A 125,572-nucleotide genomic window follows, 5' to 3' on the forward strand; every position below is an offset into this window, starting at 1 on the left:
CAAGATGCGTTGAGGGTCTCATCACCGAGGCGCGCTGAGAGTCTCATCACCGAGACGCACTAAGGGTCTCGTCACTGAGGCGTGCTGAGGGTCTCGTGACCAAGGCACGCTGAGGGTCTCGTGACCAAGGCGCACCGAGGGTCTCGTCACCAAGGCGTGCTGTGGGTCTCCTTACCGAGGTGAGCTGAGGGTCTTGTGACTAAGGTGAGCTGAGGGTCTCGTATCCAAGGTGAGCTGAGGGTCTCCTTACCGAGGCGTGCTGAGGGTCTCATCACCAAGGCGTGCTGAGGGTCTCCTTACCAAGGTGAGCTGAGGGTCTCGTGACTAAGGTGAGCTGAGGGTCTCGTCACCAAGGCGTATTGAGGGTCTCGTCACTCAGGGGCGCTAAGGGTCCTGTGACCAAAGCACGCTGAGGGTCTTGTCACCAAGGTGAGCAAGGGTCTGATGATCTGGTGGCCTTGGATAACCGAGTGGCCTCATAACCGAGCGACCCTCATAACTTAGTGGCCTTCACAATCGAGTGACCCTCATAACCGAGTGGCATGCAAAATGAGAGCAACGTTAGGGTGCAGGTGGGGGTCCCCATGCAAACCCTTCGATGCCTAAGTTAGTTCTCGAGAGCCAAAAGTATGGAATTGTGTTGAGGGGCCCAAAAGTGCGTACCTTGCCTCGAGGACATGGCCTAATATTTATAGTGCGTAACAATTGAGGCGAGAATCTCGCGGCCTGTTTCGATAATTTCGCGACCTATCCGAGAGGGAAAAGATGAGAGATTTGCCCAAGCCCACTTGGCCATGACCGAGTAGGGGGTCACTTGGCCATGACCGAGTAGGGGGCCACTCGGTCATGACTTCTTTTGCCCTTTTCCTTGGTTTGGTCTTGAGTGGTTCCCATATCTCAACTTCATGCCTGATTTACACATTGATTCAGTTTGAATATCTTAAAATGTAAAGCATTAAAGTTGTAGATAATTCTCTTAGCTTTCCATAGGACATTGAATCAGCTCAATCGGAGCTCGTATGAGAAAGTTATGACTGAAAAACCAAAGTAGTGTCGTACTCAGTCGGCATAACCGAATGGGTCCTCCTCACTTGGTCTCAGCTCGATCTCTTGCTCCTTCGGCCTGTTTCCTTGATCTCCTACAACCCGTTAGGCCTTTGCGCTTCCTGTCCATGTCTCGCGACTCTTTTAGATCTTGTGATTCTCTAAGTTTGCAGGGCATATCACGCATATTAATTATATAGTAATCCAACCACTATTTTCAAGAATTACATTTTATATTTTTTAATATACATTAAAAATAAATTAATTAATTAAATTAAAAAATATTTTTTAAAAGAATAATGGAATAAATTAATTGAATTAAATTAAATAAATTAATTGATTAAAAAATAAAAAGAAGAGTTACACATAATTTTTAAAATTTCTTTTTATAAATTATCAAAATTTTATATATTTTAATATGAATGTTAGTTTATTTTCTAAAATTTTGTGGCAGTTCTTCAAAATCGCTGCAAATGTTAATTTAATTAAATTTTTTATTTATTAAACTATTTTCAAAATTTTGTAACGATTTTACAAAAATAGTTGCAAAATTTAAATTTTTAATGAATTTCGCATTGATTCTTCAAAATCGTCATAAATGTTAATTTAATTTTTATGTTTTAACTATTATATTATTTTATAAATTTTGCCACAGTTTTCCTAAAACTGGCATTTTTTTAAAACTACCACAAATATTAATTTAATTTAATTTTTTAATTATTAAATTATTTTTTAAATTTTAAAAAATTGTCACAAAATTTAATTTTTAATTTTTAATTATTAAATTATTTTCTAAATTTAACAGTAGTTTGTCAAAAATCGTCCCAAAATACTATGCTTTGTGATGGTTCTTAAAACCGTCGATAAAACAGTTGTAAAATATCAATTTTTTTTGTAGTATATATATCTCTTGCTCCAAAAGTAAATCTAATACAAAACTAGTTTCTTAGCTGCTATCTCTATCAATTTTTATTTTAATTATTTCCACTTTGTTTTTTCTTTTCTCACTAGCAACCTCTAACTTAGACGTTATATTAGAAAAGTCTAGATAGTGATAATAATAATCCTATAACTCATCTAGCGAAGCACTTAGAACAAAATCTTAACTTGGGTTCTAGGTTGAAGAAGGCATTATAATCTTATGTATATAATTATACTTGGATTTTTGCTCCTCGTGGAGAATACCCAGAACTGTATCACATCAAGGCTGCAGGAAATATCAACATATAAATAAGAGAAGGGGTGGGCGGGCAAGCGGAAAGCAAGATCATTAATTAAGAGGAAGATTCTACTCATTCCAAGACACGAGGAATAAAGCCATGGTAACTTCCGGAAGCAAAGCAAAAGCGAAAAAAGGAAAGAGCAGAACGAAGGACACGTGAGCCTGGTGTTAATACAGTTTCAATCTTCAAAATCACATAAAGAACCCATTAGAAACAAATAAATGGCACAATATTGATTGCATATAAAACTTTATATTTGACCAAACTCTATTAATTGCTTTAGTTCTTCTCGCCTACTTAACTTTTTTTATTAATGGTGGACATGGGGACATGAAGTAGAGTATATCTGGAAGTGTAACGAGGAATTGATCTGTTTGGCACATTTGTTTTGGCACATCTGTTTGATCTGTTCGCCTATTGCTCATTTGGCAAGCATTAATACAGATGACCATGATAACACTCCTCCTCAAGTTTACCAAATAAGCTCCAAGATCGCTGTGCAGGTAATCATATGATAATATTTAGAATTAACACTTGTGATTTTCAATAAATTTTCTTTCCACAAATGTTCAAGCGTTTGTTTACAGTACTTTTGGCTTCCAACAACTCGGTGGTATATATATATATATATATATATATATTATATTCATCAGATTAAATCCTTGTGAAGTTCAATTAAATCAATAATCTACAAACAGATGCTCAATTAAGTGGACGCAATTGTCCATGTAAATTTCCCAGTACAGAAAGATATGTCTCTCCCTTATTAATTGTGTCCCTGTGATTTTGATATTTCATAGGCTGGAAAGGAAAATAAATACAATTAGGATGGCATTGGGAAGTAGAAACGATGCAACGGATCGGTCTTCAAGTGAAGGATCGGAAGGAGAAAGGACTGATACTTCTGATGATTATTCGGATTGGGACAGCTATGAACCAGGAAACAACAATGCACAGCCAACAAGTACTCAGCCCCCCAGTGAGGAATCGGAAATAACTGTGTCTCTCAATGAAGAAGCAGAACAGGAAGGTAAAAAGAATCACCGCAAAACCCTTAAATGTTTTTGCTCCTATCAGATTATTTTGAATTTGTTCTTGTTAAAATGTACTGGATTGTCCTTTTTGAATTAGTTGTCTTATATTTACCAACTTTAGATAGGATGTACGTAGCTGTTCATTTGGCCAAAACATTTACAAGTACCAATACCATGTGGTTGCTCCATCCATGACAAAGTATCATGTTGAGTGAACCAATTGTTTGTCTTTCATATTTTTCTTTCCAAAATCTACATTCTCAAATCCCATATAATTAGATGGAGATGAGTTTCCAAATAATTCAAATTCAGACAAAAAAAACAAAGAATAAAAATTAAAAAAGAAACCAAATCTATGTAGAAATAGAAAACCCAAAGAGTTAGGTTATAAATAGGGTAGTCGTCATAAAGTTTTGTATAACTCAATAGGATGGCTAAGGTTCATTAGATGTAAACATTTATTCAGGTGGAGTAATGAGAGGAGGGAGAGTTTGCCCCATTTTTCTAATTTAAAAACTTGTAATTTAGTCTATTATTTCTCTTTTAGAATCAACAACTTAAATTCCTTAAGAGACGCGACAAAGCCTAATTCTTTTTGCTATTGTATTTCCAATTTATGTGTCACTTGTTCAATGTGATCTTAACATACAAATTCCATTTGTTTGGTTATCATAATTTTTCTCTCCTCTTGGACTATTACATTGCCCACTACTTAATTTGTTGAAATAAGATTGGGCTTTTCTATTGTCTAAGAAACCTTCTTAATTCTTTTACACAAATAATTGCAATCTAGCCATTCTTTTTTCATGACTTTCAAGTCAACCTCTTAGCTCATTAGTAAAGAGTGATCAGTTTACAAAACTTAAGTGTCACAACGTAAATTTTGTCTATTTTGTGTATTGCTTTTCATTTTACTCTTGCTTAGTCATTGTACTCCTAGTCGTGGGTGACTCCTATATTACTTTTAGTTTTAGTTTGGACAGATTAGTCTTGGGGGCTTTTTAGTTAAAGGAAATAGTCTCAGTTTTTCAAAATATACTCTATAGAAAATAAAATTTTAATTATAAAACTTATTTAAATACAAGAACTTTCTAAATAAGAATTTGAGATTTAGAAAACACTCTATCTTTAAAATTAAAATGAACTTTCACACATCTCCATTCCCTTATATAAAACAAGTTACATTGAAAAAATATCTTTTTGCATTCTAAGTTTTTAGATTGAAAATTAATTTTGTATACTTCTAACATTTTGAATGCAATTTTTAGTTTTTTTATAGATAACAAAAATTAAAGATTTTATAAAAAATAAGACTAAAAATAAATTGAAGTTATCAAATAACCTATTATGTGTTCTGTCATTTCAAATGAAGATAAAACCTAAACCTGAAAATTTGTAATTCAGAACAAAAAACTGGAAAAAAAAAAAAAAAAAAAAAACATAAGAGTTCCCATATTTTAGGGCAGGCACTTTTACATGCCATTAACAGTAAGTTAACGCTTGCAATTGTATTTTCTTTTTACTCTCCACTTGCTTCTTTTCACTTGTATCAATGTTAATGGTTATTCACAGTTGTTCTACTCATCTCCTAGAGAGTTTCATTGCCACCGTCATGATGGTGTCCAACTTCAAGGTTGACGCCAATTCTTGGAGCACTGCCATTCCTCTCACCCCTAATGTTTCTCTCATCGCACAAGTGAAGTGGCCGCATCCCACAATGCTACCACATCTTTTCCCATCTTACCCTTCTGATCTCTTCTCAATCATGCACTCACTTCTAGCATCTCAAACCTTCATCAAAGCCTGCTGATCAAAAACTTCTGACGTAGCGGAAGCCTTCTAATAACCCGTTGATTCGCTAACAAATATTAGATTATAGGACTCAATCAATAAATCATTGATTCTAAAGAATACCGAATAAATTGAAGAGAATTAAAAGAAAATTTCAACAAAAATTTTATTGAAAATTTATCAATCGATCAAAATCTCCTATAAACATAGAATTTATAGGCTATAATTTGGAAAACATCAAAAAACCCTAAATCTCAAACCTTACCAAAAAAAGCAAGATTGAGATTTTATTACAGAATTAAAAATCAGCATAAATAAGGAAAATCTCTCAAAACGGCATGCTAAAATTCACTCCCTAATGAAAGTTATTAGGAAATTAATTATTTTCTAAAATAGAAAAATTGCTAATTTCGAGGCCTAAACGAAGAAATTTGCCCGAAAAAGCATAGATCACATCAGCGAAGCTTATGACTCGAAATCATTAGCCCGATTTCCTTAAAGTTAGCCTTTAAAATAGCCCAAATCACACTTGTCATAAAATGCTAAGGCCATCTCATCCACATCAACTTCCAACCACTCGAAATCGTTAGCCCGATTTCCTTAAAGTTAGCCTTTAAAATCGCCCAAATCACACTTGTCATAAAATGTTAAGGCCATCTCATCCACATCAACTTCCAACCATGACTTCTGCAACTCTTGCACTCTGTTCTATTTCACTTCAAGAATAGAATCACCTTATCTATTGTCTAATGGGTAAAATCTTTTGTATAGAACCAATGCATCTTGATCAGGTTAAGATCGATCATCTCAAGGTCTTGGAATCTTAAAGGAAGTTCAATTCTTTCCAACCTCTCCAAAAATCGTTCTACTCTTCATTTGACAAGTGCCAAGGACACTAATACAATCCTCAACATAATGCCCTATAATATCACTAGAAAATTAACAATATTTGATGATGGCATTCAAATGTTAGCCCATACAATTTGGATTTCTCCCATAAATCATTCTAGATTTAGACTTGAGGGTTGCCCCTGAGGAAAATGCACCAACCGCAAACTCTTGGAAAGTTGCAGCCACATTTAGTATCCTACTAGTAGTGGATGAAGTACTCAATTTCAAGGTTGGTTGGTTTGATTGCCTCCATGCAAGATTTAGAGTGGACATAAACAAAGCCTTATATGCCTCGATAAAGGTTGATGACCTAAGTATAGCTCCACTATTCCTTTGAATCTATTATGAGTCTATGGGTGATATTTTTTATAGATAAAGTTTAACATACCATTTGGTGATGGAATGCTTTTAAAATATACCAAAAATCATGTATGCTCTAGATGCCACATACATCCATAATCCATGTTCACATTGGTTTAAATCCACTACCAGCCCTAACACCTATTGGCCTTTCATCCGCTAGTTCTTTTTCTAAAAAATCCATAGTCAAACATGCTAACATTCAAGGACCAAACTTACCTGCTCAAAAAAATAACCACAACCTTGATAAGTCCCCCTCTTTTAGTTCTGATGACACTATCCCATCATTGGATTAATAGCCTACATGAAATATAAATTAACCAAGTTAAAGGGTCCTAATATGTGTACCTTCAAATTCACAAAAGTACGATGACTATGAAATCCTTATATCATACTAGAGCCTTGATAAAACATCTAGAGATTAAACCCCTATTCCATTCTTACATTGAAGGTCACTATAAAATCAATTATGGAAACTCTAATAGTCATTAATCCTTAGTAGACCCATCTTATCATTCATATCCACAATTGTGTAACTCTTAGATAACCTTATTTGAACCCTTATTACAGTACCACCTACCTAATCTCACCCCAAACCATACCCTACCTAATCTCACAAGATGGTAAATATGAACGTTGATTTCAAAAATACAACAATTAAGTTTATAATGTGGGAAGATCAAGGATAGGTAGAGCTAGGTATGAAAATCGATGTGACTTGAAAGCCAAGAGAAAGTGGAAGGTTACTACTTGGGGAAGAGCTCACACCATTGTCTAGGGAAGAGTTCATAACCCTGCCTAGGGGAAAGATCAAGAAGCTTGAGTCTCTCTCGAAGTAGTTGTGGACTTGAATAAGCAACATGATGGTAAAGTGGGAGAGAGATGGATGACTACCTAGGGGAAAGCTCCACGATCTGGGAGAAAGCAGATACAAGGCCACCGTTAGAAGGAAAGCAAGATTCCTCCTACGCGAGCCCTTTGATGCTTAAGTCAAAAGCAGTCATGGTAATGATGTTGAATGAGTAGGTGATGGAAGTGTCCGAGATAAGAGGTAGTTACTCCTCTAAATAAATAAGTAGGTTAATACTGTGTTCTAGTGTAATTAGAAGAGAGCAGCTGAAAAGTCATAGAAAAGATCCCTCTAAATACAAGGTCGGGGGTATTTATTGTTAGAGTTATGCCCCACAAGCCAATTATATTTTATGTAATTGATTATATTTTTCCATTGGGATTCTTTATCTTCAATCAATTGTTATTGCAAGGCATTATGTTTTATTTGTCATTAATTGTGTCATCATTATTTATTGAGATCTATACTTGACAAAGTCTATAGATTAAAAAGGCTCATGGAATATGGTCGTGCATAGAGATGACGACCATGAAATATATTCCTTATAAGCTTGATCTTAAATGTTCCTAGTCATAGAGTTATTAGGAATGGACACTAATAACTCGGATAGGCTAACACATATGATGCATGCTCAATCAGGAGAATGTCTTGTTTCATGGACATTGGTGTGAGGACACTAGTACATATATATGGGTGCTTATTATAAGAATAAGTACACTAAACTGACCCGCTACAGAATTCCTAATGGTTATTATTTATGTCGAATTGGAATTCTTATGTTGCAATTGTGAAGATTGATCCTTAGACTTGAGACATCATAGTAGTCTTATATTTGACCGGTTACGCCTTGGTGCTTTTTTGGATTCTAATGGGGTCATTGACAAACTGTCACTGGGCGTGGCATCGGCCTTGTCACAATGAAGGCTTGTGAATGTTGAAATAGGATTCATCACTTATCCTCAAGATGAGAGGATGTCCTATGTATTTTGATAATTTCATGACTATGGAAATCCTTGGCCAAGGTGAGGTAACTATCAAAAAGTATTTTGATTTTACTTATCAAATCATAAATTTGGAATGGATACATAATTATTGAATGATTAGGGTTTCATCATAAAATCATGCCCTAAATTCAATCGAGTCATAGATCGATTAAAGGATTTTACTGCACGGTAATTGCAATTGAAAAGGTTCGCGTTTATTTCATCATTGGATAGATATTCATGGCATATTGCTAGACATTAACCATGATATGTAGGGTTTTAGAATTAATTTTATTAATTCTAAAACTATTAATTAAAGAGTTTAATTAATAAGCCCATGAGATGTGTTTAACTAGTCCAATAAGTTGGGCCCTTATATATCCCAATAGGATTGGCCCCTACATCTAGTCTAATGGTGGACCTAAGGGGTCAAACGCTTAGATCGAGCTCATTCCACAATTAAAAAGGGAGAGAGCCGGCCTAATGTGATTAGGGGTCGGGCTTAAAATGTTTAGGATTTTTTATGGCATGATTAAGGTTCTTGAACTCTATTTATATTCCGCTTAAGAAGCTGAAAACAGTGTAGAAAAATTTCAGTTTTCTCTCAACACATCTAAGGTTGGTAGCACGATAAAGGACGTTGTGGAAGGTTCAATTGTGTGGACTAACTTGGAGGAGATCGCGCTTGTGTCTCTGTAGATCGAAATCGGACGATGTCGAAGGCTACACGATCGCGGTTTCAAACAATGGTATCAGGGCTTTCGGGTTATCTTGAACCTTGAATGGTTTCATTATCTACATTTTTTATTCAATAATTGTTTTCTAGTAGTAACGAATCTATCTCATTTTTGAATTTGCCATTATTTGATGGATCACTTATGAAGTAACGAATCTATCTCATTTTTTAATCCGCCATTATTTGATGGACTGTTTATGTTTTGGATCAATATGCTATGATGGTAGATAATAAGTTCAGTAATCGATTTTTAATGAGATATGAAACTGATGCATAGAAATTGTTTTGATTATGCCATTATTTTATTGTGACATTTATACTTAGAATTAGTTTGTTTTTGAGGGTTAAGATAAGATATGTAATTGGTATGCAATAAGATTGAAACCGATACATATGATGGGGGTCGATTTATAAGAACAATATGTTTGAATAACAATGTTTTGATATGATCAATTCGAGTTTATTATCTGTTTGAACAGCAACGATTGATATGATCAACTTGAAAACTAGTGACTGTTCGAACAACAACATCCTTATATGATCTAAATAGAACAGCTTTCTATGTGCTAGGTTTTTGATACGATCTAAGTCGAACACCAATCGTTTTGATATGATCAAAGACGAACAACATTCTGTCGAATAACATTATGTCTGCAAGGTTTATGATATGATCTAAACCGAGCAACAATCATTCTGTCGGGGGCGCTACCCCTGAACCCCCATATCGTACGGTACATAATATGTTTGCGCAATATAATTGCAAAGGATGTAATCTGTTTGTATACATGTCTTTTTATGTTGTATTCAAATATTATGAACATTGCATGAGATGGTCTTATGATTTCTAAGATACATGCTAATAACATGTTAGTATCATTATGTATGAGATGTATGCTTATGATAAATTAATTTATGAAATGTGTTATATGCATGTCTTGTGATTTAAATTAAAAATTAAAAACCCCTCACTTGAAATTGTTTCAAGTATAAAATATTAAGTTGTAAGCGGGGAAATCAAAAGAGTTTATTTCACCGTGGCCTTCCATCATTGGCATATAATATGAGGAGTTAACATGTTTAAAATGCATTGCCAATAATATTTGGGGCATACTAAATATGAAAATCTATATTATATGTTATGCATTTTAATGTTCATTAGGTGATATGTAGAAATACTATTGTCAGTATTATTTAGGGGTATCTTTATTTGTCACACTTGTGGTTAATAATGGTTTGACTTAACATGTTTTGCATAAGAGTGTTAATAATATTTGAGTTTATGTAAATATGAGACAAAATAATTTGAGGGTTGAGTTTATGTAAATATGAGGCAAAATAATTTGAGGGTTACATGAGATGTAATTTGTAAGAGTTACCTACCTTTTAAAATTACTATAAGAGCTACGATATTATTCGGGTTTATGGTAAATTTAATTGGGTCTCAAACCCACTAGAAAACCTATGTAATTAAGCTTTCCGAATCTTATCTTGAGGGTGCTAAGATTTGACTAAAATAGTGGGACTATCACTTATGACAAAAGTCCTTAATCATATGTGAATAAAATTGATTGAATGTTTATATGTATGATCATGTTTATTTTGCAGATTTTGTGAAATAAAAAATGGCCAAGAATCCAATTGTAGGTTTGATAGACACTAACAAATTAATTTGTCCTAATTATCTGGATTGGCTGAGAAATCTCAAAATTATTTTGGATTCTGAGAAAATAACATATGTGCTAGATAAGTCACCACCTGAAAAAGTTTTAGAGGCATCCACCCCAGAAGAACTGACCACTTGGCAGAAGTGGAAAGATGATGATCTATAGGCTCGTTGCTATATGATGGCATCGATGTCTAATAAGCTGCAAAAGTAGCACGAGAACATGGAGCATGCAGCAGAGATCCATTTGCACCTACAAGAGTTGTATGGTGCACAAACTAGACAAGTGAGATATTAGATCTCAAACGAGCTTTTCAGGGCCCGTATGACGGATGGTGAATCAGTCAATAATCATGTATTGAAAATGATAAACCTGATAGAAAAGCTTGAGTCTTTGGATGTTGTTATGGATAATGAGCTATACATAGATCTTATCCTACAATCTCTTCCTGATTTATTTGATAATTTTGTCATGAATTTCAACATGTATAAGCTTAAGACTACTCTTCCTAAGCTTCTTAACATGTTGAAACTGTTGAGATGATAATGAAGAAGGAGAGACCTGTCATGCTTATTGGTTCCTCCCATTCCTCAAAACCAAAGAAAAGTTGGTCTAAGCAAGGATAAGAGAAAAGTTCTCAGAAAGGCAAGGTGAAGCCTAAAGGTGGAGTCAAGAAGTCAAAGCCAAGTCCAACAAAGAAAGGAAATTGCTTCCATTATGAAAATCTTGGGCATTGGAAAAGGAATTGCAAGACTTATCTTGTAGAACTAAAGCATAAACGTTCTGATTCAGGTATATACTTTGTTGAAATTAACCTTTTAGTTAATGATGCTTCTTGGGTATTAGATACCGGATGTGGTAGTCATATTTGCAATGATTTGCAGTTGATGACAAGTAGGAGACTAAATAAAGATGAAGCATCTCTACGACTTAGGAATGGAGCAAGGGTTACTACAATAGGGACAGTTTATTTAGTTTTAGAATCTGGAATAAAGTTAGTTTTGAATGATTATTTTTATGTGCCAGACATTATCTAAGAACATTATTTTTATTCCTGTTTTGGACAAGGAAGGTTTTAACTTTACAATTTTTAATGGAATTTATTCTATTTTCAAAAATGATCTTTTATATGGTATTGGTGCATTATCAAATAATTTGTACACTTTTCAAACTAATGATTCCATGATATGTCTACAATAAAGTAACAAAAGAAAGGTTGATGATCAAAATTATGCTTATATGTGGCATCTAAAGTTAGGTCATATATCCAAAGACAAGATAAATGAGTTGGTTAAAAATGAGTTATTGAATTTATTTGACTTACAATCACTTCCAACTTGTGAATCATGTCTTAAAGGAAAGATGACAAAATCTCCATTTGTTGGACAAGTGGAACTTGCATCTAATCTATTGCATTTGATCCATTCAGATGTCAGTGGACCGCTAAATGTTAGTGCAAGAGGTGGTTTTTCATACTTCATTATCTTCACCGATGATTTCTCACGGTATGGCTATGTGTACCTTATGAAGCACAAGTTAGAAGCCTATTAAAAGTTCAAAGAATTAAGGAATGAAGTAGAAAAACAAACAGGAAAAAGTATTAAGGTCATTCGATTTGATCGAGGATGAGAATACTTGAGTACAACATTCATTAATCATCTTAAAGAGAATGTGATTCTCTCCTAATGGACTCCACCATGAACGCCACAACTCAATGGTGTTTTTGAACGAAGAAATTGAACCTTATTAGATATGGTTAGATCCATGATGAGTTTTGCTGATCTTCCTTTATCCTTTTGGGGCTATGCTCTTGAGATAGCTGCCCATTTGCTGAATAGAGTACCCTCTAAATCAGTGCCCAAGACACCATATGAGATGTGGTTTGGTAAGACGCACAACTACAAATATTTAAGAATATGAGGGTGTCCTTCCTATGTCAAGAAAATAGTGGGAGATAAGTTGGATAGTAGATTCATCAAATGTAAGTTTATGGGATATCCAAAAGAATCAATTGGATATTATTTCTATCATCCCCTTAAACAAAAGGTGTTTGTTTCAAGGAATGCCACTTTTCTAGAAAAGGAATTCCTATTGGATGGGAATAATGGCAATATGATAGATTTTGAAGAAATTCAAGAATCACAAACTACTATCCCACAGCAAGTGGAAGCAAAAAATATCTTTGAACCTCAAAGTACACTATCTCCATGTAGATCCCAAAGGATCTCAAGACCTCCTGATAGGTATGGTTTTTTAGTTTAGGGTAATGAGGATAACCTTCTATTGGATGAAGATCCAAGAACCTACAAGGAGGCGATATCTGATATCGACTCGAGGAAATGGAAAGAAGCTATGAAATCCGAAATGGATTCCATGTACTCTAACAAAGTGTGGACTTTAGTGGATCCTCCTAAAGATATTGTACCTATTGGCTATAAATGGATCTTCAAGCGAAAGCTTGGAGTTGATGGAAAGATAGATACTTATAAAGCTTATTTGGTGGTGAAGGGTTGCACTCAAACTTAAGGTATTGATTTTGAGGAAACCTTCTCACCAGTAGCGACGCTTAAGTCCATTCGGATCTTACTTGCCATAGCTACATATTATGACTATGAGATATGACAAATGGATGTCAAAATGTTCTTCCTTAATGGTGACATTAAGGAGGATATTTATATGGAATAGCCAGAGGGATTCATATCCAATGGAAATGAGAAGAAAGTCTACAAGCTTTAAAGGTTTATTTATGGACTAAAACAAGCTTCCTGGAGTTGGAACTTACGTTTCGATGAGACAATCAAATTGTTTGATTTCATCAGGAACTTGGATGAATCATGTGTGTACAAGAAGGTCAGTGGGAGTGTAGTCACTTTTCTGGTGCTATATGTTGATGACATACTACTCATTGGGAATGATGTAGGTATGTTGCAAGCAACAAAAGCCTGGTTATGTACTAATTTCTCCATGAAAGATTTGGGCGAGACATCTTATATTTTGGGGATTAAGATCTATAGAGATAGATCAAAAAGGATGCTTGGTTTGTCCCAATCAATGTATATAGATAAAATGTTAAAGAGGTTTAACATAGAAGGATCTAAAAGAGGATTTCTTCCAATGCACCATGAGATTTCTCTCTCCAAATCAATGTATCCAAAGACTCTAGAGGAGAGGAAAAGAATGGCATTTATTCCCTATGCTTCTGCCATAGGTAGCATAATGTATGCTATGCTATGTACAAGACTTGATGTTGCACATGCTGTGACACCCGTAATTTATTTACATGCTTAATTATAATAATATTTATATGAACTTCGAGGTTTAGCGTAGAAAAATTTGAGAAACAAGACTTTTATAAACTTAAGTAAAGCTTCAAAACATAATAAAATTCAAGCAGGTTTAGTGTATGTATAAAGTTTGACATGAAAAACATGGTTTCAACAGAAGATAGAAGGACTTCGCGAATATACTTGGTAGCAATAACATCCATATAGAGAAATTCGGAGCTTAAAACTAAATCCAAACCTTCTTTAAATCAAATAAAATTCCAAGACATGCTTTATGGCATACATATAGAAAATATCAGAGTTCAATCCAGAAAGCTTTAATTCAAAAGGAAACTAAAACTTAAATTCTTGAAAATTCTTTTTAAACGAGCCACCACGCTCCACGTCCACATCTCGATCTCCTCAATCATGATCACCTGGGGGGGAAAACATAAGGGGGTGAGATTATGCAAATCTCAATAAGTACAAGAGAACTATCAAACGTATTTAAACATGACATGAACTTGCAACATGAACATATAACATAAGGGGACACAATAGGTTTTACCAACTTGCAGGGGTAAGAACCTCCGTGCATAGCGCTACTAAACCTCGGTCCCGTAACTTGATTGAGAACATGAAACTTGCTTGAAACTTAACATGAGGGACCACATAAACATGATTCATGAGCGTGCTTAAACATCGTAGATAGTTTATAGTGTACTCACCTTAACTTAGTTGGAAAGGATCCAAATTTTTTGGCGAGGCTGTTTTGCTATTTCTACACCAAATTTGCTCATTCTTTCTTCAAAATTTTTCCCTCACTCTCTATCACAAAATCCTCTCTTCTGATTCTCTCAACCTTGCCCAAATTCTTATAAAACTTGTGAACTACGTTAAGGCTTATTTATAGACATTTTCGACCAATCATGTTTTGCCACATGTTCTATCATCATGAGGCCTTATTATTTACCTTTCATGTGTGGCCAATAAATGCTTGCCACATGTCCTTAAGATAAGGTTTGGAGACTTTTGTAAACTTGGAGGCTAAGTAAGCTTTTTCCCAGTCAATATGAGCCATCATGTGATCTTATCTTATCTTGCTAATGACCAATGGAAGCTTGCCATGTGTCCTTGATATTTTGAGCCTCACATGCTTAATTACATTTTTAACACTTCCATAATTACTTCTCACATGGTTTAATTCATTTTTCTACATTTCCCATCATTACTCCCACATGGTTAATTGATTTTCTACATTCCCATTATTACACCTTTTACTAGTTAGCTATATTTGGTTACTTTAACTACTTAGTTTGAGATATTTTGATGAGATATTTTAAGGTTTCAAGAACTACACTTTAACCCAAACTTTTCGGATAATTTGCACTTAGGCCCTTGCAAGTTGGTCCCAGGCTATTTTTAATTGCACTTTTTGGTCCCTGAAAAATGGATAAATTACACTCAGCACCCCAAAATTTTAGGTAAATTACACTTTTACCCGAACTACCATATTTACGATTTTACCCCTGGCTCAAAAACTAAATTTTTATCTCAAGACTTTCATAATCCTTTAAAATATCCTATTTCTTCAAGTATTTGAATATAAAAATCTCAGGTATTACATCATAAAAAAATATCGGGTATTACACATGCTCTGAGTGTCACGAGCAAATATTAGTCTAACCCAGATGAGGATTATTGGAAAGTTGTGAAAGGGGTTCTTAAGTACTTAAGAAGGACAAAGGACACTTTCATGGTTTATGGAGGAGGTGAACTAATACTAGAATGCTTTACGGATTCTAGTTTTCAATCTGATGTAGAGACACAAAATCTGTGTTTGGTTATATATTCACCCTTAATGGTAGAGTAGTTTATTGGAAGAGTTCCAAACAAGAAACAACTACAGATTTTACCACTGAGGCTGAATATATTGCAGCATCAGGTGCTACAAAGGAAGCAGTTTGGATGGGAAATTGTATCTCAGCATTGGGAGTGGTTCCAACTATTGTTGATCCAGTTCTAGTATATTGTGATAACAATGGTGCAATTGCTCAAGAAAAGGAATTGAGGTCCCATCAAAGATCCGAACACATATTGCGGAGATACTATTTAATCTGTGAGATAATTAATCGAGGTGATATCGAAATGGAGAAGGTTGCATCAATAGAGAATGTAGCAGATCCTCTCACAAAGCCATTGTCACAACAAGTGTTTGAACATCATCTTGAAAAGATGGGCTTAAAATACATGAAAAATTGGCTTTAGGGAAAGTGGGAGATTGTTAGAGTTATACCCCACAAGCCAATTATATTTTATGTAATTGATCATATTTTTCCATTGGGATTCTTTATCTTCAATCAATTGTTATTGCAAGGCATTATGTTTTATTTGTCATTGATGTCTGTCATCATTATTTATTGCGATCTATATTTAACAAAGTCCATATGTCAAATAGGCTCATGGAATATGGTCGTGCATAGAGATGATGATCATGAAACATATTCCTTATAAGCCTTGATCTTAAATGTTCCTAGTCATAGAGTTATTAGGAATGTACACTAATAACTCAGATAAGCTAGCACATATGATGCATGCTCAATCAGGAGAATGTCTTATTTCATGGACATTAGTGTGAGGACACTAGTGCATATATGTGGGTTCTTATTATAAGAATAAGTATACTAAACTGACCCGTTACAGAATTCCTAATGGTTATTGTTTATGTCGAATTGGAATTCTTATGTTGCAATTGTGTAGATTGATCCTTAGACTTGAGACATCATAGTAGTCTTATATTTGACCGATTACGCCTTGGTGCTTTTTTGGATTCTAATGGAGTCATTGACAAACTGTCACTGGGCGTGGCCTTGTCACATATGAAGGCTTGTGAATATCGAAATAAGATTCATCACTTATCATCAAGATGAGAGGATGTCCTACGTATTCCGATGATTTCATGGCTATGGAAATCCTTGGCCAAGATGAGGTAGAAATCAAAAGGTGTTTTGATTTTACCTATCAAGTCATAAATCAAGAATGGATACATAGTTATTGAATGATTAGGGTTTCATCATAAAATCATGTCCTAAATTCAATTAGGATATAAATCGATGAAATGATTTTATTGCATGGTAATTGTAATTGAAAATGTAACACCTTGCCTTACATCGGCACGTCACTATAAGGCAATTCCCGGGAATATTTTTTTTTTTCAAGTCCATCACACACGGTGTATCAAGAACAATCTTCACATACAAAGAACATGCACGACATATACAATGGTAGCATCCACGATGATTTCAAGAACAATCTTTACATGTAGATAAAATCCCGAGAACCCCAGTCTTGCCCGTTTAACTAACAAGATCAATAATCTTAAACTAAACGAGACATAATATAATGCAACGGATTAAATAACATCAAAATATCATGGCCTACCACGAGTTTCATACAAAGTATTCCAACACCAAAATACGTATTACAAGACCTACTGAATGATAACAACATTAACATACAACCATTCGTACATACACCAAAGTAAATACTAACGCTTCAAAATGATACAACGACAATCATACTAAACACCATTGGCCTTCAACTGGCCATGTCCTCTCCCTCACAGCAGTCCTTGGCTGGAACGTTGAATGTTCTAGGGGCATAACCTAGGTTAGATGATAAAACATCTAAGTGATTACATGAATCAGTTTACTGAATGCATGAAAACATACGAGCATGACATATACAGACAATGACAACATGTAACATGTCTAACTTGAGAAATCTCTCTAGCATACTCAACCTCCCGTGAAAAATTCATTCCACACACCTTTGGGGTTGACCTTACCGCGACATACTTAATCCCCGAATGCCCTACAGTGTCACCCGATCATTGGGATTAACCTTACCCTATTCTCAAGAAAACCCCATCCCGTTCCTTATGGACATAACAACGACACGAAAATCAATATCCCGATGATATAAAAAAATCACACGCCATGCATCGACTCTTTTATTAGTTAAAAATAGTTGATGCAATATACCATATGTTTAATATGCATATGATGCCACAAGTACATAAGTAAACGCCTACGCATAGCATCCCAAATTCTAGAGGGTATAACTGCTCACTTGAACTAGTTCAATCACATGTAACCTAAGCTCGGGAGGGTAAAATCGCTCACCTAAACCCACTAAATGCACACCAACACACTTCCAAGCAAGGGTAAGACTGGAATCAAACCACTCACCTTAATTTAGAAAAGCCGATTTTCTCCTTGAAAAGCATGCCACACCTTGGAAATCGTGCAATCCTTATCTCAAACAATCAAGTTGTCTCCTGCTTAACATTTATGGCTATAGAAATCAATATTCCTATTTTTCCTCAATTTTCTCTATTTTTCTCTATTTTTAAACACTTCTTACCTTTGAAAATTCATAAAAAATACCTAACATAAAATTTCACCAAATATTTTTCCATGAAAATTCCTAAAATAATTTTAGCAAAATTACAAAATTAATTTCAGAAGAAAACCTCACCTCATGTGCCCTCACACGCCACCCCAAGCCTTGGCGAGTAAAGCCCACGCACAGTCAGTTCTGGTGGTCTTCTTTGGCTATGGTGGGTTTCCAATGACCTTTGTTTGGCCAAAACAACCACATGGCCTTGAAAAGCTTGATGAGGCGACCTCAACGGAACCCTCAAACGGTCGAAAATGTCGTCGAAAAACACCTTAAATGGCGGTTCTAGGTGAGAGCACTGAAACTCGATGATTTCTATGCCAAACGACCCCAAACTCTCCAGAATTTCTCCCCACAACCCAGAGAAAAAAAGCCCTCTAACCTCTTTGCTCGATTCTTGCCAAAATGTGAGTAATTTTGGTCATTTTTGTCTTTGACACCCTCGGCCATCAACCCCCTTTTATACTTGTTGTTGCCAAAATACAACAATCTATTTTTAATTACGGACAGACGCAAGAGTCTTGGGAGTCATGCCTTCACTGATGAGAATCTTGAAGAGCAATTGGATCTGGTAGAGGTCTAGATCTGGTAATCTAATAGAGATGATGGTTTGACAAGGCTGATGATCTGGTGGCCTAAAATGATCTGGTGACCCAAAATGACCCAGTAACCTAAGGGTGACGAGTGGCCCAAGATGACCGAGTGACCTGAGGGGGACGAGTGGCCTTGGTGACCGAGTGACCAGAGGGCGACGAGTGGCCTTAGTAACCGAGTGACCTGAGGGCGACGAGTGACCTAGGTGACCGAGTGACCTGAGGGTGGTGAGTGGCTTAGGTGACTGAGTGACCTGAGGGTGACGAGTGGCCTAGGTGACCGAGTGACCTGAGGGCGACGAGTGGCCTTGGTGACCGAGTGACCTGAGGGCGATGAGTGGCCTTGGTGACCGAGTGACCTGAGGGCGACGAGTGGCCTAGGTGACCGAGTGACCTGAGGGCGACGAGTGGCCTAGGTGACTGAGTGACCTGAGGGCGACGAGTGGCCTAGGTGACCGAGTGACCTGAGGGTGACGAGTGGCCAAGGTTACCGAGTGACCTGACGGTGACGAGTGGCCTTGCTGACCGATTGACCTGAGGGTGACGAGTGGCCTACAAAATGAGAGCATCGCTAGGACGTGGGTGGGGGTCCCCACGCAAACCCTCCGATGCTTAAGTTAGATCTCAAGAGAAAATGAGAAAATTATACTTCAATTACTGAAAATTGCATACCTTGTTATGATTTCGTGGCCTATTTCGATGATTTCGCAGCCCATCCGAGAGGGAAAAGATGAGAGATTGGCCCAAGCCCACTCAACCATGACCGAGTAGGGGGTCACTCGGTCATGACCAAGTGGGGGGGGGGGAATCGGTCATGATCGACTGAGGGGCCACCCGATCATGCCTTCTTTTGCCCTTTTCCTTGGCTCGGTTTTGAGTGGTTCCCATATCTCAACTTCAATCCCAATTTACACCTTGATTCATCTTGAATATCTCAAAACTCAAAACATGAAAGTTGTAGATAATTCTCTTAGATTTCCACAGGACTTTTAATCAGATCAATTGAAGATCGTATGAGAAAGTTATGGACACAAAACTAAGGTAGTGTCGTACCCACTTGGCATAACCGAGTGGGTCATGAAAAGTAAGGGAAATTTGGTCTTCCCATGACCGAGTGAGGGGCCGCTCGGTCATAACTGAGTGGGGGACCACTCGGTCATGACCGAGTGGGTGTTAGTGTAGGTGCTCTAGACCCAATCAGATTGGGCATGTTGTACACTGACAATTGTAATCATGTTATTATTTGAATAAGGAGTTATTCAAATTCACAAGAAGTCATTCTATTAGTTTCTTGTTATTATTGTAATAACCGAATGAAACTAGATAGAAGTCCATATGATGTATACTGTGAATAATCTATAAAGATGTGAGATGATGCATCACAGTTTATAGACATCATTAAACGTCCCAAGTTGTAGCAATGTCAAGAATGGACATTGACAATTGCGGTAAGACTTGTATGTGCTATGTTTTTGCTATGTGATAGCAATGGGGGTCTCACACCCATAGGCATGGGGATGCCTAGACAAGTACATAGGTGACCAATGTTGGAGAACGTGTCACTGGACATGACTCGCCATGAGAATCCATTTTGGTTAAATGTTAATGGAATTCTCATACGAGATGGGTGTAACTAATCCTTGGACCTGAGGTTGTCACGGTCATCTTATAAGAAGACCGGTATGCTTTGACATCGTTTCGATGGGCCTAGACAAAGGCTGCACGTGGGCGATCGTTGGGTATATCATGAGGCTTATGGAGATGGGTGCATAGCCAAGATGGGACTCGTCTATCTCTTGATAGAGGATGATGTATCTAAGGCGCATTCGGTGGATATTCACTTTAAATCCATGGCCATGGTGAAAGAGATCAATAAGGAGTTATTGATTCACTTTCTATTAAGTGAAGATATCCGAAAGACCGAAGAAAACTCATGTGATCATTATCAAGCAACACATCGCCATACTTGAGATCACATAAGATGCATTGACGAGAGGATCGTATTACACGGTAACCATGCTCGTGAAAGGTTATTTGCGGATTATGAATCCTTCTGAATAATTGGGTAGGCATGACGCCTTGCTAGAGGCCAATCTTGTCTTATGTGTTCGTACCGACACATTGCCAACATATTCGGAAGCTTAATGAGTCATACGCAATAGGCACGGTCCCTGGCTTAAACCAGGAGAGTGGACGTATGGTTAAGTGGGACACTTCGGCAAGAAGTTGTGCCGTCGTAGGTTCTCACGGAAAAAGAACAGATAGACGTAATGACGTCGATATGACGAGGAGTCGTCGTAATGGAAAGAGTTTCCTAAAAATGGCATTTGATTAAATTAGGAAGGAGTTTCTAATTTAATGATTTTCTATTTGTTGGAGTGACAAATAGGAAATAAAATATTTTTGGGCTTAAGTTAATATTTGGACTAAATTAGATTTGGGCCAAATATTAAATTAAATATTATATTTGGACTAAATTGGATTTGGGCCAAATATTAAAATAAATATTATATTTGGACTAAATTAGATTTGGGCCAAATATTAAATATTATATTTGGACCAAATTAGATTTGGGCCAAATATTAAATAAAATATATTTGGGCTTGAATTAGATTTGGGCCATAATATTTTATTTAACCTATAAAAGGATTGAGCCATTTAATTATATTTCTAGTTGGACTAGAATAAGCCCACTTATGATTCTAATTAAATTAGAATTAATGGGTTAGCCCAATCCATTAGGGTTTTAGAAACCCTAGAATATTTCATTATAAATATCCTTTTATAGGTTGCCCATTATTGAGGTGATTTTTGGTGTCGTTTTTCAAGAGTTGAAAAACGCATTGCCGTTCACTCTTTCCCGTTTCTTTTGGCATCAATTTGAAACGTGGGTGTTCTTTTACCGTCCATACACAAGCCGCGCAAAGGAGAAGGAGCTAGCACTCCTATTCCGCTCTCCTTGCCAACGGACGCGTGCCGCGTATCACGAGTTAGAGGCCGGACGCTTGGACGGCTCGAATCCGCGAACGACTCGATAATCTAAAGGTTAGATTTATTTATTTGTTTGTGAATGATTTGATTTCGACGTTGATCCAATCGCCGGGATCGGGGTAAGGTTCAAATTTTTTGAACTACGCTGCTTGCCCCGTAGCGATCTTGCTTTACTTTCAGTGGGGGCCTACTCGTTCATGCCTTCTTTTTGGTTTTTGTCTTGGTTCGGGGCCACCTTCCTTCAATACTTGACTCTGAGCCTTAACAATGTAGGTGCATCAATTTCATGACCAATTTACACCCTGATTTAGCTCGAATCTCTCAAAACTCAAAACATGAAAGTTGTAGATAATTATCTTATCTTTCCATAGGACTTTGAATCACCTAATCGGAGCACATATGAGAAAGTTAGGTCCAAAAAACCCAAATAGTGTCATACCCACTCGGCATAATCGAGTGGGCCCTCCCCACTTGGTCTCGGCTCGACCTCTTGCTCCTTTGGCTTATTTCCTTGACCTCCTACAACCCGTTTAGCCTTTGGGCTTCATGTCCATGTCTCATAACTTTTTTAGGTCTTGTAATACTCCAAGTTTGCAGGGCATATCAATTGCTCCCTACTCTTTTAGCTGGAAGGCTCGGGTGAAAGAGTATCTTGTCCTATAAACTTTTGAACATTACTTCTCTTTTAGCTATTTAATCTTCTACACATCCTCTCGATCTTGTTTGCACACCGTGCTTTTAAATTTCTGGGCTCTAGTGATTTTCAATTCCTTTGCAGAAGTATGAGGTAGATATACTAGTAAGTTCACTTTCCATAGACGTCTAACTGTGCACCGAACAATGAGTTTGATTCTGCTCCCAGTTGTGGTGTTGTGCATTGGATAGTAAATTTGCACTTTCTTTTCCCTTGTTGTCGGGCGGTGAGCAAGACAATGGGTTTGAGTTTACTTTTCCCTCGTTGTCGGGCTGTGAGCAGGGCAATAGGCTTGAATGTACTTTTACCTCCTTGCCGGGCCGTGAGTGGGGCAATGGGTTTGAATGTACTTTTACCTCGTTGCCGGGCTATAAGTGGGACAACGGGCTTTAATGTACTTTTACCTCATTGGCGGGCTGTGAGCGGGGCAATGGGTTTGAATGTACTTTTACCTCGTTGCCGGGCTATAAGCGGGACAACGGGCTTGAGTTTATTTTTCCCTCGTTGCTGGGCCGTCAGCTGGGCAACGGGCTTGAGTTTGTTTTTCCCTCATTGCTGGGCCGTGAGCGGGGTAATGGGTTTGAATGTATGTTTACCTCGTTGCCGGGCAATAAGCGGGATAACGGGCTTGAATGTACTTTTACCTCGTTGCCGGGTTATAAACGGGACAACGGGCTTGAATGTACTTTTACCTCATTACTGGGCTGTGAGCGGGATAATGGGCTTAAATGTACTTTTATCTCATTGCCGGGCCATGAGTGGGGTAATGGGTTTGAATGTACTTTTACCTCGTTGCCGGGCTATAAGCGGGACAACAGGCTTGAATGTATTTTTACCTCATTTTCGGGCTATGAATGGGGCAATGGGTTTGAATGTACTCTTACCTCGTTGTTGGGCTATAAGCGAGACAATGAGCTTGAGTTTATTTTTCCCTTGTTGTTGGGCCGTGAGCGGGGTAACAGGCTTGAGTTTGTTTTTCCCTCGTTGTCGGGCCGTAAGCGGGGTAACGGGCTTGAGTTTGTTTTTCCCTTGTTATCGGGCCGTGAGCGGGGCAACGGGCTTGAGTTTATTTTTCCCTCGTTGCCGGGCCAGTGAGCGGGGCAACGAGCTTGAGTTTATTTTTCCTGTAAGCAGAACATAGCAAACAAACTTTCACAAAGCAATGTGTAATGAAAACGCTTACATTTTTTGAAATAAGTGAGTACATCCACTGTTTCATTTTGGGTCTTATTGTTGCCTCTGAGCACGAAATGTTTAGTTTCTCGTTCTTTAACATAGGCTCTCTTCAATGTGTCTGAATTTTGCTCCCAGTTTTCTCTTTGATGGCATTAATGGTGGATGACTGCCTTTTTCTAAGGACATGTCCTTTCGTGGCTTGTCTTGATGGAATAGGAGGAGTCCCCTGCCATAGTTTCATCGCCTGAGATGACATGTATGGGCTTATGAACTGGTTCATTGTCTAGAGGTGGATTCTCTCCGTAATCCCTTCCTCTCTCTTGACATCTTTGATTTGATCTCCCCCGCTCTTCCTGTCTATCTTCTCCTCTTCGAGGCTCACTATCTTTGACATGTATGTACCTTTGAAGATGTCCTTCATGAACTAGCATCTCAATCTGATCTCTTAACTCCCAGCACTGGTCAGTACAATGACCACAGGTTCTGTGATATCTACAATATTCTTCTCTATTCTTCCCCATGGGATGGTCAACCTTTTTCGGGAGTCTAATGAGACTTGACCCTTTGATGGCTGCAAGTATGGTTGACCAAGGTTGGAGAAGTTTGGTGTAATGGTGGAACTGGGGCTGAGGTATATCTGATCCCCTAACCCGCCTGGAGTCCTCTTCAACATCGCTTTCCTTCCTTTTTCGCTCTCTACCCTCATTCCCACCTACAGCTCTCATAACTTCCGTATGGAGCACGTATTTATTTGCTCTAGTAAATAAATCTGCTAGGGAAGTTGGTGGGTCCAAAGATAATGATTCTTGTAGGGGAGTTAGTCTTGTTCCGTGTAACATAGCAGACACTGCCATTGCAATTGGTAAATCATGAACTTCGAGGTGGCATTCTGAAATCTATCCACATACTGACATAGAGTTTCTTTGTTCCCCTGTCGAATACTGAGCAAGTATGTGGCGTCCTTTTTTCTTCAACTATTAATCATAAATGCCTTAACAAATTCCGTTATGAGCTTACCGAATGAAGAGATAAAGGCCTCAGGTAAACTGTTGAACCATGTCCGGGCATGCCCTGATAGAGTTAAGGAAAAGCTCGGCACATTATGTCATCGTCCCATCCGTGCAATACCATCAACGACTCATAGCTTTGAATGTGATTGTAGGGATTATCCTTACCGGAATAGGGGGTGATTTGAGGCATCTTGAATTTTCTAGGCAATGGCTTATCCAATAAATCTGTAGTAAATGAACATTTTCTACGTTGTTGCTCCTCCGTGGCTGGGATCAATTTCTTTCATTCAAGTACTTCTTCAACTACCCTTTTCATGTCATCTCGTATACTTACTGCTGTTGGTTATCATGTCTTGTTGGCGTGTCGGCTCCAGTTTCATGGTATCTCCGTCTTTGGGCGCTTCTAGCCTTGTTTTCCTTTCGTGGGCTCTCATTTCTTCGGGGCATGGTGTGAGGATTCTTCCTTGGTGGTGGTGATCTATCCTCCCGATGAGGAGTGGATCGGGAATGAGAATCGAGAGTGGCATCCTGATAAGAATCAGCTCCCACCTCGGGCTGAGGCTCAGGTGGTGGCATAAACTTTTTCAAGGTATCAGGCAACGTCCATCTAGGCATCATACCTTGGAGTATACCAGCCATGTCTCAAAGTTCCTTCATGCCCTCAACGTGTTGCTGTCTTAGTGCTTCATACTCTTCCCACGGGACCATACACGGTGGCTATCGTGAAGTCCCAGCTGGATCAGTAGGAAGTGGCCCTAAGCCGATGTTAAGTGGAGGTGGGACTGATTGGTTCCCCATCTGCTGGCTGGGTGAAACGGAGCAATCACGTCCTTGTGGTTGAGCATTATGAGGGGGAGGAGGTGCTCCTTGTGGGTGAGAATTGGGAATAGTGGGAGGTGCTCCCTGTTGCTGAGAGTTTCGTGGTGGTAAGCGTGTTTTTACGCCTTGAGAGGGAGTTCGTCGGTGTCTGCGGGTGTTTTCCATTCTTAACTTGACTTTTTGTCTTGCGTTTCCCACAGACGATGCCAATTGTTGTTGCCAAAATACAACAATCTATTTTTAATTGCGGACATAAGCAAGAGTCTTGGGAGTCGTGCCTTCACTGATGAGAATCTTGACGAGTAATTGGATCAGGTAGAGGTCCAGATCTGGTAATCTAATAGAGATGATGGTCTGACAAGGTTGATGATCTGGTGGCCCAAAATAATCGAGTGACCTAAGGGTGACGAGTGGCCCAAGATGACCGAGTGACCTGAGGGGGACGAGTGGCCTTGGTGACCGAGTGACCTGAGGGCGACGAGTGGCCTAGGTGACCGAGTGACCTAAGGGCGATGAGTGGCCTTGGTGTTGGAGTGACCTGAGGGCGACGAGTGGCCTTGGTGACCGAGTAACCTAAGGGCGATGAGTGACCTAGGTGACTGAGTGACCTGAGGGCGACGAGTGGCCTTGGTGACCGAGTGACCTGAGGGCAACGAGTGGCCTAGGTGACCGAGTGACCTGAGGGCGACGAGTGGCTTAGGTGACCGAGTGACCTGAGGGCGACGAGTGGCCTAGGTGACCGAGTGACCTGAGGGTGACGAGTGGCCAAGGTGACCAAGTGACCTGAGGGCGACGAGTGGCCTTGCTGACCGAGTGACCTGAGGGTGACGAGTGGCCTACAAAATGAGAGCACCGTTAGGATGCGGGTGGGGGTCCCCGCCCAAACCCTCCGATGCTTAAGTTAGATCTCGAGAGAAAATGAGAAAATTATAATTCAATTACTGAAAATTGCATACCTTGTGATTAAGGCATGGTCTCATATATATAGCGGAGGAGAGAGAGAAGACGTGCGAGAATCAGGGCGAGCATCTAGCGGCCCATCTGAGAGGGAAAAGAGGAGAGATTGGCCCAAGTCCACTCATGACCGAGTGGGGGGTCACTCGGTCATGACCGAGCGGGGGGCGGCAACTCGGTCATGACCGACTGGGGGGCCACCCGATCATGCCTTATTTTGCCCTTTTCCTTGGCTCGGTTTTGAGTGGTTCCCATATCTCAACTTGAATCCCAATTTACACCTTGATTCATCTCGAATCTCTCAAAACTCAAAACATGAAAGTTGTAGATAATTATCTTATATTTCCACAGGACTTTTAATTAGCTCAATCGGAGCTTTTATGAGAAAGTTATGGCCGAAAAACTAAGGCAGTATCGTACCCACTCGGCATAACCGAGTGGGTCATGAAAAGTAAGGGAAATTTGGTCTCCCCATGACCGAGTGAGGGGCCGCTCGATCGTAACCGAGTGGGGGGCCACTCATTCATGCCTTCTTTTTGGCTTTCGTCTTGTTTCGGGTCCATCTTCTTTCAATACTTGACTCTGAGCCTTAATAGTGCAGGTGCATCAACTTCATGACCAATTTACACCTTGATTCAGCTCGAATCTCTCAAAACTCAAAACATGAAAGTTGTAGATAATTATCTTATCTTTCCATAGGACTTTGAATAACCTCAATCAGAGCATAGCTGAGAAAGTTATGTCTGAAAAACCCAAATAGTGTCGTACCCACTCGGCATAATCGAGTGGGCCCTCCCCACTTAGTCTCGGCTCGACCTCTTTCTCCTTCGGCTTATTTCCTTGATCTCCTACAACCCGTTGGGCCTTTGGGTTTCATGTCCATGTCTCACAACTTTTTTAGGTCTTGTAATACTCCAAGTTTGCAGGGCATATCAATACTCATTCTCGAGATGAACTCCCACCAAATCGCACTTGTTCTTATGCCTTAAGCCCAAAATCTACCTTCCAAACCAATCTTCTAGCCCTAAATCATGACATATGGCCTTCGAATATCTCAGCCAAATTGGCAGTCACCTCCGCCATTAAAACTGGTCAAATCTCAGCTTCTTCTGGCCAATAGCAAGGCCTACTTGCTTCATTATCACCTGGAGGCTATCCCCGAGCCTTCAGGTGAGCTTCCTGATGCCTCCAGGCAGCTGGTCGATGACCATGTACGACCGGTCGGTTTCACATGTATGAATTTTTCTTTTTTTGCACTTTAACCCCCAAATGTTTTCTAATTGCATTTCCACCCCTTCCTTGATAGCCCTGAACTTTTTGTTAATTCCTCAACTGCCCTCAAGTTCTAAGTTATTCATTTCCCTTAAAAATTTCTTGAAAATTCATCGATTTGACCTCCATTGGGCCTTTTACATAATCTACACTTTTGCCCGGATACTCCTAATTGCGTGTTTTTGACCTCAAACCTTCGCAAATCTCTTGGTTTTGTCGAATATCACTTATTTGGGCAATTTTACCTTCATTAACTTGCTTTGACATAGACCCTCACATTTTGTTTATATTTTGAATATTACACGTAGTCTTGAAACTTTGCTAAATTCCCTTTTGACCCCATAACTTTCAAAAATACTGTTGATATTAAATACTGGGTATTACAAAAAAGGACCGTATTTATTTCATCATTGGCTAGGTATTCATAGCATGTTACTAAACATTAACCATGATATGCAGAGTTTTAGAATTATTTTGATTAATTCTAAAATTATTAATTAAAGAGTTTAATTAATAAGCCTATGAGATGTGTTTAATTAGTCCAATAAGTTGGGCCCTAATATAGCCCAATAGGATTGACCCCAACATCTAGTCTAATGGTGGACCTAAGGGGTCAGACACTTAGATCGAGCTCATTCCACAATTTAAAAAGGAGAGAGCTGGCCCAATGTGATTAGGGGGTCGGGCCTAAAATGTTTAGGCTTTTCTATGGCATGATTAGAGTAGTTGAACTCTATTTATATGTCACTTAAGAAGCTGAAAAAGGTGTAGAAAAATTTTGGTTTTCTCTCAACATGTCTAGGGTTGCTAGCACGACCAAGGACGTTATTGAAGGTTCGATCATGTGGATTGACTTTGAGGAGATCGCGCTTGCGTCTTTGAGAATCAAAATCGGACGGCATCAAAGACTATATGATCGCGGTTTCAAACATTTATACCTTATAAATATCGATAATGGGACACATGTACAAGGGATGCATCCAGTTATCCCGAGTTAAGCACAGATTAAGCTTAAAAGAAACACCATAGAGGAGTATAAGCCTAATGAGTCATCTGGGGGAAGGAACGTCCTTGAGGTTAACTGCCAATGTGTGGGGCAATGATAAGTTATTACTACGTGAGAGTTATTTGGGATAAGATCTCCCTTGTTTTCTCATGGGACAATGACTCATTGTTGTATCCTATCCTCAGAGGGATGTGTTATTCTCCTGGAGGAAGTGTTGTTTTCTTAGGAAAAGAAGTTATCTCAGAAAAGCTGGGAGAAGGACATCCTCCTAGTAAAGGATGTTCTCCTAGACAATTGGACACCACTATTTTTGTTTACAAACTACAAAAATTACATTTATTTCTTTAGGATCAGCTACAATAAAGTCCTTTATCGAACCTGAGGGTCTGAGATGTTAGTGGTGAGGTATGATGACCCGCTCCCACCTACAGGCGCCACTAGTGAATAATCAACTAAATTACTCACTCGCCAAGCTAATAACTAAAGAGACAGACTATGTTTCAATAAGAAATGCCTTAGGTGGGAACTAGGCTTCGCCTTTCTCTTCGCTCCACTCGAGAAATCGGTCCTGAAATAATTAAAGAAAATACAGCGGAATGGGACCTGAAATCCGAGTGAGCTTCACGTTTCTTTAGTTGATCTAACAACAAGCCAAAGATGACCCTGGCACACAAAATAACATATCACAAAATCTACTGAATACTGGGGATTTATGGGAAATACCATATCCGATGCATACACAATCTAAACTAGGCTCCACTAAACCATCCCACATACAATAAGAAATCTACTCAAGCACCAATACACTATGTTAATTACAACCAACTAGATACATCTAGTGCCCAACAACACATACAATCAATACACATGAATATATATACAGGGGTAAATACAACATACACGCTCGGGCAACAACTCTAGTCGTGATATCATCCTCTCGACATTATCCTTGCTTGCATCTGGACTCGCAACATGTACAACACGAGGTAAAACCTCATAAGTCACAATAACTCAGTAAGGGTGCAAATGAATGTAAGCAAGATAATATGTGAGATGCAATGACAAGTAAATATGCATGAATGGCGAGGCATCACTGCCCTCCAAACCTATCTGTTCGAGGCATTAACCTCGCATATTACCATTAGTATGCATCTAGTCTCTCCCATGGCCATAGGACTCCACTAGACCACCTATAGAACATGCACAATACGCAACTGCACACAACATATATTAATCGATTTTACCAAACATTTGCAAGGCTGCCACCCTTGGGGTCGTCCTTTACCTAGCTCGAAGCCTCTTCTACCAAGAGTGAGAATGCCCGCCTGAACTCCAAGCTCTTCTAGAATCACTGCCTCCCCAGTCGAACCTAGATGCCACAAAATCCAACAACATCAGAAATTAAACCAGGGCCTTCGTTTTTGCCATACATCGCAAAAACCACCCATCGACAATTTCCAAACAACCCAACCGAGGGTATAATCCAACCAACACTATTCCACATTATCTCACATAATGCAATTAACTAGAAAAGAAATAAACTACCTCAACCAATATGGAGGAGAAATCAGACTAAACTCCCGCACTGATGTTACCTCCCTAGCTGCCATTTTGCACCCAAAATCCTATTTTTGAGCCTCTAGCACGTTCCTCGAGCCCCAAATAATATCCAAATTTTTCCCAAATTTTATAGAATTTTTAGACATTTTTCCTCAATTTTCCCTATTTTTCTAGATTTTTCATTTTCTTTTTATTTCTTTTTTTCTTTTCTTTTTCCTTTTCTTTCTTTTTTTTCTCTTTTTCTTTCTTCTCCTTCATCTTGTTCCTCTTTCTCTGGTGCACAGCATCTTCTCTCGCACTAGCCATGCTACTACCGGCCATCTACTTCCTGGCCTCCCTGGTTGATGCTATAGCTCTGCCACTGTTGGTCGACACTGGCCATTGCGCCAGTGCTGCTATCAGAATCGACCTTCCCGGGTGCCTCCAGTCGCTACCAGCCCTGTGCGACCTTTGTTACCGCTGCAAGCAGCCACCATCCATCGTCGGCCTTCGATGTCATGACCATCACTAGCTGTCTCGTGCCACTACACGCTGCTGTTGCTCCATCGCTGGCCTCCCTTGCGGTTGCTCTAGCTTCGCTCGGTGCCGCAACAACCATGGCTGCCTCTGCTTGCCTCCAGCCAGCATCTCCCTCTCTCGATCTCTCCCTACTCCCTCCCGAGCCCTCATCTCTCTCTCTCTCTCTGTACTCTTTTCAATCTCACAGCCACAATCCCAAGGCCCAAATTAGATTTTTTTACTTCACTGTAGAATGCTTGGCCTCCAAGCTCATGCAAAGCCATATATATATATATATATATATTACACATTAATCCCTCAATTACTCATTAATTACACTTGAAAAGATTATTATTTACACTTGGACCTTTTAAGGCTTTAAATAATCACCACCAAGCCTCTAAATCCTGATTTTTTTTTCCAAAAATGAATAACCGACATTTACTCGAAAAGGACGATTTCGTCCCTACGCCCATACAGAACCTTTACTTTACCCGGAAATGCTTCAGGGTTACCTCACTCACAAAATTGAACCACCCCTAGGGTCCTCTCGGCTTCTCTAAGGTCTCTTATGACCATTCAGTACCAGGCTTATATAAAAACTATTCTAGAAACTAATCCCGATTTGACTGCTTTTAGCGTTATTAGCCTCGCCTCAAGACACTCACCAATCTCATGCCCTCTTCCCTGGACATCCAGGTCCCGAGGCATTCCCTACCATCGATTCAACAATTTTAATAATTAATTTCTTGAAACTCAATTTTTGGGCTTTCCGGACCACCCAAGGTCCTTTAAAAATCACTAATTTTTTTTTTTATTTTCCAACACCATGTAATAGAGGTTAATTAGGTCCAAACCGGGTTGGAGCTGTAGTCCTAGAAGGTTAAAATGATTGGAGCTTGGAAGGGGTCTACGACAAAAAGATGCCCCAAAGAGTCTTTAGGGAGAGTTATCCCAAAGGCCTCTTTTAGGCTCCAGTGGTTTTGGCCTTTTAGGACTACAACTCTGACCCGGTTAGAACTCAGTACACCCCACGAACAACATCTCAAACCCTTAACTCGAGTGAAGGACTCTGCTCTGGCTGATCCCAAACAAATAAATGTAATTGTTGTAGTTTAACAACAAAAATTTGGCATTGTTTGTTGGAAATTAAGTAAAAAGCCATTGATCCATGGCTAGAGGAATAAGATTTTTCTGAACTAGAGGTTCTCAGCGTGAAGCAACCATAGGGGAGCATCTACCAGATCCCCCTCTAATGCAAATGATACCTGAAAGATGAAAAAGGGAGTCGAGTGACCAATGGCCAACCCCTCATAATATGAGATTGGTTCGCGAAACAAACATCTCTATCACCCTCATCACGCACATCCATCATGTAGTCGGCCGCAAAGCCTACCTGTCCAAGAAACATTGAGCGTGGCCAAGTGTAGGCTGACATACCTAGTCTTTCTAGAACCAAAAAAATCCTTTACTGTCTCTCTTAAAGAATTTTGCAAGCTAGAACAGACATACGAAAATTTGAAGAAGGGTGACAAGGAGAAGACTAAAACTCTTCAACAACTGTCTGGTTTATTATGCATGCTCTTACTACCCCTAGAGGCTCAAGTCCTTTCAGGTGATGTAACACCTCCATCTCTAGAATTAATATTTATATATCCTTTTCAGGGGACGCGATGCCAGCACGACTACCAAAAACTCATGGCGACCTCTTCCATGGAAACCCTGGTCGAGGAATACAAGGGGACACGTCAGAATAGTTGGCACCTACTAGAGTCTTTGTGAAAATACAACAACTAACATATTTTCTTCTGATAACAAAACTCTTCTACTCCCTCATTAATCCACTTAATAGATTCATAGCATATATCGAGATCAATTACATTAGGAAATATTGAACCTAACACGATATCCCATTACAACATCCATAGTGAAAATACACCACCAGGACCTTTTGGTTGGAACTGCTCTGTACACGTCTAACTCCTGCCTGTAGTACCGCCTACCCCATCCTTGCTTGGCCCCCTACTTTTACCTAGAATGACGCAAGCAACGTGAGCCGCAAGGCCCGCAAGCATAATAGTATGAAGACAACAGGTTAAGAGTAGAACTTTTCCCACACCCCATGTGTTTCATGTCAATGCAGTATCATATCATGTCATGTACAATATGTGTGTTAGTCTAATTGAATAAACATAAAGTAATCCCCACATATCCGATCCTTGGGGCCCACATAAAATGCACACATTGGCTCCCAAGTCTCACATACAAACCTGCCGCTGCCACGGATTAGCCATCATGTCATATCAGAACCATGAACCCAACCATATCAAGATCATAAGTTGTTGTGGGACTCGAACCCCCAGTCTCTCATATCGTAAGTGCTGTGGGACTTAAACCCCCAATCTTTCATACGTTGTAGTGGGACTCAAACCCCCAGTCTTTCATAAGTTGCTGTGGGACTCGAACCCCCAGTCTTTCATAACCCCTTCACTCATCATAGTTACTCTTGCTCACCATGCAATGCCACATAATAGAAATGCACTAGCATCTGCAGCATAAACGTGATGTCAAGGCCCCCATAAACCAAGCATCAGGCCATGCTACGCCCACATAAGAATACACACATGCAAAATGTTCTAAATGCATATGCTCGCCTAAAGTACCCAAACTGGCTCTTAGGTCAACCGGGTTATGCCAATGCTCACACACAAAGCATGTCCCTCTCAATGAATAGAACCCAAACCCCATGCATCGCAGAATATCATGATATGCACAAAGACAAGGTGGGAATCCGAAAATACTAACTCTTCTCGCCGTCTCTCGCTTATCGTAATAGCTGATAACTGGCGCCCATACATCCAGCCATCGGTTGCCACGACCCACGGTCAACAGTCATTGGCTCTAAACCCCATACCCTTTAATACCCATAGCTAACATTTACTTATATTCTTTAAACTTAGCATTTCATGAGCTTTTCCCATACTCCCCATGCACCTCACCCATCCAGACTCTTAAGATAACTATCCCTATTTTTTTTTTTTTTGAAAGAAGACACAATTCCTCGTGTATTCTAAACCTAACAACAATGCATCATTCCTTAAGAATTTGAGGGTGGTTCAAAACCCTTGTTTAGAGTATGGACATGACTCAACCGGAACTTATGTTGCAGGCCAAATAAATAAACCAAACTAAACCATTCATATCGAAGTGAATAATACGAAGAAAACTAGCAACGGGAACTTACATATAGTCAAAAGAGAGAATTAATTTAGGTAAGGTTAAGACTTTTCATAAAAGAAATGGAGAAGTGGAAGCTTGCATAGAGGAAGCAAAGGAGTAGAAGCTTGCCTGATTAACGGCAAATCTAGCGATTTTTCTACAGAAAATACCAGTTCCTGCAACCCAAAAATCAAATAATTTTACATATTATTAATCTAAATGATTTGTTGTGGTTGTGTGTGAAATTTCAGGGAAAACGGAGCTAGGACGTGCCCCATGAAGACTGGCCACGCACCATCCTTATTTTTTGACTAACTTTGCGCAGTTTTCGGGTTTCAACCACATCTTCTTTGTTTTAACTCCGATTTGACCCCCATTTTTTTCTACACGCTACTCTTTCATCCCTCTATAGTAATATAAAAAAAAGGGGGGGGGGGACTTACCTTGCTGTGTTCCAGAGATTCAACCCAGCTTCCGAAAATGCGCAGTTTCTCCGGCGAGGCTCGTATCTCCTTTGTTCCTTCATCGATTCCCCTTGTTTTTCTTGCAGAATCTCCCCCTCCCTCTCAAGAACACACTCTTCACCTTCACACCTCTCAATATGACGTAAATTTGGCTTTGAATGATTTGAAATGCCCTAAAACTCAACCCAAAGGTCCTATTTATAAACATTTTCGGTCAATCGTGTTTCGCCACATGTCTTGCCACCCAAGCACACTCATCATAACTCATAATTACATTCCAATTTGTGGCTAATCACTTTATGCCACTTATCCCCTCATCATAACTCATAATTACCTTCCGACTAATCATTTTGTGCCACGTGTCCATATAATTATTAATATCCATGTGTTTCCAATCAAATAGTGACATGTGTCCTATATCATGATTACCTCCATGTCTTTCATCCAAATGGTGACATGTGTCCTAAAGTTGGAATTATGATTTTGCCCCTAACCTCTTATGATTCAATTTTAATATGAAAAATCTCGGATGTTACAAGTGATGTACGCGTTTGCTCTTCGACACCTTCTCAGGAATTGTCATTGGACCATTTAAAGTCAGAACAGCTAAGTCCTGACATGGAAACCTAGTGATAGGTTTAAAATCCTATGGCACACACCCAAGAGGGGTGGTGAATTCGGTAATTTAAAATCTTAATTGAACTTGAAAAACTTTTGATACAAATTGAGTTGTTAGTGATTTAAAACGTAAAGCAAATAAAATGACAATTGTAAATTTACAAAGATAACTATGTGAATCGAGTGAGGAATAATGAAATGCTTAGAAAGATAAATAGATCAAACAACACAAGCACAAGAAAATACAAGAATTTATAGTGGTTCGGCTTAACTCAAGCCTAATTCACTACCTTAGCTCCTCACTAAGAATTTTTCAAACAATCCACCAAAACCTCATACTTAACCAAGTAGGCCCTCTAGTTCAAGACTAGGAAATTACAAACCTCTTGCTTATATAAGCAAGCCCTCTACCACCTAGCTAGGAATTACAACCCCTTGCTTTAACAAGTAAGTCCTCTAACACAACAAGCTTGGAAAATAAAAGTGATACAAATGAAAGCGAGAAGCTAAGAGTTAACACTCTTAGTTACAAGTTCTCTTACAATGAAAACAAGGCTTGAATGAATTAATACAAGTTAAAATCAAATCCTTAAAGAGAGAAAAATGAAGCACAGTCACTGTAAATACAAACGAATAAATATAAGCTCAAATCAATTCATTCCCATCCATTAGTCTCTACTTGATCTCCTTGATATGTATTAATAAGCTTCCCAAAAGCTTTGCCCAAAACTAGCCATTATTGAGCCGTTAGAGAATGAGAAACTAGTCATTGGAGATTGTCAGAGACACAAGCTGTCGACAGACTAAATAGGTTAGTTGACTATATTTTTGAATAAAAATAAGACATAGTTGACAAAGCCAGACCCATAGTCGTCAGAACAAAAAATGTGAAGAAAATTTCCACTATCATACACAAGGATAGTCGACAGAACAATTATAGCAGTCGACAGGATAAACAAGATAGTCGACAGATGCCTATGCATAGTCGACAGTTGCAAGGTACATAGTCGACAGATGAAGCACATAGTTGACAAAAGCAATAGAGATAGTCGACAGAATGAAATATGTAGTCAACAGATGAAGCTTGATGATACAAAACATCACAACCTATTTACATTTCTTTAGTTTAAGTAAATGTCCTCATTTTGTTTAATTTATATTTTACCTTCCATTTACTTTAATACATAAATGTAAATAAGAAAGTATCTTCTATTTGGATTCAATAAAAATATTCAAAAAATCAAAATCCATAACCATAAGAAAATAGAATTTTGGTTTTAGTATAAACTCGGGATTTAACAAATTTACCACTCTCAAAATACATACCTTCTATTTATTGAAAAATTTAATAAAAATCATTTTAACAACAATGAATACTAGTTATCAAAATACCGGGAGATAGTTTTGTAAAAAGAAAACATTTTCATATATGTCTCCTTATAAGGTGCTAACTTTCCAGACTTAGGAAAATATGACTTTGAAATCTCAACACTTGAAATTCATTTAGTTTTCATTCTCACAAAGTAATACCTGATATTGAAATTGATTTATGTTGAAAACCACAACCTTGATTCATGACTTAGGGATTAAATAAAATATTATTTTTCATCACCAAAACTAATTATACAAAAATAAAACAACACCTAATACGCAAACCAACGTAAGAACACATAGAAAGATCTTATGTGAGAAGAAACTGTAGCATGTACAGCCTCTACCAAGGAGACACACAAGCTCGAGATGAATGCTTGACTAGGATCCCTTTCAACTTCTTAGGGAGCAAAAATCAAGAAACTGATTGAAGAGGTTTTCAAAAAGAAAGTCATTAGAGAAATTTTTAACAAAGTGTGACCATGATGTCTTCCTTTTTCCAAAGACGTACTTAGCCATGCGCTTCCTCCCTCGTTTAAACTCCCACACTTACCCGAGTACAGTGGAAGAGAGGGTCCCATCCTCCATATACAACAATTTGAGTCTCTAGCGTATCTTTACAAGTGGGGTGATCCTACTATGTGTTTGGTCTTCCCACAATCATTGACAAAATACACTCATGTTTGGTTTTGTGAGTTTCCCTTCAGATACATTACTTATAACAAGCAGTTATGAGCAGAATTCATTACAGGCTTCACTGCCCACACTTCAAGAAAAAAAGGGACCCACTTACCTCCTCAACGTCCAATAAGGTCCTAGGGAAACCTTGAGACAGTACATTGACTACTTCTGAAATGCGATGCTAGAGGTACCGAACTTACTAGTCGGAGTATTCGTCTTGATCTTTTTGTAAGGAACTACCCTTCTAACCCTAAAAGAATCTCTTGCCCTCAAGCAACCAACTACTCTGGCAGACCTATTTACCCTTGACAATAGGTATGTAGTGTAGTTAGATATCCTTTAAACCTGTTAAAGTAAATTCAGGTTATGTAATCGGATAGATCTGCCCATAACATGTTGGATCTAGTACCAGATCCAGAACGAGTTTTGGATCTACAATCGCTGTGTGCGATTCCAGATGAAACTGCCAACGACAGTTGAACTCTCTTCCTTTGTGGAGGAAGTGGGCAGTTTAATTTACTACTGTAAGTCTCTTATATACCTCTTTAGAAGTGTGAAAAACTCTCAAGAAATTAAATAACCAAACTCTTTGTGTGTGTGACACATTTAGGTTATGGAAACAAATGATTTCCATCGTGATTTTGTTTCATACGAGTGATTCAACCACTTGATCCTACTTCCGCTGTGTTAACTAGGTAAGTTCAATTTTTCCAACATTTGTATCAGAACATCTTATGGTTGTTTTTTGGTTATGGATTCGCTGTTTATATTTGTGTTAAATAAAGCATGTTCATAATATATACACGCAGAATGTTGTTTTTGTGTATATCCACTGTATAGAAGCATCAATATACACAAAGGATATTTTTCTTTTCTCATACAAATTATTTGCTATATGTATATGTATACAAAATACCAGAGAAAAGATATATTAGATATTCCAGAAATTTCACAAAGAGACTCTATCGCCCATCTTTTTCGTGAGGATGGTCGCCGCTTATGTATCTTCATCTTCTCCTTGCAGCTTCATGGCTGCAAATGGGGGAGACATTGATGAAGAAGAACGATGTCGCTAGTGGATAGTGGGTCTTTGTAGAAGTTCTCTTAAAATGATAATATGAGAACCTAATGAAACTGAAATTTAAGATGAGAAGGGTTTCTCGATTATGGAAAAATCTTCTTTTCTCAATTTAAGGGCATGTTTGGAATTTTTAATTTTAATTGAAATTGACATAGCAGTGGGCTTCTCAATTTTCCAGAATTAACTTTTCCAATTTAAGGTCATGTTTGGCCTTGCCTTGAAATTTTTGGTTATTTAGGGCCTTATTTATTTGTTTTAACAATGTTGTTTTTGGGCACTAAAATTTGTCCGAGTCATCTTTTCAATCTAATATACAAATAATAATAATAATAATAATAATAATAATAATAATAATAATAATAATAACAATAAATTATTATAAATAATTAACAATAATTTTTTTATTTTGTTTGTTTATGATATATTTTGAGGTTATTAGTTAACCACAAGTGGATGTGTCCATGACTCACATTTTATTTTGTACAAAATTGTTTAAAGAATTTATTTGTCAAATTCTTATTTTGTCATTTTTCCTTTAATTCATTTTTAGGAAGATGACACGAGTGCCCCCAACAATCATCCTAACTGCTGCCCAAAGAGCACAAGTTATGGAAATGAAAAGGCAGCTAGATGACTATCGGATGATGGAAAGGAAAAATATACGTGAGCACATTATCACTGTGTGATATGATGCAAGAACTTATATTTGTCGGCTGTAGGGGGTTATGGACCGAAAAAGTATAGTATCAATCTTTGCTTACCACGTTGTTTCCACATGACAAGGAATAATAGATAGTATGAAGAAAAAGAACTCCACTGCTCGCATTATGTTGCTTAACAGTATGAAGAATGACATTATGCGAGAATTTAGGAAGCATGAGCTGGCGCATGAAATGTGAAATTCTCTTAAAGAGCAGTTTGGGGCGACTTCAGTTGTAAAGGTATGACAACTGACCATTAAGTTTGATACTTATAAAAAAACGCCCAAACTATAACATAAGGTAGCATCTTCGAGAAATGACCAATATGGTTAATGAACTTAAGGATGCTGGTATGAACCTCACTGATAAACAACAAGTGCAAAGCTATTATCAGATCCTTACCCTATAACTTGGAGCATATGAAAATTTACCTTACTCATAATGTGAACATAAAGACAATGGTTGATGCTTCACGCCATTTGGAGTTAGAGGAGGACCATATTGAGGCCTTTAGACCTAATACTAATGTCTATATGATGGAATCTAGCTCCAAATGCTCTTCCAAGTTTAAGCGTAAGTTTCCTTACAAAGGAAAGAAAGGGAATTATGTCCCAAAGAAAGGAAAAGGTGCTCGTTTTGAAAAATCTGAGAGTCACCATGGCAAGGGTAAGGGATCATCTTGCAATCCCTCAAAAAAGAAGAACATGGTGAATGTAAAGTGCTATAATTGTGGTAATAAGGGGCACTTTACACATAACTGCAATAAACCAAAAAAGGTACAAGTCCTAAAGGTATTTTCAAATATTATGTATGTTTTGAGTTTAGTACTCTTAACTGAATCTAATCCTCCGTGGACTATTGATTTAGGAGCCACAAACCATGTAGCAAGAGATAGAAGTTCCTTCGTGGAATATCGTCGAATACCATGTGGAACTAAGTGGATCTATGTGGGAAACAATACAAGAGTTGAAGTTATAGGCATTGGCACCTACAAGTTGTGTATGCGTGGTGGTCAAACCTTGTATTTATATGATGTATTATTTGCTCCAGAAATTCAATGAAATCTTGTTTCTGTACTTGTTCTTCTTAGTTATGACTTTGTTATGTATTTCCATGACACGATGTTTGAACTATTTTTAAATTCAATATGTTATAGTTGTGGTAATTTGCAAAATGGTTTAATTGTACTTGATGTAGATTATGCTTCATGTAGCAAATTACAAAGTACCAGTTTTTCTCTCATTACTTATTCTAGAAATTCACATGAAAAAGAGAATATATGACATGCAAGATTAGGCCATATAGGACAACATAGATTTAATAGATTAGCCAAAGAAGGATTATTGGGCCAAGTTGCAAAAGTGAATCTACCAACTTGTGAAAGTTGTCTGGCAGGGAAAATGAAAAGAAAACCATTTGGTAAAGCGATTAGAGCTTAATATCATTGCATTTAATTCACTCTGACATATGTGGTCTAATGAATGTTAGGGTCAGGCATGGAGGTGTTTATTTCATTACTTTCATTGATGACTATACTCGTTTTTGTTTTGTTTATTTGATTTCTCACAAGTTAGAAGCTTTAGAATGCTTCAAAAGATATTGAACTTAGTAGAAAATCAATTAGATATAAAAGTTAAAGAATTAAGAAACGATATGGGTCTCGAGTATTTGTTTGAACAATTTAAATTGTTGTGTGATGAAAAAGGAATTGAGAGACAATTGACCATTCCATATACTCCACAACAGAATGGTGTTGAGGAAAGAAGAAATAGAACTCTTCTAGAAATGCTTAGGTCAATGATGGCAGGGGGAAAGTCGGTAATCACCTATTGGGGTGATGCATTGTTGACAGCTGCCTATCCACTCAATTTAGTACCCTCCAAATTTGTACCTTCTACCCCATATGAGTTATGGACTAGAAGGAAACCTGATCTATGTCATTTGAGACTCTGGGGATGTGTAGCCTATGTTCATGATCCTTCTCACAAGCATGGAAAGTTGGGTCCAAGAGGTAAAAAGAGTGTATTTGTAAGATACTCAGCACACTCAAAGGGATATGTTTTTATTCGTGATCAGGCAATTGGGAGTGTTATCAATTTTAAATTGCATGATGATTTTTTCTTAGAAAATGAGTTTCATAGCAAGGGAGAGATAAATTAGAATTTCTCTTTATGAAATTGAGGATCAGGATGATTCCATAGTTTAAAATCGTCTAGTACATTTACCTAAAAATGTACCTAGGGAATCTAATCCAAGTGGGAACGAGATGAGAGTTCGTGAATCTATTTCAAGTGAACCTCAAATTAGAAAAAGTAATCATGAACACATACCTCGACGTTATTTCGATGTTGAAGGTGAAGTTTTTCTAATTGCCCCATAAGATGAGGAAGAACCTAATTCTACCGAAGAGGCTATTTCTGGACCTGCTAAAGAAAAATGGCAAAAGGCAGTGGAAGAAGAAATTGACTCAATGAAATCAAACTAAGTTTGGACATTGGTTGATCTTGCAAAGGATCACAAGGCTATTGGAAATAAATGTGTGCTAAAAATCAAGCGCAAAGCTGATGGATCCATTGAGAGATATAAGGCACATCTACTAGCCAGGGGATATACTCAACAAGAAGGAGTTGACTATCAAGAAACTTTTTCTCCTATTGTAAAATTTATCTCTATACGTTTTATCCTAGCAATAGTGGCCAATTTAGATTTGGAATTACATCAAATGGATGTAAAAACACTACAAAAAAAAATTGATTTTTTGCAGCGGTTTTGAAATCGTTGCAAAATTCAGTAAAACATGTTTTTTTTGTAGTGGTTTGAAAAAAATCGTCGCTAAATTTAAAAATAATTAAATAATAAAAAAATTAAATTATGTTTCGTGGCGGTTTTTAAGAAACTGCCGCAAAATTCAAAAACAAATTAAATATAGCGGCGGTTTTTTCAAAAATCGTCCCTAAATTTAAAAAATTAAATAATTTAAAATTAAAATTAAATTAACATTTGGGGCAATTTTGAAAACCGTCGCAAAATTCAAAAAAAGAATTAAATTTAGCTGCGGTTTTTCAAAACCGTCTTTAAATTTAAAAACAATTAAATAATTTAAAATTAAAATTAAATTAACATTTGCTGTGGCCACAAAATTCAAAACAAAATTAAATTTAGCGGCGCTTTTTGACCAACCGCCGCTAACTTAAAAAAATTAAATAATTCAAAATTAAAAATAAAATAATATTTGTGACGATTTTCAAAAACCGCCACTAAATTCATTAAAAAATTAAATTTAGTTACGGTTTTTGAAAATCGCCACTAAATTCAAAAAAATAATTTAAAATTAAAATTCATTATTTTCATTAAAAAATTAAATTTTGCTTAGGAAAATAATTAAAAATTAAATTAATAAAAATAAATATAAAATCTTAAAAATAAATTTAAAATTGCATTTAAATTAATAGCAAAATTCATTAAAAATATAATTTAAAAAAATAAAAATAAATTTAACAAAATTTTAATATATAAAATTTTAATAATTTTTAAAAAATATATAAAATCTTCTTTTTTATTTTTAATCAATTAATTTAGTTAATTTAACTCAATTAATTTATTTTTAATTTATTATATTATTCTTTTAAAAAGTAATCAATTAATAAATGTTTTTAATATATATTAAAAAATATAAAATATAATTCTAAAAATTAGTTGTTAGATTAGTATATAATATATATATATGTGCATATATGTTAAGGGGTTCTTCGCAAATCAGGAGGTTCGCGTGCGCGCGCGCGCACAAGGGGTCCTTGGTTCGAAACTTGGGGAGGGGAACGTGCGCTGGGATTTAATTTCCAACATCGCCATGTGGCGCGCAAGGGTTGGGCGGGTTGGGCGCGGGCCGAGCTAGCCTGCGATGGCAATAAAAAAATTTAATTTTTTTTATTAATTTTAGCAGCCGTTTTGAAAGCACCGCTAAAATTAAAAATTTAATTTTTTTATTAATTTTCGAAGCAGTTTTGAAACCGCCGCTAAAATTAAAAATTTAATTTTTTTTAAATTTTTAGCGGCGGTTTCAAAACGACCGCTAAATATTATAGAAACCGCCGCAAAATTTAAAATTAGCAGCGGTTATTCCAGCGGTTGCTGAAAACTGTCGCTAAACGCTCCGCGATGGCTGACTTAGCGGCGGTTTTCAAAATCCCCGCTAAATTACTTAGCGGCAGTTATTCCAGCGGTTGTTGAAAACTGCTGCTAAACGCTCCGCGATGGCTGACTTAGTGAAAACCACCGCTAAGTGCAAAACAAATCGCCGCTAAATGCCGATTTTTTTGTAGTGAAACAACATTTTTATATGGCAAACTGGAAGAGAAAATTTATATGGAATAATCCAAAGGTTTCATAAAAGAGGGTCAAGAGCACAAAGTGTGTGGACTCATGAGATCCATTTATAGATTGAAACAATCTTTCAGACAATGGTACTTAAGGTTTCCTCAAATCGATTATCTTATGTGATTTTCAAATGATTGATGAAGACCACTGTGTATGTAAAAAGATCTAATGATAAGTTTGTAATCATATCTCTTTATGTTGATGACATACTTTTGGTTGGGAATGATAAGGAGTATCTTTTGAGTATTAAAGAATGGTTGTCCTCCAATTTCGAGCTAAGGAGTTAGGCGAAGTAGCATATATTCTTAGTGTTAAGATCAAGAGAAATCATTCAAAGAAATTGGTAGCTCTTTCTCAAGAGCTATGTATTTGAAAGATTCTTGAACGATTTCATATGCAAGATTGCAAGCCTGTAGATACTCCAATTACTAAAGGCGAAGGCTTAACTAGAAAGATGTGTCCTAAAACTCGATAAGAAAAGGAACTGATGGCTAGAGTTCGTTATTCTAATGCCATGGATAGTCTTATATATGCTATGATGTGCACAAGACCATGTATTTTCTATGTAATTGGCATGGTGAGTAGATATCAGTCAAACCCTGGCCAACCCAATTAGAAAGCCATAAAAAGGATAATGAGGTACCTGAATGGTACAATGGATTATTCCCTCTGTTACCAAGGAAAAGATCTACACCTTGAGGGATATACTTGTAATACCCTGGAATTTGATATTAAGTTTGGAAGTTGTAATAATGAATCTTACACCAAAAGTCTTAAAGAGGCTTAGTTTGGAAGTTGTAATAATGAATGTTACCCAAAAGTCTTAAGGTGGCTTAGCTTGGAAGATTAAGGTTAGCTTGGAAAGGAAGAGATAAGGGCCATGATGGGTGCTTACCCTAAAAGCCATGTGAAGATAAGAGGTTTGGGATTGGAATAAAGGAAAAGCTTGAATAGGAAAATAAACATTATAATGATTGATTTTTACCCTAAAAGTCTAAAATTGGAAGACTAGGATTGGCTAGAATTTGCTTGAAAAGGAAGAAGATGATAAAGCTTATATTGGAAGTGCAGTTGGAAGCCTAGGATTGGAAGAAGTGGAAGCTTGCTTGAGAAGATTGGAAAAATTTCAAAGTTGTGATGATTACTAGGGTGGAAAATGAGTAACTTGGAGGCAAGTGAAATCTTGAGGATTTGGGAATTTAAAGGCTATATAAAGGGAAGGAGGAAAGGCCACGCGAAGCTAAGAAGAAAGAAAGCAAGCAAGTGCAAGAAAAATCAAAGAAAAAGCAAAGAAGAAATGATATAGAGACCTGATCGAAAAACTGTAATAACAAAAAGGAAACTGAAAAGGTAAGCCAATTTTCCTTCCATAGGGTCGTAGAGCATGAAAATAGGAGTCCGTAGGTTCAAACAGAGAGCAAATCGAAGCAAAAATAAGAAAGTTATAGCACTTTTAATCTTAGGTTGCAAAATCCGTAACAAGGAAGGAGGAGCGCGTGGCCAACCTTTCGGGGGCCTGTGAGGGTGCGTCCGGCCTTCGTTTAGCCTGAAATTTTCACCTTTGTTCGCCTAATTTAATTATCTACAATCCCCATGAGAAATATTTAAGGTTTGGTTCACCAAAATGCGTGACTTTTTCAGAACAACCCCTAGTGCTCAAAACCAGGCTATAGACAGTGCTATCGAAGGGAAACGATCAAGGTGAGCAATTCCTGCATATTTTGTGACATTTTGAGCCTTTTTTGCTTCACTTGTGTGTGGATGTTGGCTTGCATATCATGCCTTTGTGGCTTACATGTCATATTTTCCCTTGATTATGCATATTCCTTCTACTTTGTCATATATCATGTTCATGTTGGTGACTGTGGCTAGTTGTTGGGTCATCATAGAAGAACTCGTACTCTTGCGGTGAGCCATGGGGTGACTATGATGACCACGGGGGTGATTGCAACACCCTGGCATTGCTACCACAGGGGTGGATTTCATAACAGCATTATTGTATTTACACGCATGTACTTTCCTTTTCTGAGTCACTCACTTAGATGTAATTGTCTAAATTGGGTGTTTCATACCCCTGGGACATTCAATGTCCCAGATTTAATAAAAGTGCCAGGTGTTTCAGGTTCTAGTTCGAGCAAAGGCGAAAAGGTGGTACTTGGCTAGCTTTGGGTTTCGCAGCCAACTTTGGCCTTTATTTCATTATGTACCCATGTAATCCGAGTGAGGTATTGTAATAGCAGCTGGGATGCTCGAGCTTATAATAAGTGTGTGAGTGTCCTGTGGTTGTACTAAGGGTTGTAGCTTTGATGTACGAGCATGGACAATATCCCAAATGATGCACTTTGAATGTCATATAGAGAGGCTTCCATGATAAGGGTTTATTCGCTAGTTTGGGCATGTGTTGTAGTGGTAACGTCAAGTAGTGAGTTGTTTATTAAAAGTTGTATGCATTTCTTGTACATATAAAGGAAATATAGTGGAAACCTCTTTATTTAGCTTTGGTTAAGCTTGCAGGTTCGATCCAATGCTTCCGTTGGTAAGGGTTTCCATAACGCCCGTAGGTGATGTCCTAATTATATTTCAAGTTATTGCATATTTGGAAAAGTGGGGCGTTATAGTTGGTATCAGAGCTAGAATATATGGTTCGTATTTAAGTGTGATTGATTAATTTTGAGGATATTATGGGTTGTGGTGGCTTTGAGGTTTTGATTTAGATTTGAGTTGACTAACTTTGAGGATGTTTTGATCTATTGCAGGTATGATCCGAAACCAAGGAAGAATTATTTTTGGTTTTGCGAGACAAAGGAATGTATGTAGATGTACCTGAATGGACAAAATAGTGAAATGAGAGTCTATATACGTGTATAAATGCAAGTAAATGTAAATAGCATTGTATGTTGATCTTCGATTTTGATGACAAGATAGGCTGCACATTGTTCGAGATTATCCTTGTTAAGGACAACAGGATCTGGTGAGTACGAAAGTTGGACAAGATGTGAGTAAGTATTTGGTTATTTGGTAAATCTTGGGAATGACTGATTAAATTATTAAAGGAAGATAGAATCCTTTATATGAAAGTTTATTCAAGGTCTATTGGGTGCTAAGGAGATCGTTTGATGATTTGATTTTCAAATAATTGTTGGGAGATAAGAAATTCTTACTAACCAATATTTTGCAGAAACTTGATGGAACTAGGTCTCGAGGATCTCAAGAGGTTATTTTGTGAGTCAAATTATTTATGAGGATTCTCGAAACTCGAGGAATGTATGGAATTAAGGCCATTAAGACGCTATGTTAATTTGAGGATCTTGGGGAACTATCTTATTTCTTATAGAAATTTCGGGATTCAAGAGATATATTTGATGTTACTAATTTTTGCAGACTTCTGGATTTCAGGATAGGTCATGGGGCTACTTTTGGGGATCAAAAAGGATAAAGTAGCAACATGAGATGTCTATATATGAGCGTGATGGAGTTCATTGTTACTAACCTTTAAGTTGTTTGGTGACAGGATAGGTTACGTGACATTTAAGGTTTTTCCCAACAACTATGGTTAGTCCAATGGGTAAGTAAGTAAGGGATGAAGTACAAGTATGTATTTTTATTATAGTGGACTAAGACACCATGCTATAATCTTGGGTAATGCATGAGATTTTTGGAAACATTTCCATAAATGGTTTGTTAGAATTTCTTACCAATAACTGTTTGTAGGAAATTGGCGGATTTGAGGTCTCGGGAAACTAATTGTATTTGGAAGTATTCCCATATATGGTTCATTAGAGTCTCATACTAATGGTTAGTTTGCAGGAGTTGAAGAATTTGGAATCTCGAGGATTCTAGGTGATAATCGTTTGGGAGATGCCTATTATCTTACAAGACGGGACTTGGATGAGTAAGTATTCTAGTTATTTGGCAAAATAACCTATGCCAGAAAATCTTGAATGACTTACTAGATTTTTTGGGACATTTCCATATATGATTCTTTATCTACAACTTTTTGTAGAGAGTTGATAAATTTGGAGCCTTGGGAGACTAACCGAGTTTGGTGGTTATTTTTGTAAATGATTTATCAGAATTCCGTATTAAAAATCCATTTTGCTGGAACATGATACATTTGGGAATCTTGAGGATTCTAAGAATTTGGGACTTTGGAATCAATGATTACGGAGTTGAGGTAAGTCTAGTTCATGGAATTCTTATGTCCATCTAAAGGATATTTGGGTAATGGGATCGACGGTTAGCCCATTCACATCATCGAAGGTATGATGATAAATGTATCAACCTATAATTTGGCAAAAGAAGGGATGCCAAGTAGTAAGTTGTGAGTTAATGAGTTTTAATTGTAACTTTGAAGTATGATTTGTGGTTTTAAGGAATGTAATTGGGAATTAAAAGGAAGGTGTGGCAAGATTACTCTAGATCATGTTACGAATTATTATGATTATCTGGTGATGACATTTGGGATTAACGCATCTATAACCCTTATGAGTTGACGATTGAGGTGTTCAAATCGTACTTATATGAGTTGGTGATTGTGTTTATGGATTGATATCTGACTTGTTCTCCTCGAGAGAATTCAAGCATGAGGAAGTGTCGGTACCAGGAGTATAACTGTTGCATCGTGTGCTCAGTGGGCTTGGGGAATCAGAGGTTTGGAAAGGGGGTGAAGGAATGGTAATTGCATACATGGGTCAGGGGTAGGTCATAACTATGGGTGGTATGTTTTCCTCGATATAGGCATGTGGTGTGTTGTGAGCTTGCTTAGGAAATGTGTTTTCCCGTAATAGCAAGCAATGGGATTGCGGTTCCCATACTTAGCCTTTGGGGAAGGGAAATTTTATTCTAGTTATCGACCTTGACCTTCAGTTTGGTATGCAGATTGTTATACACCCTAGAAATTGTGAGCAATTGGCTCTAATTTGATTATCCTAAACTCTGCCCTTGTTAATGTGGATATTGATGCAGTAGTAGGCGTGCTATGATAGCGTTATATGAAGGTTCGAGGTCTTCATAATTTTTTGAGGTGCCTATTCTTTCAGAGGGATTTGAATGCAGGGTAACGACGGTGGATAGAGTTTTTGAAGGGTTGTGGTTGTGTGATCTAGTACCACCCTGGGAAGATGAACGTGGTGGCTAATGAGCCTGCTCTAAAAGCCTGTTCTAGGTGAACGTGGTGGCTAATGCAAGAAAGAGCCTGTTCTGTTGACCCGAGAGTGGGGACTGGTGGAGGCTTTTTAGCCTGTGGCATTGGATGTGATTCTTGATGGAACATCTATTTACGTCGCTAGCCTGGCGATTCACTCTCATCTGATGAATAGAACTGGCAAGCTATTCTAGAAGACTTGAAGGTATGGTCATGAGTTGACAATTGGGAAAGGGTTGAAACCTTGATACCGATTTTCGGATGAAACGTTTTGACTTCTAATCTAAAAATATGTGCCTTAGGCCAAGAGTTAAGGCAAACCATAATGGTCGGGGCACGCTAGGTCAAATAAATCATTGACCTCGAAGTGGGTTTTGAGGAGTAAAATAATATTTCTTGGAGAAGGTGCTCTGGAGACACCACGATTTTGAGGAATTCTCTTGGGAAAATAGATTCTGGGAGAGCTATGAAGAGAAATTTCGAGGACGAAATTCTTTTAAGGGGGGGAGGATGTAATACCCCAGAATTTGATATTAAGTTTGGAAGTTGTAATAATGAATCTTACACCAAAAGTCTTAAGGAGGCTTAGTTGGGAAGTTGTAATAATGAATGTTACCCAAAAGTCTTAAGGTGGTTTAGCTTGGAAGATTAAGGTTAGCTTGGAAAGGAAGAGATAAGGGCCATGATGGGTTCTTACCCTAGAAGCCATGTGAAGATAAGAGGTTTGGGATTGGAAGAAAGGAAAAGCTTGAATAGGAAGATAAACATTGTAATGATTGATTTTTACCCAAAAAGTCTAAACTTGGAAGACTAGGATTGGCTAGGATTTGCTTGCAAAGGAAGAAGATGATAAAGCTTATCTTGGAAGTGCAGTTGGAAGCCTAGGATTGGAAGAAGTGGGAGCTTGCTTGAGAAGATTGGAAAAATTTCAAAGTTGTGATGATTACTAGGGTGGAAAATGAGTAACTTGGAGGCCAAGTGAAATCTTGAGGATTTTGGAATTTAAAGGCTATATAAAGGGAAAGAGGAAATGCCACGTGAAGCTAAGAAGAAAGAAAGAAAGCAAGTGCAAGAAAAAGCAAAGAAGAAAGGATAGAGAGACCTGATCGAAAAATTGCAAAAACAGAAAGGAAACCGAAAAGGTAAGCCAATTTTCCATCAATAGGGTTGTAGAGCATGAAAAGAGGAGTCTGTGGGTTCAAACGGAGAGTAAATCGGAGCAAAAATGTGCAAGTTATAACATTTTTAATCTTAGGTTGCAAAATCCATAACAAGGAAGGAGGAGGCGCGTGGCCAAACTTTCTGGGGCGCATGAGGGCGCGTCCGGCCTGAAATGTTCACCTTTGTTCTCATAATTTAATTATCTACAATCCCCATGTAGAAATATTTAAGTTTTGGTTCATCTAAATGCATGATTTTTGCAGAACAACCCCTAGTGCTCGAAACCGGGCCGTAGATAGTGCTATCGAAGGGAAACGATCAAGGTGAGTGATTCCTGCATGTTTTGTGACATTTTGAGCATTTGTTGCTTCACTTGTGTGTGGATGTTGGCTTGTATATCATGCCTTTGTGGCTTACATGTCATATTTTCCCTTGATTATGCATATTCTTCTGCTTTGTCATATATCATGTTCATGTTGGTGACTGTGGCTAGTTGTTGGGCCATCATGGAAGAACTCGTGCTCTTACAGTGAGCCAAGGGGTGACTATGATGACCGCGGGGGTGATTGCAACACCCTGGCATTGCTACCACAGGGGTGGATTTCCTAACAGCATTATTGCATTTGCATGCATGTACTTTCTTTTCTGAGTCACTCACTTAGATGTAATTGTCTAAATTGGGTGTTTCATACCCCTGGGACATTCAACGTCCCAGATTTAATCAAAGTGTTAGGTGTTCCAGGTTCTGGTTCGAGCAAGGGCAAAAAGGTGGTACTTGGCTAGCTTTGGGTTTCGCAGCCAACTTTGGCCTTTATTTCATTATGTACCAATGTAATCCGAGTGACGTATTGTAATAGTAGCTAGGATACTCGAGCTTATAATAAGTATGTGAGTGTCCTATGGTTGTACTAAGGGTTGTAGCTTTGATGTACGAGCATGGGCAATATCTCAAATGATGCACTTTGAATGTCATATAGAGAGGCTTCCATGATAAGGGTTTATTCGCTAGTTTGGGCATGTGTTGCAGTTGTAACGTCAAGTAGTGAGTTGTTTATTAAAAGTTGTATGCATTTCTTGTACATATAAAGGAAATATAGTGGAAACCCCTTTATTTATCTTTGGTTAAGCTTACAGGTTCGATCCAATGCTTCCGTTGGTAAGGGTTTCCATAATGCCCGTAGGTGATGTCCTAATTATATTTCAAGTTATTACATATTTGGAAAAGTGGGGCGTTACAATATTGATGCTGATTGGGGATGAGATTTAGATGAAAGGAAATCTACCTCTGTATATGCTTTTCTACATGGCAACGGAGCTATCTCTTGGAGTAGCATGAAACAAACTTGTGTAGCTTTGTCTACCATGGAAGCTGAGTTTGTAGCATTATAAGTTGCAATACAAGAAGCTGTTTGTTTGAAGAGGTTTCTAAACCACTAGGGAATTATGAATGATTTGTCAAATTTTGTTATTATGAATTGCGACAGTCAAGCTGCAATAACATTCACTAGGGATCCCAAATATCATTCAAAGACCAAACATATTGACACAAGATATAATTTTGTGAGAGATATTATTGCACAGAAGAAAGTGCGCTTGGAGTATATCTCTACACACAAAATGATAGCAGATCTGTTCATAAAACCCATTCTAAGAGATTTATTCCAGAGTCATGTTAAATCCTTGGGAATGCGTAGATGTTAAATTTTTTTTTTTTTGCTTTGTGAACATTGATATATAATATTATTATTTCCCCAATTTATGTCAATAAATGATTCATGCTAAGTGCAATCCTTCGTGCAATAATTAAAGGTATGTCGGACAAATGGTTGGCTTTTTCACACAAGCAACCACATCTATGACTAAGGGGTGCATAGATGAAAGATAAGTTTTTAGCATATCACAAATGCAAGCTAATGAGAGCTCAAGCTTAAAACAAAATCACCTTGATGAGTTATCAAGATGAGCCTATAAAGGGTAGTCAAAAGGTGAAGATTCGCTTCTTACCTCATCTGTCTAAGAATGCCAGGTCGGAGTTCTACTTAATAGATATGTGAAGTAGAGTTGTGGACTCAAGTTAGATACTGAGTGTATCTAAACTACCACCTGTACGGTATTTATATAAAATGAGACATACTCTCCATGGGGAAAGGAGAATAATACCGTAGCACGTGTTTCATACCATGTGTGCAAAGTTTGACCAAAATAGGGTAACAAAAGATATGGATCTATTTTTTTTTTAGTTGTGTAAGACCCTCAAGGTCACAAGAATCTCGTAAAATACCCTTTGACCTTTAACTGTTTCTTGAAGTTATGATTCGGTGCAGCTACCTTGGAATGCTACCAAAGACCTTGTATGATCAGGTAAGATGGAGCATATCTGGAAAAGCGATAGAATTATGATGGAAAGATTTCAGAAAGAAGGAAAGATCTATTTGAGTGTCACATTTGGGTGTATTCACAGGTCGACCAATTATAATCATCCGTTGAATTATAATTATGAATACATATTTTATTGAAAAGTGATAAAATCAAATTAAGATCTAAATATGAATAAATGTGACTTGATAGTTCTAGGGTATAGCATACAAACTCTACTTGAATAATGGAGCTGTTATATATACCTAATAGTTGTATAGCAACGAGCTCTCAGGGAAAAGAGTATGCTGGTCTCATGACCTATTTGTCTGTATGGGACACACATAGAAACGAGAGTATATGAGTATGTGAACCCATTATGTGTGAGTGAGAGATGAAGTAAATTCGGGTTATGTACCCGGATATATCTGCTCATAACGGGTTCAGATCCACTACCAAATCCAGAACAGGTTCTGGGTCTGCAACCGCTGTGTGTGGTTGTGAAAGAAATTGTCAATTGCAGTTGAACTCTTTTCCTTCATGGAGGAAGTGGACAATTTTATTTACTAGGGTAAGTCTCTCGTATACCTCTTCGGAAGTGTGAAAAACTCTCAAGAAATTGAACAACAGAACTCTATGTGTGTGAGGCATTTAGGTTGTGGAAACAAACGATTTCTACCATGATTTCGTTTCATACCAGTGATTCAACCACTTCATCCTACTTCTGTTGTGTTAACCAGGTAAGTTCGAATTTTCCAACACTTATGAATTGACCGAGCACCCTGAAGAGGGAACTATAAAAAGAGGACCGTTTACAAGCGACGAAAGAAAATTGTCAGATGGGTAAGCCTCTAACCCTGACGACTATCTTAGACACCGTCAATAGAGATATGCGCCATCTCCGGCACTCACCATCCCACCTACTAGACTTATCAGCTTTCCTTTCCTTTTCGAGGAGCCAAAAGGGAAGGATCCGTAACCCTTCTGTTAGTTCCGTTAGTGCCTAGGTCATTCAATAGAGAATTGCTATGCTTTCTAGGGGCAAGTGGGGAGATTGCTAGGGAAAGCAAAGTTGATCAATTTCGACGTGCGATAGCCCAAGCCCCTCAGAGGGTACCTCATTACATGCCCCGTTAGGATAAATTACCCAGGGCAAACCTTGGCCCATTAATGGGGTGACTTCAGGGTGGCGGTAACCAATAGTATAAAGCATCGCCAGAATAACATAGGGGACCCCTGGGAGCAGAAACGTCTGTGTCCCTGGCAAATAATGAGCTCATTTAGGAGAACATCCACATTATCTCGAGAGGAGAAACCTTAGTTAGTGATTCCTCAGTTGCTTGTAAGTTGTATGCGTGCCAAGCTTTGCTTGTGGACTCTATAGCCCACGTAACACAAATTGAAGACCCCATCTCCTTCACCCCAGCTGACCAAGGGAATATCCTTATACCTCACGATGACCCTTTGGTCATCTCTGCCGTAATTACTAAGCACCCTTTTGACCACATCCTTATAGATAGTGGTAGCTCTATCAATTGATCTACTTGAATTGCTTCGAGCAGATGAACATTGCTCATGATTGACTCAAACCCATTTTCTCCCCACTGTATAGTTTTATCGGGAAAGTAGTACCTATCGTAAGGTGGATGCAACTACTAATTACTATAGGATCTCAGCCTTGCAATGTTACCCGATATGTGAACTTTATGGTGGTAAAGACCACATCAGCAACTTACAACGTCATCCTAGGGAGATCACTCCTCAACAACATAAGGGTTGTTATACACCTTGATTATCATTTATCTTCTTCAGGGTGATCAGAAGAAGGCCCAAGTTTGCTACATATCATCTACCAAGGCAATGAAGGGGAAAGAGGTTTCCCATGCCCTTGATGAAACCATGTCTACTTCCGAACAAGCCTCATTGGAGCCGCAACCAATGGAGGCCCTAGAACCTATTAGACTCCAAGAAAGTGAAGAAGACAAAGTAGTTTATGTGGGAAGTCAGTTGCCGCCAAGTCAAAGGGAAGAAATTATACAATGCCTATGGGATGACGCAAACAAATTTTCCTAGGTACCCGCCAACATGCCAGGGATTGACCCTTAGGTGATTTCTCAACAATTAAATGTGAGGTCGAAAGCTAAACCTATGACGCAGAAGAGGAGGAACATTGCACCTGATAGGCTACCGACCCTTAAAGAGGAAGTTGATAGACTCTTAAAGCCTAGATTCATTAGTGAAGTCCACTACCCTGACTAGCTAGCTAACATGGTCATAGTGAAGAAATTCAATAGAAAATGGCGAGTCTATGTATTTTTTTGAATTAAACAAGGTGTATCCAAAAAGAATTAATTGCTTGGTGGATAACACTTCAGGGTACCACATGTTAAGTTTCCTTGACGCCTTTTCAGGGTACCACCAAATCAACATGTTCCCACCAGATACTGAGAAAACATCCTTTACTACAGAGACTAGGACTTACTACTACCAATTTATGCCTTTTGGGCTTAAGAATGCTAGAGCCACTTATCAGTGGGTGGTTAACAAAGTATTTAAGGAATTGCTTGGAACTACCATATAAGCTTATGTTGATGACTTGGTGGTAAAAAACCATGCTGAGGAGTCATAAGTGGAGAAGTTAGCACAAGTTTTTGTGATATGCCATCAATACCATATGCGGACCAATCCCAATAAGTGTGCTTTTGGCATTAAGTCATCCAAGTTCATAGGTTATCTTATCACATAATACAGAATATAAACCAACCCGGAGAAGATCCAGGCCCTTAACCATTTCCTCTTAAAGTTTGCTAAAAAAAGCCTCCACTTTTTTCAAATACTAAAAAAGGAAAAGAACTTCCAATCGAATGATAAGTGTGAACAATCATTTTAAGCGTTGAATGATTACCTTTGTGAAATACCTCTCCTTACTAAACTAGAGGAAGGAGATGTAGTGTATCTCTACCTTGGAAGTAGCTAGACTACAACCAGTGTAGTGTTACTAAGAATGATTGACCAGGTGGACTAACCAGCGGCAACAACTAAAAGTAAGAGAGAAGCTTAGAGTCACCAACTTCTTTTCCAATTTCTATTTATTTCTAATTCAACTACTTCTTGAGAGGATTTCTAGATTGTGATTTTCTACTTTTTTATGAATTTTTATTTTTAAAATACCTTAGTTTCGGCCACCATGGGTTGCTGGCGATTGGAGAGAAGCCCATATAAGTCACTAGCTCAATAATATTTGATTTCCAAAAATACCTTAGTTTTTAGCTATATAGTAGTCTCCAACAATAGGACCCAAAGGCATCTCCTTTAGTTATCAATAAACTTAGGCTAGGAGAAAATAAAAAATAAAATAAATAAAAAAATGGGTAATATGGTCATTTGCGTATTAATGACTAACAATACCAAATTCATAATTTTATATACCAAACACATTAAGTAATAGCTTCGAGTAATGCCTCAATTTGTATGATAATAGCTTCAAGTAATTCAATTTGTATGCTTCGAGTAATGCCCCATTAAGATTTTATTTCAATTTTAACTTTGTCCTATCACTATTTAATCTAGATACCAAATAATGCTAATGAGGTAACTAGATGTGAAAACGTTTGTGCCATTATGATTACATCTTCTTTTATAATTTCTCAATAAGCTTTAAAGAAGATAACTAAGGGGAATAACATCTAGTCCCATGGCACGGAATAGCTCATGGAGTTAAGCACACCTTTAATGTCATCGTGGTATGGAATGTAGCATAGCAATTCAATGTCTACTCTAAAGGTGATCAATATGTTTAGCTACTTTAAAGATATTATATGGTTTTGAAAGGAGAATTGCTAGCGATTGTGGCTAATAATGGCTTATTCAATTCAATTTCTTCTATTGATTTAATTTCTATTGCAGCTTGTATTTGGTTATGTAGTTCCTCTTATTTTAAATAATACATGCAGTATAAAGAGAGGAGGTGTTCTTATCACGTTCTTCAACTTATTAGATTCTTACTTTATGCCACCATTTATTTTCTTTTCCAATCACCAGCTCCTTCACATGGCGTTAGAGAGTAGCTTCTCAATTTATATCACATGGATGTGAACATTAATGGAGGATTTATATCTATGAGAACCTTTAGCTAGACTATGTAATGTTTACATTTAGTTTGATTCCATTTCCCCAAACTTCCTTTTGTGTGTTTTTATTTGAAAAATGCCTTAAAGAAGTGGGAGCTAGGGAGCATTTATACCATACCTACTGAACCTTAAGCTTGTAGTTGGATGGCAAAGCCACATGGCTTTAAATTAAAATTGACAATGCAATTTAGTGTCCTCTCCATCGAGTTAAAGGAATAGAGTAGCATCATCTAAGCCAATACTAGAACCTGCTTATGGTCGAAGGAACAATTTTCTCTCTTTTGGGTATAGTGATTGATATTTCGTTAATAAGAGTCAAACATCCTTTTGGTTTGATAATGTACATGGATTGTATTGAAATCTAAGACCTATGAGTCTAAGAGAATTGATAAGTGGTATGAAGTCACCATTTGAGGGCTATAAGTAGGGACTACCATCAATCTTTTCATCTTAGCTTATAATATTATTAAGGCCAACAATGAATATTATTGCTATTTGGTAGGCATGGAGGATGTGATCCATCTGTCCCCAACCGAGGGCTTAAACGTGCTTTTAGAGGGGTGTTTATTTGTAGTTAAGGATCCATTGGCAATTTCTATTGAGGGCAACAATGACTTTTAAACTTTGGAATAGGCCTTCAATGTCTAGTTCATTTCTATAGTAGACTAGACCTCTACTTTTCATTTTCTCATTTAGCATTGATAATAGAGAAGTGGTGATAGCTAAGATGGTTGACAACTATATTCAAAGAGGATTATTTAAGGCATGCCTTTATAAGAAAAAATCAAACAGGCTAAAATTTTTAATGTGAGGCATTTATTTTGGTGGATTGGGTATCAAGAGGTCGTGAGTTCGGAACTGGATCCTCATGGGCACTGTATTAACTGTGACTATCCTTGGGGCCATGGAAATAGGTCAAAGACCTGGGCTTACTTGTTGCACGGTTGTTGCCCGTAGGTTATAGTGTTAAAACGGGAGATGCTATGGCACACACCAAGAGGGGGGGTGAATTGGTTATTTTAAAAAATTAATTGATAGAACTTGAAAAACTTTTTAATACAGGTTAAAGTTTTAATGATTTAAAACGTGAAACATATAAAATGACAAATGAATCAAGTGAGGAATTAAGGAATGCTTGGAAAGATAAAGATGATTTAAAGAACACAAGCACAAAAGAACACCAAGATTTATAGTGGTTCAGCTTAACCCAAGCCTAATCCACTATCTTAGCTCCTCACTAAGGATTTTTCAAACCATCCACTAAAACCCCCTACTTAAACCAAGTAGGTCCTCTAGTCCGAGACTAGGAATTACAAAACCTCCCACTCAAATGGGCCCTCTAGCTATACAAGCTAGGAAAACAAGAAATATATAGTTGGAGAGAATCTAAGAGATGAATCTCTTAGTTACAATGTCTCTAAAAAATGATACAAGGCTTAAATGAATGTAAACAAATTAAGATCACAACCTTGAAGAGAGAAAATTGAAGCACACTGAATGTAAATAGAAACGAGTGTAAAATGTAAGCTCAATTCAATTCGTTCTCGTCCATTAGCCTCCTCTTGATCATCTATGACATGTATATATAAGTGTCCCACGAAGTTGAAGAGAAATATAGCCGTTTGGAGCCGTTGGGATTTGAAAAAATAGCCGTTGGAGCTTTCTGCAAAAAGAAATAGTCGACAGATGAAATATATAGTTGACTATTTTTACAACTAAAGCAAGAAATAGTCGACAGACAAAACGAATAGTCGACTATTTTATAACACAAAATTTCAATAGTTGACAGACACATTCCAATAGTCGACAGATGCAAAAATATGAAGAAAATTTTGAAACTTATGAACAAAAATAGTCGACAGACCAAAAGGCATAGTCGACTATTTTTACTCGATAGTCGACAGATGCTAAAATAGTCGACAGATGCTTAAATAGTCGACAGAACATAAAAAATAGTCGACTATTTTGAAGCATAGTCAACAGAATGATCTTGATAGTCGACTATTCTATAGAAAAACTTGAATTTTCAATACAACCTTATTCGATTCTTTAAAAACTCATTTTGATTATCTTTAAAGCAAGTTGAGATTATCAAAAGTATGATTTGAAACAAATTATTCTTAACAAATCAATCTTTCATCCATACTCAATATTTCATATCTTGCTTTAAGATTTATATACTAAAAATGCATTTTCTCATTCATATAATCCATATAGTAGAAATTGATTTTCATATAGACATTCATCAAAACCATTTCATTACTAAGAGATATTAGATATCAAAATACTAGGAGATAGTTTTCTAAAATGAACATACTTTCAAAAACATGTTCTAGTTGGTCTTTTGCCTTAGAATTATTTTGACCAACAATTTCAAGGAGATTCTTTTTAGATCTTAAAACTTGTTTATGCTAATCTCCAAATAATATAAAAGATCATAGATCATTTTAACAAAGCACTTTGAAATTGATTTTTGTTTCCAAACCATATGCTTTAATTGAGAAAAAAATACATTTGAAAATTTTCATCATCAAAACTAAACACAAGAGTAAAATATCATATAGGAGAGAAGATGACGGTCTCCACCAAAGGCTGAAGTACTGGGGGCTTCCTCCAATTCTCATGATAAAAAAAAACAAAAAAACAAAAAGGAACAATGTCGCCATAGTTCTAAGTGATTCTAGTTATAATGTTTGGATGTGCATTATAAAGCTTACCCCAAACCTTTAGAGTTGTTTCCTAATGACTATTATAAGCTCACCCATTTCCTTCTCTTAGTGTTTCTTTTCGTCATGACTATTGTAATGATACTAAAGTGGTTGTTATGGGTACCTTCTTGGTATTCTTGCATTGACATCTTTTCTTCCATAATACTTGAGCTTGAGAATGATGTGTGGTAGGGTTAGTTTATAGGGATTTTGGTTTTTTGTGTGTAGATGTGAATAATCTTACAGTCTCATATTTTATTATAAGATATTATGAGTAGGTATTTGATCCTCCAAGGTATATTATTAGATTTACTACATGATGGCGTATTTCTTTTTTGAGAGTCATGGTGGTTAAGTTTAAGTGGATGTGAGTTAGGGAAAGGTGTTAGGCTATTAGATGTTTCAGTAATGGATTGTTTAGGGAGGTGTAGGGTGAGGCCATTTTCAAGGCATGAGTTATGGAACATAAGGTGTCCTTTTCAAATTATAAATAACTAGAGGTGCCTTTGAATATAATCAACCTTTATATGCTAACTGTGGTGGTTTATGGGTAAGGGGATGATAGGGAAGTCTTCCTCTAATTCAAAGTTCATGTTGCATGATGGTAATGTGTGTTGGCAATGTAAGGCATGTATAAAGGTGAAAAGAGGTCACTTAGATTAGTTACAAGTTCATTAATTTTTAATGTTGAAGTAAGGACAAAGTTCGTCATTTCGATGTGGTTGTAGGGATGAGGGTGGTATTTGACTTACTCCATTATTGTAGAAGAGTTAATTGTTGTAGTTAAGGAGTAGGTTCTCTACCGTGGGAACATAGTTATGTAGAGTGTGGTTCATTTTTTATGCTAGTTTTATGGTATGATAAGGGTAGGCTTAATTAATTCACTATTTTGGGTCCTATTTTATAGTTGTGCTTAAGGAAAAATTAGTTGGACTGATATTTTGCTATTATAACTTCTATTTTCTTTTGAATTTTTCTCTATGTTCTTGTGTAACTTAATGTTACTACAACTGTAGTATGTTGTGGGTAACTGTAGGAGAACATGTACAATGTATGTTAGTATGCTAGTTTTTTGGTACAAAGGATAGGCTCAATTGGTCATTACTTACAAGTGTCACCGGTGAATAATCGATTAGATTACTCACTCGCTAAGCCAATAACTGAAGGGTTGGACTATGTTTTAACAGGAAATGCCCTAGGTGGGAACTTATTAGAGTTATGCCCCACAAGCCAATTAGATTTACATGTAATTGATCATACTTTACATTTTGATTCTTTATCTTCAATCAATTGTTATTGCAAGGCATTATGTTTTTATTTGTCATTGATGGTTGTTATCATTATTTATTGTAATTAATACTTGACAAAGTCCATAGATCAAATAGGCTCATGGAATATGCTCGTGCATAGAGATGATGATCATGAAACATATTCATTTCAAGCCTTGATCTTAAATGTTCCTAGTCATAGAGTTATTAGGATTGGACACTAATAACTCGAATAGACTAGCACATATGATGCATGCTCAATTAAGAGAATGTCTCATTTCATGGACATTGGTGTGAGGACACTAGTGCATATATGTGGGTGCTTATTATAAGAATAAGTACACTGAACTGACCCGCTACAAAATTCCTAATAGTTATTATTTAATGTCGAATTGGAATTCATGTGTTGCAATAATGCAGATTGATCCTTAGACTTGAGACATCATGGTAGTCTTATATTTGACTGGTTACACTTTGGTACTTTTTTGGATTCTAAAGGAGTCATTAACAAATTATCACTGGGCGTAACCTTATCACATATGAAGGCTTGTGAATGTCGAAATAGGATTCATCACTCATTGATAAGATGAGAAGATATCCTATGCATTTTGATGATTTCATAACTGAGGAAATCCTTGGCCAAGGTGAGGTGGAAATCAAAAGGTGTTTTGATTTCACTTATCAAGTCATAAATCTAGAATGGATACATAGTTATTGAATGATTAGGGTTTTGTCATAAAACTATACCCTAAATTCAATCGGGACATAGATTGATGAAAGGATTTTACTACACGGTAATTGCAATTGAAAAGGTCCGTGCTTTTCATCGTTGGCTAGGTATTCATGGCATGTTGCTAGACGTTAACCATGATATGTAGGGTTTTATAATTAAGTAGGGTTTTAGAATTAATTTAATTAATTATAAAATTATTAATTAAAGAGTTTAATTAAGAACCCCATGAGATGTGTTAATTAAAAGGCTCATAAGTTTAATTAAAAAGTTTAATTAATCTAATAAGTTGGGCCTTCATATAGCCCAATGGTGGACCTAAGGGATCACACACTTAGGTCGAGCCCGTTCCACAATTTAAAAGAGAGATTCGGCCCAATGTGATTAAGGGTCAGGCTTAAAGCACTATTAGGGTTTTTAACTCTATAAATATGCCACTTAAGAAGCTGGAAAAGAGTGAGAAATTTCGGATCTCTCAAGAGGCGCCTAGGGTTGCTAGCATTACTCTAGGAGTTTGTGGAAAGGGTCGATTGTATGGACCGACTTGGAAGAGTTCGTGTTTACGACTCTACAGATCATAACCAGGCAGAATCTAAGCTACGCGGTCGGCTGGTTTCCCAACAGCACTAGGCTTCGTCCTTCCCTTCGCTCCACTAGAGGAATCAGTCCCAAACATAGACAAGGAAACACAGTAGAGCGAGACCCGAAACCCGAGTGAGCTTCACCTTTCTTCTGCTCGCCTCACAACAAGCCAAAGGTGACCCAGGCACAAAACTAGCTCATCAAACATCCACTAAGTACTGGGGATTTATGGGAACATACATTTTTTATCCTTGCCAGATCCTAAACTTGGCTCCACCAACTAAGCCATATACATCAAGCCATCTCACAATCACCTATCACACTATGGTGACTACAACAACTAGATACATCTAGCGCTCAACAATATTTACACTCAATCACATGAATACATACATGAATATACCACATACAAACTCAAGCGACAACACTAGTCGCCACATCAGCCTCCCGATACCATCCCTGCTTGCATCTAGACTTGCACATCTACATCACGAGATAAAACCTCATGAGTCATAAAGACTCAGTAAGGGTGCAATGCATAAATAAATGAAGCATGAGAAAGCATGTAATACAAAAATAAAAAATGGATAGTCTTCCATGCCTTCATAACCTCCATAGATTAAGGCATCAACCAATCCTTCCCACAACACTATTCCTCCATATGGCCATAGGTACACTAGAACTCATATCATGCAAGTGTTACCACTACATGCAACTCATAAAGAAAACATTTACAAATGTATGCAAGACCACCACCTTTGGGGTTGTCCCTTACCTGGATCGAATCCTCCTTTCTGCCTCTACACGAACTCCAACCTGAACCTCGAACTCTTCTAGGACCACCTCTTCCTTGGTAAAACCTAAATGCCACACAAAACCCATCAACATCAGGCATTAAACCAATGCCTTCAATTTTGCCATACACCGTAAAACCACCCAACAACAACTTCCAAACAACCCCAACCGAGGGTTTCATCCAACCAACAATTATTCTACATTATTCCACAACATCTCACATAAAGCATTTAACTTAAAAATAAATTATTAATTTACTTTACTCATCTGGCGAAGAAATTCGGGAAACGCCCATACTAACGTCGCCTCCTGAGCTGCCACCTAGAGCCCCAAATCCCAAATCCCAAATCTGAGCCTCTGGCAAGCTCCTCAAGCCTCAAAATGATTTTTAGAATTTTTCCAAAAATTTTTGGAATTTTCTACCTTTTTTCTCCATTTTTTCTATTTTTTTAGATTTTCCCTATTTTCTTTTTCTTTTCTTTTCTTTTTTGTCTTTTTTCTCTTCATCTTCTTTCTTTTCTCGTGCGTCTTCTTCCTCACGCACGGCCCCTGCGACCAGCTCTATCTCTGCCGACCGGCACCAGCACCTCCACCGCGTGCAACAACTGCTGCTGCCACCTTTGGCTTCATCGCTGCTGTCCCCGGCCGCTGGGCCTCCTCTGACACTACTGCTGGCCCCAACCCACTGCTGGTTACCTTCCTCGAGGATGCAGCACCGCGAGCAGCTACTTGCTTCCCCCCGCGTAAACCTGCGCGCTGCGGCCATGACCGCGTCACACCGCAGCCACACCATCGACCACTGCTCGCGACTCCAACCACCGCACACCAGCTCTCTCCCGATCTCTCATTTCTCCCCTCTCTAGTCTCAACCCTGCTCTCTCGAGCTCTACTCTCTCTCTCTCTCCCACACACACACACTCTCTGCTTTGTTTTCAAAATCTCAAAGGGCAGAAGCTTTCTCCCCACTTTTGTGCATACCCATAATATATATATATATATAAACAATTTACACATTAGCCCCTCAATTTGACATTAATTCCACTTGAGGAATTTGTTAAATGTACTTGGACCTTCCAAGCCTTTATTTAATTACTCTTAACCCACTCAAAATCTTGATTTTTCAAAATTAATAATCGAATTTTACTCAAAAATGTCGATTTTGTCCCTACGCCTACACGGGACATTCATTCCACTTTAAAACACCTTAGGGCTTCCTTACTCGCAAAACTGGACCACCCCTAGAGTCCTCTCAGCTTCCCAGAGGTCCCTTGCAACCATTCGGTACTGACACCCATTTGGGCTTATACAGAATTTATTTCGAAAATTGTTCTCGGTCGGACTGCTTCCAGCATCATTAACTTCATCTCGAGACACTCACCAATCTCATGCCCTCTTCCCTGGACATCCAAGTCCCGAGACACTCCTATTGTTGATTCAAGAAATTTTATTAATTAATTTCTTGAGATCAACTTTTGGCCTTACCGGACCACCCGAGGACCTTTCAAAATAATCGAACATCATACATTTTTACTATCATGAAGTTCGGGTTATTACATTCCACCCCCTTAAAAGAATTTCGTCCTCGAAATTCACTTTACCTTATTAAACTGCCAAAAACGACTACATTCTCGAGTAAATCACTGAACTCCCGCCAAAACCCACAATTAGTTGTTGGTCATGACATATGACTACTATAATAACATCCATTCCCTAATGGATTTCAACTGCTTCTGAGCTTCACTTTGCAGTTAACTTCCCATTTTCCACATCAAACCAAAATCAACACGATAATGCCAATCAAATCTACAACATTGCATCACTGATCAGTCAACAACGATTTTGCATCGATCACACACAACTACATTTCCCTTGCCAATCACACATGGCCACGATTTTATGCTGATCAAGCACAACAACGTTTTAGCACTTATCAATCACAGCAATGCCACTTATAATGCCCACTAGGCACGCTGACACCGATTCACCATTGCATTTCATCACCAATCTCATGCCCTCTTCCTTGGACATCCAAGTCCCGAGGCACTCCCTGTCATCGATTCGAGAAATTTTATTAATTAATTTCTCGATATCAACTTTTAGCATTGTCGGACCACCCGAGGTCCTTTCAAAATAATCGAACATCATACATTTTTCACTACCATGAAGTACAGGGTATTACACTCATACTACAATTTATATATAGTAGTATTCAAGTCAAAATTAGTTAATTCTTTGCTATTATATAAGTTTGTTTGTTTTGTTTTGATTTCTTGTCCTATGTTCTTGCACAACTTTGTATGAAGAATCCTACACCAAGGAAGTTAAGTTTGAATACCATTCAAAATACAATAGAATATACAAAAAACTAAGATAACCAAGCTTTCTTTTTCTCCATTTTTCTTTTAAAATTGTTCTCACTTTAAGTTCATTCCTTAGTCTTTAATTGTTTTGACTAAACTCGTGCACTGTTGAGGATCCTCATTCTTAGACTCCTAATTGCAATCCTTGGAATCTTAGGATGGAAAAAACCACTATTTGGAATGTGTGATCTTGACAGTGGTTCTAAGGGCTAAGTGGGAATTTGATACCTATGTATGGAAATAAGGATGTAGGATGTGGATGTTAAAGGAGATACATTCACTACTATATTCTATTGGAAGTTTATATAGGATCAAGTTGAGGTTGTGATACAAAGTTGGGTTAGTGCCAACAACTTTTGGAATGTGGGGTATGGGCTATAAGATTGACAATAGTGTTACATTGGTCCCGCATGGGGTCATCTTGGTGAGTTCGCTCCACAAATTTTATTGTGTTGGTGATTGTATGTATACCAGCTCTAAGAACTTCTATGAGGAAAGGATTGAAGAGAGCATTAACTAAGAATGTCGGATGGTTTTCCTATTTAAACCAAGAGCTAGTGGAATTCTAGATGATGCAAGCTCTTAAAAATGGTGCATAGTTGAGGGAAGAATTCATTAACACAAATTATTTAGAGAAGGTGTGATCAATTTTCACGTGAGAGTAGTAAAAGTCTCCTAGTATTTCATAAGAGCATAGAGTTGTTATGGATTTCCATTCATTTCTTGATTTGGAGTCCATAGATTATAGGTCTTTTAAACTTGATTCCAATTCTTCAGTCATTTTCTACATTCATCTTACTTGGAAGAAGTCTCTATAGTTGAGTATAGAAAGGATAAATGGAAAAATTAACTTCTTATTTCTTTTTGTTCAGGATTCCATTCTTTAATGGCTTTGAGTTTATTTGTGATGTGACATGGAGCTTTGAGTACGTCACCTAAACATCTTACTTTTGTGAGAAATGAATGACAAATATATTGCATGTGGTATCTCTTTTCTAAATTGAACCTTTCACTCCCCAAGAGTTTTGGATGATTGCCTTGATTACTTGTTTGCTAAAAGGTCTTGCATAAATAATTGATCTTTCTAACTCGATAACCTGCTTGGATCGTTATGAATAGTTTGGTGATCATTGAGTAGGTCTATATTGACATACTTGGAGGGTGTTCTATTGGAAGACTCAATGGGAAGCTAGGGGTGAAGATAAACAATAGGAGAAAAGGTTGCTAAGATTGGGGTAGAGTGGGAGACTAGGGTAAGAGAAGGATGGGATACAGAGCCAGTTGCTATTACTTTGATATGCAAGTTTCTCTTTATTACATAACTCCTTAAATTTTGATTAGGTTTGCTCTTATAACATCTATTCATATTGAGATCGGTTTTATCTCACTTGATAAGGTTAATATAACAGAGAAGAAGTATCTTAGATAAACCCTATTTGATGGTATTTTGATTAAATGATTATGATAGGTTTAGGAAATCCATCCTGACCTGTTATGATTAAGATTTGGAGCTTATAAATAGGTGTAGTTTGATTTAATTGTGGAGATGGGTGCCATGACTCAATAACCAAAGTCCTTGAGTTGTGAATGTTAGATTATTTGGAGTCGGAATGTATGTTGGAAGGTTTTGCTTTTTCTCTACGCAAAAATATTTATTAGTGGATTATCCACATGTGGTGGGACCTTAGATGTAGGTTTGTTGAAGTCAGATCATGTTAATTTTTTCTTCTTGTTATTTTTCTCATTTGACTTTTTTGTTTGGTTTGCATGATCTAAACCTAACAGTATTTTATTTTACAGTTTGGTAGCTAAATTGATTGTATTTTCTATCAAAGAAGAAATAAGGGGAGAGATAAAAGAGGGAAGATTTTGTGGAAATGATATTTAATTCTAAGCATGTAACACCATGCTTTATATTAATAGTTTGACTTTGAATAAGTTGAGAATTAATTGAATGATAAATCAAATTAAGGCTCTTCAAATATAAATTAATATATGCTTGAATATAACAGATTTTCATCTTTTCCCATTCAATCTTCATAGATCAACTTCAAAACATTTTCTACTTTCCAATATATTACATTTAAAGAGCAAGAATTAATATATGCTTGAATATAATTTCAATCTTCACACTTGAAATTATACTTTCAAGATTTCGATAGTAACCTAGTAAGTCATTCCGACGTTTTTATCATTTGCACTTGCCAGCAAATAAAACCGATAAAACTCTACTAGGAAATGGATGACCTTTCTTCATAAATCATCATTTTCCATATTGTTTCATGTTATTCATATTTTTGTTTTTTTGATGACACCTTCTAAGCTTATGCATAAATATAAAACATTTGGTATTTAAATTTTGTATATACATTAAGTGCAATAACAGATGAAACTTTTGCAGGTATTGACAAAGAAATGCACCTAATGAATTTGAACAAGTTTTTACAAAAGGGCGATTGGACACATGTTAAATATTTGCTTGAGCTATATCCTGATGCATTAACAAAAAAGATTTCTCTATACGGGGACACGGCTCTTCATATTGCAACAATATCAGGACATGTGAAGATTGTGGAAGAGTTGGTTACTATGACAAGTGCAAAAGATTTGTTGCTAAAAAATAACTTTGGTGAAACAACTCTTTCCCTTGCTGCTGGTGGGGGAATTGTAAAGGTAGCCAAACCTTTAGTGAGGAAGAACATTGCCTTGCTAAGGGTTAGAAACATTAATAACCATATCCCAGTGGTTGTAGCTGCTCAATTTGGCCACATAGAAATGGTGCGCTACCTTTATTATATGACTCTAGAGGAAGAACTAGATCCAAAGAGGAGTAAACAAGGTGCTAAGCTTCTTACCACTTGTATTGTAGCCCAAATCTATGGTAAGAAAGCCAACTCAACTTCTCCTTTATATATATATATGTATATGTATTCTCATTGATCATGATATAGAGCTTAATCTTTTGGTATGCGTTTGGCTATTGATGTCACCATAGATGTTGCATTAGATTTGGTTCGAAAGTTCCCAGACCTATCTATTACTATACTAGAAGAACCTCCAGGTGGAACACTAAACACACTGGCTACCAGACACTCTGCTTTCCCAAGTGGAACTCAACTTTCATTTTGGCAGCGGTGTATATACTTATGTGGGTATTCTTCATTCACTCAACAAATTTGTCCTTTTAATAAATTATTGGTTTTATTTACTTATGTCTTCATCTTTGTTGGTCTAGTTATGCATTTTAATATGGTTTTATCTTAGCATACTAGCATATTCTCTTTCTTTTTTTTTCAATTTTATACTCATGTTAGTTTGAACATAACAAAAAAAAAAAAAGAAAGAAAGGCATCAACAAGCTTTGACATCTACATGGAATTCTTATTTTTATACAATGAAATTCCATTCCTTAGTAAGTTGAACGGATGTAGAGATATAGCATTATGAAATTAAAGTACACAATAAGAAAGAAAATAATAGGGATAGAACATTAAGATTTACACAAAAATCCATTAAGAGATATATGATGGAGGTATTGGAAGCATAGTTCAAAATAAGTAACATCATAAATATCAATTATAAGATGAACTTGTAGTTCTTTCCTAATTGTTTATTTCTATTACCTAATGGAGACACCTACGTAGTAATAGTGGTAATATTTTAGAATCACATGTTTGAGGATCTTCTAACCATATGATATGATCTCATCCATAAGAAAGGGATAAAAGATAATGTTTGAGATCTCCAAAAATCGCAGATTCTTTTCATCTAGTTTTTGTGTCTTTTAAATAACCCTTAGTTTGAATTTATACACTATGAGTTTCTAAGATTGGCTCGAGTCATTATAAGAAGGCATTACATAACATAAGATTCTGGGGATATTTTTTTTTCCAATCAATAGAAACTCAACACAAAACTGTTCCCCTAAGATCCCATTACACCTTCTCAGTATATCAACTATAAACTATCAATAAACTAAGATAGGTTCATTATCTCAAATGCGAAAGCTAGATCAAAACCTTAACAGGTCATAATCGAAACCACTTTATTCATATTATAAAGTCAAACCAACGTTTATATGACGTCATCAAAATTAACAACATAATTGAAAACGACATAAAGTAAACTATCCACTAATCTTCGTCACTCTTCGATGATCCCTTTTTCTTTTGCACTGCTGCCTTCACCTAGAACGTTTGAATGTTCCAGGGACAAAGTCTATATTAGATGATGAACCATCTAAGTAAGAGTTCAAACACATTTTTCATGAATGAATGCAAGACATGAAATAAACCAATACACCCGGTAAGCTCTAGCCCAAGAGAATCCCAAGCGCTTAACACTACCACGGGAAAAGAGCAATCTCTCTAAAAGCTATGCCACCATACCAACTCGACGACACGATGCGATTCTAGCTTAAGAGGGGCAAGCCAACTCATCTCTCTAGATTACGCTTCCTCTCTAAGCATTCGGGAACCACCATACAATCCCAACTCCAAAATTTCACATGGATCACCTAGTCATCCTAGTGCAACTTCCCTAGCCAAACGGCCTGGCACGGAAACCAAACTGGCTATCCCGGCATACTCACCAGTACGAGATACCCCTATTATTCTGTCACGCACTTAGAGAGTTACGGCTACGCTATCTAGATAACATCTTAAGCTGACATCCCACATGAACAACACAGTATGGACCACCTAGTCATCCTAGTGCAACTTTTCTGGTCAAACGACCCGGCACGGAAACCAAGGCGGCTATCCTGATATGCACACCAGCATCAGATACCCCTATTATTCCGTCATGCCCTTGGAGAATTATGGCTACACTATCCAGACAACATCTTAGGCTGACATTCCATACGAACACACAAAACGCAAGACAATGCCATATTTCACAATTCCATGCATCATATAAACAATATTTTATAAAATATAATGCACAAGCTCAAAACGTTTAGGGACAAACCTCCCTCATAAAACCAACCGTCACCGGTTATCATTTGCATGCAACAAAATCATTTGCATGAGCAAGTCAAGTTTGATAGTGAACAACTCACAATAAGTCAAGTTTTCTAGTTAGAACACTCATCTTGAATATAATTCAGAATGCCTCAAAATTCGCCCAACCTCAACTCTAGTGCCAAGCTTTTAAATACTAAATTCCGAACACCAACACATTCCTCGAACTTCATATAAATTTTTAAAATTTTTCAAAAATTTTCTACTAATTTTCTCCCTTTTCTTTTCTCTCTATTTCCTCCATCTTGCTCTCTCTTGATTTTGTTCACTCGGCCGAGCTCTCTCTGCCTCTACTTTTCCCTCTTCTTCCAATTGCCCTCCTTATACATACACGTAATACTTGGACTCCATCCATATATTATATAATCATACTTGGCTGAAGATTGGCCATCACGCACCTGAATGCATAATATATATATATATCTATTATAAAGTTTATCTCTTAGTATATTAAAGAAATCTCTGTAACTTAGCCACCGTTCTTATCTATATTATATTATATTATATTATATTATATTACATTTTATGTATGCTTGCCTTCCACTTCAATTGGGCACCACGCAGCTTCATTAAATTCAATTTAAACTTTGCTTCCTTGGAAGCTTCTAATGTGCACCCCACAGATTGCTTCATTGCTCCTACATATATATATAAATATAATTTATTATATTATATATTAAAATCATAAAAATTATATATAAATCCCTCAATTAATTCTAAATCCCACTCTGAGCATTTCACAATTATAATTACACCCTCAGACATAAATTTCATTCAAATTCAAATACCAAAAATCCACAATTAATAATTTCAAGATTACTTGATAAGGACAATTTCGCCCCCGGGCCCTCACGGGACCTTTGCTTTATCCCAAAATCACTTCAGAGTTGATTCTTACTCAAAACCAGAGCCCCCTCAAGGTTCTGTTGACTTTCAGGATGATCCCTACATCGATTCGATTTTCTCAACCCGGTCGACAACTGTACCGAAAACTATTCCCGATCAAATTTCTTTCATTACCAAAAATCATAACTCGAATCACTCGTGAATACTATACCATTTTCCTTAATCATCCAGGGTCCGGGATACTCCATTCGTTTAATTCGGTCGTCTAAAGCTGCGTTAGTGTATCCTATAGTCTCATTTTTCTGAAAATTCCATTTATGCCCTTCATTAAATGCCATTCATAACTTCAAGAAAATTCTGGGGTATTACACAATTGTTGTCCAAATGGGGTATATAGTATAGATGCCAAAGTTCATGATCTCAGTTTCTAACTCACTAAGACCTATTATTTGAATTGAGAATTGACTCAAATGTGTTTACAATTTATTCAAATAGAATCATTCAATCTACATATGGTATATGAATTTATTCATACCCTTTAGTATGTTGTGATCAATCTTTTTTTTTTTTTTTAAGTATAATGCAATGTTTGTTGTGAGTTCTAACATACATCTAACAACCAGATAAAAGAGTAATATCCTAACCCAAGTGTTGCTTATTGTTCGCGTATTCTTTCTCGCAAGTGAATGGAATCGTAACAAGTAATATAATGATCGATAAAGTATCTGTAATACCCCCAAAATTAGGGTTATTTATGAATAAATATTTTATTAAAAAATGAAATTTCGGGAAAGATTAGTATCTGAATAGCCCCAAAAAAATGATCGAATCGACTGCAAGGAATGCCCTGGAGTCGAGATGCTTAAGGAAGATGATATGGCATTACAAGCATCCCGAGATAGGATTTATGGCATCGAAAGAAATTGGATTAGGAACGATTTTCGATACAGCTAGAAATGTAGTTATGTATGAGTTGAAATACCGAATTATCGTAGGGGACTTCCGGGAAGTCAACAGAATCTTGAGGGGGCTTCGGTTTTTCATAAGGAACGACCCTTCAGTGGTTTCAGAAAAAAAAATAAAAGGATTTGAGGTCAAAACGAAGATTTGGGCTTATGTGTAATTTTTTGAATTTGCCCGAGGGAGGTAAAAATGAGAATTTTTAGGAATCTTTGGGGATGAAATGAAAGGATTAGGACTTGAGGGTCTTAATGGCAATATTGCAAAGATGAGGGGCTTGTGAAAAAGGAACAAAAGTGGTAAAAGGCAAAGTTGAAGGGGCAAATGTGTAATTTTTCAAAGATGGGTGTTGCCATGGCCCACCAGCCATTCCTGGTCGCTGACCAGCAACTTCTGACCACGGGGAATCAGATGAGGGTGGTCGAGCATGCGTTGGGGACAATTCTTGGCTAGCATCGAGCGTAGGAATGGCTAAAAGATTGAATAAACCGACTGCGGTTTGGTCAGCCATGTCGCAGCCTGTGTTTGGGTCATCCGAGGGGTGCTTGAAGCTTTTAAGGTATCGATGCAAGCATCCACGAGCGTTTGAAGGTTCAAAATTGGCTATAAATATGGGTTTCATGATGGTCTAATTGGGAAGCATTTTGAGCTTCAAATCGCCCAAATTTTGGACAAATTGAGAGGTTTCGATAAGGGGCTTTTGTTACCCATAAGAGGAGGAAGCTTTTTGGAAAATTTGGTCAGTTTTGGTGGCCATTTGATGGGGTTTCGAAGCTCGTCGGAAAATGTAAAAGGGCACTGGAGGTGGTCTGTTTATCGGCCATTTGGGTCGATTTCAGTTTCTGTTTCGGCCATTGGAGGGTGCCTTGTTAATCGACTCAAAGACCTCTTCAAGATGGTAGAGTCAAATTGGGCATCAAATAGTGTTGTAGGTGGCCGACGGCGAAGGGATCGTTGGGGAAGAAGATGCGCGTGAGCTGCACATGCAAATCTCACGTGCAGCCCATGCACCAACGCGTGAAATGGCGGAAAAATGTGAGAAAAATATGGAAAATTAAAGAAAAATATGTTTAAGGTGCCTATGTAAAAAGATTTGAAGTTGAGCTTTTCGTTGTCTTGATTTTAGCATCAATCAGCCTCATTTAGCATGAAAACGCAGCATTCGGGTAGGTTCAGTAATTTTCCTTTGATGTTCATAGGATATTATGAATTGTTGTCGAAAGAGATCTGAGGAAATAGTTAAAGAGGTATTTATTCGGATTTTTAGAAAGGAAATTAGAGGAAAAATGGAGAAAATAGATAAATTGTAAGAAAAATAGGGTTTTGATTATTATATGTTGATTTGGGTGCCTTGAGGATTAAAGTGATGAAATTTGTGCAACTTTTGAAGTTGACACGTAAATCGAGGCCAAGCACACAAATTGAGGCGATGCGCATTTTTCGAGGTGTTCTAAATTTGAGCATCAGGTGAGTGGTTTTTCCCCAAAAACTTATATATGATATGATTGCATGATATTCATAAAAGTTATGAGCATTTTGTCATATTTGTTCATATATTATTGCATGGAAATACGTGATTTTCATACGACATGATATTATTAGCATATTGATACTTGTGCATGGGATGGGAAGTCACCCTGATAGTGTAGCCGTTATTTCCCAAGGGCAATTAATGGAACAACGTTAGGATTATCTTACCGAAGGTGTCAAGATTCTACCTAGGGTTCCATATCGGGTTGGGCCTGGGAAGTTACACTAGGGAAAATGTTTGTTCATGTATTTGCATCATGCATTCATGTAACTGTTTTTGAAACGCTCACTAGAAGGTTCATCTTCTAATTGGGTTATTCCCTTGAAACATTCAAACGTTCCAATTAGGACCTAAAGATATGGCAAGGAGATGATTGAGACGTAACGACACGTGATGACGTGGCCGATGGATTTGGTGAGTAGATTTGGTATTTGCTCTTATATGAAGATTATGATATGTTTTAGTCGAGTTGAGAGCATAGCCATGTATGATGTTATTATTTATTAATTGAGGTATTTAGTTGATATCTCTTGATGATGAGTCTCCATGTAATTAAGTATTTGAAGATGTAATGGTACAGATTCTTATGACATATTTACGGTGAATTCAATTGTGTACCATATCAGGTTTCGATTATTGCTTCCACATTGTAAATGATATGCTAGGGGTTTGTTTTGAATTCGATATTTGAGGTTTATATATTTATGTATATTTTGGGTCCCAACATAGTGACATGCTCGGTAAGAGAAAAAAACGGGGTGTTACAGTATCATTCCCATGAGGATTAGCTTTTTATCTTTACTTTAACCACTATTAACTTTAATAAGCCACACACAATTAAAAGAATACTCACTGGAAGTTTTATATTAACTAAAACTAACTCACTAAATGGAAAACAAAAAATAATTCTCTAAGTTTTTGAATGCAGAAATCTAATGCACTAGGGTTCATGAATCCACCGTAGTTCTTTAATTGGTTTAATCTTTCAGTGATCGGGTTTTATAATTCTTGCTTTTAGCTGAAAATTGATGATCCTAAGTTAATCAAAAGCCTCTCTCGATGGTCAATCAAATCTATGTTTACATATGCGATTAATTATCTCTAATTAATCTACAAATATACAAACATGCATTTATCCACAATGATCATCTAAACAAGATTTCATAAGGCATATGGTATCTCTACCTATTATTGAACCTTATGTCATTTATTACTAAGTGCTAATCTATATTGAATCTCTGAAAAGTAATATAAATCACAAATATGTTCTAATGGCGGCCAAGCATCAAAATGGAATTAGTGCATAACGAAAGATCAAATTGAAAGACAAGAATATGATAAAACTCGAATACTTTTAATTAAACCATCATCGAACTAGGTTTCATCAATCACCCTAGTTACAAGATACTTAGCCTAACATAGGTTCAACCAATGAAAGAATAATAAAGACGAAGTTCATGATGTTGGAGAGAAGAAAGAATAGAAAAATACAACCAAAACTGAAGATCTTTAAGAAAATCTCCTTCTTCTTCCTCGACTTGCCGTCTTCTCCCTCTCCAAAAAAGCTCTAAAATCTTCTAAGAATCCTTTTTTATATAGTGTTTTTTAGGTTATCAAAATCGTGTACCTTCAAGGAGTCCATCCCTACTTGATTTGGAATAAAACGGGCTTAAAACGGCCTTTTCGCGAAGCTTTGAGCCTTACCACGACCTTACCACATAATGCTTGTCGTGGTAAGGCCGTGAGCCACATAATATTTTTCCAACCATGGCCTTACCACAGAATGCTTTCTGCGATAAGGCCATGAGCCATAGAAAGTTTCAACAGCCACTACCCTACCACGGTATGCTTTGCGTGATAACACCGTGAGCCAAAGAAAGGAATTCTTACCACAACCCTCCCACATAATGCTTTGCGTGACAACACCGTGAGCCATTTCTCCTTGCTTTCCAACACTTCACCAATGACGTCCTCCTTCCGATGCTTTGTGACCTCATCAATCTCGACCCCGAGTGGACCCTTGACCTTACCTTTAATTCCAGTTTAGTTCCAAAAAATGCGACAACATCATCACTTTTTGCTATAAATATCTTCAACACATGCTTCACCTCTACATAACCACATATAGAACCAAATCAAGTAGAAATCATGCTCATTGAATGTATAAATGCTAAATTTATAAACCAAAATAAATGTATAAAAGACACTTATCACTTATGAATTGCCAATACTAAATTATACCACTCTCTTTAGCAAACTGGTGAGGAAAAAAAATTAACAACTCATTGAACAAGCTTATAAATTATGTTATTGTTGATTCCATAATATGAACATCTTCTCAACCTTCTATTTGCACGTAAGAAACTCAATTTAGGAAGTAAATTGTATATATGGTTTAATCAATAATAAACCTTTACATATGGGGTATTTACTGTTAGTAACCTTTAATTATGAAAATAATTGTTGTAATCACAAAATTGGCAAGTATAAAAATGATATGAAACCTAAGAATATGCCTAAAAAGAAAACTACCATTAAGTACTAAAAAGGTTATTTTCATGATTTGATAAGTAGATTAAGGAAACACATAATCACATATTATCCATCAAAGTGAGAACACTTGAGGGAGGTCAATCAAAACTTTTCTATAAAAGTTGACTTTAATGAGAAAACTTCTTGTCTTGCCACCATGTCTTAGAAAATGAGCATTAAGCTAGGCATTTAGACATACTTTTCTTATCTACGAAACTTTTGAGTGCCATAGAGTTTTTATTTATTCATTTATTTATTATTATTCAAAGTGGCTCGAGTTAATGTTTGGGAAAATCTTGGATTTTATACCACCTACTGGGATTTAAGGAGATATTAAAAACATAGAGATATTCATCATTAAGTAACGCAAGTGGAGAGAACAAAATCGAAGACATTTCTACCTCAACTTAATCACATTGTAAGAAAAGATCATCATTACAAAAATTGCTTGTGACTAGATGTGGTCATTATAATGCAAGGAGATGATCTTTCAAAATTGATTTCATGTTGCTACCAATTTCATTAGAGAAAACTATCATGAATCGAAAATGGGAAATGACCTACATTAGCCACTAACAGGACTGTGGGCCATGTGAAGGATTTTATAGATCATAAATGCAGTGGAAAAATAAAAAAATTTAATCATAAATTTCATTATGATGTCTCTAAGAGAATAGATTATGGAGGAGAAGGCAAAGCATTACCTCTTGAAGTGAAGATTCAAAAGCAACACTTGATGGAGGCAATCACAAAGCCATCCAAGTGTGCGACCTATAATGGTATCCACACAACCAAGCAACACCAAGAACCTCTGAGGGGTAGCTTCCTAAGACTTGAAGAGTGCTAGCTTAAAGGGGTAGCATGGGAGGTCTCTCACATGCACGTCACACAACATCAATAGCTTAAAGGCACACCAAAATGAACCACATAGGGGCTATTTATAACCCTTAGGCTCAAACCTTAATTAATGAGGTTTGGGTTGCATGGTATTTTAAGCCCATGTTTCAAACAATTTAAAACATAGTATTAGGTGTTTCCTTTCACTCTCCTTTTGGGTTTTATGTTTTAAACACTTTAAAACAACTCATTTGGACTTAGTTTTAAATACTTCAAAACATCTCATTAAGCTCTTAAAATACCTCAATAGCCTTATGTTAGTCCTTAAATAAAATTGTAATTAATTAGGTACTAGTTTTCACCAAAACCTAAGGCCTAATTAGGTAACCTAGTCCTACTAGTATTTTAGGTGAAATTTGGCAAACCTAATTTATGGATTCCATTTATCTTAACTCTTTACAATAGTTTCCACAAACCCTAAACGAGTTCGCTATTGCATAGTGACATTTTCCCTTATGCGTGTGACCTATTACGCTTCTACTTATGTTTTTTTTTTTCTTTTTTATAATGCTTCTACTTATGTTGGCAATGACCTTCCTCAAAGGCCTTCCTCAAAGGCCATAAACTAAGATCAGAGTCTTGCAAGCCATCATAGCCCCTTATTTCTTAGTTTCATGAAAAAAACTACTTAGGGTTATTTATAATGGTTAGGCACAAAACCCTAATTGAAGGCTTTGTGCCACCTAGTCTTTAAGCCCCATGTTTTAAACACTTCAAAACATAATATTGAACCTTTCTTTCCATTGTCTTTTTGGGCTTTATGTTTTAAATACTTTAAAACAACCCATTTGGACCTTAGTTTTAAACACTTTAAAACAACCCATTTGGGCCTTAGTTTTAAACACTTTAAAACAACCCATTAAGCTCCTTAAAATACCCCAATAGCCTTAGGTGTAACATTCTGCATCGAGCGATGGGAAGGATCAGAATAACTTACCCTGATGGGACTATGCGAACTTCCTAGGGGCTCATCCATCCTTGAGTTTTCCCAGCTCAAGCATGCTTAACCCGGGAGTTCCTTGCCTACATTTAGCCAAAAATGTATCGAGCTGGTGTTGTTTTCTTCCTTATTTATCCTCGATATATATTACCTTTCTCTGGGCTCTTGGGATATTACATTCTCCCCCCCCTTGAGCACAAGATGTCTTCTTCATGCGATCTTACAATTGGTCCCACCTCTCCCTCGTCCAGTGTCCCTAGTCCAATACCCCTAGCCTTGGGCTAGTACACGGTCCCCAGTCCAGTACCCCCAGCCTTTGGCTAGTACACGGTCCCAACACACTGCCCGGGTTGCTCTGATACTACCTGTAACATTTCGCATCGAGCGATAGGAAGGACCAAAGTAACTTACCCTAATGGGTTTACGTAAACTTTCTAGGGGGTCACCCATCCTTAAGCTTCCACAGCTCAAGCACGCTTAATTCGGGAGTTCCTTGCCTACATTCAACCCAAAAGATATCTAACTGGTATTGTTTCTTTCCTTACTTATTCTCGATATATATTACCCTTCTCTGGGCACTTGGGGTATTACATTAGGTTAGTCCACAAATAAAATCCTAATTAATTAGGTACCAATTTTCACCAAAACTTAAGGCCTAATTTGGTAACCTAGTCCAACTAGGATTTTAGGTGGAATTTGACAAATTTACTTTATGGATTCTATTTATCTCAGCTCTTCACAAGTGTTCCTCAAACCCTAAATGAGCCTGCCATTGCCTAGTGATGTTTGCCCTTATACATGAGACCCATTAGTCTTCTACTTATGTTGGCAATGACCTTTCATAAAGGCCATAGACCAAGAGTGGATATAGAAACCCATCATGTCCCCAATTAGTAGAAGGATCAAGTTGTGATTACTATCTTTCAGTGGTGGATTTCCAATGCAATTTAGCCTCTTCATCATTTTAAAGTGTCTCGATCAAACGAGAATATGGAAAAAGTGTCAATCCCTTTTAAATTGATCATAATACTCTTAATTTAGTCTCATAAAAGAATGATTTCCATTGGATTAACATCTAGCTGTGGTCATAGACTTCAAGATATCCTTCACCAAATGACCCATGAGACATATCTCCCCTTAACTGGAGTTGATGAATCCTATCTTAACCACTCTCAGCCTTCGCATGCTTCATAGCATACCCAATCATTGTTGTACTCACACCCTTTATTGAGATGCTTCCATAATGGTGTCAAATTATACAAATCCACATACAAGGCACTATGGTGATCTCAAGTCAAAGGATCACTTACACAACTGCCACAAGAGGTTTTCTTAGACACTCTTTGCAAAATCCATTTGGAATCATTGAATCGGGTTACTGTCTAGTGAACTTGTTCTCCAGCAAACACTTCTGTACTAACTTAGGCATCCGATGCCCATAGTTTGTAAGATCAACTGCCACCTTCCCTAAGATGATGGTATAGCACACACTGATCTCTTTGTGTCATTGATGTTTGTTCTCAGTGACACTTTTGACCATGGATATTTTAAGGTATACTTTTATGTGTATCAAAAAGCTTACAATTTAAGTAACACTTTAATTATTTTCTACATAGGGTATCCCTAAAGACTTTGTCTTGAGGCAATCTATATAATTGAATATAAAAGACAAACATGTGCCAATTGAATATATATCATGAACATGAAATAAATAGATATATTACTCATAATATATCAAATCTTAATGTATCATATACAACTTAACACTTAAGTTGTAGGCTATACACTAACAATATCAAATCACATTGTATCAAGTACAACTTAATAGTTAAACTGTTGGACATACATTGACAACATTAAATTTTATTGTGTCAAGTACAACTTAACACTTAAGTTGTAGGGCATACAAGTAATACTTTTCACATACATTAAGTTTTTCAACATTTATCACAACATCAAAAGTAATGAATATAAATTAATAACTTGATGACCATGAACTTTAGCTGTTAATTAAATCCGAACCTATAGATTTAATTAAGGAAGCATTAAGAGAAACACACACACACATATCATATATATATGCTTGATCTATCAGCCCTTTTTCTCCTTTGAGTCACCAACTCTTGATGCCTCTTTGCTCCATCACATCAATACTTGATGCTTGCTCTTTATTTTACAAGAACTAATGTCTCTCTGACCGGCCTACCTTTCCCCTTCTTTGATCGGCGACTCGCAATCAACACACTCTTCTCATTTCTCTTTGCTTCAATTGGCGACCTACAAACAACCCCAACCATAGATGTGAGTTTACAATTCTTGTAGTTTCAATTTTTTAATTTTTCAATTTGTTTTTTGGTTTTGTCAGTTTGTTGGTTTGTTTGGTTGTTTTTTTTTTTGTTTTTAGTTTTTTCAGTGGGTTTGCTTTTTCCATATTTATTTGGTTTTTTCAATTTTTTGTTTGTTTGATTTTTTGATATGTTTGATCAATTTGGTTCAATTTTTTGGTTCAATTTCAGCATTTCGATCAATTTGATAACTAAATTAAAATAATGTTTCACCCTTAGATGCAACATACAGAGATGATTTCCTCTGGACTGTTGTGAACCACCTAAAATAGAAAAGGGAGATGATGGAGGAAAAGATTAAATAAGAGAATGTCAGTTGGGGCATACTATTTTCCTTCCTGTTTATTTATCTATAGGGATCCATTCCAAATCAAATTTAAGAAAATCAAAATTCATGTGAATGGTTTAATTAATTAGTATTCTCTCTTTTATCAAATTTCCCAAATCCAAAGTCATCATCCACGGTTTAAGAACTTTAGATTCTCCTAAATTGTGCAATAGATGAGCTGCTTTAATTAGGGTCAGTGCCTACTAAGCCTTTCTAAGAAAACAGGGGCAGGATTCATTGGGATCAAGGAATAAACAAATATCTTTTAGAGAGAGAAAGAGAGAGAGAGTGTGTGATAACCCTGTGAGCAGCCGGGGATAAAAGGAACCATGCTTTGGCAGTTCTTCCTTGGTTGAAATGAACTTTAATTTAGTAAAAGGAAAGGAGAAATTAAGCACCATTAATTCTTTCTTGCACAGTTGTTTGATAGTTTCTTCTTTCCATTAATTTTGCCCAATTTTGAAGTAATTGCCAACTTAATACAAGTCCGCCATTACTGAAAGGTATGCCCATACGTTCACATGGCGCACCGAACAACTGTAGTGATATAGAAGCTGACACCGGAAGATCTACCAATCAAGAAAACAGCATCATACGAGGTATAAGTTATACATATTAAGAATGCCACAAGAATTAATTGTTCAGTCCAAAAATAATGGCTTGAAAACACGCAGAACTCAGGCATTTGTATGGAGTAGCATGGGATGTCCTAAAATTCGTAGGTACGAAGAGCAAATTCACTTCAATCCTGTACTGATGTTTCTGCATGGTTGGTTGATATTAACGTTTGCTTGTTCCCCCTTGAACGCTTTCAGTACCCTGCACCAAAACTATACATGAGATAAAGTTGAAACATGCCCAAGTCCTTGAACTGCTGAGTTGCATTTCTTGCGAAATATCGGCTTTAAGTCACTCGCAGATACATAAGAGCGAATTATTTCAAGCAATTTTCAATGCAATCAAGCATGGGATCGTTGAGTTTGTGGAAGAAATGCTCAAAGCTTACCCCGATATCATATGGGTAGTTGATGGGGATAGCCGCAACATATTCCTATATGCAGTTCTTGAACGGCGAGAAAAGATTTTCAACTTGTTACACAAGACGGGGCCTAAGAAGAACATGATAGCAACCAGCTTGGACAAAGATGGTAACTCCATCTTACACCACGCGGCCATGCTGTCGCCCTCTTCTCATCTTGATGGCATTTCTGGTGCAGCTCTCAAGATGCAAAGGGAACTCCAATGGTTTCAGGTGATCCCCATTATCCTTCTTAATTTACCTTTTACATATATTAAGGTGAATTAATTCTTACGACATCATTGGCTATTGATTACAGGAAGTGGAGAAAGTTGTTCAACCAATGTATAGAGAAAAGCAAAACAATGCGGGCCAGACGGCTCGATCTTTGTTTACTTCACAGCATAAGAGAATGAGGAAAGATGGGGAGAAATGGATGAAGGAGACGTCAACATCATGCACTGTTGTGGCCGCTCTTGTCGCCACCGTTATGTTCACGGCAATCTTCACTGTGCCAGGCGGCTTCGATGAGCAAACCGGCAAACCGCTTTACTTATACAAGGATTCCTTAATGATCTTCATAGTATCCGATGCCTTGTCCATGTTCTCTTCTGCCAGTTCAGTGCTCATGTTCTTAGGGATCCTCAAATCACGCTACACTGAAGATGAATTTCTCGTGTCTTTGCCAAGGAAACTCATAATAGGCATAGCCACCCTATTCTTCTCTATAGCCAGCATGATGGTTACTTTCGGCACAACCATTCACATATTCCTCAGCCACCGGATCTCCTGGATCACCATTCCTGTTCTTCTGCTATGTTGTATACCGGTTATGATTCTAGTGTTCCCCCAAGTCCCACTTCTCTATGAGATTTTCCGTTCAACACATGGACCAGGCATCTTTGAGGGGCAACAGAGAAGGAAAAAGAAGAAACGCATGCGTTAGAAAAGCTGTTTGATTCATTAATCGATTTCCTTTCTCCTATTTCTTTCAGTACATACCCAATTACTTGAGTGTATTAGCCATCATGGAATATCCAACACCCTATTTTCCCTGGCATGCTAATGTGTCACGAATTTATGATTTTTTCAATAAATACAGTTAGGCCTTGAAAGTTTCTAAAATTTGCGTTATTTCTCCTTAACATATAACATGCTCAACAAAATAAAAGTTAATGCAAGGTAATCAGAATTTAACACAGAATGTAGTCTAGATTGAACTTAAATTGAAGTATATTTCCCTTCTATTGAATTGTTTATTTGCATCCATACTAATCAAGTCCAAAATAAAAAGCTAAATCAATTAAAAAATACAACATATATTGAGTTAAACCGTTGAGAATAAAACCTCAAGCACTAAATATGATTTGAAAATGAATTTGAAATTGTTCCTTCTGGCCCAAAAGGATGGTCGGACAAGGACTTGCAACGACAAGGTATGGACTCCGGCAATCGGTCCATCAGGGGGTGGCTGGCAACTTCAAGTACTCCAACTCTCCAATCAGTAAAAAAGTAAATGGGCATAGTATTAGTAGGCTGGAAAAGAACGTACCTTGGCTCTTATGAGGTTGGTTTATATAGGAGGAGAGCTCCTCCTACATGTCTGTGTTGTGTGTTTGCAGGGAAATGGGATTGGATATTCGTTACTGATGGGCTCCCGCTAACGGTGGCATAGTGCCGACAAAACCCTCATTAATGTGGATGTGATCTATAATTCCCCCGCTTTTTCCAAGTGTGCATTAACTCGGGATTTCGAAAATATTTTTTTTTTCATCATACACTCAACATAAATCAATCCCAACAATCTTGTTATACCCTCTCAGCATATTAAATTTAAAATAAATAAGTTAAAACAAGTAATCATCACATATGCAAAAGCAAGATCGAAACCTCAAATAAGCATAAATTTCTCATTTATAACCAAGTAACGTATCGATGTTCAATATGACATCATCAAAATAATACATAATATTTGAATATCACAAAATATGGTCAAAGACCTACTAAACTTCCAAAACGTAGATAACAGCTATATCTCGATGACCTCTTTTCCCTTGGCACAATTGCTTTTACCTGACACATTTGAATATTCCAAAGACGTAGTCCAAATTAGATGTTGAATCATCTAAGTGAGAGTTCAAAACATTTCATGAATGTATGCAAGATCATGAACAACAGACATATCCCGACATGTCCCAGCCCAAGAGAATCCCATACAATGCTTAATGCATACCATGGGAAAATGGTGATCTCTCTAGAGGCAACATAATCACATCGACACGTTAGCATAATACAATCCTAACTTAAGAGAGGCAACATCAACGCATATCTCTAACATCTCGAGAACAATCGTTATCACTCTCGACACTGAAAGGTTAACATCAAAACAGGAACCTACCTCACCACAATCACGTCAGAGATTACGTTCCCACTCAAAAGCGTCCTAGAACACCACCCATGTCCAACACATGTGCCAATGCCATAACCACATGTAATGATGCATTTCATAAACGACGTTTCGATGCACGTTTTTCAATGCACACGAAAATAAACAATTTGGACAAACCATTCACATGCCAAAATCATTGCATGAAACAAAATCAAGTATAAGGTCAAACCACCCAAAATAAACCAAGTTTTAGACAGAACACTCACCTTAACTGTAATTCAGAATACCTTGATTCTCATGTCAACCTCAAATTTTGTGTCATTCCTCAAATAATTGCACTATCGCTCAACCTCGAGACTTAACAATCCATAGATATCATATTCATTCAAAAGAATATCAACATCTATTTAATTTTTTCATAATTTTCTCAAAATTTCTTCTCATTTCTTCTTATTTTCTCCTAAAAATTTTCAAAATAAATACCTTCTCAAGGTTTTTCCCAAATTTTTCTCCACTATAATTCATAAAATATTTTTCTCAAAATATTAAAAAAAATTCTAAAAGAAAATACCTAGCCACACACCCTCACACGCCTTCCCATGCACCTAAAGCACATGGCCAGCGCATGGAGCCCACGCACCGATCGTCTTCTTTAATGCTCCAGTCGCCGTCGATTCTTTGATACCCAATCTGACCACACCCCCTTAAAGCTCTCCTCCAATCGATCCTAGTGGTACCCTCCTTAGCCCGAAAACACCACCAAAAGGCCCTCGATCAAACACCTAAACGTCCAGCTCTGACGATCGTTGCAATTTCTGGTCACTTCTCAAAATACCCTCAAACCTTGATGAAAACACACCAAATTCTCCATAATTGGCCCTCAACACATGGGAAACAATAGCCCCTTATCCTTCTTTCTCAATTTTTCCTCAAACACTTGGATTCTCAAGTTTAATTTTTCAAAGAAATTGGTCATCTCAAACCTTTTATTTATACCCGATTTTGGAGCCAAAACGAGCCATGCTTGGTCAAATCCAAGCCTTTAATGCTTGATACGACCTTAAATAGCCTAAAATCATGATGATTCAACACGAACACCCTTATCCAGAATTTTTGATGACCTTCGGCCCTACCCCACCTTACTGATGTCCAATCATGACCATACTTGGCCATTTCTCGACCATACCAAATCCCACTCGACCTACCATGTTGTGGGGCCCATTTCTGTGCCTTTAGACAACCCTAACGACATTAGCCGAAAGCTAGCCGGCGGTGGAAGCGACTTGGTCGACGGTGGCTATAAGATCCCGCATTGAGTGATAGGAAAGACATGAACAACCTACCCTGATGGGCCTATGCAAACTTCCCAGGGGTCATCCATCCTTAAACTTTCCCAGCTAAAACACGCTTAATCCAAGAGTTCTTTGCCTACATTCAGCCCAAGAGGTTTTCAACTGGTATTATTTTCTTCCTTACTTATCCTCGTTATATACTACCCTTCTCTGGGCTCTTGGGGTATTACATTCTCCCCCCTTTGAGTACATAATATCCTCGTCATGTGACCTTACAACTAGTTCCAGATCTTCTCCCCTTTGGGGACTGCCATCCTAGAAGCCTATCAGGAGTTGCTCATTGTTCAGGCCCTCGCACCCCAGCACCACTCCCCGCCCTCATCAGATTGCGTTCTCTAAGAGTCAGCTCTAATACCACCTATAATGACCCGTTCCCACCTACAGGAGCTACCAGGGAGTGATCGACCGAATTACTCTCACGACAAAGCAACAACTAGAGGGATGGACTATGTTTCAACATGAAACGCCCTAGGTGGGCATTAGGCTTCGTCCTTCCCTTCGCTCCACTCGAGGAATCGGTCTCCCAAATAATCAAGGAAACATAGCGGATTAGGACCCAAAACCCGAGTGAGCTTCACCTTTCTTCAGTTTACCCCACAACAAGCTAAAGGTGATCCAGGCACAAAACTAGCACATCAAATATTTATTGAGTATTGGGGATTTATGGGAACATACCTTTCAATCCATACACAATCTGAAAGCTAGCCTCCACCAAAATAAAGGCATATACAACATGTCATCTCACAGACACCTATTACCCTAAGATGATTACAACAAACTAGATACCATCCAGTGCCCAACAACATATACATTCACACACCAGAATATATATACATGATATATGCATAACATACAACTCTGGCAACATCGCTAGTCGCCACATCAGCCTCTCGACACCATTCGTGCTTGCATCTCAACTTACAACATCTACAACACGAGGTAAAACCTCATAAGTCATAAAGACTCAATAAGGGTGCAAATGAATGTAAACAAGATAATATATTAGATGCGATGACAAGTAAATATGCATGAATGGTGTTCGCGTATTCTTTCCTGCAAGTGAACGGAATCGTAACAAGTAATATAATGATGAATAAAATTGTTCCCATGAGGATTAGCTTTTGATCCTTATTTTAACCACTATTAACTTTAATAAGCCACACATAATTAAAGGAATACTCAATGGAAGTTTTATATTAATTAAAACTAACTCACCAAATGGAAAACACAAAATAATTCTTTAGGTTTTTGAATGTAGAAATCTAATGCACTAGGGTTCATGAATCCACCGTAGTTCTATAATTGGCTTAATCTTTCAGTGATCGGGTTTTATAATTCTAGCTTTGAGCTGAAAATCGATGACCCTAAGTTAATCAAAAGTCTCTCTAGATGGTCAATCAAATCTATGCTTACATATGAGATTAATTATTTCTAATTAATCTGCAAATATACAAACATGCATTTATCCACAATGATCATCAAAATAAGATTTTACAAGGCATAACAGTATCTCTACCTATTATCCAACCTTATGTCATTTATTATCAAGTGCTAATCTATATTGAATCTCTCAAAAGCAATCTAAATCACAAACACGTTCTAATGGTGATCAAACATCAAAACAGAATTAGTGCATAACAAACGATCAACTCGAAAGACAAGAATATAATAAAACCCAAATACTTTTAATTAAACCATCATTGAACTAGGTTTCATCAATCACCCTAGCGACAAAGTACTTAGCCTAACATAGTTTTAACCAATGGAAGAGTAATAAAAATGGAGTTCATGATGTTGGAGAGAAGAAAGAACAGAAAAATAAAACCAAAACTGAAGATCTTCAAGAAAATCTCCTTTTTTTCCTCAACTTGCCGTCTCCTCCGCCTCCAAAAGCTCCTTAATCTCCCCAAAATAAGTCTTTATATAGTCCTCTTTAGGTTATCAAAGTTGTGCACCTTGAAGAAGTCTATTCCTCTTTGACTTGGATTGAAACGGGCTTAAAATGGCCTTTTCACGAAGCTTTGAACCCTACCGCGATATGCTTGTTGCTGCAGACCTGTGAGCTCCGGAAACTAATTTCTAAAGCGGTTTTATAGCGGTATGCATTCCGCTGTAAGACCGTGAGCTCCAGAAACTAAATCTTACAATGGTCCTACAGCGGTATACATTCCGCTATAAGCCCGCTAGCCTTCTTCTTTTTCTTCTTTCTTCATCATCTTCCACTTTTTGCTCTCGACACTCTTTTGCTTTCTTTTGAATTGATACTCGACCATGCTAACAAGCTTTATTTCAACTCCTATCATGCACCAAAATCACTCTTTTTGCTTCATGTTTGCTTTACATGCAATGTGTACCTATATTGACAATATTAAGCCCAAAATGAGTAGCAATCATGTTCATTGAATAATTAAATGCTAAACTTGACCCACTAAATAATAGTGCAAAATATGCTAATCAAATACCCCCAAACTTAGCCTCTTGGTCATCCCGAACAAGATTATCACTCACGCACACGTTGGATAGCCTTCCCATTAATCTCAGATTTTTGGTATCTTTTAAAATTCACAATGAGTTATCAAGTAATGCTCCACCATAGTTTTGGACTCATTCCATGCTTAACGTGTGTGTGCATAGTCAAATTCTTTATCATGCATTAGGATGTTGCTATCCTGACCCCTTGATGGTCCTGTACACTTTCTCGCTCGTGATATTCACTCCGCCCCCAAAACTTGGTCTTTTCATTCAATCCCTAGGTGCTCTCAACCACTCTTTTCTTTCTTGTTCAAGTTTGGTTGGACTCAGCCAAAAATGGCGTTGTCTCAATTTGTGAAGACTCTCCTTTATTTTGAATGCTTTGGCAGGCTAACATCTCCTAGACAATCAAACCAGCTAGTTTTCTCAATCCCCAAGAGTTACAAACATCGGCACCATTATTGAGATTTTTTTTTTCTTTAGCCTTGCGATTTCTTTTTTTTTTTTTTTTTGTTGCTAAACGAGTGCATTTTATGCTCCGTCTCATTTTTTTTTTTTTTTATAGATATCTTATGTGCAAGCCTTCACTCCATTAAGCTTTCTGAATGACCCTTGTAACAAACTTTCAGTCGATAACTCTCGAGCCAAATGACCACAGGACATCAGGTTTTAAGATACCCCTATGGCAATAATCACTCAAGTCATTCAGGCTACGAAGAAAGGTATAAGATATATGCAGGCTCAAATTTAATTTGGTGTACGACATAGTGACATAGGGATTAGATCACTAGCCTATGGTCATTGCCTAGCTTCCCTTAGTATGCCTAACACATTCCACACAAAGCACGGAGTCAACACATTCCTCAATATTTACCATCATGGCTCAACCTTCCCCAAACTTTCCTTTTCATAATGTTTGATGATTGAGTTGCTCACAAAGTTGGTTTAAGGGAGAAAGTTTAAATGGGAACCTGCACATTTAACCTTCTGACACTTGTGCTCACATTCGTCTATCATGGATAATGAATCACAAAACAAAATGAATAGCATCACCATCTTTACTCGTTTCATCAAAATGGTACCAAATAGGCTTCATCATTGATGGCATGTCTGCTCAAAAAATAAGACAATTTTTTAATATCATTTAACTAGATCATGTGACATATGTAAGCTACCCATAATAAACCTCTCCCCAAACTTAAATGTTTCATTGTCCCAATGGAACGAAGAGAAAGAAAAAGAATGAGTGTACCCAGTCCATAGTGTTAAGGTTGTGATGGTAGATAGATCAACACATGCTCTTTTTGAGGTATTGGAACTTTCAACAATGACTTTGCCCTTGCACAGAGCTGGTGTAGGACGACTCTTTGACTGCATTATCATTTCCGAAAATGTACCTACAATGCACAAGTTTGAACATGAGGGAGCAACAATGAATAAGAACGACATGAGGTAGACAGACTCACATGGATGCCCAAACTCCCCCCAAACTTAAACCTCGCAATCCCAAACTCAAGATGCAATGCACAAGTGAACATTAGTTGGGGCATTTTATCAAACACATCATATGCATGCTGTTATGATGACCTCAACATTGTTTTTGTGCAAAAATCCTAAAGAATGACACTCTAACCTAACTCAAAGTAAAGAAAATAAGAGAACAAATAAATGCAACATGCCAATAAATAAAAGAGATAAGAAATTGGGTTGCCTCCCAATAAGCGTTTGTTTAAAGTCATTAGCTTGACTAGGCCTCCATCTTTAAAGAGGCTTGAATCCTTTTTCCATCAAGATTTTGTGGGTGTCATTGAATGGACTTATTCTTTGAATGTTAGCAACTTTCAATCCAATCCCCTTCTTTTGCTCACTCAACACCCTTACCAACTTTTTCGTTTCATGACTTGGTGGCTTGGCTTTTGAAGAAGAAGAAACATCCAAATAACATAGTTCGCCTCTGTTGGATGGACAATCTTTTTGCTTCTCTCTCAAAGAGCCCACAGCCATGACCTTGTTCTTTGCATAAAAAATTTGTTCCTGTCCATTAAAAGAGTTAGCCATGCAATTTTGTTTAGGGTCATCACATCTCTCTGCCAAATCAACAATGCCATCTCTCATTAAGACTTCTTTTTCATTGCCATTAGAATGTTTCATAGCCTTAAATACATTAAACGTAACCATCTCATCATAAATTCTAAGGCTAAGTGTTCCTTGTTGGACATCAATCAAAGCTCTCCCTGTGGCAAGAAAAGGTCTCCCTAAAATTAAGGGCATATCATAATCTTCTTCGATGTCCAAAACAATGAAGTGAATAGGAAAAATAAATTTATCTACTTTTACCAAAACATCTTCCACTACTCCCCTCGGATATTTGATACTTCTGTTAGCCAATTGAAGAGAAATAGTGATGGATGTTGGTTCTTTTAATCCAAGCTTCCTGAAAATAGAGTAAGGCATTAGGTTGATACTAGCACCCAAATCACATAGAGCTCGTTCAAAGAATAAACTATCAATGGTACAAGGAATAGTAAAACTCCTTGGATCTTTAAGTTTCGGTGGTAGTTTATTTTGCAATATGGCGCTACTTTCCTCCGTTAACATGACGGTTTCATGGTCCTCTAGTTTCCTCTTATTTGATAAGATTTCCTTCATGAATTTCACATAGCTAGGCATTTGAGCTATAACATCAACAAGTGGGATGTTTATATGGAGCTTCTTGAATACCTCTAGGAACTTCTCAAATTGCTTATCCAACTTGTGTTTGTGCAACCTTTGAGGAAACAGAATAGGTGGAACATAAGGCTTGATCGGTAGCAGAGCAACCTTCATTTTTCCAACTACTACTTCGGGCTCATCATCTTGATCAGTTGTCTCCTTAGTTGTACCATTTTCTTTTGCCACACTTGGTCTCTTAACATGGATTTCCGGCAACTGCGCCCCGCTCCTTGTTGTGATCGCATTCACTTGCTCCTTGGGGTTAACTTCTGTATTACTTGGCCACGTGCCCGGTTGCCTTTCTATTAGGATTTTTGCCAGCTACCCAATCTGATTTTCAATATTCTGAATGGCTGTGTCAATCCGTTCGTTTCATTCTTGAAGCTTTGAAATCGCTTCTCCCAATCCTCCTTTTTCTTCATTTGGTCTCCCTTGTTTTGGTGGGTTTTGAATGCCTTGATTGTTGCCATATGAAAAATTAGGATGGTTCCTCCAATCGGGATTGTAAGTCTAAGAAAATGGATTATTCAATGGCCGCTGAAAATTTTGTTGACACGAAAAATTCTGTGCATAAGCAGCCTGTTCTGTGAAAGAAGAATCCATAGTGAGCAATGGACATTCGGATGACTGATGAGTTGCTCCATAGGTTACACAAACTGGAAGAGCACCTTGCACCATATTAACCGATGGAGAATATTTTAAGTCTTCCATCTGCTTTGATAGTGCGTCAGTTTTGGCCAACATTAACATGTTAACATCCACTTCATGCATTCCAGCTACTCTTTTATGTGAGTTTCTATCTGGCCACATCACAAACTGCTCACTCATTGTCTCGAAAAGATCATGAAGTTGCCTAGCTAATTTATTTCGCATGGAACCACCTATTGTAGAATCCACCGTTGAACAGCTATAAGGAGTTAACCCAGGGTAAAAATAATGATTTTGGGCTGGTAGTGGAAAACCATGGCTTGGACACTTCCTCAGCAACTCTTTGAACCTTTCCCATGCCTCATGAAATTTTTCTGATTCAACTTGTTGGAAGGTTGAAATTTCATACTTGAGCCTGTTAATCTTAGCCGGTGGAAAATATTTTAACGTGAACTTTAGAATCAAATCTGCCCATGTAGTGATGCTACCTGGTGGCAATGAGTCCAACCATTCCCAAGCCTTATCTTTTAGAGTATGAGAAAATAATCGCATCTTAAGTGCTTCTTCATTGATCCCTTGATACTTGAAGTTGCCACAATACTCCAAAAAACGAGAAAGATGGTAGTATGGATTTTCATCACTTCTCCCATAGAAAGGAATGTTGTTGGAGAACAAATTAATCACATCTGGCCTCAACTAGAAGTTGTCGTGCCCATATGAAGGATAGATTATGCTGGAATGGTTTTCAACGACCAGAGGTATCATGAAATCCCCCATCAAAATATCTCTCTCATTGATCTCAACGGCAAGCTCCACTTGAACAAGCTAATTTCCGTTATCTTCCATAGTGCTATGTTGTTATTCCCTTTTGGCTCTCTGTTCACGATGCCTTTGATGAAAGGTTCATTCAATATCCGGATCAAACTCAACAAAATCAAGATGTTCTGAACGACGCATGCAATATCTCAATCCTAACACAACAAAAATTGAAATAGTTCAGTGTCAACAATTAAAGGAAGCAACACAAGTGTTAAAGCTAATCTTAATTAATGTAGTAATCAAAAGAACCAAATCCCCGGCAACGGTGCCAAAAACTTGCTCGCGTATTCTTTCCCGCAAGTGAACGTAATCGTAACAAGTAATATAATGACGAATAAAGTATTGTTCCCATGAGGATTAGCTTTTGATCCCTACTTTAACCACTATTAACTTTAATAAGCCACACACAATTAAAGGAATACTCAATGGAAGTTTTATATTAATTAAAACTAACTCACCAAAAGGAAAACATAAAATAATTCTTTAGGTTTTTGAATGTAGAAATCTAATGCACTAGGGTTCATGAATCCACCGTAGTTCTATAATTGGTTTAATCTTTCAGTGATCGGGTTTTATAATTCTAGCTTTGAGCTGAAAATCGATGACCCTAAGTTAATCAAAAGTCTCTCTCGATGGTCAATCGAATCTATGCTTACATGTAACACCCCAATTCCCAGGAGGGCGTCACATAACGTAAGATTCCGGGGATATAATTTTTTTTCCCAAACAAATAATAGAAACCCAACACAAACACCATTCCCCGAAGATCCCGTTACACCTTCTCAGTATATCAATTATGAACTATCAATAAACTAAGACAGGTACATCAACTCAAATGCGGAAGCTAGATCGAAACCTCAATAAACCATAACCGAAACCCACTTTATTTATAATATAAAGTCAACCAACGATTACATGACGTCATCAAAATAAACGACATAACTGAAAATGACATAAAGTAAACTATCCACTAATCGTCGTCATTCCTCGACAATCCCCTTTCCTTTTGCACCGCTGCCTTCACCTGGAACGTTTGAATATTCCAGGGACATAGTCCAAATTAGATGATGAATCATCTAAGTGAGAGTTCAAAATCACATTTTTCATGAATGAATGCAAGACATGAAATAAACCAATACACCCAGTAAGCCCTAGCCTAAGAGAATCCCCAGCACTTAACCCTACCACGGGAAAAGAGCAATCTCTCTAAAAGCTATGCCACCATACCGACTCGACAACACGACGACACGACGCGATTCTAGCTTAAATAGGGCTGCCAACGCATCTCACCAGAATACGTTCCCACCTTAAGTATCCAGGAACCACCATACAATCCCAACTCCAGAATTTCACATGGACCACCTAGTCATCCTAGTGTAACTTCCCTGGCCAAATGACCTGGCACGAAAATCAAGGCGGCTATCTTGACAAGCTCACCAGCATCAGATACCCTTATTATTCCGTCACACCCTTGGAGAATTACGGCTATGCTATCCAGATAACATCCTAGGCAAAAAATCCCACGTGAACAACATTGTATGGACCACCTAGTCGTCCTAATGCAACTTCCTTGACCAAACGGTCTGGCATGAAAACCAAGATGGCTATCCTGACATGCACACCAGCATCAGATACTCCTATTATTCCGTCACGCCCTTGGAGAATTATGGCTACACTATCTAGACAACATCCGAGGCTGACATTCCATATGTACACACAAAACTCAAGACAATGCCATATTTCACAATTCAATGCATCATATTAACATCATTTTATAAAATGCAATGCACCAGTTCAAAACGTTTAGGGATGAACCTCCCTCATAAAAACCAACCGTCACCAGTTACCATTTCAATGCACAAAATCAGATAGAACAAGTACAATAAATCAAGTTTTGGGGGCGAACACTCATAACTTAAAACCAAGTTTTCAGGTAGAACACTCACCTTGAATATAATTCAGAATGCCTCAAAATTCGTCCAACCTCAACTCTGGTGCCAAGCTTTTAAATACTAAATTCCGAGCCCAAACACGTTCCTCGAACTTCAAATAAATTTCTAGAAGTTTCTAAAAACTTTTTACTACTTTTCTCCTTTTTCTTTCCTTCATTTTCCTTTTCCTTTTCTTTTCTCTCCTTTTCTTTCCTCTGCTCTCTCTTGATTTTGCTCACTCGGCCATGCTCTCCCTGCCTCTGCCTTTCCCTCTTCTTCCAATTGCCCTCCTTATATATACACATAATACTTGGGCTCCACGCATATATTATTTAATCATACTTGGCCGAAGATTGGCCATCACGCACCTGAACATAATATATATATATCATAAAGTTTATCTCTTAATATATTAAAGAAATCTCTGTAACTTGGACACCATTCTTATCTATATTATATTATTTTCTTAATGCTTGCCTTCCACTTCAATTGGGCACCACGCAGCTTCATTAAATTCAATTTAAACTTTGCTTCCTTGGAAGCTTCCAATGTGCACCCCACGGATTGCTTCACTGCTCCCACACACACACACACACACATATATATAGATATAATTTATTATATTATATAATCAAATTATTTATATATAAATCTCTCAGTTAATTCCAAATCCTACTTTGAGCATTTCACAATTATATTTACACTCTTAGACGCAAATTTCATTTAGATTCAAATACTAGAAATCCAAAATTAATAATTCCAAGATTACTCGATAAGGACGATTTCGCTCCCGGGCCCTCACGGGACCCTTGTTTTATCCCGAAATCTCTTTAGGGTTGATTCTTACTCAAAACCAGAGCTCCCTCAGGGTTCCGTTGACTTTCCCAAAGTCCCCTACAACAATTCAATTTTCAGCCTGATCCACAGTTGTACCGAAAATTGTTCCCGATTCAATTTCTTTCATCACTAAAAATCATAAATTAAATCTCTCGTCGATACTATACCATTTTCCCTGATCGTCTAGGGTCCGAGGTACTCCCTCTGACTAATTTAGTCGTTCAAAGCTGCATTAGTGTACCCTAAAGTCTCATTTTTCCACAAATTCCAATTATACCCTTCATTAAATACCATTTATACCCTTAATAATTTCCCAGGTATTACATTACATATGAGATTAATTATCTCTAATTAATCTGCAAATATACAAACATGCATTTATCCACAATGATCATCAAAATAAGATTTCACAAGGCATAACGGTATCTCTACCTATTATCGAACCTTATGTCATTTATTATGAAGTGCTAATCTATATTGAATCTCTTGAAAGCAATATAAATCACAAACACGTTCTAATGGCGGCCAAACATCAAAACAGAATTAGTGCATAACAAATGATCAACTCGAAAGACAAGAATATAATAAAACCCAAATACTTTTAATTAAACCATCATTGAACTAGGTTTCATCAATCACCCTAGCCACAAAGTACTTAGCCTAACATAGTTTTAACCAATGGAAGAGTAATAAAAATGGAGTTCATGATGTTGGAGAGAAGAAAGAACAGAAAAATAAAACCAAAACCAAAGATCTTCAAGAAAATCTCCTCCTTTTTCCTTGACTTACCATCTCCTCCTCCTCCAAAAGCTCCTTAATCTCCCAAAAATAAGTCTTTATATAGTCCTCTTTAGGTTATCAAAGTCGTGCACCTTGAAGAAGTCTATTCCTCTTTGACTTGGATTGAAACGGGCTTAAAACGGCCTTTTCACGAAGCTTTGAACCCTACCGTGGTATGCTTGTTGCTGCAGACCCGTGAGCTCTAGAAAATAATTTCTAAAGCGGTCTTACAACGGTATGCATTTTGCTGTAAGACCATAAGCTCCAGAAACTAAATCTTACAGCGGTATGCATTCCCCTATAAGCCCGCTAGCCTATTTCTTTTGCTTATTTCTTCATCATCTTCCACTTTTTGCTCTCGACACTCTTTTGCTTTCTTTTGAATCAATACTAGAGCATGCCAACAAGCTTTATTTCAACTCCTATCATGCACCAAAATCACTCTTTTTGCTTCATGTCCGCTTTACATGCAATGTGTACCTATATTGACAATATTAAGCCCAAAATAAGTAGCAATCATGTTCATTGAATAATTAAATGCTAAGCTTGACCCACTAAATAATAGTGCGAAATATCCTGATCAAATACCCCCAAACTTAGCCTATTAGTCGTCCTGAACAAGATTATCACTCAAGCACACGTTGGATAGCCTTCCCATTAATCTCAGATTTTTGGTATCTTTTAAAATTCACAATGAGTTATCAAGTAATGCTCCACCATAGTTTTGGACTCATTCCATGCTTAACGTGTGTGTGCATAGTCAGATTCTTTATCATGCATTAGGATGTTGCTATCCTAACCCCATGGCCATAGGACTCCACTAGACCACCTACAGAATATGCACAACTAGTACTGTAAACAACATATATTTAACCATATTGCCAAACATTTGCAAGGCCGTTACCCTTGGGGTCGTCCTTTACCTGGCTCGAAGACTTTCTTACCAAGAGCCAGAATGCTTGTCTAAACTCTGAACTCTTCTAGGATCATTGCCTCCCCAATCGAACCTAGATGCAACCACACAACCAAATCACGATCAACTCTAGGCACAAATGCGCTAAGATCTTTAACAAGGAGCATCATTATGCGTCTTGTCATCATCCCACAAGACATCACTCAAATGCTTCACAAGCTTTCAAACTACCATGACACTTTAGTCCCCATGGAACTTAGGCTTAGTTTAGACATAACCTACAGTTCACTCCAGGTCTTCGGCGTCTAATTGTCTCCACATCAGACTAGTTACCCCACATAGAGGGCTGCGGTCCCTCATCATGAGATAAGCCAATGGCCACTTGCCATCTACATTTATTGGTGTAACACCCCCTCTCCTAGAACTGCCCAAGAAGAGGTGCTACAGGAAAAATAAAATAAACAAACTGATAATCTGAAATCTGATACGATAAATGAATATCTCAATCAACTGAAATAAAAACTCTAAGTCAACTGAAAATCATAAATTCTATTTAAGAGACAATCCCTCAACTAAAATATAAAATAAACCTAAACTGACAAGACTCTACAAACTAACAAAGTCCCAGACATCTTTTATCTTGAGCGGCTCCACGTACACACACTACTGACCATTGCTGCTGGGCCCCATATCTGGTACTCCCCCGCTAGGACCTGGAATGGTGAAGAGTACAAGGTGAGCTACAAAGCTCTACAAGTAATAAGGTAGAAAGAATAACTGAAGCTGAATCGAAGAATATCAATACTGATAAATTACTTACTGAAGTTGTACTAAGTATAATCATTGTCTGTTTGCATTCATAAAAATGTAATGCACGTAAACTGTAAACTAAATGTAGATATGCAACTTTGGCTCATAGGCCCACATAATCTGATACATACTTGACTGGTCTGAATCCTGCATACATAAAAAATTGTAAACACATACTTTGGGCAATAACCCTGGCCCCCTAGTCGTCACCAGGCGAGCAACTCATAAACTAAGTTGTAACTGAAATTGATACTGGTGGGATTCCCGCGGACTAAGCCGCCTAGCGCTCATAATGCAATGTTCATATAAATGCTAGCAGACGATATGTAGTGCTCCATATAAAGTCATGGTCAATGCTCATACCAAGATGTATGCATATAATCTCACGAAATAATGTTGAACATGTCATAATAAACACTAAACATGTAATCTCATCTTCAATATATTGGAATATAAAGATTCTATGAATTATGTATTATGGTATGGGCATAATTAACTTGTTATATTCTTGCATAAAATTCAATATTTGGAAGTATTGAATATCTTTATTTGAATAAAACTTGAATTAAAACATCACTGGAAGTTTACTTAGATTTCTGGAAAAGACATCTAGATATTAGGGAGGATATCCGGATATGAGGAAAGACATCCAGATATGAAGAAGGCTCATCCTGATATGCTGGCGCTCAAATAAGAAGCTATTCAGATATGCTGGAATATATTCGGATAGAAACTAGGGCATCCAGATACGATTCTGGACATTCGGATATCTCACAAGGCACTTAGATATATATATTAGGAGACTTATTTGAATATAAAATTTAACTTTGGAAAGAGGCATCCGGACATGGAAGGAGGTATCTGGGTATGCTAGACCTATCTGGATAGAAGGAAGGGCATTTGGATATGAGCTATCCGGATGTGTGAAGAACCATCCGGATATCATACATAAGGAACTTGGAATTCATTCGGATATGGGAAGACCCATTCGGATATCTGCAATTAAATTTGACGAACATGAACGCTAATAGAGACTGAAATTTGAAACAAAACTTAATGATTCTACACCATTCTGAATAAAATCTTGGGAAAATGAATCCCAATCGATATGAAACAACTTTAAGGATGATTCAAAGATAATATTTGATTGAATCGCTATAAAGATCATGCATATATGAGAACTTACCTCTAAAAGAAATAAAAGGAGGAAAGAACTTGCAATTCAAAAGAAAGAAGAAATAATAAGACTTGCACTCCAAATGGGAAAATGAGTAATAGAACTCACAATCCAAAATGAAGAAGGAGTAATAGAACTTGCAATCCAAAATGGAGAAGGAGTAATAGAACTTGCAATCCAAAATTGATAAAGAGTAATAGAACTTGCAATCCAAAATGGATAAGGAATAATAGAATTGGCTCATAACTTCATTGCTATACGCATATATATATACATCTCTGCTTACTGATATAAATATGAAAACTACAACGAAGAACTGGAATAATCTGAAAACGAAACTAATATGAACCTGTAATGGAAGGGATTACAGGGAAGATACTTGCCTCGATAAATCTTGATCGACTCACACGATCTCAACTAGAATTCTCCTATGCAAAGCAACGTCTGCAACTCATAGACTTCTTGGCTCTCTGTTCCTCACACGGTGTGAAGAAAACTATGGCTTATGTGCCTTTATATAGATAAAGAAATAGCCTTAGAAGCCCACCTCCTTCTCATTTTATAATTTGGAGTCCTTATTCTTAATTAATTTGGAGACTTCAAACCTAAACCTTCTCACATATGGATTCCCCCATTTACATAATATCTCTAATTAAATAATTCCTAATATTAGAAAATTATTATTTAAAACTCTAGAATTACCTTCATACTCTTGCATTTAATTTTCATAAATTAAATGCCAATTAAATGTTATACTCTCAATTAAAAATTCTAAATTGCCACATTAAATATTTAATTGACAAATTCTCTTAAGCCAAAAATGAGCTAAATAATTTTCAATAGTTTTATGCCCTTCTAACGAGTCATTACAATTTCTCCCCTCCTTAAAAGAATTTGGTCCTCCAAATTCATACTTGGTTACTCAAACAATGAGGGGGTAAAGATGCCTCATTTCTTCTTTTAATTCTCACGTCGCCTCTTCTGACGAGTATCGTTGCCATTATACATTTACAACAGAAATTGATCGATTCCTCTAAATCTTTTCCTTTCGCTCTAAAATACTGATAAGCATCTTTTCATAAGACACATATTATCTAACTTCAAGAGTCTGAAAATCAATCACATGCTGAGCGGCTCCTCTCTCTTAATCTCTCATCTCTATCACTCTCTCTATCTCTCACTCTCTGCCTTCAACTATCTCCCATTCTCTCGATCTCTGCTTCGACCAAGCTCTCCATTTCAGATCCCAAAGCTGTTGTTAAATGCTTGGCCTCCAAGCTCCCTGCGTATATATATATATAGATACATACAAATTACACAATTAACCCACTAATATCTCATTAATCCCACTTAAGGAATCTATAAATCACACTTAGGAATTTTGATAATTACTCTTGGACCTCCAAGTCTTGATTGATTATCATCGAACCACTTAAATTCTTAATTACTTCGAAATTAATAATCAGCTTTTCACTTGAAAATGTTGATTTCATCCCTACGCCTGCACGAGACCTTTATTCTACCCAAAAACACTTCAAGGTTGCCTTACTCGCAAAATCGAACCACCCCTAGGGTCCCCTCAGCTTCCCGAAAGTCCCCTAAACTATTCGATGCTGGCACCCATTTGCGTTTATACAGAATTTATTTCAAAAATTATTCTCGATCTAACTGCTTCCAGCGTCATTAGCCACACCTCGAGACGCTCACCAATCTCATGCCCTCTTTCATGGACATCCAAGTCCTGGGGCATTCCTTGCCGTTAATTTAGCAATTTTATTAATTAATTTCTCAAAACTAACCCTTGAGCTTCCCGGACCACCCTAGGTCCTTTCAAAATAATAAAAAATTATTTATTTTTCAATACCATGTAATATGGGGAATTACATTCCACCCCCATAAAGAATTTCGTCCTTGAAATTCACTTTGCCTTATTCAACTGCCCAAGTCTACTACATTCTCGAGTAAATCCCCAAACTCCCTCACTCGAGAATCTCATAGTCCAGCCATTGCTTACCTTTCCCTCGGCTATCGCCACCTCTAGGTTCTGCCTCGGCTGTTAGTCTCCTAGCTCTCTAGGGCATTCATCAACCGATGCCACTTTGGCCTATCGTCAAATCACACTACTAGTTGCTGGTCTTGCCTACTACAAACGATGTCCATCTATTGATGGATTCCAACTACCTCAAAGCATCATTTTGCAGTTAACTTCCCATTTTTCTCACCGAAACCCATACCAAACACGACAATGCCACTCAAACTCGACAACACTGCATCACTAATCAGTCAACAACAATTTTACGCCGATCACACACGGCAATGTTTCCCTTGCCAATCACACATGGCCATGATTTTACGCTGATCAAACACAATAACGTCCTAGCACTGATTAATCACAGCAATGTCACTTCTAATGCCCATCAAGCACGCCAACACCCATTCAACCATGGAATTTTGTCATCAACCACAAATCCATTGCTTGAGTCGATCCCATTGAAACATCTCATTACCGATTGACTATAACCATGCTAACATTATATGGGAAGCAATCATCCTGCTCCTTTAGCCGCACTTGACCATTCCACATATCTACTACCTTGACTAGCTAACCTCCACTTATCGCCATGATTTAAGCATAGCCCACATACCCATACCTCATTGGCAACTTCATGCTTTAGCCAATAGCATGCGCTACTCAAATCCACACCTCGAGCTTAACTAAGCACTCGCCATAACACTCTCCCAACTAGGGATTCTTTCCATGCCCAGCAAAGATACTGAGGCTTTTCTTATTGACCGATACCACTCGCCAACTGGGGTCACTTACCCATACCTGGGATCTCTCATTGGGCAACCTTTCTTAAATATTTTGTACCTATACCTCAATTTTCCACCTTCGTGCCACATGCTAGGCCTTACTACGGCTGTCAAACCCTACAACGAGTAAGTGATCCTACCATTTTGTTTTAAGGTCATGGAGTCTTTAACCATAGCCCTTGCCATTCCCTACTGTGTATGCCATGGATCTTTGGCCCCTGTCCACCCGTATAATCACTATGTTGCCCTGTGCATTAGGCGAGCCAACACCCAGCCCTTATGACCATGTTGCTCCCAAAGAGGCATATCAGGGCCCAACACCAATTTCCAGAAGCATGGCCTAAGCCCGTCACCCTTTGCATCACACCCGTAGTATGACTCCGAGCCTTTGGGTCTCAGCTCCACCACCTCAAGCCATCATGGTTACACCACCACCCATGTAACGATTTTCTAGTCCAGTTTACTAGCCTATTTTCAATTCCATTTGAACATTTCTATATTCCACAATTCCTCGCCACTGCCTCACTTTTATAGGGCATGAGCCTTCATGGTCAACCCACAAACAACTTTCTTCTTAACTCACAATTGACACCCGACCTTGAAAGTTTACCATGCCCAATGGTTCTCTTTGTCCTCAACGATGATAATACCATGACAGTTATGAGTCTCTTCCCATGGTCATTGCATCCCAACTTTCATAGGTCGTTTCAAACACCACGACCTCAATCTTGGATTAGCCTTTTCCTCATTACCTTGCCATTCATTGAATAGCTTACTAATCCCCAAGAAACTCTGGCTTCTCCCAGATTCTTCTTGTACCTTTCACTTCTAGCGAGCTCACACCATTTGGTTAGCAGCCACATTGGCTCTAATGCAACCATCATCGACCAAGACAACCTCTTGCCATCACTTGCCGCAGCATCCATCTGCCACTACGGCTCTAGAGCCACCAACACCATTGACTGACCACTTTTATGATGTCGCACAACCATGGCCGGTCGCTACTCATTGCTACCACTATCACTGGTCGGCACCTTCAGCCACCACCGACCTCTTCCATCGTGGCTACCAATCGACTCAACTAGCTGTTTTCTTTCCCAGCCATTAACCCTAACTACTAGGTTAATTTTTAACAGTTGCCCACTCAACAGGGCATCCCCTAGCTATATCACACATAACCATCGGGTGATCTCATGAGCATCGAGACCTCATTTATGAGAACCAATCCCATTCATAAACTACTCATTCGAGCTCTTTTTACCCATTGGCGAAATCTCAATTCACCCTCAACATCCATCTAATCCACTCCATTGGATTTAGTTGAGCTGCTAGGCCTACGACCAACGCAACATTTTTCTAGGCACAACTCTAGCTGCAGAAATCCTTTCAAGCTTAGCAGCTCGGCTATTAGCTCTACAGCTTGGCCTCTTGCCAGCCCGGCAACACAGCATACACCAATTCGCCAGCTCGGCCTTTTGTCAGCCCGACAACTCGCTATGGAGCAACACTCAATTGAGCTCATCCCTACTCCGACTAACCACCTTCTAGACCTCGAATCTCTTTCTCAAATCGACCGATCAGACCACCAGATTTCACTAAACTCTCATACTAATGGCATACACAGCAATCAACAAGGCCTTACATTCACAGTCCTCGAACCTCACATTCCCAACATTGCCATTATAGGTGCCACCACCTAGCTGTGTCACAACTGGAAACCCATCCAGTGCTACATGAGGATGCCTCCTCATTTTCACATCGACACATTTAGGATTAACACTCAACTGTGCAACTGGACCCTTCACAATTTTCGCAACCATGGCTTAGCCACATGTTCAGCCTATCACAACTCAAATCCCATCTCACGTCACCGATTTTGAGATCCATATACCTGAAACCCTCTCACGTTTCAGTATTCCCATCTTTTGATTGACCTTCCTCTCGTAAGTCTCGCTCTCCACGGCACTTACCTCACATGAACTCCTAGGGTCACTTGCCAACTCTCCAATCAACCTTATATTCTTACATCGCATAGGATCACATGGGTGCTTCACCCCAATTTTACCAGATCAAACATGATCAACTCTAGGCACAAATGCACTAAGATCCTTTAACAAGGAGCATCATCATGAGTCTTGCCATGATTTCCACAGGTCCTCACTCAATCATGGAACTTAGGCTTCGCTTGGACATAACCTACAGTTCACTCCAGGTTTTCGGTGTCTAATTGTCTCCACTGCAGACTGGTTACTCTCTATAAAGGGCCGTGGTCCCTGGTCATGAGCTAGCTCAATGGCCATATGCCATCTACCTCTGCATCAATGGTCCCTAGCATTAAACTTGTCACTGGTAGGCATCACCTGTAGCATTATTCCATGCTAGAGCCATTCCTTGTTCCTTGGGTTTGACTTTCTTTAGATATCTCTAGACACCATATGGTCTCAAGATACGGCAACCCATTTCATCATCGCTTCACTACCACATTTAATCATCGCTTCACTACCACAAAGGACTTAACCCCCACTTGGGCCTTTGTGCACTTTGCCTAACTTAGCCCCCTTGCACTTACCCAGCTCGTAATTCTTAGCTACTTAACTGAGCTCGCATTTCGACACTAAGTGGCTAATCATGATCATGTATGAAACATTATCGCTAATTGTGCTACCCAAGTCCCTCGGTTACTTAACCTTCATAGAAGATTATCAATCCTATGAAACTTAGACCATCATCTGACACAATCCAGTGGTGCCGCTCCAGCTCTTCAACATCTGACCATCACCTGCAATTCATATGTTGCTCCAGTCATTGGGCCACTCGCTCTAACATCAAGCCTACCCACTAGTCCTCTGCCACATGGTCCACAGCATCAGATCCATCACTACGAGCCTTGCACTCGTAGCATTAATGCTACTTTAAAGCCTCTGCAAGCTATAATGGTTCCCCCACCATACAACGAGAGCAACCTCATCAGGTAGTCCTTGCCTTGATAACCTCAGGCTCACTCTATGAGCCTCATTCCTCAAGGCTTCATATCTCTTACAACCTAAGAGAAACTCAAATCACTCTAACTCTTGAGGCCTCATGACCTTACCTCTTGAGATCACACCTCACAGCGATCAACCAAAATTCGAAAGATCTATTTTTCCACAATAATGGATCCAAGTCCATCATAAACCACTTTGCCACCAAGCTCATCCCAAAGCTTGACTACCTCAGGTTCCGGCACCTATTGCCCAGAACACAACCGTCACCTCCCAGGCGAGTCGAGACCTCTCATCTCTCCTTGCATCCTCGTATGCATTCAGTTGTTACGCCCAGCTCAACTCTCCAACATGCCTTGCTTGAGCTCCCTTAACTTTGGAATTACAACTCAGAGCCTCTACATCACTTGCTATGCCCTTCGCCTACCCAAGCATCCGAAGTTGGCATTTGCAGTATGCGTATAGCCCATGGATGTCCTGTTGCATCCACTCGCCCATCACTACACTCGAACCACAAAACCCGTTCATACCCCATCATCGTGTAACCTCCTCGTCACCCTAACAAGGATCTTGTGACCTTAGGCGTCATCCCCGACCCCAAGCATCACAATGAGGGTTTATTTGGCCGGCTGTCGAACCACTCCAGAATTAGTATCTGTATATATCTCTTCTCTTCTCTTCTCTTCTCTTCTCTTCTCTAGTTTGCAGCAAAGTGCACCCTAGGTCGTCTCTCACAAGGAGCCTCACCTTCTTCTACCAACAAGGAGAACCAATACAAATAACAGTTTGTTTAGGGGGGGTTGACAGAAAACTAAATAACAGAATAGAAAACACAAGGATGGATGAAAATTAGTAAGTAAAATGCAACCAGTTGTGTATTTGTCCCCTATGTGAAATCTTCCTCGTCCAACCTATAAATCTTGGTTTGTTAGATGTTTTAATCTTCAGACATCAAACTTAAAGCATCCCCAACAACCGTCCAAGGATTATAATGATTGGAATAACAAAATGAATACAGAAATCTCTTATAAACAAAATGCAACCATTCACTCTCTATTCAACCTATCCGAAGCTATGCAAGAACAACCATTCAAGCACATTATATTCATTTCTGAGATGTTATACCAACCGGCTACAACATGCTGTTCTCTTAAGCATTTAACAGAAAATGAATCCATGCAAATTCACACAAACCTGCCATGAACTCCATGCATTCACAAATCTGCTCAAACTAAACCAAATGGAAATGAATAAGAAACAAACAACAAACCAGGTTTTTGTAGCTCATCCGGGACTCAGATTCCACATGGGTTCAAGATACACAACCAGTTACAATAGCTCTAGCCTTTCATTGCAGCAAGGAAAACAAAATGGAGACAAAAAAATGAAGCAAAATAGAAAATGCTAACAACAATAAAAACGGCCAGAATCTCTTCTCCTTCTCTCCTCCCTCTCTTCCCTTGGAAATAAGTGCTAAGAGGCCTTAAATACATGGCTAAGAAAGGAAAAGCTAAGAAGGCTAGGGTTGGGCCTAGCCCAACAGAAAAGCAAAGAAATAAGTGAGCCCAAAACAGCAAAATCGAGCAGCCCAAATCTGCTCCTTGAAAGTGAGCCCAAGCTCCTTTAGATGAGCCACTTCTCTAACCCATCCAATATTCCCTAAAGCTAAGCAAGCCTGGATCCATAGAAGTAAGATAGAAAATAGTGTAAGGACAATTTGAAGTATAATAAAATAGAAACAATGAAAGATTAGCAAAAATTACTTCAAATGGCCTAATAAGACTGAGGTGAAATGCCAAAATATAGCATAAATATGCATGCTATCACTATTCACGTCTCATATCTCGACCTTAGGCGTCCCACCATACCCCAAGCATCACAACGAGGATTTGTGTAATACCCGAGAATGATTTAAGGCTATAAATCATATTTAATGAAAGGTACAAGTGGAATTCTCGAAAAAATGAGACTATAGGGTACACTAACGCAACTTTAGGCAACCGAATCAGTCGGAAGGAGTAACCCGGACTCTAGATATCCAAGGAAAATGGTATAGTATCAACAAGTGATTAGAATTATGATTTTTAGTAATGAAAAAAGTGGGATCGGGAACAATTTTCAGTACAGCTGTTGACTAGGCTGAGAAAATCGAATCGACGTAGGAGACGTCCGAAAAATCAACGGAGCATGTCAAGGACCTATGTTTTATGTATAAAACAACCCTAAAGTGGTTTCGGGTTGAAAAGAATGGATTTAGGGTCAAAAAGATTGATCGAGCCTAAGTGTAATTTTCTAAATTTGGCCAAGGGAGGTCAAAACTGTAATTTTTTGGGAGTTTCGAGGATCAAATGAAAAGTGCTAATCTTGTGGGACTTAGTGATAGTGTTAGATAGGTCAGGGGTATCATGAAAAGGGCAAAAAAGTCATTTGAAGAAAATAGGGGGCTAAAGTGCAATTTAGCAAAAATTTCAAAGTGTGAACGCAATGGAATTTCGGCCGCCGCATTGCCACCACATGTGGAGGCCGATTTTGGTGATGGAACGGCCAAGGGTGGCTTGGGGTGAAAGTAAAGCAAGATCGCTACGGGGTAAACAGTGTAGTTCAAAATTTTGAACTTACCCCGATCCTGGCAATTGGATCAACGTCGAAATTAAATCATTCACAAACAAATAAATAAATCTAACCTTTAGATTATCGAGTCGTTCGCGGATTCGAGCCGTCCAAGCGTCCGGCCTCTAACTCGTGATATGCGGCACGCGTCCGTTGGCAAGGAGAGCGGAATAGGAGTGCTAGCTCCTTCTCCTTTGCGCGGCTTGTGTATGGACGGTAAAAGAACCGATTTTCAACTCTTGAAAACCAACAAAATAAAAGTGGCTTAATTTGGGCATCCCATAAAGGGCTATATATAGGGAGGCAACCTCCTAGGGTTTCCCAAACCCTAGGGGACATGGATTGGGCTAGCCCATTAATCCTAGTCCAACTAGAAATTAAAGTGGCTCAAATTCATTTATAAATATGTGGCCCAAATCTAATTCAAGCCCAAATAATTAATATTTAATATTTGGCCCAAATCTTATTTAGCCCAAATATAATATTTATTATTTAATATTTAACCCAAATCTAATTTAGCTAAAATATTTAATTTAATTTAATATTTGGCCCAAATACTTTATTTGGCCCAAGTATTAAATTAAGCCCAAATTATTAAATTAGAAACTTCTTTCTAATTTAATCATTAAGTTAGAAACTTCTTTCTAATTTAATCATTAAGTTAGAAACTACTTTCTAATTTAATCAATTGCTATTTTAGGAAACTTTTTCCTTTATGACGACCCCTCGTCATATCGACGTCATTACGTCTGTTTGTTCTTTTCCCGTGAGAACCTACGACGGCACAACTTCTTGCCGAAGTGTCCCACTTAACCATACGTCCGCTTTCCTAGTTTAAGCCAAGGACCGTACCTATTGCGTATGACTCATTAGGCTTCCGAATATGTTGGCAATGTGCCGGTATGAACACATAAGACAAGATTGGCCTCTAGCAAGGCGTCATGCCTACCCAATTATTCAGAAGGATTCATAATCCGCAAATAACCTTTCACAAGCATGGTTACCGTGTAATTCAATCCTCTCGTCAATGTATCTTATGTGATCTCAAGTATGGCGATGTGTTGCTTGATAACGATCACATGAGTTTTCTTCGGTCTTTCGGATATCTTCACTTAATAGAAAGTGAATCAATAACTCCTTATTGATCTCTTTCACCATGGCCATGGATTTAAAGTGAATGTCCACCGAAGGCGCCTTAGATACATCATCCTCTATCAAGGGATAGACGAGTCCCATCTTGGCTATGCATCCATCTCCATAAGCCTCATGATATACCCAACGATCGCCCACGTGCAGCCTTTGTCTAGGCCCATCGAAACGATGTCAAAGCATATCGGTCCTCTTATGAGATGACCGTGACAACCTCAGGTCCAAGGATTAGTTACACCCATCTCGTATGAGAATTCCATCAACATATAACCAAAATGGATTCTCATGGCGAGTCATGTCCAGTGACACGTTCTCCAACATTGGTCACCTATGTACTTGTCTAGGCATCCCCATGCCTATGGGTGTGAGATCCCCATTGCTATCACATAGCAAAAACATAACACATACAAGTCTTACCGCAATTGTCAATGTCCATTCTTGACATTGCTACAACTTGGGACGTTTAATGATGTCTAAAAACTGTGATGCATCATCTCACATCTTTATAGATTATTCACAGTATACATCATATGGATTTCTATCTAGTTTCATTCGGTTATTACAATAATAACAAGAAACTAATAGAATGACTTCTTGTGAATTTGAATAACTCCTTATTCAAATAATAACATGATTACAATTGTCAGTGTACAACATGCCCAATCTGATTGGGTCTAGAGCTCCTACACTAACATGGGGGAGGTTGTATACGATGGTAGGAGGCTTGGGGAGCAAGGCTTGGCCAATGATTGGTCGGATTTTGGCTATAAAAGGGCAAGGGTTTCGGCTGAAAATGAAAGCTCAAATCGACCGTGTTCTTGGATGTTTTTGAGAGAGAGATTAAGGTCTTTTGATCTTTGAATCAAGGAGAAGATTTTGGGAGCATTTTGAAGCATTTTGGAGTGAGTTTGGTGGTTGTTTGAAGCTCGACCGGAGTTGGAGGTGGACCGCCATCGCTGACCTGCAACTCGCCTTTCGAGGCATTTTTCAATGGCCTTTTGGCCTGAAACTAGTGGCATCGTGATCGATTTTTCATCGGCTTCAAGGGGGTACCACTTTTGTGGTCATCGGAGCAATCGTCGGCGGTCGGTTCAACAAGGAAGAAGGTGTCGCGTGGCTTCAGGCGCCAACCTTCGCCCGCACCCACGTGCTAGGCCCGTAAGGGCGCGTCCGACAGGGGTAATCCTAGTATTTTCTTTGGATATTTTCTTAAATTATTTTAGGATTTATCATGTTGAAATATTTGAGAAAATATTTAAGGAGATAATTATTTTTGAATTATCGAGGTGAAAAATGGGAGAAAATAGAGAAAATTATGGAAAAATTGAGGAAAATATATTTTAATGCTTCCTTAATTAAATATGGTGTTTAGGAAGTGTTGTGGCTCGAGGTTGAGTGTAAGTTCGAGGTGTGTGGTCTGACTCTAGTTTTACCCTTGTTTTGGATATGTCTTGGTGTTGGTGTAGTGAGTTCCGGTGAGCGGTCTTACCAGAACTCGAGATGCTATGCTTATGCGTTTTATTCATGTATATATATGGCATCATTTACATATTGGTCATGTGGTATATTGCATCAACTTCTTTTACTTGCAAAAGAGTCAGTGCATGGCGTGTGATTTTCATATTATCGGGATATTGGTTTTTGTGTCATTGTTGGGTCCGTGTGGGATGGGATGGGGTCTTCTTGAGAATGAGACAAGGTTAATCTAGGTGAATGAGTGACACGGTAGGGCACTTAAGAGATTAAGTATGTCACGGCAAGGTCAACCCCAACGGTGTGTGGAATGGATTTTCCATGGGAGGTTGAGTATGTCAGGGAGATTTCTCAAGTTAGACGTGTTTGCATGTTGTCGTTTTGTCTATGTATGCCATGCTCGTATGTTTTTCATGCATTCTGTAAACTGTTTCATGCCATCACTTAGATGTTTTCTCATCTAATATGGGTGATACCCCTGGAACATTCAAACGTTCCAGCTAGGGACTGCTACGAGGGCGAGGACGTGGCTAGTTGAGATCGAAGGCGTTTAGCTTGCTAGTCATTGTATCATTTAGAAGCTTCAGTATGTATTTGGTTGTGTAAGAATGGTAGTATGATAATATTGTTATCATTTGGTAGTTTTGTAATAAGTGTTTCAGTGTAGAAACACGTTGTGTGGAACACGTGGTAGGCCACGGTATTGATGTTAATGTATCTGTTGCGTTATGATATGTCTCGTTTAGTTGTTAAGATTATTGATCTTTTTAGCTAAACGGGCAAGACTGGGGTTCTCGGGATTCGTTATCTGCACGTGGAGATTGTTCTCGAAAACACCACGCATGTTTGTCTTGGAAAAAAAAAAGATTCTCGAAAATACCCTTATAGTAACATGCCTGGCGAGGCGGGGTGTTACAATTTGCTTCGCCCCTTATCTATCAACACATGAACGGTTTTCTTGGCCCTTCACAACATGGACTTCTAATCCAATGGCTCTCGCACGCATATCAACACATGACCAACTCATTCATTCCTAATATGGATCCCTCTGAGTCTCAACTCAACACGCTAGGGACTTTTCATCTCATCCAGATGCCCGCTAGAGTCCATTTGCCACACATCTATCCTTCCCTGGGATAGACCTCGCTTTATCCCAAATTGACTAAGGTCTACTCATACCCTAGGTACATCCCCTCCGGGATCATCATAACAATACGATCACATCGCATCACATCCATCTAACATGCATTCATGACACACGACTCCCCTCGGAGTCCTTCCAAATGCTACTTACGTCATGCCTTCACTGGCCATGACATAAATATGCATTACATGCACGCTCTACCTACGGCCTCACTGTAAGCAAGCTTACTTTTTTCCTGTAGCTCCTCACATAGCCAGCTGACAACTCCTTTCCTTGAGCCTCAAGCTAACTCTCACTTTAGCTCACTCTATCTCAAGAACACAGACCTTACCACGCCATTTCTAAGGGAAAAACTTTATTCCCACATACATGCTTGGCTAATTCCCCAACATAGGGACGCTTCATTAATCCCTTCTCGAATTAGTTATGCCTCGGGCTTTCCTTGCCCATTTATGACTCTTGTCATGACTCGACTTCGTGTCCCCACACAAGCCTCAAGACCTCAATCTAAGGAATTCTCATCCTTAGAATGCTTAATATCTTCGAAATTCCCACATACGGGTATCTTGACACCAACACCCACACCTAGATTTTTGGTTCTTCTTTGCCTCGACTGGTATACCACTTACGGGTATATCATCTTAATCCATGATATTTTTTGATTCTTAAAACAGGAATATAAGCATACCCTTCAAACTATCACAAGCCTCAACGCCTCGACCCAATCCCTAGGGTCTTTGGACCACATGTCCGTCCTTCAAGGCCATCAAATCAACCTCACATTGAAATCTCAAAATTTCAAACCAACTGTTCCCGACCCTAACTCAGTAGCTAGAACATTCCGATTTACATTATAATTTTGCAAGACAATCCTCGACCCAACTCTGGCAATTGATCACATCAATCACTTAACCGACCATACATGACACGATTAACACGCTAGCTTCCCCACTCATATTGCTAGCCATGCTCTGATACCAACTATAATGACCCACTCCCACCTACGGGCACTACCGATGAATAATCGACCGAGTTACTCACACATAAACCAACAAATGAAGGGTTGGACTATGTTTCAACAGGAAACACCCTAGGTGGGCACTAGGCTTCGTCCTTCCCTTCGCTCCACTCGAGGAATCGATCCTGACATAGACAAGAAACACAGCGGACTAAACCCAAAACCCGAGTGAGTTTCAGCTTTCTTTAGCTCATCTCACAACAAGCCAAAGGTGACCCAAGCACAAAACTAGCACATCAAATATCTGCTGGGTACTGAGGATTTACGGGAACATACCCTTTTTGATACTTACCTGATCCGAAACTCAGCTCTACCAACTGAAGCCATATACATTTAGCAAACTCATAATCACCTATCCCACCATGTTGATTACAACAACTAGATACATCTAGCACTTAACAACATTTACATTCATACACAAGAATATATGTATACATGATAAATGTATAACATACGACTCGGGCAACACCGCTAGTCGCCGCATCAACCTCCAACACTATCCCTGCTTGCACCTGGACTTACAACATCTACAACACGAGGTAAAACCTCATGAGTCATAAAGACTCAGTAAAGGTGTAAATGATTGTAAACAAGATAATATATGAGATGTAATGACAAGTAAATATGCATGAATGGCGAGGCATCACTGCCCTCCGAACCCAATTGTTCGAGGCACTTACCTCCCAGATTACCTCTAGCATGCATCTAGTCTACACCATGGCCATAGGACTCCACTAGACTACCTATAGAACATGCACAACTAGTATTGCAGACAACATATATTTACCATATTTCTAGACATTTGCAAGGCCGCCACCCTTGGGGCCGTCCCTTACCTAGCTTGAAGCCTCTCCTGCTATGAGCACAAACTCCACCAGAACTCTGAGCTCTTCTAGGATCACTGTCTCCCTGGTCGAACCTAGATGCCACAGAAATTTCAACCAATTCAGAAATTAAATCAGGGCTTATATTTTAGCCAAACATCGTAAAACCACCCATCAATATCTTTCAACCAACCCCAGCCAAGGGTCTAATCCAACCAACAATTATTCTACATTAACTCGATTAATGCAAATAACTTGAAAAGCAAACATTAATTTACTTTAACTAATCTGGGGAAGAAAACCAGCCAGACGTCCACACCGGCGTTGCCTTCTTAAGTGCCATCAAGCTTCCAAATATCCGATTTAAAGCTTTTGGCACACTCTTTGAGTCCCAAAATAATTTCCAGAATTTTCCCCAATTTTTCTGGAATTTTTCAGGAGTTTTCCTTATTTCACCTTTATTTTTAGATTTTCTTTTATATTTTTTTTCTTTCTTCTTCACCTTCCTTCTCCCCCCTCCTTCTTCTTCTCATTTTCCCATGCGTGAGAAGGGGCCCTGCGTGCGCACCAGCTGCTGCCCAGCTCCAGTCGCTAACGCTTAGCTCCAGTCACCCCCTTCGCAGCCACCCAAAGCCAACAGGTCCACCACATTGCCATTGTCAGATGCTCCTGATGCTGCTAGACACCGCTGTTACCACTGGCCGACTTTGCATCACCGCGGGCCACCTCGCCTTGTTGTTTCGCCTTCATCGTCGGCCATGCCAGCTGTTGCCATGGCCAAGCGACCCCCTCTCTCAATCTCTTATCTCTCTCACTCTTTACCTTCAGTTGTAACACCCCCTCTCCTAGAACTGCCCGAGAAGAGGTGCTACGGGAAAATAAAATAAAACTAACTGATAAGTAAAATCTGATACCAATAATGAATATCTCAATCAACTGGAATAAAACTCTGAGTCATCAAAACTAAAAACCATAACTGCATCTAAGGGAAAATCCCTAAACTAGAAATAAAAATAAACCCAAACTGATAAACACTATAAAATTAACAACTCCCAGACATCTTTTGTCTTGAGTGGCTCCACGTACACATACTATTGGACACTGCTGCTAGGCCCCGCATCTGGTACTCCCCCGCTAGGACCTGGAATGGTGAAGAGTACAAGATGAGCTACAAAGCTCAGCAAGTAATAAACTGGAAAGAATAACTGAAGCTGAATCGAAGAATATCGATACTGATAAAAGTACTTACTGATCTTGTACTGAGAGATATAATAATTACTACATTGCATTTACAAGATGAAATGCACATAAACTGTAAACTAAATGCAGGTATGCAACTTTGGCACGTAGGCCCACATAACTGTAATAAATACCTGGCTGATCTGAATCCTGCAAACATAAAAACTGTAAGCACATATTGTGGGCAATATGCCCCTAGCCCCCTGGTTGACATCAGGCGAGCAACTCATAACTGAGATATAACTGAATTGATACTAGTGGGATCCCCGCGAACAAGCCGCCTGGTGCGCATAATGCAATGCTCATATAAGTGCTAGCACACGATATGTAGTGCTTCATATAAAGTCGTGCTCAATGCTCATACAAATGTGTATGCACATAATCTCACAAAATAATGCTGATCATGTCATAATTAACTGCTAAACATGGTATATGATTTTTACCAGCCATATTGAGATAAAAAGATTCTGAAATTTTTGAGTATAGGCATGGCATATTGGATTTTATCATATCTTGGCATAAAAATTCAATATTTGAATAATTGAATATTTATATTAAATTTAAGACTTGCATTAAGAATTTATTGGAAGCCACTCGGATGTCATATGATACTATTCGGATGATTGAGGAAGCATAAGGAAGCAATTTGAATGAAGCAGCAACCCATTCGAATGAAAAAAAATGGACTACAGCAAGCTCATTCAAATGGCAGAAACTCATTCGAATAACAGAGGCTTATTTGAATGATAGATGATATATAATAAAGGCTATTCGGATCTGATCAAGGACTCATTCGAATGACTCACAAATTCATTCGAATGAATTTGACAATTTTCCAACTTTTGAACTGGCAAAAAGTGACTCATTCGAATGCTAGACTACAAAAAGCAACACCTTACTCAATTCTTTAAGGGCTCATTCGAATGACAAGAAAACTCATTCGAATGACAGACTCAAAACTTCAAAAACACATACGAATGATACGATAACACATGACTCATTCGAATGATAAAGGACTCATTCAAATGACTGATACATTATAAGGGAAAAACTTATGATAACACTGAGAATTCATTCGGATGCCTCAAAACTCATTCGAATGACTGGAATCTCATCAGAAATAAAACTCACGATAACAGAGACGATATCTTGAATCAAGAACTTATCTTACTACACCATTTCGAAAGAAATCTTGAGAGAACAATCCCAATTGATATAGAATAATATCAAAATGGATTAATCAATCATTTCTAAAAGAAATCGCTGTAGAAATTATACATAGCTTAACATAACTCACTGGGTAATGGTATAACGCATGAATATATATACATATTCATGAACATACCATCTGATTAAACTGGGAACCCAAAATAAAGAGTCTTTGTATTCTGAGATCACTGCTAATATGATTTGAAGATCATATTTAAAAGATTCACTATAAAGAATCACACATATCTTCTTCATGCACTCACTGTTCTACGAATATATATATATATATATACACACACACTGGAACTGATATAAATCTGAGGACTCAATGAAGCATTGGAATAAACTGAGAACGAACTAACATGAATCCGTAATGAAAGGAATTACAGATAGGATACTTGCCTTATGCTAACTCTGATCGGATCGAACGATTGCAATGGAAGATCTAGACACTATAATGCTTCTCACTCTTTGTTCTTAACAAATTTCTTCTCTTTTCGTGGCGTGAGGAAAATTGTGGCTTATGAAACTATATATATGTATACCGATCTGAGAAGCCCTAACGCCACAACTCATTCTCCTATTATAACCAGGAGACTTTATAAATCCAAAACCTTCTCATGCTTGGTTTCATTAAATTCCTTAAGATAATAACTTTATTTAATTAATTCAATTCTAATAACAAATCCTTAAATGACACCCATGTCCTTGCATTTAATTTTCACAATAAATAAATATAATTAAATGCTATTTAAATTCTATTTTCTCACTTAAAATCTACATTGCCACATTAAACAATTAATTGGCAAATTCTCTTAACTAAATACCTCACTAATTAATCAAATAATTCTAATTAAATTCTGGGCCCGCTAACGAGTCGTTACATCAGCTCTCTCCCATTCTCTCGATCTCTACTTCGACCAAGCTCTCCATTTCAAATCCCAAAGCCGTTGTTGAATGCTTGGCCTCCAAGCTCCCTGCGTATATATATATATATATAGATACATACGAATTACACAATTAACCCACTAATATCTCATTAATCCCACTTAAGGAATCTATAAATTGCACTTGGGAATTTTGATAATTACTCTTGGACCTCCAAGTCTTGATTGATTATCATCCAACCACTTAAATTCTTAATTTCTTCGAAATTAATAATCGGTTTTTCAGTCAAAAATGTTGATTTCGTTCCTGGACCTGCATGGGACCTTTATTCCACCCAAAAACAATTCAAGGTTGTCTCACTCGCAAAACCGGACAACCCCTAAGGTCCCCTCAGCTTCTCGGAAGTCCCCTACAACCATTCGGTACTAGCACGCATTCTAGTTTATACAAAATTTATTTCAAAAATTATTCTCGGTCTTATTGCTTCCAACGTCATTAGCCTCACCTCGAGATGCTCACCAATCTCATGCCTTCTTCCCTAGACATTCAAGTCCCGAGGCATTCCCTGCCATCGATTCGATAATTTTATTAATTAATTTTTCAAAACCGACCCTTGGGCTTCCCGGACCACCCGAGATCCTTTCAAAATAATAAAAAATTATTTATTTTTCAATACCATGTAATACAAGGTATTACACAGAGTGGACCCCCAACCGCACCAACATGGCCACTCGGTCATGACCGAGTGCCACGTATCTCATGCAATAGGCCTTGAAGTGCGATAAGGCTTGAAAAGCGCTGAGATCTGAGACAGTTTTAGCTCTGAAGACACCCACAACCGAGATTGCATGTGAATCAAATGAAACCCTTGAGCTCTATTTATAGGGGCTCAAAAGACAAAAAGGCATCGAAACTCATGGATGAATATAGAAAATAAAGAGCAAACCCGCCCAAATGCTTTTCCGAAGGCAAACAAAATATAGCAGAGAATGCGCAAGATTTTTTGGGACTATATATTCTTTCACCCGACTTCCTCGGCCGAAAGAGTAGGGAGCAAATGATATACCCGAAAAGATCAAGCCAATACCTGATTAAAGGTGGGCCTTAGTGTGGTAGCAAAAATAGAGTCAAAACCAAGAAAAATGAGGTGAGAAAATCGTCAAAAGCAGGTGGAAGAAGGCCCACTCAGCCATGACCAAGTGGGCCTTATCCGATTTCATCTTCATGGCCTACTCGACCATGACTGAGTAGGCACCCTTTTATCATCTCGCTAGTCTTCCCATTCTCATAACCCACTCGGTCATGACCGAGTGGGCCCCCTCTCGTCATCTCGGAAGAAAACCAAGGCATAAAACATTCTCGTGCACCTAGCCAGATAGGCTTCGAAACCCTCGAAATGGGCCCTGAAATCTCCAGAACGGGCCGTGAAACTCTCGCCGTGATTGCCACATGGCTCCCCCCAATCTCCACTATAAATAGGAGGCCATACCTTCATCACGAGGTACACACTTTTAAGCCTTTCGATTACTATTTTGCGCTTTTGCTCTTGGGAACTGACTTAGGCATCAGAGGGTTTGCACGGGGACCTCCACCCATGCCCTTAACGATGATCTTGTCTTGTAGGCCACTCGGTTATCTTGGGCCACTAGATCATCAGACCCACATGATCACCATATTCACTCGTTCGACGAATTGCCTTGTTCTCCAGAATTCTCATAATTGAAGATGTGACTCCCAATACACAGTGACGAGACTCCTACATCCGCCCATGATTAAAAATAGATTGTTGTATTTTGGAAACAACAATTTTAAATAAATTCTAGGCCCTTTGACGGGTCATTACACTATGTATTTAAGTTCTTCTACTTTGAATTCTGAATGTTTTGAAGAATGATAATGTATAACCTTACATTGTGGTTAATGTTAAAGATTAAAGTTCGATTCTTAGCTTCCACATTTGATATTTATGATAATTCACATTTGAGATAGATGAATGAAAATTTTGGGAGAGATATGAAGAATGATATGGTTAGCATTAGTTTTGAATAGAAAAAAAAAATATTGTCCTGGAATTGTCCCAAATTATAACACGTTTGGAAAAACTAGGTGTTACATCAGTCCACTAATTGACAAATCATAGTCCCTTTTAATAAGTTTAAGGATTGGGAATACCTTTAAGAAATACTAGACTAGAGATCCAAGTCACATAGTCTCAACACCTTGAGAGCATGACCTCTAGTAGGAAATCTAGGGACTCATTCATAAAGACGAGATAGAAAGTTATGAATAAAGATATGACCACACAAGATTATATCATTAGTCCCATCGACCATACTAGACGTCATCTAAATCCATAATTAAAGGCACTAACACCAAAATAGAGGCCCTAGAACTTGTCCAACTCCACGAAGAAGATCTAGAAAATTTGGTTTACGTTGAGATCCAATTTCCCCCTAAAGAGAGGACAAAGATTATACAGTGTCTACGAAATAATGAGGATGTCTTCGCATGGACATCTTGCCATGAATGCCCATAGATATGCTAGGAATCGACCCCCAGGTGATCTTCCATCAGTTAAATGTAAAACCAAAAGCCAAGCTCGTCAAACAAAAGAGAAGAAACATAGCCCCTGACCGGCTGTCAGCACTCGAAGAAGTATACATTAGTTGTGTATTTTAAATCTTATTATGCTTAACTAGCCTATTGATAATACAAATTTTTCTATGTATCCATGACGATTGCAAGCTAACTTTCAAGTGCAACAACAGAATGCATCATCACAAGCATCGGTAGGTGGCCCATCGAAAGGTAGTTATGGGGGAGGTAGTTAGGGAAGCTATGGATCCCATAAACCAACGCTTGTCAGTCTTAAAGGATAGAGTCTTGAACCCTTATTCAATGTTACTGCCTAAGAATCCTTTGGATCATTAGGAGAATCTGCCATTGGCGTGGATAGATTTTAGGTTGTAGTGCTTCCTAGATAAATTTATTCATGGATGATGTTAGCATGGATGATGTTATTTATTATAATGAATTTATATTTATGTATTATTTTTAATTTAGTTAGTTTGTTTTGTTATATTGATGCATATATATGTTGTGTTTATCAAGTTTAATTTTGAAAGAAAATGATTTTTTTATTTGTAAATTAGTTTAAATTTTAGACTGATTTTATCCATCTCAAAAAACATAGAAAAAAATCAACTCAAAAAAATCCATCTAAAAATTTGTTTCAAATTGGAGAAGATAGAAAAATTTGTCTCAAATTCTACGATGAGCATTTTTTAGACGATCCAAAATTTGTCTCAAAATCTATCTCAAATTTCAAACAGAAAAAATCTATCTCAAATTTTGTCTCAAATTCTGGACAGAAAAATCCATCTCAAAATCAGTTTGAAATTTTCGTCACAAATTTTAAACAAAAAAAAATCGTCTTAAATTTTCCGACGAGCATTTTTCTGACAGCCCGAAATCCATCTCTAAATCCATTTCAAACCAAAAATCCGTCTCAAAATGCATCTTAAATGGATTATTTTCTTGTAGTGTTTATGTAACACCACCCTCTCCTAGAACTGCCCGAGAAGGGGTGCTACGGAAAATAAAATAAAATTAACTGATAAACTGAGATCTGATACCATAATGAATATCTCAATCAACTAAAATAAAACTCCGAGTCAACAAAACTGAAAATCATAGACTCTATCTAAGGGAAAATCCCTTGACTGAAAAATAAACTAATACTACACTGACAATCACTATAAAACTAACAGCTCCCAAACATCTTTTGTCTTGAACGGTTCCACGTACACACACTACTGGACACTACTGTTAGGCCCCACATCTGGTACTCCCCCGCTAGGACCTGGAATGGTGAAGAGTACAATATGACCTACAAAGCTCAGCAAGTAATAAGCTGGAAAGAATAACTGAAGCTGAATCGAAGAATATCGATACTGAAGGAAAACTTATTGAACTTATACTGAGTATAACACTATCTGTTTGCATTCATAAATGTAATGCACATAAACTGTAAGATAAATGCAGGTATGCAACTTTGACTCATAAGCCCACATAATCTGATAAAACATACCTGACTAATCTAAATCCTGCATATATAAAAACTATAAGCACATACTATGGGCAATATGCCCCTAGTTCCCTGGTCGACATCAGGCGAGCGACACACAAACTAAAATTGAAACTAGTGGGATCCTCGCGGACTAGCTGCCTGGCACGCATAATGCAATGCTAACATACATGCTAGCACACGATATGTAGTGCTCCATAGAAATTCATACTCAATGCTCATACAAAGATGTATGCACACAATCTCACAAAATAATGTTGATTATGTCAAAATAAATGCTAAACATGTAATATGATCTAATATATTGAAATACAAAGATTTATTCATATTTTCCCTTGAATTACAATATTTACTGATATTTATTTAGTTATTTAATGATTTATTTATTGCAACATGAAGACTTCCCAAGGGGGTCACTCATGATAGAATTACTCCCACCCGAGCACACTTAACTTTGGGGTTTTGAAGATATTGGAACCAATATGAGAAAAGATGGAATTTTAGTGCGAGTGTTATACACCCTAGGCCCATTGTCATATGAATTTCACCCATCCGGATACAAAACACATTAATTTGAATTGAATTGTGAGAGACATCCGGATGAGTAAGGTCTAATCCGGATACAAGACAAATGAGCTTTGGATAAGTTGTGAGAGACATCCGGATGAGCAAGGTCTCATCTAAATACGAGACACAAACATATTTGGACACATCCGGATATAACACAAGGTATCCGGATATCACTCTCAAAAAGCCTTAGACTTATCCAGATACAACATAAAGCATCCAGATATCACTTATAGACAATTAAACACATCCGGATATGACTCAAGCCATCCGGATACTACTCACAGTCACTGCTGGACACATCCGGATACGAAAACAAAGCATCTGAATATCACTGAACCATCCGGATGTTACTCACATAAAACTTTTTGACCCATTCGGATAACCTATAACCTATCCGGATGCTACTCACAAGCTCTAAAAAATCTATCCGGATATGAGGGAACCGATTCGGATGTCTGCAACTTTTAAACCCAGAAATGAACGAACACAGAGACTCCGTTCTTAAACAAATCTTAATAAAACTACACCGTTCCGAATTAAAACTTGGAAAACAAGTCCCAACTAATATGAAACAATTCTAGGGGTGATTCAACAATGATATTTATTTGAATCGCCGTAAAGAGATTATGCATGAACTGATATATCTCACTGTAATTGCATATATATAAATACATGCATTGTATAATCTGAATCTCAACAAGACTAACATGGATCTGTAATGGAAGGAATTATAGAGAAGATACTTGCCTTATGATCTCCTTAATCGACTCAATGATCTCACGAGAGCCTTCTATGCAAATCATTTGACTCACTAACTGCTTCTTGACTCTCTGCTTCTTCTTCTATGCGATCTCTACTCTTCACGGCGTGATGAAACTAATGCTATGGGAATATATATATATATATATATATATATATACACAGAGAGAAAGAGAGCAACCCTAGGGCATCTCATTCTCCTAACATAACTAGGAGACTTCACAAATCCAAAACTCTCTCTCGTATGAACTCTCCTCAACCCCTAATCATAATATTTCTCATTAATTAATTAAATTCTAATAACAACTCCTCAAATGACCATCATGTCCTAGCATTTAATTTCCACAATAAATAAAGAATTAAATGTTATTTATAAGTTATTTTCTCAATTAAAAATATTCTAAAATGCCATATTAAACAATTAATTGGCAAATTCTCTTAATTAAAGACTTCAATAATTAATTAAATAATTTTAAATAAATATTGGGCCCTCTAATGGGTCGTTACAATTTCTCCTCTCCTTAAAAGAAATTGGTCCTCCAAATTCGTACCTGATTACTCAAATAACGAGGGTTAAAGACGTCTCATCTCTTCTTCTAGTTCCCACATCGCCTCTTCTGATGAGTGTCACTGTCATTGCACTTTCACAAGAGGAATTGATCGATTCCTCAAAGTCTTTTCCTTCCGCTCTAAAATATTGGTAGGCATCTCTTCATATGACACGTCTTCCTTAACTTCAAGATTCTGAAAATCAATCACATGTTGAAGATTTGGCACATACTTTCTCAACATCGAAACATGAAACACATTATGAACATGGGACAACTGGGGTGGAAAAGCTAACTCATATGCCAAAGTCCCTATCCGCCTCAAAATCTCAAATGGACCTATGTAACGGGGACTAAGCTTCCCTATTACGCTAAATCTCCGCACACCTTTAATAGGCATGACTCTCAACCAAACATGGTCGCCTACTTCAAACTCTAGGTCTCGTCATCGCTTGTCTGCATAGCTCTTCTGTCTGTCTTGGTTTGTTTTCATTCTTGCTTTGATAACTCAAATCTTTTCTTTCGCTTGCTCAACAATTTCAAGACCTAATAAAACCCTATCTCCAATCTCTTCCCAACATACCGACGATCGACACGGTCGCCCATACAAAACCTCATACGATGACATTCCAATACTTGAATGAAAACTAGTATTGTAGACAAATTCCACCAAAGGTAGATGCTCATCCCAACTACCTTGAAAATCTAGAACACAAGCTCTCAACATGTCTTCAAGAGTCCTAATAGTCCTCTCTGACTGACCATTTGTCTGTGGATGAAATGTCGTACTAAACTTCAACTGAGATCCTAATGTCTCATGCAAAGCTCCCCAAAAATGAGAAGTAAAACGAGGATCTCGATCTGATACAATGCTGGATGAAACACCGTGCAACTTCACGATCTCCTCAATATAAATTCGGGCAAATCTATTCAATGAACAAGTCTTCTTAATAGGCAGAAAATGGGTTGATTTAGTTAAACGGTCAACAATCACCCATATAGCATCATAGCCTCTAATAGTCCTGGGTAAACCCATCACAAAATCCTTGGCAATATTATCCTACTTCCACTCCGGAATAGGTAATGGAAGTAATAAATTTGTGGGTTTCTGATGTTCCACTTTAACTTGTTGGCATATTGAACACTGTGAAATATATTTGGTTACATCTTTCTTCATACCACTCCATCAATTTTGTCGCTTAAGGTCATGGTACATCTTCGCAACACCTGGATGAATAGTGTAACAACTCTTGTGTGCTTTATTCAAAATTTCTTGCTTAAGATTCCCATCATCGGGTAGACAAATACGTCCCTGAAACATGAGTATTGTTAGTGTAGGTGCTCTAGACCCAATCAGATTGGGCATGTTGTACACTGACAATTGTAATCATGTTATTATTTGAATAAGGAGTTATTCAAATTCACAAGAAGTCGTTCTATTAGTTTCTTGTTATTATTGTAATAACCAAATGAAACTAGATAGAAGTCCATATGATGTATACTGTGAATAATCTATAAAGATGTGAGATGATGCATCACAGTTTATAGACATCATTAAACGTCCCAAGTCGTAGCAATGTCAAGAATGGACATTGACAATTGCGGTAAGACTTGTATGTGCTATGTTTTTGCTATGTGATAGCAATGGGGGTCTCACACCCATAGGCATGGGGATGCCTAGACAAGTACATAGGTGACCAATGTTGGAGAACGTGTCACTGGACATGACTCGCCACGAGAATCCATTTTGGTTATATGTTGATGGAATTCTCATACGAGATGGGTGTAACTAATCCTTGGACCTGAGGTTGTCACGGTCATCTCATAAGAAGACCGGTATGCTTTGACATCGTTTCGATGGGCCTAGACAAAGGCTGCACGTGGGCGATCGTTGGGTATATCATGAGGCTTATGGAGATGGGTGCATAGCCAAGATGGGACTCGTCTATCCCTTGATAGAGGATGATGTATCTAAGGCGCATTCGGTGGATATTCACTTTAAATCCATGGCCATGGTGAAAGAGATCAATAAGGAGTTATTGATTCACTTTCTATTAAGTGAAGATATCCGAAAGACCGAAGAAAACTCATGTGATCGTTATCAAGCAACACATCGCCATACTTGAGATCACATAAGATACATTGACGAGAGGATCGTATTACACGGTAACCATGCTCGTGAAAGGTTATTTGCGGATTATGAATCCTTCTGAATAATTGGGTAGGCATGACGCCTTGCTAGAGGCCAATCTTGTCTTATGTGTTCGTACCGACACATTGCCAACATATTCGGAAGCCTAATGAGTCATACGCAATAGGCACGGTCCCTGGCTTAAACTAGGAGAGTGGACGTATGGTTAAGTGGGACACTTCGGCAAGAAGTTGTGCCGTCGTAGGTTCTCACGGAAAAAGAACAGATAGACGTAATGACGTCGATATGACGAGAAGTCGTAGTGATGGAAAGAGTTTCCTAAAAATGGCATTTGATTAAATTATGAAGGAGTTTCTAATTTAATGATTTTCTATTTGTTGGAGTGGCAAATAGGAAATAAAATATTTTTGGGCTTAAGTTAATATTTGGACTAAATTAGATTTGGGCCAAATATTAAATTAAATATTATATTTGGACTAAATTGGATTTGGGCCAAATATTAAAATAAATATTATATTTGGACTAAATTAGATTTGGGCCAAATATTAAATATTATATTGGACCAAATTAGATTTGGGCCAAATATTAAATAAAATATATTTGGGCTTGAATTAGATTTGGGCCATAATATTTTATTTAACCTATAAAAGGATTGGGCCATTTAATTATATTTCTAGTTGGACTAGAATAAGCCCACTTATGATTCTAATTAAATTAGAATTAATGGGCTAGCCCAATCTATTAGGGTTTTAGAAACCCTAGGATATTTCATTATAAATATCCTTTTATAGGTTGCCCATTATAGTGGTGATTTTTGGTGTCGTTTTTCAAGAGTTGAAAAACGCATTGCCGTTCACTCTTCCCCGTTTCTTTTGGCATCGATTTGAAACGTGGGTGTTCTTTTACCGTCCATACACAAGCCGTGCAAAGGAGAAGGAGCTAGCACTCCTATTCCGCTCTCCTTGCCAACGGACGCGTGCCGCGTATCACGAGTTAGAGGCCGGACGCTTGGACGGCTCGAATCCGCGAACGACTCGATAATCTAAATGTTAGATTTATTTATTTATTTGTTTGTGAATGATTTGATTTCGACGTTGATCCAATCTCCGGGATCGGGGTAAGGTTCAAAATTTTTGAACTACGCTGCTTGCCCCGTAGCGATCTTGCTTTACTTTCAAGTATACCATCACTCCGTAGAGTATATCCCAAAGGAGAAAATTTCTTGATATCTACCAAAATCTATGCCAACTTCTCATCTAAGCACAACTCATCACTATACTATCCTTTGGGACTAAAATAGATAGAGTACTCAATTGCTCCAATAACTTCCATTCTTGAACCATCATCGTAGCCATAGAAGCTCCTCGTCAACTCAAAGCATAGGCTATCACATTGGCCTTTCCTGGGTGGTATAGAATCTCACAGTTGAAATCTTTAAATAACTCGACCCAACGTCTCTACCTCATGTTCAATTCTTTCTGGGATAGAAGATAATGTAAACTCTTATGATCTGTATAAATTTTAACTTTCTCACCATATAAATAGTGTCGCCATATCTTCAATGCAAATACTAATATTGCCAACTCCAAATCACGAGTAGGGTAGTTCACTTCGTGTTTCTTCAATTGTCTGGATGCATAAGCATTAACTTAACCCTCTTGCATCAATATGCAACCCAAACCTGAATGGGATACGTCGCTGTAAATGGAATATTTCTCTCCACTTCTTGGAATGGCAAAAACTGGTGTAGTAGTTAGCTTCTTCTTTAACTCTTGAAAGGCACATTCACACACGTCATTCCATTTAAATTTCTCTCATTTTCTTGTTAGCTTAGTCATAAGGGAAGATAAACGAGCAAATCCCTCAATGAATCGCCTATAATAGCCTGCAAGACCTAGAAAACTATGTATCTTTGTCACTGTCGTTAGCATCGGCCAATCCATAACTTCTTTAGTCTTGTCTGGATCCACTAAAATACCGTCTCCAGACATGACGTGGCCTAGAAATCCAATCTGAGTAAGCTAGAACTCACACTTGCTGAACTTGGCGTGTAGTTGTTCCTCTTTAAGCCTCCGCAATACTAGAGTAAGATGCTCTGTATGCTCCTCCACATTAGGTGAGTAGACTAGAATATCATCAATGAAGACAATAATGAATTGATCTAGGTACTCACGTAGAACTCGATTCATCAAATCCATGAAAATAGCTGGGGCATTCGTCAACCCAAATGGC

The 125,572-nt window shown here is 38.0% G+C and overlaps 1 protein-coding gene and 1 non-coding gene across 2 annotated transcripts; both read left to right on the forward strand.

Moving 5' to 3' along the window:
- The first annotated feature begins 2,679 nt into the window (after positions 1-2,679).
- LOC127809332 (uncharacterized) lies at positions 2,680-82,154 on the forward strand. The gene is made up of 8 exons (XM_052348097.1): positions 2,680-2,770; positions 3,068-3,297; positions 67,019-67,498; positions 67,613-67,751; positions 80,483-80,616; positions 80,692-80,739; positions 80,833-81,269; positions 81,355-82,154. The coding sequence occupies exons 2-8, from the start codon at positions 3,096-3,098 to the stop codon at positions 81,979-81,981; spliced, it is 2,067 nt and encodes a 688-aa protein (XP_052204057.1). The 5' UTR covers positions 2,680-2,770; positions 3,068-3,095; the 3' UTR covers positions 81,982-82,154.
- An 8,764-nt stretch (positions 82,155-90,918) lies between these two features.
- Positions 90,919-91,025, forward strand: LOC127810738 (small nucleolar RNA R71). Its single transcript, XR_008025549.1, has one exon. It is a non-coding gene; the product is annotated as a small nucleolar RNA R71 (small nucleolar RNA).
- Positions 91,026-125,572: the final 34,547 nt, after the last annotated feature.

This window comes from Diospyros lotus, chromosome 9, assembly GCF_014633365.1.
Source record: "Diospyros lotus cultivar Yz01 chromosome 9, ASM1463336v1, whole genome shotgun sequence".
Lineage (NCBI taxonomy): Eukaryota > Viridiplantae > Streptophyta > Magnoliopsida > Ericales > Ebenaceae > Diospyros > Diospyros lotus.

What these genes read in the sequence shown, in the direction of transcription:
- LOC127809332 (XM_052348097.1), top strand. Translation starts at nt 3,096, where the DNA reads ATGGCATTGGGAAGTAGAAACGATGCAACGGATCGGTCTTCAAGTGAA. An exon ending in AGAAAACAGCATCATACGAG is followed by an intron (nt 80,617 to 80,691) that starts GTATAAGTTATA and finishes GAAAACACGCAG; the next exon opens with AACTCAGGCATTTGTATGGA. An exon ending in GGATGTCCTAAAATTCGTAG is followed by an intron (nt 80,740 to 80,832) that starts GTACGAAGAGCA and finishes GAACGCTTTCAG; the next exon opens with TACCCTGCACCAAAACTATA.